This window comes from Alosa pseudoharengus, unplaced genomic scaffold (genome assembly GCF_046254945.1).
Source record: "Alosa pseudoharengus isolate Yale_2024_CS ecotype anadromous, Long Island Sound unplaced genomic scaffold, YU_APseudo_1.1 YU_APseudo_1.1_scf_4, whole genome shotgun sequence".
Taxonomy (NCBI): Eukaryota; Metazoa; Chordata; class Actinopteri; order Clupeiformes; family Clupeidae; genus Alosa; species Alosa pseudoharengus.
Window position 1 is genome coordinate 7,203,233 of NW_027468774.1, and position 143,406 is coordinate 7,346,638.

Sequence of the window (143,406 nt, forward strand, 5' to 3'; positions counted from 1 at the left end):
CATTTAGGCAACATTATTTAAAAATGCTGCTTTCCCGCGAGGTGCTACATTGTAACTGGATATAAGGCGCGCTCATATGTAAATTCTCCGGTCGATAAAAAGTTCCATTCATTTTACAATCTTTGCCTATTTCAAGATTCAGGCAAACGATCTTCCAATTTCGAGCAAATTACGGGGAGGCAGGTTACTCGATGTTCCACCTTGGCCACACTAAATGGAGATACCTTCGACGAAATGTCTGTTTACCGAACGACCTAGCTAATGGCTAACAGCTAGCTGGCCAAACACCTCGACAATGAAAATGGAAGGCGCGTTCGACAAACGGTGATATATTTTGGAATTTGCAGCCATCCACTTTAGGCGTATTTGTGCGTTATATTTTGCAATGACCTTCATTTGTCTTTCCCACCAAAGTCCACACATTATGGATTTATTCGGACAAAGCGGGGGTCTATTTGCCGCCGTTCCGCGCGACATTCCGTGTTATTTTCCCCTAGACGACTCCCCAAATTAGGCAACGTCAAGGCCGGTGGACCGAGCAACCACCTCGCGTTGTTCGAAATTTTATTTTTAAAGATGCGAGCATCTTCATGATAGACTTGCAATCCAACGTTGTAAACACACCATACGCAGCAACAGATTGGGCAACAATAGCTATTTACCATCAAAACGGCATATTTGTAATTCATTGATAGCAATTTAGCTGTGTAAACATAAACTAGCTAACATTAGCTGGTTGGCTAAAGGGCTAGCTAGGTCAAGTGTGAAAATCAACCAATCCGGAGATATTATATAACGGTTCCACGAATGTCCAGTTCGTATCATCATGGACAATAAATCTGAGAACAAAATGTAATAGATACATTATTACCAGTGTGCGCGCCTGAATTCTTTGGGAGATGCGTTGACTAACGGTAGCTTGCTAGCTAAACTTGCTTTAGGTTTTGTGTAGGGCTGGCTAGGATGCTAACTAGCTGTGCTAACCCGCTAGCTACCCCCCACGGTGCTAACCGAGAGGAAAACGGAAGTTGCTGCATTGAGAGTAGCTAACCATGAAATTTGCAAGCACAAACAAAAACGACATGCCCTACACATATATAAATGCAGAAAATCCATTAATATACTTGCGTTCATCTTCTCTGTGCTTCTAATCGTCCATATTTATTAACGCAGTAAGTTTTAAATATTGCTATATTTGCTCGGCTTTTAGCATTCATGCTAACGGGACCTAGCATGCTAGTTAGCACGGAATCAACAAAGATCACGGCAAATAAGCGGTGAACGAATGATGAACATCATCTTGTTACAGACGTTTTAACTTCCTTAACTTACCCGTTCCGAGACGATAATGAGTGGGGTGATCGAAACCCTATCTGAGCGCGCGAAATTAACAAGCTCATTGACTAGCCATTTGGATTTTTTTCCCTAGATCAACCACCGACTTTGGTTCTTCTCGGTCTTTTTTCTTCCCACCTATTCAACATACTTCCTGCTAGCCGAATGAAGATGAGGCTGCAGACGTACTTCAGCGCGTCACGCTGCGCAGGATGGGTTGGAGTCGGTAACGCTTCTAAACAATGTGTACGATTGAATATTATTGAATTTTTGGTGTTAAAACGATCCATTCACATTTACATTATCATTAACGATGAAATACACGAGTTATACTTACACGAACCTTAGCCATCTTGGACACGCATCTCCATCTCAATGCGTAGCACAAAAACGGCTCGCCGTGGTCACAGCCATTGCTTCGTGGACCTCGAGGAAATGACATTATGAGGTCACATCCTTGGCTGTTTAATGGCTCTGGTCAGTCTTTCGGCAGTGTAATATGGTCTCTATTAGAAAGGGACCATGTACAGCATATATTTCCCATATAAGCCAGTGGAATGGGTTTTGCGATGGAAATATTGTCATTAATAATGAACATTTTAACATGTCGATTAAGGGATTACATTAACAATGGCCCAAATATTTGTTTCGATTTCTTAAGACTGTTTATTGCTTTGAGTAGAGAATAAATTCTGATCATATATAGGCTATATCAAATTGGTCTTGTGTTCATTGTGGTATGTGTTCATATTATCGAGCTGGATCCGTGTGGCCACACCCATCAGACGACACATGGCATTTTTCCCCAAAGGTTTATGCTGAAGAAAATACATGAAAAAGCCAGAGGTGCAGTGGTTTTATCCACTAATAAGGTCTCCAGACATTTAATAGTCAAGTGTGACACGTTTCAAACCATTCTTAATTCTAATGGCTATTTGGAGGATTCATTTATTTCTACATATAGTGAAATAATTGATTACAGATTAATAATACAAATAAATATATAAAATAAATAAAAACCTATAGGCCTCATGCAGCATCCAGAGGTTGGATAGCCTACTTAAAATTAGGCTACTGCAAACAATATATCTCTCCAACATTCGATTTTGCATTCTGAGATCAATGAAAGATTAGATCCGTAACAACATATCTGTCCAACATCTAATTAATTAATTAAATATCAACTATATGAAAATAATCCGTTTTCATATTAACAAAACCCATAAATATGCAAACAATAACTGTGCAAGAGTTGTAATAACTCTGTAATTATTTAAGTGCAAGATGAACATTTGAGTCTTCAAACATTTCCTGAAAGTATCACAAGAACGTAGAACATTAACTCATTCCACCAACAAGGAATCACTGAGGAAAAGAGTCTCGACTACAGTATGACCTCTCAGAGTTAATGGATGGTCAACACAGCAGACGCTCATCAGAGGACTGCAGTGGACGCTGAGCTGGGTCATGGAATTACATACCCCAAAATTCTAAAGTTTGTACATTGGGACATTTTTATCCATACATACCAATGCAGTATACTTTTAGGGGGCATGGTCTTCAAGTATAAGTATATATACTCATTTGATCCTGTGAGGGAAATTCGGTCTCTGCATTTATCCCAATCCGTGAATTAGTGAAACACACACAGCACACCAACCATAGTATCCATCACATAATCTTATCTTCGGGTTTTTTTTTTTGATAGAATATATCTTTATTGTCATTGTACATGTACAATGCAGTTTGACAGTGCATGTCTTTATCTGTGCAAAGACAGTTCAGTGATGAAAGACTCCCAGTGCACTCATTCCATGTGGCCTGCGGTGTAGTAGAGGGCTGTTCAAGCAGCAGTGGTGCCGTGTGCCACCATGGTCTCCCAGTGGAGAGTGGGGTTTCCTCTCATCAGAGGCCGTGCTTGGAAACCTGAGCCTCTTTCTTCGGCTGATATCTGAGACCCTCAGAGGGTCCAGTCCGACGGACTTGTCTGATTTCTAGACAGGGCCGAGTTAAGGGCCTGGGAGGTTTGCTTTGTTCCTTTTTTGTTTAGTTCCAGTTGAGTAGCAGTATAGTGCACTTGAGCCAACATCTTCACCCCCCACTCAAGATTAGTAAATCAGTTTAAAGTAGTAGTGGTAGCAGGTGTGTGTGTGTATTAGTGTGTGTTCAGAGAATAAACCTGCACCAACATCAGCCTGTGTGTGTGTTGTGCATGCTTGTGTTCAGTCTGACAGCAAACTAGCACCAACACCAGTCTGTGAGTGTGTGTACGTGTATGTGTGTGTCTGTGTTCAGCCAGAGAGCAAACCTGCACCAACACCAGTCCGTATATTTGTGTGTATGTGTCTGTTCAGTCGGAGAGCAAACCTGCACCAACACCAGTCCGTGTGTGTGTGTGTGTGTGTGTCTGTTCAGACGGAGAGCAAACCTGCACTAACACCAGGCCCTCTGTGAAGAAGAATGCCCACCCCTACTCGGAGGCCTCTGAGGAATGTGGGGGTTGGGAGCGGAGTGGGCATGTTTTTGTGCGTCACCCCCAGAAGAAGTTGTGCAGCAGCAATACTCACGCTATCACTTCAGCAGTACACTCACTCTATCACTTCAGCAGTACACTCATTCTATCACTTCAGCAGTACACTCACTCTATCACTTCAGCAGTACACTCACTCTATCCCTTCAGCAGGACGTGTATTTCAGTGCCACTTGCTTCATACAGTAACATGTTAATGTGGAGAGTTATTTTCCAGGATATAGATAACAGTCATGTAATTACAAAATATATGATCCTTTGCAGTTGACAAAGGTGTTGTAACTTGTCACTTTAAAATGTGTTAGAAACATTGAAACACCATTTTTGAAGTCACAAAGAAATAAGTGAAATCTACCAAAATGGCAGATTGCTAAAGTGCCAAACTATGTTGAATGTAACAGAAATCACAGGGATTTTCTGATATGAGTCATTTATCCTGTCATTTATCCTGTCATCAGATTCAGGACGCAATGTGAAGAATTTAAGGAGCAATTTAACATCAGTCAAAATAGCACATAAAATGTTGGTAAACTGGGTGTCTGCCATATTGATCTCGGTAGCTTTGTCCTGGTACAGTGGCACATATCCAATTTTTTTTGTCATAAATAACGAAAGGCCACCAGTGCTACAAGCACAGAGTTTTCTTTTTTTCCCACTTTTCCCCTAGCAGTTTTCAGTTGAACATTCCCAGACCTGGCAACACCGGTACACATGAAACATGTAGCTCCACTAAGCCAATAAGGAATTGGAATATTGGTTCTATTCGCCCCCATGTTGAAAATGCCCATATTTACAGTCAAAACAATAATTAAAAAGTTCCACAAATGTGATAAACTTTCTTGGACAAAGAGCCATGTTTATCTTGGCCCCATGCAGAGTGAGGAGTATGGGAAGAGAAGAGAGGCAAAACAATTCCATAAGAATCAATCAGTAGGTTTAAGTTGACTGGACAGTTCACAAAGTCTCCAAAAAAAACTTAAAATGTGACCTCCATAATACCTTTCCTGTTATTTAATTACAAATGTAAATGGCAGGAATTACTAAATGCTACAGCGACTTTGTCTGGAATCGTGTTTCATTGTCAGATTAAATTAAAATTGCACTCTTTAGCAAAAAACACAAAAGGTGGGTTTGGCGTAAGAATGACTACTGAAAAGAACCCCATGCGTAATGATGGTGGAGGGTCTGTGATATTGTGGAGCTGTTTTTATTCCTATGGGAACCTCATTAGTGCATGCAGGGGAGCCCATGCATTGTCTCTTTGTTTAAAACATGTAGCTCTTTATGATGTATTTTTGTTTTTCAGAATAAATTTGTTTCCCCTCAAAGATGTGTTTTTCCTCATTGTGAAATCAAGATAAATTGCCAAAAGATGTATCCTTCCTCTTTTTACTTTACCAAAATGTGGAGGGCACTATATCATGGTGGAGAAAAGTCATTTTATCCAATCTTGTTGTTTAAGTCACATTTCATAAGAGTATACTTTCACAATCTTTGTTTCACGATGCCTAAATGTTAGACCTTTTTGAAATATCATTATTTGGGTTTTGTTTGTTTAATCCACATCCATTGAAGGATAGACAAATGTTTTGTGGCAACAGGTCGTTGACAATTCTTAGGTATACTAATCTTGAAAGTTTTTTACTAGTTAAAGGTTAAATATTTGCAAACAATATTTGTGTTCATTGTTCTTTGGGTTAACATACTTTAAGATAAAGACTGATTAAGAAAGTTGCATCATAATTTACTCTTTATGCATATTTATGGTAAATGTGTTGGAGGGGATAAAAACAGTTTGACAGAAAACTTTAAAGCTGCAGTCAGCGATTGCGCAGGAAGTCGCATTTGTTTATATTTATATTATGGTTATATTTAAAATGATTAGCAGACACTTTTGTCCAAAACAATGTATATTATATTTTAATCAAGGACTAAACAAAACATACCAGAGAGGTAGCTCACCCCTCCCTCCAGAGAAACTCCACACGCAGGGTTTCGGACAGGCTGCTCCCACTTATTTGTATCCAGTTTGCAGAGCCTGGGCTGCCTACAGCGACCTTTTTTTTACAGTATATCACAAAATGTGCAGCTATAGGATTGTGAGGAGATGATTTCTAAATGTGACAAAAAATGTTATGGGCTTGAAATAGCGTATTGCTGACTGCACCTTTTAAGTGTTGTTATATCTGTAGGCTAACTAGGCCTATATCAATTGTTATGATGTTCAAATATCGGAAGTATTTCCTTTGCTAAATAAGTTCAACCAGTAAGCTTATGTTTGACTGAAATTTAAACCCTATTTCAAATGCCATGCACCATTTCCATTAAAATTATGAGAATTCTCCTTCAACAACATCCTGCAACATACATAATGTCTAAGTGTGGTCCAGTTTTGTCTTGTTAATTAAATGTTAACTTGAGGATGAAAACGATTGAAATATGTGTTTTTTGCCAACAAATGGTATTTGTATGGTAATAGGGGTGGATTAAGGTATATTGGGACATTTTTTGTATTTTTATCTTCTGAGCTTAATATTGTCATCAAGTTACAAACATAACCCAATAAATGACACATTTCTGAATTCCTCAAGGTGTCTACATCATCTTAGTGAAAAAAATAAGTCTTCATGATATTTTATTAATGCATGGCTCACTATTTTAGTTCAGTTGTCACAAAACTATTTTTAAGCGACATGTTTGGTAATTTGGGACAGTATGTCTGGTAATTTGGGACACCGACTTGTGGGTGTAAATGAATGTATTGAACTATAATTAAACATGTTAAATAATGTTTTAATTGATTTGTTATCCATAAATATATCTTTAAGGTTATGCATTATGTGTAATCTTCTGATTTGGTTAGATTATACATATTATTACGTCCAGAAACATCAGATTTAGACTATTGACTAAGAGAAATTAGGCCTTCAGCAGGAATCCAATAAGTTTTTTGAAAAAACAATAACATTTTATTTATATTTTGTAGAATTAAATGTTTTCATATATTCAACAAGTCATGTAACAATAATACACAATCAACAGCACACAAATGCATCAATAGGCTACTGGTGACACCACCCGTGAGGACACAAAATGATCCTGTAAACCAGTTTCATCGCAGTTCCACACATGAGACGGAACATCTTGAAGGCCAAGGTCGGTGATGATGTCCTCATAGGTCTTAAACCATTGGCTGACGACTACGGGGTTAAAACAAGCAGCCCGAGCTGCAGAAAGGGCCTCTGGCTTCCTCAGACCAAGACGGCAATATCTCTTCATGAAGGCCTTAAACCAATAGTGGCCTGCCTGACCTTTGCCCTCAGAAAAACCTTTCAATCCATTTGCCTGTGCTAACTGAAAAGCAAGCTTCTGGATTTCTGGCTTCCTCATTGGAAAACCTCGTCTTGCTAGGTTTTCGATTATCTCTGCTAATTTAGCCTCATCCTGCTCTGACAGAACTGGCTTTCGTCCTGCTACATGCTTATGTCCTTTGAGCACACCTTTACCCGTCTTTGGAGGGTGGATTTTGGGACATTCCAGACCCTGGCAAGATAACAGAGCTGAGGTCTGTTGCCTGCCCTTTCCAGTTCCCTGTACTCCTGCAATGCTCCCTTCATTCTGCTTTCCTTCCACATGTTGTACTTTCCCTTTAATTTTCCCTGTTTGTTCACTCTCCCTTGGTCTGTCTGTCTTTTTCCTGGGTGCCATTCTATTCTGTAAAATGAATTAGTTTCATAGATGAGAACAAACTCATAGATTAGGCAAAGTGCAGAAGAGTCCACACCAAATACATTAACGCTAGGCTAGGTTTACTAGGCTAGTTTACTAGGCTAGGTTGCTTCAAAGATCAATTAATATGTCTCATCACTACCACACAAGGTCCAAATATGCTTTTATTTCATTGTTTTAACAACATAGCCTTTATTATTACTAATTTGTCAGGATATTATTGACATAAAATGATCTGACCCAAATTACAAGGCCCACTACACGCAGCTCTGACTGTTAACAACCTTAGCCTCTAATTTCATCTGCTGAAAGTTGTCTAGGATACATCACTGAGGTTTTGTGTTGTTATAAATGTGACTTTTTCACTTTTAATCAGGTTATTTATGACTAAACTATTGACACATTTCATTGTATACCCAAAAAAGGTTGTCCCAAATTACCTGAAACATGCTGTCCCAATTTACCACACCATGTTTGGTAATTTGGGACAACAAGAAAATGCTCAAATTAAATTAATATAAACATAATTTCAAAACAATTATGGTTTATTTTAGTGCAATATTACATCAAACATATTTGCTCAACATTGATGTCAACATTTAATTAATCATACACACTTTATAGCCTTATATTAAAATCCACCTAAAGCACATGTCATTTTTCTTACCTCTTGATTTTGGGGGTCAACTTCCTGTTTGATGCTGACCACACCCCGCTGTCAGATGTCACCTACATTATGTCATGTGACTTTAATTATATGCTTCCTAAGCAATGTATTACCACCCCTAACTTTACAATAGCCCTTTCAAGGCAGAATTAAAATGCTTTTTCCTTATGCTGTCCCAAATTACCTGATGTCCCAATATACCTGAAGTCACCCGTTCTTTTTGAAATTTTCAAGGTGCTCTTACATCATTTTCAAAGCTCTATACACAAATCCAACTGTAGTTCACACAAAATGCAAAATGCCACATATCCTGCAAAATGACACACAAAATTAAAGACATAGTAAACACATTTCAAAAGCAAGCACTTGCTTCACATTGTACACACACCCTTTTCTCAAAACTATAAATACAAAACCCCAAATCTCAAACTACATTCACAAAACCTCTGAAACGTCTTGCAAAATCAAACAACCACCTCAAAACAGTTTTACCTGTGCTTAGAACCAAACAATGTCTTCAGATCAATCACACAGCAGTCAAAATAACTGCAGAAATCAGTACACACTTCATCAAAATGCAGTGTTCAGGGCATCTCCTGGAGAAATATTTTGCATCTCTAAAAACAGGAGGGAGGGGGGTCATAACTCAGTGGTCCAGCATTTAGGCTACACTGTATCACTAAAATAAAGTATATTGTAAAAAATTTAAAAGAAATGTACTGGAAATATACATTTCAGAACTGTAAATAAGAGGGAAATCACAGTGTACAGCCTATGTATTTTACAGTTTTTCACAATTGCTAAAAGACATTTTTTGAAACCTTCCACCCTTTTCTCAAAACATCTTCATGACACTTCTTGCAAAACTGAACAATCACCTCAAAACAACTTTATGGTCAAAACCAAACGATGTCTAGATCATTCACAGAGCAGGCAAAATTAATTCATTACACGCTATCATAAAATAGAAAACACAGTGTTCAGGGCAGGGAATATAGCTCCAGGAGAAATGTTCTTTGTTTACAATAAATGTATTTTGCATCTAAAAAACAAAACAAAGCAGTGGATTCAATATTGCCTACTGCAATCCAGTAAAAATAACATATTGAGAATGGGGGTTTGTGCTTGCAGTTTTTAGAAAAGGCTGTAAGGTTTTAAACATGTTTTACCAATTGTGAAAAATGTATACGAAAAGACAGACATTTCAGTAGTTAATGAGAAGTACATTACAGTCTGCCTACAATGTACTCTAAATACCTCACTGATAGTTTCTGTCCATTCTGAACCTGCACTGTTCAGCAACTGAACTAGCTGATTGGTTGTGTCACATCATTTTGTGTGATCAATTTTGAGTCGTTGTGTTTAATGTATGACGTGCTTGTGGTTACCATCATGCATCACAAGTGAATCACAGTAAAAAATGTGTTTTATTGCATGAGAGTTTAAAGTTTTGTTAAAAGAGTCGATGAGATCTGCAAATTGCATTTTACCAGGTGTTTTTTTTTTTTTTTTAAATCGGACACTTCAATTGCCAATATATTATTATTAGTGCATAAGGTGCACCTCACAAAATACCACAACTACTGGATGCTCGCCAAGTTTCATGACATTTCTGTCCAGGGGGCACTGCAATGCATATATTTCTATATCCCAAGAACAGCCTTGGCTATGATTTTACAATTTGTTTACATTTGCTCACATGTCCTGCTGTTTTATTTGGCTCACTCAACAAAATGGTCGCCAATGGACAATCAAAATTCAGCAGCCAAAACAATTTTGTGTCAGTGGCTGAATTCTGATCTCATAAGGCCTAAGCCCTGAATCCTCAATGACTTGTTGATAGTTTGAGAGGCTGGAAAGAAATGGGACAGCACCTGACCTATCCTTAAATTGACATCACCAAAAACGTTTTGCCAACACGTTTCCGTTTTGTGCAGTTGTTACTGATGTTTTTTCAAGCTTCCTGCCTCCCTTTGGGTAACCTTGTGTTTGACGTCACAACTAGTGGTGTGCAATACTCTAAAATCTGGTTTCGATCCGATACCAATGAAATATAGGGCCAGTATTGCCGATACCGATACCAATACTGATATTTGTAACTAAAAGCAGTTTATATACTTTTATGTAGGGGAGAACAGTGTGTCATGATTTATGTGGTGAATAAAACATCAATATACTAAATTTGAATACATTTCCATGACCACTAATGATTTTATGATTTCCACTGTTAATAGTTTACAAACATTTCATCAACGAAACATTGCAAAGCGGGCATTCAAAATGGGAAAGGAATGGTGTTTGCATGACTGTAGGCTAGTCCTTGGTGAAACAGGAACAAATTAAGAGATATTGGAAGTGAACTAAAATTAAAGTATTAATCTCATCACGCTGGTATCGATCCGATACCAATACCAATGTTGGTATCGATACTATCGATATTTGGATCTATATGCCCACCCCTAGTCACAACGTTATGAATTGTTGGTAATTCCCTGCATAGATGCTGACTTACGGACATGGCACTGAAAGGGTATGAGTGAGCCTTCATGCACTTCACAATTTCAAAGTGGGTCAGCCCTAAGCCCTCACAAAGTTAGCAGGAATGCACATCAAAGTCTGTGAGGGGAGAGATTGGGATTCAGCTAGTGATGTGAAGGTTCAAGGTTAACTGGAGATGTTTCTCAAAGTCAAAGCTCCTCAAGGATCCTTCCTTGGTAGAACAGAGTCCTGCCGAGTCAGATCCTTCAGAGATGAGGCAAGGCTTCTTCTGAGCATTTATAAAACACACAATGGAACAGACTGACAAGGAAGCTGTAGGTAGGTAGGTAGGTAGATAGATAGATAGATAGATAGATAGATAGATAGATAGATAGATAGTTTATTGATCCCCAAGGGGAAATTCAAGGTCTCAGTAGCATACAGACATCACACACAACATGCGCTTACAGCAGAAGTAAAATAAGTATATAAATATTTAAAAAAAACTCCACTGCACAATAGAGGCAGTAGAAGATAAAAAAAATACAAAAATACTAAATATACAGAATCAGATATCCACATAGTGTGCTTAAGGATGATCAAGCATGAGGCATGCACTTGCAGTGACAGGGCAGGGACCGAGCCTGTAATTCTGTGTGCATGGTAAGGTGCTGAGAGAGAGTGTCATGGTGATGGTGCAAATAAGTAAGTTCAACAGTGCAACAGTGCAAGAATAAAGACCAGCATAAAAGTAATATGGACATATAAGAGAATAATGTAGACAAAGTAATATAAAACCTATATCAGTGCAAGAATAGGTTGAAGTAATAGAGCCATTGGTCAAGTGTTAAGTATAAAGTATTAGGTATTAAGTACGGCCACAATCCAGTGGGAGGGAGGGATGGGGTATGCATATGCTAATATAGCATGTAAACAGTGTCAGTAGGCTAGTGGACAGTCCGTACACAAACATGGAGAAGGTGGAGAGGCAGACAGACTATGCAGAGAAGTCTATCTCTCCTCTACCCTTAAGTGAAGCATTGAACAGTTCAATGGCCCTGGGGACAAATGACTTCCTCAGTCTGTCAGTTGTGCATGACAGTGAGCGAAGTCTCCAGTTGATCAAGCTCTTCTGCTTTGTAATAGTGATGTGGAGTGGATGACATCAGGGGCGTCACTAGACCTTATTCACTGGGGCACGTGCCTTAGTAAAAGTCTCCACTGCCCCAGTACAATTCTAGCGCTGCTCTCGCTGGAAACGACATTCATGAGCGCATCTCCGTGCCTGCTTTAGTCACTTACCAGCCAATAAAAATAAACACGGAAAAAAAGAAAGAGGCCATAATAGCCAATCAGGAAATAGCACCTCTGTAGCTGGGTAAGATTGAACGCAACAATCAATGAAAATCGTTCACATGATTCTTCCGAGTGTTTCGTTGTACAGTGGAAACCGCTGGAGCTCATCACATCACTTTGAGCGCAGAGTAAGTCGTCCCCTGTTTTAATGTTACAACAAATTCACAACTTGTTTGACAGAAAAAATGACAAGTTGATCGCTGTTTGAGAATGTTGCCTACATAATTAGCATCTGTTTTTCAATGCTTAGCGTCATTGTAGCCTGAATTTAGCAACAGTTTACCAGCTTGTGCTCTCTCCCTCACACACACACTCACACCATGTACAGGCTGCATGCACACATGCGGAGAATTAATAATGATTTACGTATACTGTAGAGAGAGTCCTGTAAAAGTAACCTATACTGTTTGTGAAGCTGTCCTACTGTAAAACTAAGTGATCTATGGTTTAATGGCAAACTTAAATAAGTTTGCTGCATTTGCAAATGTAGATTCTGTGCAGATTATTATAGGCTAAATTTGCAAATGCAGAGGCTACTCTGATTCTGTGTAGATTATTATAGGCTACATTTGGAAATTATCACCAAAAGTCAGTATGAAGGCTTTAGTAGGCTATTTAAGCTACAAAGAACTGCAGTATTGCCAGGATGACTATAGGACCTTTGCCTGGGAGTATATCTCAATTTTGACTAAAAATAAGCTTCCCTTGTGTTAGTAGAAAAGCCTATTAAATTCATGCAGTGAGTATAGGCCTACTTATGCCTATGTGTTTGAATGTTGCTGGATAGTGGCTGCTACAACAATTGAGGGAGAGAGTGCTGATATTGCGCGCACATTTTTTTTTTCATGTATTGGGAGTTGGGCGCCTGTGCCCCAGCAAAGCTCTAGATCTAGAATCGCTCCTGGATGACATTCATTGTCCAAGATGTTGATCAGTTTGTTCAGGGTCCTTTTGTTTGATATTGAAGTGATGCACTCCAGTTCGGCTCCCACGACAGAGCCAGCTTTCCTTACGAGCATGTCTAGTCGCCCAGCATCCTTCTTCTTTGTGCTTCCTCCCCAGCATACTACAGCATAGAAGAGGACGCTGGCAACAACAGACTGGTAAAACATCCTGAGGAGCTTACTGCAAACATTGAAGGACCGCAGCCTCCTCAGGAAATACAGCTTGCTCTGCCTTTTCTTGTAGAGTGCTTCAGTATTGGCTGACCAGTCCAGTTTATTGTCCAGGTGTAAGCCCAGATACTTGTAGGTGTTTACCACCTCCACATTGATCCCATCAATGGAGACTGGTAGCAGGGCGGGCTTAGACCTGCGGAAATCCACCACCATCTCCTTGGTCTTCGAAGTGTTGAGTTGGAGGTGGTTGAGTTTGCACCAATGCACAAAGTTCTCCACCAGGCTTCTGTACTCCTCCTCTTGCTCGTCCCTGATACATCCCACAATTGCAGTATGGTCAGAGAACTTCTGCATGTGGCATGACTCAATATTGTAGTATAGCAGAAGTCAGATGTGTACAGGGTGAAGGTGCGTTAATAAAAATCCTACATGATAAATATGATACAATTACATGCTTGATTTGTTTGCTAGAATCAACTACCGCAGTAACCATTAAGCAAAACCTTTTAGAGAAAATAATTTCATAGATTTTAATATCAAAGGAACAGGCTTATAAAGGCCTTCTTCACATGAGTACGGTGTAAGAGTTCAGAGAGGATATTTACATTTGAATACATAGTGAACTGCCTTGTTCAGCACAAGTTTTTTTTTAAAATTCTCCATAAATGTGCATACAGGATTGTGGGTGTTCCAAGCATGCTGGGGATACAGGCATTACAAATACTTTGTCCTTGGTATGACTTGAAGGATGCCTGACATTGGAATGGTGCTTCGGCGAGATTCGATGACGTACTTTCCTTGAAAAAGCAACCTTTAAGGATCCTTCCTGGAGTTTCAGAAACAGTCTGGATGTAGCACGTAGCAGTACATGGTGACCCCCACATGATGTTGCCACCTGCTACAGTACACAAAGAAAATAACGCACATTTCCCAAGTCCTCTCCATGTCCTACTCCTGGAACTCTTTGTAAGCATTAAGTCTTGTCTCATCAAGTCATGTTCTCCCCTTGTTACTCACTAAAACACAGTCGGAAATGCTTGAACATCATGTTAGTGTGTGTGTGTGTGTGTGTGTGTGTGTGTGTGAGTGAGAGAGAGATGGAGAGAGAGAGAAAGAGAGAGAGTGTGTTTGTGACTGTGTGCTTCTTGTGTGTCTATACAAACTTGTGTGCACTGCTTCCATAAGACAAGTCTGCAACAAGCGAGGAGAGAGAAAGAAGAGAGAAGATATACTTTGGTGACACACTCTAATGCATGTAAGTGTTTATGTTTTTGTGTGTGTTCACCTGTGTGCATGTAGCATGTGTGTGTAGGTTTATATGTGTGTCTGTACAAACCTGTGCACACTGTCAATGTGCTTGTGCTTGTGTGTGTGTGTGTGTGTGGGGGGGGGTGAGTGAGTGAGTGATAGGCATGAATGCATTATGAAATCAAGCTCCGCTCTAAGCAGATCACAACTACGATGTCTCTCTATTTGCATGATAGCATACAGGAAACAACACAAAACAGATCTACTGAACATTTTTAATTGACGATGAAACATCACATCAATGCAGTTTTACATACATTTCACTGGCCTCTCTGGCATGGAAATATGACCCACATCCTACAAGACAGATGAAAGGCAAGCCATTTTGCACAACCGTAGTTAAAAGTAATGTCAGCGATTCTCAGCTCAGATTTCTTGTCACATTTAGCGAATATCTCCTCACAAACCGCTAGCTCTTCATTCCGTGAGTACACTGTTAAAAAAATGGAATTCCTACCTGGACTTAATTTCATTTCATTCATCAATTTTGTTGGTGTTTGATATCAACGGATGTGACATCATCAGAATCACTGACGGTACCTTTAATGCCGTCATACAAGTTAAACAACCCGGTCTGTCACTCCAGAATGTATGTAAAGGGGAAATGGTTTATAGGGGAAATGGTTATTTCAGAATGTAAAGAAATTGTTATTTCAGAATGTACAACCCCAAAACAGAAAAAGTTGGGACCTTGTGTAGAATGTGAATAAAAACTAATAATCTGCAAATCTCATAAACTCATATGTAGCTGCAAAAGGACACAGACAACATATCAAATGTTGAAAATGATAACAATTTGGCAATTTCATGGAAAATATATGTTACGAATTTGACACCAGCAACACATTTTTAAAAAAGTTGGGACGGGGGCAACAAAATGCTGGAAAAGTTTAATGATAAAGAAAACAAAAGGAGGAATATTTCACAACTAACATGTATGAAAAAGAGCATCCAGAGGCAGAAGTAAGGATGTAGGGGTATTCATCACTCTGTGTAAACCTGTGTGGACAAATGATGAAATAATGTAATTTTAATGCTTCTTAACATACAAATGAAGTATTTTGGGAATTCATCATCTAATATCATTAAAATATTCAGAGAATCCAGAGAAATATTTGCAAACAAAGATGTCCATGGTCTTTTGTACCTCAGATGGCACTGCATGTTTATGTAAAGAAAATCATTGTATGTGCTCAGGAAAACTTCTGATAACCACTGTCTATGAGCACAGTTTGATACTCAATTCAGAAATGCTAGTGTAAACTTTACATTGCAACAGCCAACATTGTATTTAGACATGATACAGAAACACCACCATCTTATCTGGGCCTGAGCTTTGTTTAAAATGGAGTGAGGTAAAGTGGAAAAAGGTCCTGTGGTTAGACCCATTAACATTTGCAATTATTTTTGGAAATCATGGACTCATCTGGGCTAAAGAGGAGAGGGCCTATCCCAACCTATCCAACTTGTTTTAGTTCTCAGTTCGAAACCCAACATCTATGACGGTGTGGAGGTGCATTAGGCTAGTGCCTACAGCATGGGCACCTTGCACATCTGGCAAGGCACAATCAATTCTGAATGATGTATAAGTATAAGTATATATACTCTTTTGATCCCGTGAGGGAAATTTGGTCTCTGCATTTATCCCAATCCGTGAATTAGTGAAACACTCAGCACACAGTGAACACACAGTGAGGTGAAGCACACACTAATCCCAGCGCAGTGAGCTGCCTGCAACAGCGGCGCTCGGGGGTGCAGGGTTAGGTGCCGTGCTCAAGGGCACTTCAGCCGTGCCTACTGGTCGGGGTTCGAACCAGCAACCCTCCGGTTTCAAGTCCGAAGCGCTAACCAGTAGGCCACGGCTGCCCGCCATCCAGGCAATGTCTTTTCCAGGGAAGACCTTAAATATTTCAGAAAAACAATGACAAAATAACTTCTGCACGTGTTTAAACAGTGTTTCTCCATAGAGGAGGAGTCCAGGTCCATACCCCATACTGGGGTATACTCACAAGTTCAATGGATGCAAGAACTGTGAAGGTTATATCAATGAAGGGGTCCTATGTTAACATTTAACTTGGCCTGTTAAGATGTTTTTGATTGAAATAAATTTTGATTTAATTAATATGACCTGCTGCAAATTCAACAAATGACCATTTTTAGTTCTTTACAACCTATAAAATGTCTTGAAACTCTGTTGTGCATAATATTTTGGAACAGTGCATTTTGAGTTTATTTTTGAAAAAAATACTGTTATCATTGGGAGGTTTGTTCAATAGAATTCGAATTATACTCTAGTTGATTACTTGAAAAGTATAGGGAAGAGTGGGGTGAGTTGTGCCAGTTTTTACTTAAAGTGACTTTAAAGGGAGGCCATGATAGTAATGCTTCCAACTACAATATGAACATATATTTCAGGATGTGGTGCATCTCTGGGAACAATCACTTTTTTAAATCTGAAATATAGTATTTAAGAGATATAGCTTTCTGAAAAAAAGTGGTCTTGTGGCACAACTTGCCCCCGGTGCGGGGTAAGTTTGAAGAGAATGCATTGGGGTAAATTGTGCCATCGATTATTGAAGTAAAACAGTATATTTTGATCTCAGACACTGTAATGCTTTATAAAAGCTAGACAAATTCAATACAAAATTACTCATTTAAGGTTTATTTAAAGTTATTTTACAACATCAAAGGCCAATTTTCTACAAGCCTATTGTGCCACACAAGCACATCAAAGGTCATTTTCCATTGTCACACCAGTTTCATCCACGTTGTAGATCTGGTGTGGAGGGAAGTCATACCTGTAATGAGATTAAAGTTTTGTTGATCAGAGAAGTTTACAGCAGATTTAGGTGGTTGGATGTGGTTGTGTAGATGTCAACTCTGCCACTGCTACTACCTAGATGATGTTCCCCCTCTCCTTCCCAGGCTTCCTGGTCAATGTGTGTGTGTGAAGTTCACAGCATTTCATGGACTTAGACCGTGAAACATTACTGCTAGTGCCTTTATGTCTGCCAGCTCCTTCTCCATACAGTATGCCCTGCCTGTCTTCCTCTTATAACTCTGTGGCATGATGGTATATTTCTATTTTTGGTGTAAAATAAAGAATGTCACATAGTTTTAGTGATAAAATGTAACAATAAAATGCACAATTCCAAAACATTATTTATAAGTGGGGGTGAGTATAAGTGGAGGTGCCACTGGCACAACTTAACCCAGGGCCTTTGGCACAAATCACCCCAACCCCACCATTTTGGAAAAAATGCATCATCCATCAGATTTGAGCTAACATCATGCTACCTGTATAGACTCATAATGTAGCTTACAAAGCACTAAAACATGTGTGAAATGTTTTAAACTTTAATCAAATCAACCAAATCAATCAATCAATCAAGAAAACATGATCATAGAAATGTTACTTTGAAAGGCAGAAAACAGTTCTTTTAACTTAAATATGCTTACCTCTCATGCAATGAGGCTCTCTTCTCTGCAGGATGATTGAAATGGCTGAGTCTTCAAAAATGTGTGGTCACATGACCAATTTCTTCTATAGTTTCCTAGAAATAGGGGGTGGCACAACTTCCCCACTGGCACCAATCACCCCACTCTCCCCTACTGACTGTCATTTGCATTAACTATTTAAGAAAATCTGAGAAAAATGTAATTTGCATAATAATTTTGAACGCAGTTTACTGTAGGTCACGATGGCCACGATGTCCCAACAAGGCTAAGACGTCAGCAAGAAGGTGGCGAAGTCATGTTTTGGGCCGGAATCATGGAGAGAGAGCTGGTAGGCCCCTTTAGGGTCCCTGGCGGTGTGAAAATGACCTCGGCAAAGTATAGAGTTTTTGACTGACCACTTTCTTCCGTGGTGCAAAAAGAAGAACCGTGCCTTCCGTAGCAAAATCATTTTTATGCATGTCATCTCATGCTGCAAAGAATACATGGCTGCTATGGGCATAAAAGGAGAGAAACTTGTGCAGGATGTCAGAATAGCCTCCCAGAACTGCTGCTTGGATGTCAGAACTGCCTCCCGCCCTCATAGATCTTTTGCTTGATGATGCTCCAAAGGTTCAATAGGGTTGAGGTCAGGGGAAGATGGGGGCCACACCATGGGCTGTATTTTCGGTCACCAGCGCATGGCGTAAAGTTCGTTATTCACCGGCGCGAAGTTGAATTCGTTATTTTGCACCTTTATTTTTTAAGCATTGCGCCCAGGGGTGTGGCAATTAACAACCTAGGGAGGGACCTGGCGCATTGTCTAAAAATCGCTATCATACACCACCTAAACCTGGTCAGAAGTCAATGGCGAGTTGTTCATATGCTATTTTAAGAGCGCATGTCAACAGTCATATTGGCAGGTGCACGCACCATCCTTCTATCATTCATGAACGCACACCAGCGCACGTCCATGCAAAGCATTACAAATTGCACGATTACAATGGTAAACATAATTAGAATAAAGATATTACGAAATACTGTACATCTCATGATGAGTAGTTATTCACCATCATTTGCAAATTGGTAATGACGGTTAAAAGTGATTAGGGGAGAGGCGAGAGACAAGTATGGAGCACAGCTGAAGATGCACTGTCACGAGATATAAGCAACTCCTCTGCAGGATAAATGTTGTTTTATTTAGTCATTTGAGCAACATTAGGGTAAGTGTTGCTTTTTCCAGCCTATGTTTTCTATGGTAACCCATTGTCAGTCAATAGTGAAAGTAACTGCATATAACTGTCTTGTCGTTGACTGACTCCTTGGTGAAGTTAGTTTCACTTTGCCAATGAGTTCAAATAATAGACGAGTGCAAATGCGTGAAGGCTATGCTAGGTTTTAGTAAAGCATGGTTTAAGAATGACTATTCCATACGGTCTTGCAAGCAGCCTCCTTCAAATGCGCCGTTGAATGCCAAAATACCGATGCATTTATTTGACATATCGCGCGTTGCGCCGTTAAAGGGAATGACAGATGTCATTCTCATTGGTTTAAAATGATGTTACGCCCCAAACACACCCATATGACTGATTAAAAGACCTAGGAACACCTTGTTACGCCATGCGCTCCACTTTTGAGAACGAAACCCCTCCCAATGTGAACTGGACATCCTACTAAATTTGAATAGACTTTTGACGAGTGACGATGCACTTTAGAATGTCATGATAGGGCCCCATGAGTTTCTCTCCTTTTATGCCCATAGCAGCCATGTATTCTTTGCAGCATGAGATGGTGCATGAGAAGGCACATCAACCGTTTGGTAGAGCATGTTTTCAGACAATTCTTTAACCATGAAAATATTTTTTTTCTTAATGTAAGTTAATACATGACTTATTCCATTTCATTTTTACATAATAATGAAGAAAAAAAAGTCTTACCTTTAAAAACTTGGTGATGTGACTCCACAAAATATGGCCGAAATTGCGTAAATTAATTTCTTAAATCGCGTATGATGAGAAGGTGTGGTCTTTGACATTACAGAGGTACTGAGCTAATATTTTGTGCTTAACATGTAGTACTCAAGTGGTAGATATGGCTCCATATGTTTAAATTTAAAACAGTTTGATTTTTTGTAAGATATGGGGCCCTATCATGACATTCTAAAGTGCATCGTCACTCGTCAAAAGTTTATTCAAATTTAGTAGGATGTCCAGTTCACATTGGGAGGGTTTTCGTCCTCAAAAGTGGAGCGCATGGCGTAACAAGGTGTTCCTAGGTCTTTTAATCAGTCATATGGGTGTGTTTGGGGCGTAACATCATTTTAAACCAATGAGAATGACATCTGTCATTCCCTTTAACGGCGCAAAGCGCGATATGTCAAATAAATGCATCGGTATTTTGTCATTCAACGGCGCATTTGAAGGAGGCTGCTTGCGAGACCGTATGGAATAGTCATTCTTAAACCATGCTTTACTAAAACTTAGCATAGCCTTCACGCATTTGCACTTGTCTATTATTTGAACTCATTGGCAAAGTGAAACTAACTTCACCAAGGAGTCAGTCAACGACAAGACAGTTATATGCAGTTACTTTCACTATTGACTGACAATGGGTTACCATCGAAAACATAGGCTGGAAAAAGCAACACTTACCCTAATGTTGCTCAAATGACTGAATAAAACAACATTTATCCTGCAGAGGAGTTGATTATATCTCGTGACAGTGCGTCTTCAGCTGTGCTCCATACGTGTCTCTCGCCTCTCCCCTAATCACTTTTAACCGTCATTACCAATTTGCAAATGATGGTGAATAACTACTCATCATGAGATGTACAGTATTTCGTAATATCTTTATTCTAATTATGTTTCCCATTGTAATCGTGCAATTTGTAATGCTTTGCATGGACGTGCGCTGGTGTGCGTTAATGAATGATAGAAGGATGGTGCGTGCACCTGCCAATATGACTGTTGACATGCGCTCTTAAAATAGCATATGAACAACTCGCCATTGACTTCTGACCAGGTTTAGGTGGTGTATGATAGCGATTTTTAGACAACGCGCCAGGGCCCGCCCTAGGTTGTTAATTGCCACACCCCTGGGCGCAATGCTTAAAAAATAAAGGTGCAAAATACCGAATTCAACTTCGCGCGACTGAAAAACGAACTGTACGCCATGCGCTGGTGCCCCAAAATATAGCCCATGGTGTCTTAAAGTGTGCTCTACAAAACGGTTGAGCAGTCAGTTAAAGGGTAGGTCTCCAATACGAAGCATTTGACAGATTTGTTTTACCCTAAACAGCTCTGAGATGTCAGAATTGTTTCGAAGCTTCGGAACAATTCGGCACAATTGCTTCGAACGTTTCAGTGTTTCATAAAGCCTCGCTTTGCCCATCCCTACCAGCGACTTCAAATACCTGTTTGCTGCTTTGCTTTGCAATGGCACCCGCCTGTACTCTGAATCAGCAACAAATTTCTTCACTGTACGATGATCACGCATAAGTTTTCAAGAAATATCCAATGTTTTCATACCTTGTCCAAGGTAGTGCACAATTTCACGCTTTTCAGCAGCAGAGAGATCCTTTTTCTTTCCGTGGCATGCTTAATGCTAAATGCGGAACATCCTTCTTAAGTAATTTTCCTTTGATTGGGCTCACCAGGTGTCTGAGATTGATTTCAATGATCTAAAGAGCCCTGAGACACAATACCATCCATGAGTTTAATTGAAAAACAAAAAAGTTAATGTTTATGACACTTAAATCCAATTTGCATAATAATTTGGAACACAGTGTACAGTATATTGGGCAGGAATGGGACAACATTTCATTCTCGAAACTCTAGCAACTGGTCTTCTCAGTTCCTAAACATTTACATAATTTTGTTGTGGTAAATATACCTCTGTCCCAACTTTTTTGAAACATGTTACTGGCATCAAATTCAAAATTAACATATATTTTACATGAAATATATATTTTACATGAAATGTCATTTTCAACATTTTATATGTTGTCTACGTCCTTTTTGCAGCTATACGGGTTATATTTTATGGGTTTTTTGAGAATTGTGGATTTTCACATTCTGTTTTTCTTTGCATTTCACACAACGTCCCAACTTTTTCTGATTTGGGGTTGTACCGGTATAGGGGAAATGGTCATTTCAGAGTTTCAGTGTCTGTGAGTGAAAATTCTGTCAGGGAACTTACAAATTCCTTGTCACATTCAAGGATCTCACACAAAATGCAATAAATGCACTTTAATTGGTATGTTCATTATGCTCAGACATTCAGGTTAAGGGCCCATCTGTGCCTTTATGAATTATAGGAGCATTTTAGGGATTTCTCAAGGGTCTCTCAATAGACAACCAGGTGTCGTGGGGCAGGTTTTAAACTTGGTGCAGGTTTTCAGGGCCCTTTGCCCTGTCATCTTTGCCCCCCTGCGCAAGTGGTAGGTAGGCCCTTTTGTTTGTGTGTGTGTGTGTGTGTGTGTGTGTGTGTGTGTGTGTGTGTGTGTGTGTGTGTGTGTGTGTGCGTGCGTGCGTGCGTGCCTGTCTGTCTGTCTGTGTGTGTGTGTCTGTGTGTGTGTGCACGCGTATGCGTGCGTCAGTGTGTGTGTGCAAGTTTGCATCTGAAAAAGCTTGTTTGCATTGCCATTGTTGTGTGGGTGTGCGTTTGCATATGTGTCTGTGTGTGAATACCTGTGTGAATGTGGATGTCTGTGTGAATGTGTGTGCAAACATGAGAAATATTTTAATTTGAACTACGAACTATGTATTTAACTTTAGGGTATTTTGACATTTGTATTTAGCATGATTGTAAAAAATCAAATGTAGTTTGTAACAAAATACTTTGGGGGATTGTAGAGTATTTCAAATATGTAATTTCTTTCTCAAATAAGCCAAAATGTCATCACTCAGTTAAATATACTATAACCATGACAATAAGGCTATCACCACAATAAAAGATTGTGCCATATTTTCTGATGTTGTTAATAGCAATGGAGTATGTCACTGAAGAAGAGCCTTGACCTTTCAGTAATAATAATTAAAAAAAAGACTTAAAGCTGCAGTTGGCAAGATATTTTTGGTCATATTTACTGAAACCGACACTATGCTCTGACAGAACAACATAAATCAGCTGGTTTTAGAAAAAAACACACTTCTACCTCCACCTATATCTGTTATTTGTTTTGCAAAAATCCACAGCTCCCGGTTCTTCTGGTCCAATCAGAGCAGTGCTATGTGTGATCTGACTGTCAATCACAATCTGGTGCAGTCTGGTGCGCACTGACGAGCACAAACTCGATGAGAGGGTGCTCGGTGGTAGTGGGGGAGGGGCATGAGAATTGTAAACATTCGAAATTTTGACTGAGTCCCCTCAATTTGTCAGACTTGCCAACTGCAGTTTTAAGATTATTGTGTGGGTATTTTTGTATTTTCAAATTATTAATTACTTGTATTTCAATGAAGAATAGTTTTCTCATCAGTATTGTGTATTTTATGTCACATTTTATGAGCCAGTATTTTTAGTTTGTAACAAAATAGTTTTTGATGTCACCATTTGCCTGAAGAAGACCCAGCAGGGTCGAAACGTTGCATTAAATAATTGGGAGTCAAAAGCAGTGTTGCGGACATTATATTTTTTCAATTGACTTTGATTGGTGGCCATTTTGTTGAGTGAGCCAAATGAAGCTCTAGGACATGTGAGCAGATCGGGCCAAGTCATATAGCTGAAGCAGTTCTTGATATAGTAGATATAAGTATCTAAATTGCAGCACCCCCATGTGCGAAATTAGCTACACTTGCATGGATACATGCATCCGAGATTGTAAAGGATCAAATTTTGTGCGGTTCACACATTGCCACAAGATGTTGGCAATTGAAGTGACTTTTCACTAGGTGGCGCTACACCAAAAATTAGCGGTTATGAGTTTGGTTGATGTGCCTCATTGAGACCACATACCACAAAATATTATATGTTGGGGGTTACTAGCCTGGTGCAGCCAGACTCGAGTCTGGTAACACGGCATTTGGCCTCAGATTGAGGTGGACGATGTTGCTCATCTGTCCATCCTTGTATAAAGCTCGCCCAACCGGTTTAATTGGCCCGGACACATATTGACTTCTCAACTCCGGTCCGAATTTACTGAAATCAAAAAATTTGTGGCAGGATAAATTCGGGCTGTCTTCCAGGCTAGGCCGCAACAGTTTGGTGCAACTGCTTTCAGCCTGCCCAGTTTTCCGCTTTTGGCCTATACCCGGCTTTTCTCCTTATCAGTCTAGTACGGCTACATGCCCACCAAATTTCATATGCCCTTGTTTTCCAGAGGCCCGGGAATCACAGTCCCGGGAATCGGACAAAACCTATATGGGTACGCTTTGCCTGGACAAATCCAAACTCGTTGGGTTTGGATCATGATTGGCTCTTGATTGGTATTCATTTCCAACACTTGTATTGCGACGGGCACTAACTTTGAAATCATTGGTCCAGCTTTACCAATCACATTGATCATAGACTCCTAACGTTACTTCCTACTTCGCCTAAACTTTACAAACTGACAATAAATAGCATCAACACCATAAATTTAGAGCTCATTGTGGACTTCAGGAAGTCCAAAGCTGGCACACACACACACCCATTCTCATCAACGGGACTGAGGTGGAGTGTGTCACCAGCTTCAAGTTTTAGGGTGTCCACATCTCTGAGGACCTCTCTTCGACCCTCAACACCTCTACCCTGATCAAAAAGGCTCACAAGTGTCTCTTCTCATGAGGAGACTAAAGAAGGTCTGTCTCCTCAGATCCTGGTGAACTTCTACCGCTGCACCATCGAGAGCATTCTCACCAACTGTGTCACAGTTTGGTATGGCAACTGCTCTGCCCATGATCGGAAAGCACTGCACAGGGTGGTGAAAACTGCCCAACGCATCACCGGTTCCTCACTCCCCTCCATCGAGGCCATCCAGAGCAAGCGATGCTTGCGTAAGGCGTGTAGCATCATCAAACTTAATAACAATAAGAATAAGCCCCCATCACCCCCCGCCCCGCCTGATGCCTCCTTGCCTGTGCCTGTTGAGGTGTCCACGACCATGGCAGCCTTGACAGGGACAACAAGGAGCCCCCCCCCCACTGCACTACCCTATCCCATCCATTGTGTCTATTTATTTACAAATGTACATACTGTAATTACACTTATACATAGCCATATTCTATTGCTCTTCAACCCTCATATTCTATTGCTATTCATCCACATACATTTATTCTTAATACTATTATAATGTTACTGTCTCTGCACTACAATGGTACTGTTACCACACTGCACATAGCTGTACATACTGTACATATCTGTTTATATGGTTCATACTAAATATCCATATTTATTGTATTTTTATATATTTATATATTTTTATATTATATTTATCTGTAATATAATCTGTTAATACACTCCATATATTTATATTGTTTTTACTACTACTATAATGGTACTGCCATTACATTGCACATATCTGTACATGTTGTTCATACATTGTTCATATCACATAGCCATATTTATTCTGCTCTTATAAGGTTACTGCTAATACACTGCACATACTTATATTTAATTTATACTACTCTAAACCACCTTCTGAAAACAACTGTATACTACTGTCTACACTGCACTATATCTTTTTGTCCTGTCTCTGCACCACCACCCACCACCACCACCAACACCACACAAGTACACAGAATTCACCTACATGTATCTAGATGTAGATATGTATATGAGGATGCAAACTATGACGTAGATGACTATTACTTATGTCAAAATACTATTCTCTCAGGGGGCCCAAAATTCCAAGCAATGCCCTGATCGCTGACACACACACACACACATACACACACACACACACACACACACACACACACACACACATACACACACAATAGCAGTAACTGTCGATAACGATCAGACTAGCTCTGGATTTGTACTCAGACTGCGGCCCATGCAGCCCTTTGTGTACTGCTAGGGGCCTATAGGGTCTGGGCCAGCTCTGGGGCACCAGGCCTGCTTATGGATCTTTCAGCCCCCGAGCCCCCCCCCCCCCCCCCCCTGCAAGCAAGCAAGGAAGGATACATCTATCTTCCTGAATCTCAGCGACCATATTTACCTTCAATATCTTTTTTTAGCTTTAATGATAGACTGAGACATGAGCGCAAGCATTTCAGAATTGGCTTGTGCTGTTCCGATGTCTTCCACCTCCACGCAGAGTGCAAGGGTACTTTTCTCATCCTGAGAAAAGGTGGCGCTGCAGACTCTACTCTCTCCTGTTACAACTCTGTAAAATAGTGACAGAATAAAGGAAACAATCCCTGACCAATTGGCGATCAGCGGGCGGGCTTTGCGCGTGCGCCTTGGGAATATGATAATTTTGTTGATATGCAACTGGAGTTTCTCCTTTCGGGATTTAGTTAAATTTGCTCATTGTTTCTCCTTTTCCTGACTTTTTGGCTACACGTTAAGATTACGCAGATTGTTCTGCATGACGGGCTGATGGAAAACGCAAGGGATCTGGTAGGTAGAAGGAGCGGTTTCAGTTTGAATCTAGCATAGCTAAATGTAATCCTATTTTCAGCCTTTGTTGTAGTGTCACTCCGCAGTGGCTATGCTAGTCCGCAAAGTGGATATGTTTAGCTAGCTACAACTGCTGGATGTAGGAGTTGCGCTCCTACATATTTTGTTTTGGTGTTAAACTTGTGTTTTTTTCTGACTGGATACCTTTAGTACACAAACTATCTACGTCAACATTATTCACAATATGCTAGTAAACCTAGAGCACTTGCATAATGCTAACTCGTACCGGGCCCCATAAAAAGTGAACCGCACTGCAGAGGAAATTTGTAGCTAACGTACTGTTAGCCAGCTGGTCGGGAACATTAAAAATGTGTTGTGTCTGTGCCCGCTTTGCAGTTGTCATGTATGCTTCTAATAAGGAATGGGAAACATCCTGGAAGACGGGCTAGTGGGCCGTACGGGGCTGTGTTGTGGTTATTTATTCATTGTGAACAGTGCAAAATAGCATACATGCTCTGCTGTTCAGGTAACGTAATCACAGAAATCCCCGTCTTAGGATTTACCTACTATCTAGTTTGTCGTTAACTGAGGGATCGTAGTCCACGAAGTGCAAAGTTTCTTCCAGGTATTGTTATTTCCCGCGTAACAGAGAGCATACAGTCATTCTTACAGCCCCCTTTTATTGTGCTCAATTCCCCGGTGTATATAATTATAAGTCAATATTCCAGGATTGTTTGTTTGTTCCCTAATAGAAACAGTGCAACCTTTCAACAGAATGCCTAAACCAAACTATCAGTTATTGATGGACAGCAAAGAAAAGAATCTGTCGCGTTAGGCAATTGATCATTTTTAATTTAAAACTATTTAAAATAGATGCAAACGTGGATGTTGCAATCCAAAGGGTGGAAGTTTAGGCTGTGTCTGTGCCCCCCACTCCACACTTTAAGCTGAATTGTTAAAAGGCTACTTTCATTTCCCTAGACGCTGGAAACAGCTGTGATCCACTTATATGAACCAGTAGCTGTTAGTGTCACTTGTTTGACATCTCTCCTAGTAAGAGGTACTAGTTAGGTGACCATAATTCTAGCTTAATCACAAATGTTAATCATTTGTCAAAGACTTGTCGAAGATTGAAAGATGAAGGCTTTCCCCCTTACTTCCTAGCTAGTATTTGGGCCTATAACTTTAATTTTACTTTTGCCATGGTCATTCATTCTGGCAAAAGGGAAGTTTGGGTTGGGACATCAAAAATGGTGGGCATTACCTCCAAAATAGTGGACTTTGTGAAGTGTTGGTGATGTTAAGTTAAATTTAAATCAAGTATCCTTGTTGTTATAATTTATTATTATTTTTTTTTTTTAAACTCTGCAGAAAGCCTATGTAAAATGATGCGTACTAGGGATGGGCGATATAGACTTAACATTATTTCATGGCACTTTTGCAGTACTCCATATTGTATAGAATTCCTTGTGAGTTAAACAATTTCAGTTAAAAGTATCCAGTCATTTATAGTACTATAACCTCTGCCTCTCATATCACCTATAGGTTTGCTGCAGTTGTTATATGGTCAGCAAAACCATTCGTCTATATGCAATAGGCTTATAGGACTACTTTTCTTTATTTTTCTTGTTTTATCCCACCCTTGATAGATGTGGACATTGTCAACATCTTTCTGTTTAGATCTCATGTCTATATGCCTGAGTCCAGGCAGCTTTGGAAGGACTGTCTTTCCTTAATGTGGACTTGACCTGTGTGCTGTGACCTGCAGGCGGAGCATGGCGCCCGTTCGGAGCGCAAGCGACGGGACTCGTTCGGGATGTTTGACGGCTACGACAGCTGCAGCGAGGACTCCAGCAGCAGCTCGAGTTCGGAGGAGAGTGATGAGGAGGTGCCTCCGCTCCCCGCCAATCTGCCCATCATCAAGACCAATGGCCAGGTCTACACCTACCCCGACGGCAAGGCTGGCATGGGTACGTCTCCTGTTATTCCTCTTCATCCTCTTTCTCATCCTCCTTCTCCTCCCAGAGTTTCCCACAGAATTGAATTCTATTTGTGGTGGTAGGGTTGCAGAATTAACTTGAATGCAACAGTTTTTAACAAATTAGCGCAGCGTGATTATGATCCAGATTTAAGCACAATTTAGCCAGTCGACTTTTATGCAAAAAATTGCAAGATTGTTCATGTTTTCTTTAAACGTACATGTAGGTTTGTTGAGAGACAAGGAGAGGCTGTGCAAAGGTGCACATAGCTCTACAATTAATGAATTCCATGCAATTTAAACAGTGCAACATGGAAAATCATTGTGTGGTGGTCAGTGTTGATATTGTGGTGGGCCGCCACAAATAAGTCAATGTATGGGACGCACTGCCTCCTCTGTCTGTCTCGTCAAGTGTATCAACAGTGGCGTATTTGCAGGTGTAAATCGACAACTTTTGTAGTGTAAAAAATTATATTCTGTAAATGGTTTTAGGCAACAGCATGCATAGTAAGCTTAATATCAGTCAGAACTGACAGACTATTTGATTATATTTTCTTCATGCTGTCATTCCTCCCTGATACACTTTGGGGTGCAAGTGTGAACAACTCAAAAAGGGATGCAATGGTGAACAGTTTATGGCCTTATGGCATCATTAGTATGGTCAGTTTTGGAATTGCTTCACAGAGATATAGTTTCCTCATTTTTAGTTTTGCACAATTCTTGTAACAGTTTTTCATGTAGTGATCCTGGGTTCAAATATAAGTATAAGTACTCTTTTGATCCCGTGAGGGAAATTTGGTCTCTGCATTTATCCCAATCCGTGAATTAGTGAAACACAAACAGCACACAGTGAGGTGAAGCACACACTAACCCGAAGCAGTGAGCTGCCTGCTACAGCAGCGCTCGGGGAGCAGTGAGGGGTTAGGTGCCTTGCTCAAGGGCACTTCGGCCGTGGATGTGGGCATGGGAGACCAGTGCTCAACCACTTCCCCCGCCCACATTTTTCCTACTGGTCGGGGATCGAACCGGCAACTAGGCTTGGGAATCGGTTCCAGGTATCGGTAAGGAACCGGTTCCAAATGTTCTGATCCATCAGAATCGTAGACATCCACACGTTAACGATTCCACTAACGATTCCAATACTAAGCTTTGTTTTAGAAATGTTTACTTTTTTTAGAAATTTTAAAGCATTAAACTTCTGTATTGATATTGCACACTTGATATTCATTCTCTAAAACCACTTTAAATTAGACATTCAAAGCCAACAACTCTCAAAGCCATCCTATAAGTGTTCAGCAAATGGTACAGGAATCGATAAAGAATCGCATCAATAAGCAGACTCGACAGTGGCATCGATATCAATAAACGATGCCCATCCCTACCGGCAACCCTTCCGTTATAAGCCGGAAGTCCTAACCAGTAGGCCACGGCTGCCCCATAATAAAACGCCTTCCGTATTAGCAATAGTTTGTTGTGTAGTAAAAGCAACCCATACCTCATTGGATTTAGATTTGCCCGTGCAAACCCAGGTGTAAGCCTGAAATCACTTCTCCCTGAACGTTGATTTAACAGCATGTAGTGAGGATGGCATCTTTCAAACAAGAGCAGTATTAAACATTCATTTATTTTCTGAATTCTAAATAAAAAATTATTTTTACTTTTGTTGTAAGTTTCCAGTGTGCATATACAAATCTTTATTAAAACACCAGACACAATCAGTATGTATTTGCTGATGAAGGCTCATTTCTCATTTTAAACCCACTAGCAAGCTTCACATTGCATCCCCCAAATATGTTCAAGGTGATCTTGTAGTGTGTCGACACTCAAGCTTGGGCATCTTTTATTGGCCATATTCTAGTCTGTTTTTCCAAACCTTTGTACAGCCTAGCTGATATTGAAGACCATTGTACAGCCTAGCTGCTATTGAAGAAGTGAGACACTGTAGTGATGTTGTTGTTGTTTTTGCTTCCTTTAGCTACGTGTGAGATGTGTGGGATGGTGGGGGTGCGGGACGCCTTCTACTCCAAAACCAAACGCTTCTGCAGCGTCTCCTGTTCGCGAAGCTACTCCTCCAACTCCAAGAAAGCCAGCATACTGGCCCGGCTTCAGGTAGCCCAAAGACCTCATTTTACTACGTTACTATTTTTTACTTAAACACATTGCACAAGTGTGCACATTGTACACATCACATTACTTGACCTTACGTAATAAATTACACTACAAAACACTGCCTTTTCAATTATTTTACAGTGTCATTGTTAGTGTATAGTTTTATTATTGCACACAATGTTTTGATTTGGAAGTGTAAATTTTGTATGTCCTAATCAGGGTAAACCACCTACAAAGAAGGCCAAGGTGTTGCAGAAGCAACCGCTCATGGCTAAGCTAGCCGCGTATGCTCAGTACCAGGCTAACCAGCAGAGCCAGGTGAAGAAAACAGGTGAGCTGAGCAGAAATACAGGTAAAGATAACTGGTATTTAACAGACCCTAAATGGCAATTTATAGTTCAAGGGACAAGTGTCGCTCGACAAAATATGATGTAAAAATAGATACAATTTGTGTTGCTGAGCACGCCGCGTACATCAAACATGTGAAACTGCCCAGATGTTGTGGCATACTCTGATTTGATATCAATTCAAAGTTCTATTGTGTGAGTGTTGCAGTGATCATGGTTTGTGTGAATTTTATTTAGTTCTATTTAGCGCTGGACTACAGCTAGTCTACAGCTCTGCGCCATCTGTCGGCAACGATTGTTTTTTGTCGAGCAACACTTGTCCTCTGAACTATAAACTGGCCTGAATCCAAAGTGCCTTTTACCATTCAAGTGTGTGTTCTGTGCGTAGTAGGGCCTTGCTGTCTGAGGTAACTCTCTATATTGACAGTAGAGACCTCAAGACCACCATAACCTTCTTAGTCGCTCACAAGCATCTAGAGCTTTCCCTCCCCTCTGCTGTGGTTATGTATGATAGAGAGCTTTACTCTGGTTATGTTGGCAGTGGTTTGACAGATTCTTCTGTTGCTTTCACAAGCATCTGAATCTTTCTCTCTGTGTGTCTTTCTTGGCCTGCAGCTGTCCCAGTTGAGGGGTTTGACTGGGGACGATACATCGGCAGTGGGGACATGGTTGGAGCTCCCGTGAGCTGTTTCAAACACGTATGTACACAGTGAGCTGAACCCAGCGCTTGGCAAAATGAAGAATGTCATGATTGTGTAATGTTTATTGTAGGAAAGCTGGAAAATAATTAGCAAAATATATGCATGTATATGCAAATATATCATTTGTACAATTATATGACAAACATTTGCATATCAGATGTGTGAAATACTGGTGTCAGTTACATAGTTAAATAATTAATGTTGTTGTTTTGTCAAAAATGTTTTGAAAGGTTGATATGCTTTTATGCATGCTAAATGTTTATTAACAGCAAGTCAAGTCCTTAAAACTTCCTTAAAAATCTGACATAAATAACAAATATATGCATGAATGGATGTACGCAAATATGTATATAAAGTTTGTGCGCGCGTGCTTGCGTGTTTGGTGAAAGCGGGCATTCATTACCTCAGCTGACCTGGCCTTCTCCATTAGCAGCTGGTGGAGAGTGTGAATGTGAGCTGTGCTCTCTGTCTAGGTTCCCATGGGAACGTCTTGGGGTGACATCACTGACGGAGTGCGCATAGAGGTGCCCAACTCCGACAGCAGCTTGCCCATGAAGGTCTACTGGATAGCAAGCATTATTAAGCTAGCAGGCAAGTCAGCCAGTGCAATCTGGCACAGGATTTTGTTGCATTGAATTGATCTATTATTTGCTGCATTCATTTTATAGAATAGTTTGAATAAATTTAACATCAAGTATTGTTGATGTGCAAAACAAGTATCTGGATTGGTTTACAGTAGTGCTTTTGACCCTAATCCTGGACACAAACACCAATCCTCTTTATAGAGTTTCATAACTAACAAATGAAGTTCTTTCCTCTTACAAAAATCTGAATGTGTAAATATACAATAACTTCTGCCCTCCTGTCCATTAAAATCACACACACACACACACACACTTAAATCTTTCATGCTCTGTTTCCGGTCCACAGGCTTCAAAGCCCTGCTGCGCTACGAGGGCTTCGATGGAGACTCTGGACAGGACTTCTGGTGTAACGTCTGTGTGCCCGATATCCACCCCGTCGGCTGGTGTGCGTCTATGGGCAAACCCCTAGTCCCGCCTGAATGTAAGAATTATGAGGGAGGGTGGTGGGTGTCTATGGGCAAACCCCTAGTCCCGCCTGAATGTAAGAATTACGAGGGAGGGTGGTGGGTGTCTATGGGCAAACCCCTAGTCCCGTCTGAATGTAAGAATTACGAGGGAGGGTGGTGGGTGTCTATGGGCAAACCCCTAGTCCCGCCTGAATGTAAGAATTACGAGGGAGGGTGGTGGGTGTCTATGGGCAAACCCCTAGTCCCGTCTGAATGGGAGGGTGGCTGCCCTGCTGCTGGTGTCAGGTGTTTAGGACGTGTAGTAGGATTTATTTGGGGAAGTAGAGAAATAAAGCACTCTAAGGCAGGGATCTAGCCCTAATGAGGGCCAAGATGGCCTTTCCTCAACTTCTGAATGCTGTGGCATCTATTTTGCTCTGTGTAATATGTCCCCTCCGCCTGTTCAATCTAATTCCAGCATGCAATAATATGTCACACATGTATGCTATATCATGTTACTTGTGGTTTATGTTTTGCAAGGTTTAGGACTGAAAACAATAACGTATTTCACAGACATGAAATGTTTTAGTTTTGAGGCAGTTGTACCATATTAATGACTCGGACCTGTATTGTAATTTAAGGCTGACGAATGTGTCTATTTTTTCAAGGAGAACAGATGCTCATAAATATTCAAAATTGTCTTCAACAAGCACAGCACCCATTATAAATATGGATCATGCTACAAGACAAATACCTACTCCGTCAAGAACTTTAGCATTTGAACCCATTCATAAAACAACTGCTGAAACATATTTCTTGAATCCTTTCACCCTTTTGTCAAAACTGTAAACACAAAAAACCCTTTAACAAACTACGTTCACAAAACCCTTGACTCTTCTGGCAAAATCAAACAATCACCCCAAAACAGTTCTAGGGTTAGCCCAAGACCAAAGACTGTTTTCAACTCTTGCTCTGAGCCAGTGAAAATAAACACGTCTGAGCATTCATGGCACACAACGTCCAACCATAGAAACTACTGGGCATGTACTGAAACTCCAGAAAGGAAATCTCCAAGTGCATTGCAATGCAGTAAATGCATTTTTTCTTTGGAAGAAAAAAATATTCACACAACTCAGTAACATGATCCAAATATATTGCTTACTGTAAGCACTGCATGCAAATGCAATATGTAATGTCATGCCATCACAATTTCTTGAATTCGTCTGGAAAATCTTGTGCTTAGTATTGCTGTTTGTGTTCCTCTCCCATCACCTCTTAGACACACTCCCCCCTCCTCAGCCTCTCAGATTGATTCATCCTCTGTTGGAATCACACACCCCCCCCAACCTCAGTGTGGCCCGCACACACTCAACTGGCTTATAGTGGTGTCATCTCATCAGTCGCAACAAGTGTGAACACTTTTGAGTTCTTGTACTGTGTATGCCTTCATATCTGTGCTGCATATTGTGTCTTACCTTCTGCTACCTGTGGTAGGCATTTAGGCGTCGCAGGTGCATCACAGTGCAAAGAGTTTTAGTTGGGGTGAATGTGTTTTAGAGAGTTTTAACAAGATCTCCAAACAATGCCTTAGAGAGTTGTGCACGAAAGATTAAACGAGATATCCAAACTGTGCCTTAGAGAGTTGTGCACAAAAGATTAAACGAGATCTCCGAAGTGTGCCTAACAAGGTTTAAAAAAGTGTTTATGGTTTTGACAAAAGAGTGATTGATTGAATAAACGGGTTCAGACCACTAAGCATTTGGTTCAGAGAATGGGGTTTAGCGTTTTAGCGATTTAGGAAAAACTATAAAGGTGAGGTTTACTGTTTTTGTCGGAGGCAGAAATAAAAAATAAAGATCCCTCTAAATGACTGTGACTATGTCAGTCCAAAGGCTGCGAGTCTTGGGTCTTGTTGTGTTTAATATGCAAATATAATCAATTAAAGACAGTGAGGGTACACTGCGTATGCAGGAACTGCAAATTGTCCCTTTAAAAAAACTGCGCGGTTAACAGAAGCGGTCACCTCTCGTCTGTTTTGTAGCCATTCAGCACAAGGTCAGCAACTGGAAGGCTTTCCTGGTGAAACGTCTCACTGGGGCGAAGACCCTCCCCCCGGACTTCTCTTCCAAGGTGACCGCCACCCCCCCTTCTCAGGATCAGGTCCTCGGCCTGCTCCAGCTGGGTCTGGCTAGAGATCAGTGACAGTGCAGTAGAACACATGGACATTATGTATAAGATGTACCCAACATTGTAGCCATTTAAAACTTGATATTGTTCAGATCCTTATTTCTGTGTTTGTATTTGTTGCTGTAATTATCAAGCTAATTGAATGCATCTTGTCATCTGGCCAATTTCACCACTCTTACACAAATTCACTCATCTATTTACGTACACGCACCCACACCCACACACACACCCACCTACCTATACATGTCTATACACACAAATGTGCATGACACACACACCTACCTATACATGTCTATACACACAAATGTGCATGACACACACACACACCTACACACACCTACACCTACACCTACCTATACATGTCTGTACACACAAATGTGCATCACACACACACACACACACAGGTGCAGGAGAGCATGCAGTTCCCCTTTAAGAAGCTGATGCGCGTGGAGGTGGTGGACAAGACGCACCTGTGCCGGACGCGCGTGGCCTTGGTGGAGCAGGTGATCGGCGGCCGGCTGCGTCTCGTCTACGAGGAGAGCGAGGACGGCTCTGACGATTTCTGGTGCCACATGCAGAGTCCCCTGATCCACTTCATCGGCTGGTCCCGAAGCATCGGTCACCGCTTCAAGAGATCAGGTCAGCACAGAGGCTCTGGTCTCTTCTCTGACCCTTGCGGCAGGGCTACACCGTGTGCACTATTGAAGCATTCTGTTCGCGGTGCGTAAAAATAGTTCTAGAGGACTTAGTAAGTTTAATTTATAAAGCACATTTAAACACAGCATAAACTGACCAAAGTGCTGTACAGCAGATAACTAAAGATAAAGACTAAAACACACTGGATTTGCATTCTTTTGCAAATGCACACGCTCCTGGCACGTCTGGTGTTAGCCAGTTCCATTGATTATAGCGCAACAAATGCTACCCCATACATCAGAAGACTTTGACAAGATTTTGGGAAAGATTCTTGAAAGAGTTTTTTTTACTAATGCCCCCCATTCAAGCTTTACTCAAAAGTAATCTTTCAAGAATCTTTCCCAAATCTTGCCAAAGTCTTCTGGTGTAAGGAGGGCTTTAATTGTTGCTGCATAGACTCCTCCAACGGAACGCCTGGTGTAGCCTACCTGTTAAGAATCTATTGGAGAAGATTTAGGTGATATACTGTTTTGTGTGTGTGTGTGTGTGTGTGTGTCTGAGCTTTTTGCCTGAAGAAGACCCAGCAGGGTCGAAGCATTGCCTTTTGTACATTAAATATATGGGAGTCTAAAGCAGTGTTGCGGACATTATATATTTTTTCACTTGTGTCTGTGAGCTTAACACACAACTTTGTTTCCTCAGACGTGTCAAAGAGGCTGGAGGGGCAGGTGGACGCTCCAGGGCAGCTATTTGTGAAGGTGAGCGATCAAACGGCACAAAAGCCTTTACTCCTCCTCAAATGCCATCTTCCAGTCCCTCTCTTATCGGACACACAACAACCACTCGCTTTCAACTCCGTAATCCTATCCATGCATGGGTCGAGAAAGATATTAAATACCTTGTAATAGTAATCAGAGGCTATTCACGATAGCAAGATCCATCAATCCGCCAAGTATACCCACATCTGACCAACACACAGTTGGTATCATCACGGGGCAGCCGTGGCCTACTGGATAGCGCTTCGGACTTGTAACCGGAGGGTTGCCGGTTCGAACACCGACCAGTAGGAACGGCTGAAGTGCCCTTGAGCAAGGCACCTAACCCCTCACTGCTCCCCAAGCGCCGCTGTAGCAGGCAGCTCACTGCGTCGGGATTAGTGTGTGCTTCACCTCACTGTGTGTTCACTGTGTGTGTTTCACTAATTCACGGATTGGGATAAATGCAAATGCAAATGCAAAGACCAAATTTCCCTCACAGGAGCAAAATACTTTACTTATAATACTTACTTACTTAGAGTTCATACTTTGCTTCGGTAGTGCAGTGCATGCTTGTAGTGAATCTAGTTTAGTTTACACACACACACACTCACCCCCACTCAGTCGTGCTTGTTATCACCGTTAAATGGATTTGGTATGAATTGGAGTGTAATTAATTTTTTTGTTTGTTAACGTTGACCTTTTCTTCACCCGTGTACATGAACATGGTTGTCAGTGGTTGGTCATCAAAAGGGTAGCCAGTGCTAACTCTGACTCACCTCTGAGTCACCGACGGCAGCACGTTAGCGTTATCTCGTGTAGCACAAGAGGAGTGGTTTGGGATATTAGCGCTGCATTTGGGGGGGGGAATTAGGTGTGTGTGTGTGTGTGTGTGTGTGTGTGTGTGTGGCAGGGTGAGCTTGTATCACTACCACCTCCTGCTAGGATAGAGGCTTTACCATGCCAGAGGCTTTGACTGTCTGTCTGTCTATCTGTCTGTCTAAGTGACTAGTGACTAGCATGTATTTATGTATGTTTGTCCCACAGGTGAATGTGTGTGTGTGTGTGTGTGCATATGCGTGCTGCTCACACTAGCGTGTGTGTGTGTCTGCTGCTCACACTAGCATGTATGTATGTATGTATGTATGTATGTATGTCCCACAGGTGAATGTGTGTGTGTGCATATGCATGCTGCTCACACTAGCATGTGTGTGTGTGTGTGTCTCCGGTGAAGTGTGTGTGTGTGTGTGTGTGTCTCAGGTGAAGTGTGTGTGTATGTGTTGCTCACACTAGCATGTGTTTGTGTGTGTGTGTGTGTGTCTCAGGTGAAGTGTGTGTGTGTGTGTGTCTGTGTCTGTGTCTGTGTCTGTGTCTGTGTCTGTGTCTCAGGTAAATTGTGTGTGTGTGTGTTGCTCACACTAGCATGTGTGTCTCCGTCAGGTGAGGGATGTGGACCAGAGTGGAGAATGGTTCAAGGACGGCATGAAGCTGGAGGCCATCGACCCCCTCAACCTCTCGGCCATTTGTGTCGCCACCGTACGCAAGGTGAGGCCTGGCTCGGCCCTCCAGGAGGGTACTTGAATTTAGAGAATACTTGAAGGGTACAGGAGGTTTCCTTGAATTTCCCCTTGGGAATCAATAAAGTATCTGTCTCTGTCGGTCGAGAGGAGGGCCTATACCTCACCATCGCTTCACAGTGGATGAGCTTTACAAATGAAGTTTGAAATGTCTTGTCCATAGTCATATGTTGTAATGTGTGTGTTGGTTGTTCTTATTTTTTTTCTAAGACACTGAATTACTTTCGCCTTAGATAGAGAATCAACTGGTTAGCACAGAAAAGTTGCCTATGCTGTCTTTAAAATACAATTCCTCTTCATCGTGAAGATGCTCCTGTGCAGTATCAATATATAATGTTTACTTGTTTTTTGCAACTGTAGTGTATTTACTTGTTTGTTTCTGTCAGTGAAAATGGAGACAGATGCAAATCTTGTCACTCTGTTGCTGTCAGCCTGACTGTTCCAGTAGATTGTTTTTGTTCTCAAGTCTTGAAGGTGATGCTGCCAGTGTATGTGATGTGATGTGCTGTGATGTCACTTCCTGTCTCAGGTGCTGGCGGACGGTTACCTCATGATTGGGATCGATGGCTCGGAAGCAGCGGACGGCTCTGATTGGTTCTGCTACCACTCCACCTCGCCGTCTATCTTCCCGGCCGGCTTCTGCGAGATCAACTCCATTGAGCTCACCCCTCCCCGAGGTACGTGCGTCTGTCTAACCTTTCCCCGAGGTACGTGCGTCTGTCTAACTCTTCCCCGAGGTACATGCATCTGTCTCAGGCTCTCTTTATGTCATGATATTCCAGTAAGATGTTGGTTTTGCTAGATATGTGTACTATTGTTTTAGACTTGATTTCAGATGTGAACTAATGCTCTTTGGCAATCATCTTACCAGCAAATTACAATTCCTATCATTGCTGCTATGACATGATCAACGTTTTGATGTCTTCAGTCTCCAAAAAAGGAACATCTCATACTCAGTGTTGGTTCGTTGCAATAATTCTAGCTACTTTGTCTGCCTGACAGTTAAACTTAACATCCTCTTTCAGTCTTGTAGCCCTAGTTTCAGGCTGACTGCACACACTCGAGCATATCCTGTGTTATAGGCTCAAAGGTCATCTTGTGTCTGTCTCTCTGTCATAGAATAGAATAAATAGAATAAATCTTTAATGTCCACCAAGGTGGACATTTTTCTTTGGCTCACCAGAGATAAAAGACAGATAGACATACAGCCACAATATCATCTCAGACATAAGAGTTGAAATATCATGATAAAATACATAGGGGAAAAAAAGTTTACAAGATTTGATAATCAAACAGGGATCAATGCACTCTGAATTACACAATTCATTAAGATTAAGTGAAAGAAACTTTTTTGTGGATATGTTTATTTCCGCTATGGATGTGGATTTTTATTTTTGTGCAGTTTTATGATATTTGTTTGATACTGTTCATTGTCCATCAAACACAGCCCTTCTCCATGTACCACTTATACCCCAGCCTATTGGAATCCTCAGCTCTCTCTCTCTCTAACACACACTCTCTCTCTCTCTCTCTCTGATGCTGGTTGGGTGTTGGTGGCTTTCATGGGTCTTTGGCTCCTGGGTAAGTCTCTTGCTCTTACTTGCTCTGACTAGCTCCCTCTCTTTCTCCCTCCTCTGCAGGGTACACAAAGCTCCCTTTCAAATGGTTTGACTACCTCAGGGAAACTGGATCAGTAGCCGCTCCAGTGAAGCTCTTCAACAAGGTGAGTCTGTTTTTACCTCTGCCGTTAGTCGCTGGGATCATTTAACACTGTTTCTCATTTGTGATGGAGCATAACACTATTGTTGTTTAAATAAATAATAAGTAAATGAATAAATACTCATCAGGCCTGTGGTTTTATAACGATGTAATGCATCAATGAGGCCTTTTTATGGTCCCTATTGTAGTGTCTCCCGAAACAGTTTCGTACTAACATAAAAAAAAAAAAGTTGCACCAAACCATATTTAAAATAAAACTTCAATCTGGGATGGATTTGGCATGTTCTCAAGCTATATTGTGGGCAGCCTGTGGTGTGGATTGTAGAAATGAAATCTGGTTGGTTTCTGGTGGTAAGTGTACTACTGTGTACTATATGCAACTACTATGCACTCGTTTGGAATCGCTAAGAGACATCCTTGTTATTGAAAGAAAATCACACCTTATATTCAAGTATCTTAAACTGGATTGGACATATAGTGCAGACATTGACAATGTGGTAAAAGACCAGTCACCTGGAAATGGCTGATGATTTTGGATAGAATGTCTATATAAGGGTTAATACCCTTTTTCATTGACTGTCACTCCTGTGTTTCAATTGTATATAAGGGAGGCGTAACCTAAATTATCATGTTAAAAAGGAAAATTCATCTTTACAAAAACTTTGCAATTATGTTTGTGTACCTAAAGACTGTTTTGCAGTTTAAGGAAGCAATAAACAATGCTTTCTTCCCTGGCTATTTTAGTATTGAAAGTATGAACTATAGTCAGATAGAAAAGGGTTTCTTAAGAAATGCATTGGCCTGTTATTTGTCTAAGAAATTAAGGTTTTTTCCATGCAAGACATTGGCCAAAAACAAAGATATCTAAAAGAAATGTGTGTCTGCCACAGAACCAGGCAAACCGTCTCGAACAAAGATAAGCATGAAGCCCTGGTGCACAACTGGGCAAGTGAATACCTTTTAAGAACATCAGTTTGTCTAGTTTGACAAACAGATTCCCTAAAGGTCTTAAGATGGCAGATTTATAAAATGGCACCGTTCCTATAAAACTCCACCAGTCTCCTCAGCAGCAGTGAAGAAGTCAAGACCGAAACCCAGAGCATCACACCAAATGATACAAGGCCTTTAGTGAAGAGCCACTCAAGCTGTAATGCTTCACTGTTTGCAAGTGCTGTAAATGGAGGATTATTTGAAAGCAAATTTTCAAGCACAAAATTATTTTAAGCAGAAAGCAGTATTAGAAACTTAATCAATGTCTTACTCTTGACTATTTTTTTTAACTTGCCACCTTGTTTGATGGATTGAAATATGAACAGTAGTGTCTATCTGAAAGATGCTTGTTCCCCTGCATCTTCTGTTTGTGTTGATTGTACTGTTTGAAGTGTGCTTATGCAGAATGTTAGGCCGGGGAATGCATGTTAATACATAATAAAAGGCAAAAACAGATAAACAAATGTGAAAGAATGTGTGTGAAGTGCTTAATAATTTAGGAGATGACTGTAGATCCTCTCTCTGTCCTCAGAGTTGCATCAGTCAAAAACCATTTCCTTTTTTTCATGATGAAAAATGGTTATTGCTTATTTAACTGCATTGAGTAAAACTCTGTACCCAGTGTAGGGTAGTGTAAAAGTTTAGCATGCTTTTATTCCAAGATAATCTGTTAAAATGTCTTTGTTTTGATTTGTCCTTTAATGAAGTTGTTTTATGTTTTCCCTGTTGTTTACTAAGCCATGCGATCAGAGCTAATCTGGTTGTCTTGCAAATGTTTGTAATCGTTTCATCCATCTCTGGTGCGATGCAGGAGGTTCCAAACCACGGCTTCCGCTCGGGAATGAAGCTGGAGGCTGTGGACCTGATGGAGCCGCGTTTGGTGTGCGTTGCCACGGTGACCCGCATCGTCCATCGGCTGCTGCGGATCCACTTCGACGGCTGGGAGGACGAGTACGACCAGTGGGTGGACTGCGAGTCGCCGGACCTCTACCCCGTGGGCTGGTGCCAACTGACCGGCTACCAGCTGCAGCCCCCGGCCGCTCAGGGTGAGGCCAGCACAGCACGCCCAAAACAAAACGGCCCTAAACAAACACAAACAACAAACATCACAAAAAAGAACACAAATCAAACAACGGTAAACCAAGTCAATGGCAGTACTCTCAACCAGAGCCCTAGAGAGAGAGGCTCTGCTCTCAACAAATGTCAAACGAAAATGATAAAACAAACTAAATTGGGGGGCAGCCGTGGCCTACTGGTTAGCGCTTCGGACTTGTAACCGGAGGATTGCCGGTTCGAACCCCGATCAGTAGGAAGCGGCTGAAGTGCCCTTGAGCAAGGCACCTAACCCCTCACTGCTTCCCGAGCGTGTTTCACTAATTCACGGATTGGGATAAATGCAGAGACCAAATTTCCCTCACGGGATCAAAAGAGTACTTGTACTTAATTCATAGAACACACTGTAAAGCAGTGAAAACTAAATCTGAAAACACACTATGTATGACAAATGTAAAACAAATGCTACAAAACAAGTAAATCTAACAAACACATTACAGAGCTAGCATCATAAACCACACTTAAAGATTTATTCATATCATCATATCTATTCATATTTTACAGATACCAGTCACATAAAATTAAAATTTGCATGCTATTTGTCATTCATTGGTAATTGCAATGCATAAACTTGCAGATAGGGGCTATCCATAGCTAGCGTATATTTTTTTTTCTATGGTTGCTGGTCTGTGATTGATTGAGGAAATTACTGTTTGTCTGTCTGTCTGTCTGTCTGTCTGTCTGTCTGTCTGTCTGTCTGCCGGCCGCCAGCCTCTAGAGAGCGTCCTCCAAGTGTGACCAAACAAAAGAAGAAATCCCAGCAGTACAAAGGCCAGAAGAAAAGTAGGTCAATTTACACCCGGTCCTTTGCCTCCCTCTCTCCTCCCCCTTTTTCTCCCTCTTTCCCCCTCTGTATTTCCCCTTCCTGCACCTCCCCCTGCCCATATTAGGGTAAGCCCTGACATGCTGCCCCCCCTCCCTCCTTTCTCTCCGCGGTGGGGCCCACCGATGGCTTTGTGCCAAAAGAGTGATACGAGATCTCTGTCTGTTTGGGTTATGTGGACTTGCTGAGCCATTAACGCATTTAAGTAGTTGAGGGGCAAAGATGAATCCACTGATCATCAAATAGCCGGATATCCAATGCGTCAGGTGTCCGGTGTATTCTCGTGTAATTGTGGTTGAACTAATATGGGTTGTGATCTCCTATCTTCTATCTCCTGGAAAGGCAAGCTTGTAAAGGTCACTTAGGATGGAGTGTAAGGTCAGGACATGTCCCTGTCTGTCTTGGCTTTCTAGAGCGTAAGATCCCCATTGGTAAGCGTCCAGTGAGTCTGACGGGCATCGCCCTGACCAGGGTCCCGCCACGGAGCCTCTCCGGGGATGAGAACATGACCCCCCCGGATTACCCCTCACCCCCGACACCGCCCAGCGCCCCCGAGGCCGTGCACACTGTGAGCTCCTCCGCAGGCCCTGAGCTCAGCCCTGCCCGCAAAGCAGGTAACCTCCCCCCACCTGCCAAGCAGGTAGCACAGCACAGCACACCTGAGCTTAACCTCACGTGCAGAGCAAACGCAAAAAATAACAAACGCAGCACACCTGAGCCTGGCTCCGCTTTTTCAGTGCAGGTAGCGCAATACACTTCGCCTAGCCTAGCATGGTAGCCAGGTAGCGCAATACACTTCGCCTAGCCTAGCATGGTAGCCAGGTAGCGCAATACACTTCGCCTAGCCTAGCATGGTATCCAGGTAGCGGAGTACACTTCGCCTAGCCTAGCATGGTAGCCAGGTAGTGCAATACACTTCGCCTAGCCTAGCATGGTAGCCAGGTAGCGCAATACACTTCGCCTAGCCTAGCATGGTAGCCAGGAAGCGCAGTGCATCTGCGCTTGGCCCCACCGGTAAAGCAAGTGGAATAGCACACCTGAGCTTTTAGCCTCCTTTTGTGCAGTTAGTAGCACAATGTACATTAGCTTAGCCACACCTGTAATCCAGCTAACAAGCTTCTCGTGTACCTGGTAGCGTAGCTTAACCTATGTGGCATGTTTGTTGGTCTAAGCATCAGGTAGAGGGGGGGTGCGTCTGAGCATAGATGCAGTAGTTTCTCTCCTTTCCTTGCCTTGCTTATCCTTTCTCCTTTTCCTCTTTTCCTTTTCTCTCTCTCTCTTCCCTCCCTATTCCTGTGCTCTTCCTCCTCCTGACCATCCTCCTCCTCCTTTCTCTGCTTTCTGCACACATCTTGGAGGCGCCTTCCCTTGGGTTGCCTGACGTCTTCTTCCCTGGTTGCCATCTTCTTCTTTCCTTCTGTACTCCCCTCCTCCCCTCCCCTTCCTTCTTTTTCTGTCTTTTCCAATTCACTCCCCTTCTCTCCTCTCTTTTTCTTTCCTTCTCTCTCCTCTCTTTTTCTTGCCTCCTCTCTTTTTCTTGCTTTCTCTCCTCCTCTTGTCCCCCCTTCATCTTCTCTCATCTCCATTTATTTCCCCCTTCTTTCTTCTCCCCTCCTCCCTTTGCCTTTTCTCTCCTCTCCTCTCCCTCACCCCACCCCCTCCTCCTCTCCTCTTCCTCCTCCTCCTCCTCCTCCTCTCCTCTCCTCTCCTCGGCGCTGCTGGCAGGGGTGGCGCTGCAGGTGAAAGAGGAGTTGGTGGAGCCTGACGAGTTCACCTTCCCACAGGCTGTTACTGAGCGCCCGAGCCCCGCGCCTGGACTCTACATCAAACAGGAGCCCTGACCACCACCACCACCACCACAGCTGACGGAGACCAGGGGGGAGGGGGGCGCAACAGCAGAGCAGAAGAGCCTATCACACACACACACGCACACACACATACATACACTTTTCACACTGCTGACAGCTCACCAGTCCCTGGGGGACGCTGCAGGAGCGGAGTAGAGGGGGGAGGGGCTCCCTTCCTCCCCACTCAGCAGTCAGGACTCCTGTTCCTGCTCCTGATCAGTCATCCTGCTCCTGCTCCTGATCAGTCATCCTGCTCCTGCTCCTGATCAGTCATCCTGTTCCTGCTCCTGATCAGTCATCCTGTTCCTGCTCCTGATCAGTGATCCGCAGCGCAGCGCCTCGGCTCGGCTCAGGACGCGCAGATGAGGGTGAGACCAGGGGGGGGGGGATCATTTATAGTGATTTTGGTGACAATACATTTTGCTCTCTAGCTGGTTTTGTATTCTACAGTTTTTGCTTTTTTTTTCATGTTTTTATCATTTTTGGGTTTTAGTTTTAGATTTTGTCCCCCCTTTTTTTGGAAGAAGCGGTGGGGTGAAGGGTTATCTCTTTGGGGTCGAGAGCTGTATGTGTACATAACGTATGGGTGTGTCTTCGGGATATTATGAAAAACAGGGTGTATAAAGTTAAAACCTTACTGGTAAGAACAATCAGATGGAGATACAGTATATAAATGGAAACACATACAATGACATGCATTAAGGTTTTCTGCCAAGTCATAATAAAATTTACTTCCTTTTTATGAAATTATGCCATAATCATGATGACTGGTACCTATAGTTTCTGCAGTGAGTTTGCCACAATGTGGCAGTGTCGTCAAACAGCGAATGTTAAATTACATAAAAGGTCGAGATATCACTATTCTATATAACCGATTATATGTATACCATTGAATGTCCAGAGTCACATTACATAGAAATATAAAAAAGAAAAAAAAACTATTCTAAAAAAAATATGTCAGTAATTTACCACAAGGATAGCATAGCCATTTGTACAATTACCATCAATAATCACAGCTGAGGGGTGTGGCAGACTAGGAGACTCACTGTCTTAGACGAGGAAATGGAGTTTGGCATTTCTCTGCTCTTCGTTTAACTACCGTTTAGTTATCAGGAAGAGACATGGAGCCAGAGGTGATCAACCAAGACCTTCCATTGCTCCAGTTTTGTTACCATTTTTACGGGTGAAACTAATTCAAACTTAGTTGTTCATGTTCTATTTTCTTCTTACTACAACCGTTTATAAAAACGTGGCACTGATATATTCTACCTCTCCAGAGAATCAGACTGGTGTGCAAAAAACAAAGTCTAACAGAATCTTATTACATAAAAATAAACATAACAAATTTTTTTTGCAACCACAAAAAGTGTGTGTGTGTGTGTGTGTGTGTGTGTGTGTGACGAGTGAGACAGCTGACAAAATATACAATATGACCATATACAGTCTGTGTGACGTGTCATATAGATTCAATGTCCTCTTTGTGACTATATTCTCCAAAATAGACTTAATAAATTTCACTAATATAGTAATTTTATTGAAACGGGAAATGGATTAATTCATTCACACATAAAATACAAACGTCTATTATACATGTAACAGAGAGAGAGAGAGAGACATTTGCATAATATTTCATCGTTTTAGTTAACGAGCACCAAGGCATGAACTAGATATTCCACCTTTCTAAAACTTGAGAAGGGAATGGACTCATCTCCCTTCACATACCAGTAAGGTTGACATTTTGCTCTCAGGAACTAACTGAAATTTAGATTTTAATCTCTTTCTTTGCTGGTCCAACGTATTGGTCTCTGATTTCAATCCTCATTTGAGTCAGCCATTTTGTGTGTCGTTTCTACATTCATTTGAACAGTCAGTCTGAACTCTCGATTTGTCACACACTGTGACCTGTGTAGGGCTAGATTTTCTCTTTCTTTTCCCCCTTTTTGTTAACACAAGGCCCGCTTCAATGTGTGAACCTGTATTGTTGGCTATTTACACACCTACCTGTCTGTCTGTCTGTCTTTTCTTTCCTTTAGTTTGTGATGTGCTTGTGGCTCCTGTTTTTGTTGTCTGTCTGGTATGGTTTAGGTTTTTATGTCTCATCTTCAAACTTGCTGGCTGTATGTTGAATCCGTCAAGTTAGATGTGTGTTAACTGTGCTCTCTCCTGCGTGGTGTAATTAGGATGGGTGTTTGTGTGTGTGTGTGGAATTCCAGTTGTGTTAAATGCGAATGACGTGCAGCAGTTGGTGACTTTAAGGTCTTTCAGATCACTTCGAAGCAATAAGGCCACATCCATGGTATTAAACATAACTCATATCAGCCTTTTGGCTGAGTGAAAGTGTTTTTTGTTTTACTATAGGCCTAGCTCTTTAAAGAATACCTAACGATAATGGCTTAACCTGCTGTGTGACAAAGAGCACCATGTTTGGAAACTCCCCAAGGGTCATTTTCTGTTGTGTGCCGTCCGTGCTGAAAGAGAGACCAAATTGTGGACATGTGTTGTGTGTGAGGTGTAACATGGCATGACTGTTCCTAGGCATTGTACAGTCTTTTTTCGCCTTCACAGAGGAATAAGAGGTTTGGAATGGCGCCAGTGTCATAACGCAGCATGCAGGGGAGAGGGGTTGTAGGCAAAAGTAACACGCACAAACTTTTTGTCTGAAGTAGGCTTGCTAAAAAAGATACTCACGACCAGTCAGAGACTATTAGATTATTCAGCAAAACCTTTCGTTCAGAGTCAACGAGACAGGGGAATCCAAACGCCGTGCATGCACCAGTGATAGCATCTAGTTGTCTTACGTGTGATTTGTTCGAAAGTTGTTAGTGTTGTGTAACTTTTGGTCTTCTTGACTACACGGGTTTGTGTGTATGTCTGATAGTGTGTGTGTGTAAGCAAGTGTGTGTGTGTGTGTGTGTGTGTGTGTGTGTGTGTGTGTGTGTGTGTGTGCTTTTTTTAAATGTTGAGCCCCATCATGCTGTCTTTGTATTCTGGTGCTATATATTTGATAAAGTGACTAATCTTTTCATAAGAATGGAATGATTTTCAGAAACTGTGATTATGGTGAAGAAATTGAGTTCTCTTCTCGTATTTCTGTATTTTTGGATACAAACACAATGATTTGTATGGGCTTAATTTAAACGTGTATCCCTTTCTCTGCATGGAACTTGTGGGAATATAAAATAAATGGGGTTTTTACCTTTTTCTGTGTTTTTTAATAGTGAATATATGATTTACTGTCCTTTGGTTTTCATGATCAATGTCCCGTGAACTTGAGATCTACCCAGCTCTATTGAATATGTACAAAATTTTAAAATATATGTATTTGGAGAAAGAAGTATAGATGTTTAGTTTCATTTTTTAATCAAGTCTTTCTGCAGCATGGATGTGGCAAAGCATTAAAATTATGTGTAAAAGTTTATTCACTTTTTTAACACTGAATAAAAGAATATGTCAGATTATTTGATCTGTTTGGCCTGATGATTGGTAAGGCTGCATATAAGGATGCCAGTTCAAAAAAATTCTGCTGTCTTTATTCATCTAATGCCACAGGCTCAGCTGAGTACAAACGTGCCACCATCATACAAATAAACACCGACCCTAAATAACCGCTTACTGTTTAGACGGCCCAATAAACTTGCGGCATTTCATGAAGGGGTGATAAGAATATGCCATTAAAAAATGACGCACCACACCTTAGACCTTTGATACAAAGATTGCACAGGTTTTGCATCAGTGTTTTTGAATAGAGGTTGGCACCTCCTCTACCAGGCAAATGCACCTCCATTAGAACCCACTCCACAGGTGATTGACAGGCTCATTCTCTCTCTCGCTGACTAGATTCCTTTTGTCATGGCAGCAGAGTGGTCTACAGCAGTGGTTCTTTTTGTCTGGCGACTTTTGTCTTTTTGTCTGGCGACTACCCCCCCCCCCCCCCCCCAAAAAAAAAAAACATTGGGCCAAGTCTCGCGACCCCCTTCTCCAACTGGTGAAATTTGGTTTTGAAATATTGTGAGAAGGGCATTGGAAGCAGAGGCAGAACATGTATTCTCTCATAGGGAGGCTTTGTCAACACCAACGGCATTAATGTTGGTGACAGCCTTTGACAATCTGATTTATTACGTCCAAAGGATAACTAGCACTCATCCAATGTAGGCCCATAGGTGGCGCTCCTGTGGCTGGCAAAAAGAAATCTGTTGGTCTTCTGGCACTAAGTTTACGTACAGCATCTTCGAGCTCATCATTGAAAGAGGCGCAGGTAGAGATTTGAGTTTGTTAATAGAGCATCCACTTTTGGTAAAACATTATGGAAACACTGTGAACTGTAAAGTCTACATCTAAGGCTACTGAATATCCTAAAACATGTTGGTCTAAAAACCTTTAGAAAATGTCTAATTCAGCTGCAAATCATTTCGCGACCCCTCCCGATATGTTTGGCAACTCCCAGTTTAAGAACCACTGGTCTACAGGATTCACAGAGTGAATTACATTTAAAGTTACTGGATTGTGACCTGAAGTATTCATACTCATTCTAAAATTGTTTTGAATTCAAGCTGCCAATCAAGGTTGGGTAGTAATAACTGCAGCATTCAAGATAAGGTAATCAGATTACAAAAAAACAACTGTAATTAAACCAGAGTACATTAGAGAAGTGTTGTCTTTAAATAGATAACATAACGTTGTCATGCAGTGTACAGATACAGATGGCAATATTTGACCTGTCAGGTACACTATTTTGCACTCCCAACACACTTTCAAAACACACACATAGTCCAGGGCCTCTCCTATTCTCTTTCCCTCCCTCTTGCTTTCTCTCCCTCCCTGTCTTTCTTTCTCTCTCTCTCTCCCCCCTCTCTCTCTCGCTCCCTCTCCCCCCCCCCCCCCCCCCCCCCCCTCTCTCTCATAACAGTCACTTATATGATGGCCATACAGCTGTATGTGCTACTGCTCAGTAGTATAATAAAGACGTTTTGAAATAATTCAAGTAACACAGTGGGCCCTGACTTGAATGATAATCAAAGTTTTATGTCCAACTACAATAATTGAATAACTTGGCAAATTCAATTTGCTAATTTAACACCATGGATAAGTAGTCTGGTTAGCACCAGACCTTATCTCAATTGAAATTGAGATTGTGTCTGGACAAGGTTTATTGACCTCCCATTGCCAAATGAAAGTATAGTTCCATGTCAAATCAGCTTAGAAAATCGCCACATTTAATTTTCCATTAGGCCTAGTCTTATTACAATTTCTAACTTGAGAAGAGACAAGTTTAAAAATAGGAAAATAACCGGAAATCTTGGGTCCCGTCTACACGACGTTGGTTTTTTTTGAAACCGGTGAATTTATGTTATCGGTTAGGACTTGCGTGTACACGACGATGGCATTTTAGGAGGCTGTAACTAGTAGTTTTTGTAATCAGGTTCCGAAGTTGGATTTTTTGAAATCGCCGGCTAACTTTTGCCGTTTAGACGGCACAGCCAGCAATTTTATGACTACATAGCCCCACCCCTTAACTCGGCCACCGCACTCGACCTGACACATTGTTGAACAAACCAAACCATTTCTTTATCATATTAAAATGTTTTTTTCTTTCCCCTGTCATGATTTATGTGCACAATGTATCAGCCTTTTGTGGCTATAAGTTAGAAGCACACCATTAGCTTAAAGGAAAATTCCGGTTTTTAGCACTTTAAGGCCCTTTTCTGGTTTGTTTTGGATGAACTAGAGTGGTGGACACCGAAATTTTGACAATGGTCCTGTCTCGACTTTTCTGACTCGTTTTGAATCGCCTTTTTCACTTCTCAGGGTGGCTGGCAATGGGCATACTGTAGTAGGCTACTCAAACATGTCCTAAAACAACCCTTAACGTTCGTTTTCAAAACTGTGCAACTCACCGAGTGGTTAGTGGAGTTCGTTGACTATTAAAAGCAAATATATCGGCGCAATGTATGATTCGTATTTGAACCTGAAGCATAGACGGTGGCGCAACGTGCAATGGGTCTTCCAACAGAAATCAATGGTATTTTACAAAATGGCAAATAAAAGACGACAGAAACTATTTCGCTACGCTACTTGTTTTGGAACATCAACGAACACCACTAACCACTCGGTGAGTTGCACAGTTTTGAAAACAGGACATGTTTGAGTAGCCTACTACAGACTACATACAGTCTACTACAGTATGCCCATTGCCAGCCACCCTGAGAGGTGAAAAGGCGATTCAAAAGGAGTCAGAAAAGTCGAGACAGGACCAATCGTCAACATTTCGGTGTCCACCACTCTAGTTCATCCAAAACAAACCAGAAAAGGGCCTTAAAGTGCTAAAAACCGGTATTTTCCTTTAACTTAGTTAAACAATAGCTTACTACAACATGCATGTTTTCTCCAGTGGTGCTCAGACCTAATGCAATACGCATTTGAAATTCCACATAGGCAGTAGCAGTCACATACCTTGAAAATTAACTTTATTAGTTTAACAGTTGAATTGAAAACCAGATTGTCTGTTGTGTCCTTTTTTCATGCGACTGCTTAAAGTGTAATTCCAGCGACAATTCACCCAAGGGTGTTTTTCTGCATTAAAACACATCAAAGCCATGGAGACAGTATTTTTCGCTGATCAACCACTACAGAGCTTGCTCTGTAATGCTATAGCCCCAAATCGCAAAGTGCATTGGCTAGGGGCAGTGAGCGAAACGCTTCCCAAATAGCATTTTTTAACCAGTAATATTGTTCAAAACAGCATCAAACCTCGTCAGTAGCAATTGCTCAGGGTCCCTACACATAAAACAAAGCACCAACAACATAGTTGGCGAACCCAGAGTTTATTACCCAGTATAGATATTAAGTTAAAGGGATTTCACAGGAAGCTGTGTTTGTTTATGTTTGTGTTTATGTGCGCCTTTAATGTTTTACTTTAGTTTGTCCTTTGCCCACTCAACACTTGCTTTCAGTTTTCATTTTGATATTTGCCCTTATGTCTTGATATCAGGCACTCTCTTATCTTTATATTTTAATAGGTGTGGTGCTAAAACCTGTTTTGAAATATATTATCAACAGGAGTATTATAACAATTCAGCTCCTCTCTGGTGTCATTTATCATGTCTAAGTGGATTGTGTGCTTGGATGCCAGCAACATACATTTTTCAAACCTCACACATTGCATTTAATACTGTGTACAACCCACACTCCACCAACCGACACTTTACCAAAAGATCCACCTAAAGCTCCATATCCTAACGTAGTATTAGGGCCACATATGAAGACAATTTCTCTTTTTTTTTTTTGACAAGGTTTTAAACTCGAAATTTTGAGAATAACATTTAAATATCATGTTGACTTTATTCTCGCCATTTTGTCTTTATTCTCGACTCTAAAATAACAAGGATTTCCTTGTTGCTAAACCTGATTCTTTAACAATTTCACCAAATCATCTAGGCTACACAAGGCATTTTGTTGAGATGTCGGGCAACTGATTGGGTCTGAGACTGACTGTCCAGAGCGGTCGACAAGAAACCACACAAAATGCTGAGATTAAAGTGGACATGATATTTTAACTTTATTCTCGAAATTTTGAAAAATCTCGAAAATCTTCATGTGTGGCCTATACGTCGACACAGGAATGATTGGAAACATAAGGCCTACTAAACACCGTACAGGATATATCTTCAACTGAGAGCCAGAGTCTCTGTCAAGCAAACAAAAACATATCCCCACTCCACCCTGGTTCCATGGTTAGATATAAACAGCAGGTACAACTGTGATAAACTTCGCTCCCTGATGCCTTGAGACGTGCTAACATTCACTAGCATCCATGGGTTTTAGCCTCTTTGCTAGCTCACCTGTGTCTGAGGATATAGATTTGGGTCAAGACCAATATAGGCATGTGCTTCACACGGCACAGGTTACTGTAAAATGATCTTAGACACACACAGGAGCGGCTCTAGTCTGTCTCGGAACTCTTGAATCCGGCTAAACCCACTCTCCGGCAGGACCTACAGACTGGCGTGTTGAAGTAGACTAACTTGTCTTGTTGGCAGGAACTACAGATTGATGATGTGTTGGCACCATAGGCACCGGCAACATAGTTGCTGTCATGACGACACTCCTGCAACAGAGGAAGCTGAGTCAGCTTGCCAGGTGGTCCAACCAGACATGCAGCTCTAGGGGTGCTGCATCAGTCATCGGTGGGGAGTATAGGACTGCTCCATTACGGCAGAAATCAGAAGAATTATCATTTTGGAAACATTGATTTTCAAACTTTTTACAGAAATACAAATATCAAAAGAAACTTAAAAAATTAAAGTACACTAGAGAAAGTACACTAGAGATTTGATTTGACAAAGACAGCATGTGGACAAGTCACAGCAGCACAAGTGTTCTGGCAGAGGACTCAACCTGCCAACTCAGATGGCTGGAGAAAAGATGCCAGGTTGGGAGTCTGGGGGATTGGGCTTTGAGTAGCCTATAGTGCCATCACACACAGACAGTCATCACACCTGTCTTTCCTAGACTGGCAGGTTTAGCAGTTATTCACCCCACCCAGATCAAAACATTATACTCACTAACAACTACGGATGATTGGATGAAAGAATTCAAAATGTTACAACTTTCTTTTGGTAATCTTTCTCTCAGACAAATTAGCTATTAATGCTAAAACAAGCACCATAAAACTACAAGAGGAAACTGCAGTGCAGTTAGTGTTGACGTTGCTTTGTCTAGTGAGAGGATTAAGATACGTGAGAGCCACTTACAGCTGCTAGGACGGTGGTGTGGCATGCCTCTCTCCATGGCAACATGTATTATGGAGCTGTGGCGCAACTGGTAGGGCAAGGGACCGCCCTCCAACATCACACACGGGTGGATATGGACCAACCTCCCAACATCACACACGGGTGGATATGGACCAACCTCCCAACATCACACACGGGTGGATATTCAGGGAGACGTGCTGACCAAAATGCCTGTGCAGTAGGCTACGCTGTACGGCACTGACTACTGCAGACATGGGCGGATTATGAACTTTCGGGCCCCTGGGCCCAGATGTATTAAGGGCCCCCCACTTATTGTCGTATATGTGGGAGGGGGGGGGTTGGGGGTCCTCCAGAACATTTTTTAATTTGTTTGATGTGATTTCCTGTATTCTGGTGCATTTTGGGGATGGCCAATACTTAATTCAATCAGATTCATAGCCTCCATCCTGATTTGTTGATATTGAGGCAATGATTCCATGCAAAGGCTTGGGCTTCAGGGCCCCCTGGGCCCGGTAGGCCCGTGCAGTAATCCATCCCTGACTGCAGATCACCTTGGATAACAGCATGTGTGCCTTTATACACGGGAATAGATGACACTTCAGGGACACTGCAACTTTGTCAGTGATGGCCACAGGCAGTCACATTTGTTAGTGATTATATTTAGCTGACCAAAGCAACTTACACTATTTGAACATTACAATAGAAGTTTTCGGTAAACAGTTTAAAAACATAGTTGGCACATTAATGTAAGCCTACATTAAGGAAAACAAGTAATATTAACAAAAATATCAATACAACACAGCAGATGCTCATCAGAGGACCACATGGGCCAGATGCTCATCAGATGACCACATGGGTGATTGGGGACATGAAGCTAGATCCAGTAGCAGGGAGCAGATCCAGTAAGTGTCCTATAGACCAGAGGGACAATTATAAGATGGTTACCTGACAGCACTGACTGGATGATGGATTTTAACGATAAGCCTTTGTCTTTTTAAAATTAGTATCAGTTTTATTGTCTCTGAGGTCATCGCTGTAAATGATTCAACTCAGCGTTTTAGGAATGCTCACCTGCTCGCTGTCAGGCCTTTGATTCAGCTTCCCTTTCTCTTGCCCTTCATTGGTCAAATGTCATATAACTAACACAGGGGGTCATGTTGCATGGCATTTTAGAATTCAGATTGGGTCGAAGGTGGACAAACAATCTCTTCAGGATGCTACTTTCCTGAGTTTATCAGATGTTAACCTTCACAGAACTCGAGACACTGCAACTAAAGATTTCAGGCTCAAAGCTAGAATTGCAGTCCAGTAGAACACCATTGTGTTGAGATGCATGTTACAACATCCTACTTTAGTGTAACATCCTTTAAAACAGTGTTTCTCAAAGTGTGGTCCAGGGATGTGGTAAAATATAATATAGATGAGTTGTTCGCAATATTGAACCAACTTGTATGTAAATTCAAACAGTTCTGCAACACTGTCTATGTAAGATATGCCAGTTTAAATCATATCAATTCTCTAACACAATAAGCAAAGTGCAAAATACAATAAGCAAGGTGGTTCAGTTGTGTAGGCTAATATACTGAAGTAGATCTAATCTTTTTTTTAGGCGGTCCGCGCTTTTTTTATTGGTTAAGTGGTCCTTCGTCTGAAAAAGTTTGAGAAACACATACATCAACTCTGGTAATCCCATCTATAAATTAGTCATCAAGTTAATCATTTCTGTTGATAATTTGTGTCAAAACACTTGCACACCCACATGAATGCTCCAACAAAGTCTGATACAACAGCAATGTGATTGAAATGTTAACCTTTCAGGGCAACCTGAAACAAATAGCCACTCATGTTGCATCCCAGCTGAGTGTTTGAACTTAAAATGTGTTGTAGATTACAGATGTTGACATTATTCAGATCAATGTACAGATTATTTTGGTGGCACAGGATTGGAACTAGGTTCCCAGTCTTTAGAAAATTAAATGGGGGGGTAAGAATATATATATATTTTTTTTTTTTTAAACACACCCCCACCTCCAAGGGAATGTAACCCAATGCCAAATGTAGGAATGCAATATCACACCTTTTATGGGGCAGGAGGAGCCTGGGAATACCCATACAACCTTTCAGCAAACTGAAGGTTTGGATGTTCCCAGGCTAGGGCAGGAGACCTGTCCTTACAGAGCAGGAGACCCAACATACTTACTCCATCCTACCATCACAATTGCCTATATGTCACACTTCATGGAAGGCTATTCAGCCAGCAAACATTCCTGCTTGACCATCACCTGCAATGTTGTAGCATGCCCAATTACAGACCCAGTTGGGTGTTACACCTAGTGAATTGAGCATGTAAAAATGCTGAAGGGTGTATGCATGTGGCAAAGTTGAATAAAGAGTTGCACTGTTGGGCATAAACAAGATGTTCAGTGTCTGAGTGAACACAAAGGGGCAGAATGTAAGATGCCCTTGCTGACGCTCGATTGGAAATAAATGTGCGGGCTGAAACAGCCCTCCGTGGCATACAAGTCCACTGCTCTGAAGCATCTTAGACTTTAAAGTTTCAGAATATTTAGGCAACAGTCCCCTCCCTCCCAAAAAAAGCCAACCAACTGCACAGTCCAGCTTTCTTCCAGCTTTAATGCGTATAAAAACACCATGCTCCTTACATGATTTTTTTATATTCAACAAGTGCTTAACAGTCACTACAAGGACAGTAAGAGGAGACGCATGACCCAGTCTACAGCATGTACAATGGAGAAGAGTCAGTCATTCGTGCAAGTCAAGATCACGGTGCAAGGGCTGATTGGCTGTTGGCTTTACTCGTAGATCCAGTCCACGGCACAGCTCTTGTAGGACACGATCTCCTCGGGCTTGAACCACAGGCTCGCCTCCTTCTTGGCACTCTCCACAGAGTCGCTGCCGTGGATGATGTTCCTGAGAAGAACGCAGAGTGAGCACGCTAGTTCAACCATGAATGCAATGTTATGAGGCCCACACAGCCTTGAAATCACGGGGGGGGGGGGGTCTAGTAAAAGTCTTTCAATGCACTTAATCTAATCAGGTGCTACATGCTAAGCAAGGCTTGAAGTTGGCCATCTCATAAAAATCAAATAAAAATGTTTACGATGTCCCGAGACCAATTAACCTCGTAAAAAGCCAAGGATAGGAATCTAGATATGTATAAATCCATCATTATGTGCAAGACTAGATGTGCATGCCATGAAACCACAACTAAGCATTTGGACTAAAACACAGAAAGTGTTGAAAGAAACAGAAAGAGTCCCTCAAGTTCATGGCACCTTAAAGATTGATAACTTGACAAGGTAATTTCTTTATAGCACGTTTAAACAGACTGTAAGCACTTTGGCATACGATCACATAAGTGACTTGGAACAAACAATAGGCTACATGAGCTCCCACCCCAGTTTTATATTGATAACCCTAATTATTAAGGTCCAAGGGTAGGCCTCAATCTGGATAAATAACAGCCCATCAGCAAACAGGTCATGGATCGGATACCCACCTGCCAACCTGGATGCAGAAGTCGCCACGGATGGTGCCGGGCTTGGAGTCTGCAGGGTTGGTCTCACCCAGCATCACTCTGCCAGTTTTCACAGCGTTCAGACCCTCCCATACCTGGCAGAGACAGTCAGTAACCATTTTACCCTTCAGGCTAGAAACAAACACTTGCACTTTTAATAGATTTAACACCAAAAAAGGCCATTTTAGTCTAATACCCAAGTCATAAGACCTGAAAGACTTTAATTAGTGGTGCATTAGCCATAGAAATGGATACACCCAGCTTTTAATTATGCTATAAATATTATATACCATGCTGCAATGAAGCATTTTAACCTTGCATGTAAATTCTGTGAGGCCAAGCATTTCAGACAAACGAAGAGGACCCATTGATTGCTCACCATGGCACAGACGGGGCCGGAGTGCATGTACTTGCAGAGTCCAGCGTAGAAAGGACGGTCCTTCAGGTCAATGTAGTGCTCCTTCAGGAGGTCCTCGGAGGCCTGCAGTAGCAGAAAAAAAAAAAAAAAAAAAGTGCTTGATATGCAAGACACACACACAGTGCAACTCCATAGATTATAGTTCGACACAAGGCCCTCAATATGCTGCAGAAAAAGCAACAGTCACCCTGACCGGAGCTGATGTTTTGTCCAATCGTTAATCTAACCAACCCGCATTATGGGTTCATTTGAAAGACCAGAGGGATGAGGACCCCTGCATGACAGATGGAACCACAGCTTCGCTTACCACAAGGAACTTCATGGCCACCAGTTTGAAGCCCTTCTGCTCGAAGCGCTTGATGATCTCGCCGACCAAGCCCCTCTGGACACCATCGGGCTTGATCGCGATGAAGGTACGTTCTTCTGCCATGATGCTGAACAAAGGACAAGTGCAATTCGGTCATTAAAACGGTACACAGCTGCAAGTCAAAACTTGCAGAGGAGCCGGTGATGGCAATTAAACGTTGACAGGTGCACACACAGTCATCGGAAATAAGTCTCTGAATAGGGGATACCATGAAGTGCGCACATACAGTTCATAAGTAGCCATATAAAGCTACAACCCGCACGGAAAGTATGCCGTTGGCTATTCTTATCTTTTACATTGAGTTCTTGGCCTGGGACCTACGTTTAATTTCAGGCTGGTGGCCAACCTCACCCATAATCTGGTCCTTTGTGTTAATTTCCCCAGTGGAAATTAATCAGAGACCTCGCTAAACGCATGATATAACCAATGTTAAATTAAAGTCCAGCACTCACTGAAAGAAACCATTAAAATCACATAACCGAGATCTGGGTCAACAATTACTGTAAATATTTTAAGTGGTTGTGCTGCAGAAACAGAACAGGGACACACAGTGCATCAGGTCACAACGAGAACCAAAAATCACGCTGCCACCGCACCCTGTGCAGACCAGTTTGGACAACTGACAAGATTAATCCGAGATAGCATTAAAATGAGCATCAGGATTTGAGCTCAACAGCAGTGGATCTGGGTTATGCATTAATGAATAAACTGAGCTCTAATGCTGAAGCCCGTCTAATAGCATGATCTCTTGAAAGCAAACTCCGTACACTACAAAGATAATTCACGTTATCCGACCATTGTTAAGATGGCAGCCATGTTTGAAGCTACTGCCACATGGCTTCCCGAAGTTAGTTAACGTTAGCCAATGCGGTCTACCAAGACTTAAGTACAAGATTAACTCGTGTGGATGTCCAGGATCTAATTACTTTAATTATGCCTGAAGTAAATCCTAGCAGCAATTGATTGGCTTACAGGCATGTAGCCATAAACCAGTTTACTAGCAGCTAACGTAAATTCACCTAACGTTACTGTGGCAAGAAATGAAGTGTTCCACCCGGCAAATCGCAACACCAGGTAGTTAGACAGCCTAGTGAACCTACAACCCGATGTTGCATCAAAATGATGGACGACCACTTGTGTACAAGATCACGCTTTACGCTTCTTTAATCATTGAGCTTTAGTCCTGCAACGTCAACTCTACGCTGGCATAAGGTTTCAGTAATAAATGGTCGGAAACGCCATATTAATGGGTAGGTTACCGGCATTGACATATTGCAGTCACTGTTATAACCTTAACCTTACAAATGACAACTAAAAACATGATATAAAACCCTTTGGTTTAACCAAGAGGGTCGCAAACAATCTGAATGAAAAGTAATGCCAACAGCATACCTGGATCCAACGAAACTGTCAAGAGTCACCAAGCGCTCAACAGTACAAATGCGTCCGAGACAGGAAAGAGGGTTGAGATGGCTTTTATACCGCGAAGGGGTGGGCCTCTACAATAATGACTGACGTGTGGGCTGTGGCAGCCTCCTCAGTCCTCCATGTTCTGGAGCTTACCAATGACCGTACATTTTGAGGAACCTGGGTTTGTGCATTGAGAATGCACTGATATTTTCACTGCGACACACGAATATTATGCCATCAGTTGGATGATCATTGGACGTGTAACTGTGTAGTCTTGTAATACAAGGATGACATTAAAGAAAAGGAAACGTTGTATTGACTGACTTATCATGGTTGAAATTGATACTGGATGAGAGCAATTTATTTTTTACCCAATATTGCCATCTAGTGGCACGATATTGTACTGTCAAGGTTCTTATAATTTCCGGGTTCACAGGTCATACAACCGGAAACTCTGAATACCCCATGTGGTAAACAGTGAGCAGTTCGAATGGTGGAATTGACTCCATCTCCTCTGAAAATCATTCTGTACATTTGATAAAAGCACGGACCTTTATGTAGAAAGAGTCATGGTAATCTAGAACATCAGAACAGTGACAGTTGCCTCGATCATACTTCAGTCTTTAATCATTAAGCTTGTAAACATAGGCTAGAGAGCTAGCTAACTGAGTTCTTTTACAACATGGCAACACTCATGCCTCACGTCAGAAAAGGCAAGAAGAGAGCCCCAGACCCGGAGGTGGACTTGGATGAAGAGGCAAATAAAAGAGAAAACAACGTTAAGTTGCTGAGAGTCCTGGGTGAGCAAGATGCATCCGTCAAACTGCTGGAGGATCTCGTCTTTGGTGCGGAGGACGATTTAGTGGAAAGATTGGAGGTAAGTCGATAGGTGACGTTAGACAGCAAAGTCAAGGTGGACTTTGCTACGTTAGGCCTAATGCTGTATTGGCTTAAAAGTTCAGTTGAATATCTCTATTGTTAGTAAGATGTCCATGATCTCTGACATGATTGTGTGTGTGTGTGTGTGTGTGTGCGTGTGTGCGTGTGTGTGTGCGTGCGTGCGCGCGCAACCATTCCCTCTCAGCACGAAGCAGATGACATGAGGGGTAACTTACTGGATGAGGAGGATTCCAGTGATGATGAGACTGTAAATGAATCACGGCTTCAGGTCCCAGCAGCGAAGAAAGCTGTTTGGGAGGATGACGATGATGAAGTGGAGGAAGAGTGAGTTTATTTGTTTTTGAATAGTAGAGGTTCAATAAACCGGCACATATGGTTCCTTCTCTGATCTCTCTGTTGGAATGCTTCATTTCTTGTCTTGTTTATTTGTTATTTGTTTTCAGTTAAAAGCTTTTGGCTGGTCTGTAACAGTTCAAAAAAGTCCCTTCCTGTTCATATAGTTGTTGGTCAGCACAGTTTAATTGTCTATTTGTCCATTTTAAAGGGTGGACATGGCACATCGGTTCCGCAAGGACTTCACCAAAGGCAGTGCAGAATCCAGAATGACCAAACAGAAACTACAACAGCGACTAAAAGAACAGTAAGTGTTGTTATTTACCATATTTATTTGAGAATAAGTGCACGGGCACATTTAGGTCTATTAAGAGATTTCCGGGCTTCTTTTCCAGTTGTAATGCCTGCTGTGTTAATGCTTTCCAGGTTCCAAAAGTCTATGGGTGGAGCCCCCTCCTGGGCCGAGAAGGAAGTGAAGAAGAAGAAGAAGAAGAAAGGTAAATGGAACTTAGACAAGGAGCTTTTCTCAAAGTCAAGGATTCGTGCTTGGTAGAACACGCATGCATCCTCGGAAATTCTCAGAAAATCTCAGAACGAAGGACTCAGTACTTGATAGAATATTAAAGCATACTTGACATTGGAACAGTGCTTGGCGAGATTCGATGACGTAATGTCCTTGAAAAAGCGGCTTTGAAGGACCCATCCTTGACTTTGAGAAACGGTCAATGCCTGCCTGGCTGACACCAGACCCATTCTCAATCTCAATCCAAGTGTTGTTATGTGCATTCCTGCTATTTTCTCATTCTTTTCTGTCTTCCTCTTTAAGAGGAGGAAGAGGAAGATGAGGACGACGAAGACAATTTTATGCGCAAGACTGGCAACTTTGTGGGGACATCTGAGAGTCTCCCCAAGGGAATTATAAGGGTGAGATCATGCAGAGAAATCCTCATCATTTGTTTTATGTGTGCATCTACCCTTCTTTCTCTCTGCTGACGTATGCTCTCTGACAACTGACAGACATGTCAATGATTAGGTAGCTTGGGTGTAGCTTAAAAATATATAGCAGATCAACTTCACTTTCCGTATTTAAGAAATCATCTAAGCAGATTTTCCTCAGTGCTCAGAGTGACATTTCTTGAATATGAGACATAAAGATGTTGAAGTTACATGATGAATGTTAGATTTGATCCAAAATTGTTTAAAGGTAGGCTTAAAGCTGAAGGCTGTGTTAATATCCAGACTGCCCCTCTAAATGTGCTTTATCATCTTGTCTCAGATCAAGAAGTGCCTGAACGCCAACAACGATCGGCCCGCAGATGACCGGTTGACCACTGTCCAGTTTCACCCCTCAGCTCAGGTTGTCATGACGGCAGGATTGGACCATTCCATCTCTCTCTTTCAGGTGAGAACTGAAGTCTTTATCATAGGCTAGCACTGTCACTAGCACTAAACAGCCAGTACCACTAATACCGCTTTCACACTTTTAATTTTAGTCCAAGCTTAACATTTGATTAGATTGTTTCATTATATTATTCCTGATGGGAGTTTTAATAACTTGTCATTACCTCCGGTTCCAGGTGGACGGTAAGACCAACCCAAAGATCCAGAGCATCCACCTGGAGAAGTTTCCGGTGAATAAGGCCTGCTTCAGTGCCAACGGCGAGCAGGTGATCGCCACAGGCATGAGAAACAAGCTCTTCTACATCTACGACATGATGGAGGGCAAGATCATCCCAGTCCCCGCAGTCAGAGGTGAGGCCTTCACATGAGCAAACGCTACACACACACACACTGTCAGAGGTGAGGCCTTCACATGAGCAAACGCTACACACACACACACTGTCAGAGGTGAGGCCTTCACATGAGCAAACAAAACAATGCAGGCTGTTGCCACACTTGTAGTTCATGTGTAGCCTTCTGTTTTTTGGAGTCTTTTCTTCTTCTCAGAGAAGATAATGGTCATAGACTGCATACTAATATAATGTGGTTTCTCTCTCTCTCTCTTTCTCTCTCTTTCTCTTTCTCTCTCTCAGGGTTGACTGAACAGAGGGTGAAGGAGTTTGAGGTTTCTCCTGAGGGGGACTTTATCCTCTTCACCGGTTCCTCAGGATATCTCCACCTCATGACCATGAAGGTGAGCTGTAGACTGTGTGCATATGGGTGGAGATTTATTACAACCTGTAGATCTTAGCAAAGTGTTTGGTCTGGTTATCCAACCTGACATTGACAGGCTATAGTATAAAACAGTTGTTAATGCAATGTAGTAAAGACAGTATAATCAACGTCACTGTAGAATGTTTTGTAGTTTTAGTATATCACTGCAGAATATTTTGTAGTTTTAGCATATCACTGCAGAATATTTTGTAGTTTTAGTACATTACTGCAGAATGTTTTGTAGTTTTTGTAGGTCAAATAAACTAAAGTAAGATTTACACAACCTCATGAATCAAAGACAGTGGCTACACGCTACGTGGCATGTGGAATTGAATGTTGATCTGGTGTTTTTGAAAGAATACTGAGTTGGTGTATTTGAGAAATTCTTTTTTGGTTTTTGGGGCTTGATACTTACTTGATACTTGATACCAAGTGTAACTTTTGAAAAGTGACCATTAAAGTGACCATTGGGGCAGCCGTGGCCTACTGGTTAGAGTATAGACCCTTTCAAGAGAGTTCCATTATCAGCATCATAGTTGGCCCCACAAGGCTTCCTTTTTAACATTCCATATGTTATCTTAATGCAGAGGAAGTAGATTGGGGCCCAAATAGAACGTTCAAGCATTGTTTTTGTTTTTATTGTTGAAAGGGTCTATATATACCAGTGGTTCTCAACCTTTTTTGAGCAAACGCCCCCCTGACCTTACTTTGATCCTCTGGCGCACCCCCCCCCCCCCTCCCCCCCACACACACACACACACACACACACACACACACACACAATTTAAAAAAAAAAAAAAAAAACGAGCCCATATCTGTGCTGTTTTGGTTTCTTCTGGAATTATAAGAAAAATCAATAGGAACATTAAATGTAGACTAGGCAACAAGACGTGTCATTTTATCATAGACAAAAATCAAGTGCACATCACGTGAACAACATATGCACATCGCAACAATTGCACCAAAAATATGTGAAAACCATGAAAGTTTAAAATGTAAAAAAAAAAAAAACACCTCACGTTCCCAGCGCCCCCCTAGGTTGTACGAACGCCCCCCAGGGGGCGGTACCGCCCCCGTTGAGAAACCCTAATATATACTATACTATACTAAAGCATTGGGCTCGTTTCAGACTAAGGAGGTCATCAGAAGCATGAAGGTCAGTGGCAACGTGTGCGGGACGGCCTTCTCCGCAGACGGCAGCAAGATCTTCTCCAAGTCCGGTCAGTTCAACAAACAGACTCGTTTCACCTTTCATTTCAAATTGAACAGCCCTCGTTTGGCCTGAACCCCGAAGGGTCATGAAGTGGCTTTAAAGATTTGTCTTTTAAAGGGGAACTATGCAGTTTATTTTAGCTTAATTGACCTTAACTTAACAGCTTCGGAGTCATTGGAATGGTTATATGACTTATTCTGGGTTGAATGGTGGCCGTCTCGTCGGCCCTAGCGTCTGTGAGCGGAAAAAACACCCTTGCAACATTGGTCCGGCGGGCTGCCGGACCCAGCGTCAGAAAGTCTAGCAGTCTCGCAATGTAACGAATTGCTTTACGCCACTACAAACATACAAGCCAGGCACTGGCTAGAACAAGGTAGCGATCGAGTTTCTCTTCATGGCTGACGACCGAGCGAGTAGTGCTGTAAAATATATACTCTGAAGCTGTAGGGGTAGCTCTGTAGAGAAAACTTGGACAAAAAAGCGAAAAAGCCTTTAATGAACACAGATTGCAGTCCATAGATATTTTATCTTTGCGAAGTCCTTAAGCCCTTAAAGATGGTCTTATGTAGCGGAATGTTTTCTTTTCCTTTGCACTGCTCTAAGACATCAAGGGCCTCGGTTGGATGTTCTTCTGGAGTATTCTGTTCTATTTGTGGCATAGTGTAAGATATTCTTACCTTTTTGTTGTTAGTTGTTAAAAGAGTACCAAGTGTTACATTCTATTTCCATGACTGCAGTGTCACTGGATCTAAACAAACTTTCGAAGTGGCATGCATTTAGACATGTGGCATCGTTTCTAACTAATAAATTGTTTTTAAATGTAGGCTATAGCCATTTAAACATGTTTTACCTGCTAGGCAGCCGCTTAGCCTCATAACAGACTCCCTGTCAGGTGAAATAGTAAGAAACTAAATCCCAGTGGATATTTCATGTTTTATCAAATGCGGACAGCTGTTAAGAGTGACGTTTTTCCCTCAAAAATAAAGCCAAGGCACATCCGTGAATTTAAGGATTTTAACCGCATGCTGTGAAGTTACATGCAGGTCTCTTTTACTGAGGAAACCCATGCTAAAATAAAACTCTGTAGTCACAAATTTGATCGTGTTGGTATGAATATATGTTTTAGTATGTGATTCCTACTGTGTAAACTTTGTAAAATTATTTAAATAAGTTTAAATTTAAATAAAATACTATGAACCACACGTTTACATTAAATGTGTTAGATGTGACCTTATGTGTCCAGTGTTGTTGATGTGTGTGTGTGTGTGTGCGCGTGCGTGTGTGTGTGCGCGTGTGTGTGTGTGCGCGTGCGTGTGTATGTGTGCGCGTGTGTGTGTGTTCATCCCTGCAGAGGAAGGCGAGTTGTTCATCTGGGATGTGAGGAGCAGTAAGTGCCTGAGCCGCTTCCCTGACGAGGGCTGTGTGGGGGGCACCTCCATCGCCTTGTCACCTGATGGACAGTACCTGGCCTGCGGGTGGGTCCTCTCTCTCTCACACACACACACACACACACACACACACACACAGCTGATGGACAGTACCTGGCCTGCGGGTGGGTCCTCTCTCTCACACACACACACTCACACACACACACAGCTGATGGACAGTACCTGGCCTGCGGGTGGGTCCTCTCTCTCACACACACATACACACTCACACACATACACACTCATACACACACACACACACACACACACTCAAACACACACACACACACCCACACACACTCACACACACTCACACAAACTCACACAAACACACACACACACTCAAACACACACACACACACACACACACACACAGCTGATTGTTGTGGCTCTGTGTCCACAGGTCCCAGTCGGGCGTAGTGAACGTGTACTCCCAGCAGGCCTGTCTGCGGGAGGCGGAGCCAAAGCCCCTGAAGGCCGTCATGAACCTGCTGACCGCTGCCACGGCGCTGCGCTTCAACCCTTCCTCCGAGATCCTCGCCATCGCATCCCGCGCCGACGACGAGGCCAACCGACTGGTACGTACGGGACACTGCAACCAATGGCCCACACGGGCAGAGAGAGACAGCAACAAGGAAAGGCAGACAAGAGAGAGATGAGAAGAGGAGAGGTAGAGGAGAAGAGAGCGACAGGAACAAGGAAAGGAAGACAGAAGAGAAGAGGAGAGGTAGAGGAGGAGAGAGAGACAGGAACAAGGAAAGGAAGACGAGAGAGAGATGAGGAGAGGTAGAGGAGGAGAGAGAGACAGGAACAAGGAAAGGAAGACAGGAGAGGTAGAGGCAGAGAGAGAGAGAGAGAGACAGGAACAAGGAAGAGTGTACAGTGGCAATGAAATCAGATTATCTTAACAGCGGTTGTCTTTTTACATCTACCATGTTTCCTTGACCTCATGACTTTTTTTAATTGAGGTCAAGATCAAAGGAAATTGAATAGAAAAAGATCCAACCACAGCCCTAGAGGGAGAGGGAATGATGAGAGAGAAAGAGAGAGAAACTACCTGGAGCTAAGTGAAGCAGAATGATATGATATATGAGAGAGAGAGAGAGAGAGAGAGAGAGAGAGAGAGAGAGAGAGAGAGAGAGAGAGAGAGAGAGAGAGAGAGAGAGAGAGAGAGAGAGAGAGAGAGAGAGAGAGAGAGAGAGAGAGAGAGAGAGAGAGAGAGAGAGAGAGAGAGAGAGAGAGAGAGAGAGAGAGAGAGAGAGAGAGACTACCTGGAGCTAAGTGAAGCAGAATGATGAGAGAGAGAGTGAGAGAAAGAGAGAGAAACTACCTGGAGCTAAGTGAAGCAGAATGATGAGAGAGAGACTACCTGGAGCTAAGTGAAGCAGAAGTAGCTCTGATGGTGTGATTAATTATAGAGCTCATGTCCTGTTAGATGATGTGCTTCACTGACAGACCTGTAGATGAGCTGCTGTGTGAGAAGTTGCAGTTTATCATGATCTCATGAATAATTAGTTTACCTGGAGGACATCGTTTTCCTCCTAACCTGACAAAACCCCAAACTTCACTACTCTCAAAACCTGTGGGACTGTGCTTGTCCTGCCAGATCTCTCCACCTCCAAAGCATTTACACTACAGTTTATATGATGATCTTTTTTCTCAGTACTGTGTTCTCTTTTTTGCATCTTACATATACATTCATTTATTTCTCAGAAACTCTTATCCAAAGCAATGCTATGTATTTTCCTCTGTTGCTTTTGAGTGCCCCCAGGAAAGCATTTTCCCACCATCCTGTTCTTTCTCCTTTCTTTCTTCTTTTTTACTCTTTTTTGGTCTCTGCATTTATCCCAATCTGTGAATTAGTGAAACACACTCAGCACACAGTGTTGTCACACCTCTAGCACACCAGATGTGTTGCGTGTGCGTCACTGCTGCAGAACATCCACATTTTCACTTTCACATCTCGGGCGCGGTTTGAGCATCCCAAAAAACCTCACTTTGCTCCACAGCCGTCAGACATGCAACATGTCTGCTTTACAGCAGGCCATAGATAGATAGAGAGATAGAGAGATAGATAGACAGAAAGAAATACTCTTTTACATCCTAGAGGCAAATGATGGTGCTGCAGAAATGATTTACACACATTGACATGTTCAGCACAAAGATACAAATCAACTCACATGCAATTCATCATGGAAATCACTGCATGTAGGTCATCTTATTGCGTAATATGTTTGCAGTTGAATCAGAGCGTATGTATAATTTTAGAAGATTAGTCTAATTTGTATTAATGAATGTGCTGCTATCACGTCTGGTTCAGTAGTGAAGTATTAAGGCTGCCTGTTAATGAGGTAGTTCAGTAGTGAAGTATTAAGGCTGCCTGTTAATGAGGTAGTGCAGTAGTGAAGTATTAAGGCTGGCTGTTAATGAGTCCAGTAGTGAAGTATTAAGGCTGGCTGTTAATGAGTCCAGTAGTGAAGTATTAAGGCTTGCTGTTAATGAGGTAGTGAAGTATTAAGGCTTGCTGTTAATGAGGTAGTGAAGTATTAAGGCTTGCTGTTAATGAGGTAGTGAAGTATTAAGGCTGGCTGTGGCTGCTGCTGCTGTTAATACTCAATACTAATACTAATACTCATAATACTCATTCGTTAAAGGAATTATCCGGAGTAAAATGCACTTTAGATCAATTTACGGATGATTGGGAGTACATACGTTGAGTTGACATCCAAATCATGTCATTCGGATGTGTTTTAAGAAAGTTCGATGTTACCGGTTTTAGTCAAAACTCGTTAGCGTGGAAGTGAGAAGGGCATATTATTTCGCCGCTACAAAACGCTATTACCTCTTCTACAGTTCCAAACAACATTACACTTACGTGGTAGTGAGTAGAGGGTGCCTAAAGCCAAACCGAAGTATCCCGAGGTCTTTATGTGGTCGGATAGAGAGTCCAGAATGAATTTCATCAAGCCAGTACCTTTCCGGAAATGTTGTCATCTTTGCTGTCATCTTTAGGGAAAAGTTCACAATTTCTTCGCCGTTTAAAAAAAAAAAAAAAAACATAGTCCAGTCCATACAACTTAATTTCAATTTCAAAAGAAATACTGGACTATGTTTTTTTTTTTTTTTTTAAACGGCGACGAAGTTGTGAATTTCCAGAGCACACTTGGCAATTGACTCCTACGGACTTTCCCCTAAAGATGGCAGCAAAGATGACAACATTTCCGGATAATTCCTTTAATACTCATTCATTCTCTGGTCCTGCGGTTTTCCAGGTCCATCTTCCCAGTTTGACGGTTTTCTCCAACTTCCCTGTGTTCCGGCGGAAGACCATCTACCGCTCTCAGTGTCTGGACTTCTCCCCCAACGGCGGGTTCTACTCCGTGGCCAACAACAAGGGCGCCGCCCTGCTCTTCAGGTGGGCTGATGCTCCTCCTCTCAGCTCTCAGCCAGCTCACTGGGTCCGACCCCCCAGCCCAGGCCATAGTGTTATAAGTGAAAGGAGAGAGAATATCCGCTACACACTTGTTTACTGTAATTTTCCAACTATTACCCGCAGTTTATACATTGATTTTGCTAAATTTCTTTAGCTATGAGGTTAATACACAGGGGCAGTTAATACGGTATTAATATGGTTTTGTTTTTTTAACTTGCATAAAACACTGTCCTGCAGTTTATACACAATGCGGCTAATACACAGGAAATTACTGTACTCCAAGGATTATTAAAAACAAAATTAATAGGGATTTGTTTTCTTCTTTGCCTAGTTGCAGATATGCATAAAGGCTGCAAATGTCCATGCTAGTAAAAATGTGTGGAAACAATGTCCATTTTAAAGTCCATCTTAGGTAACTGTTCCAATATAGAATGTATTAACCATGCTGTTAATGGTTCCACTGTCATATTGATCAGACCCCAGGAATACATATAGATGGCCACGTAAAAATGGAATTCACAATTTTGGGGTCTGGCCCATGGCCTAATAAGATGGAAGTCTCTTCTCAGTCTGTTCAGAATCATGTGACATTTGTGATAGAACTGAACAGCCATTTTGAAATATGAATGGAATTTTGGGTGTTGTAGTTTGTCTTGACACTCTGTTTTGAATTCTCCTCAGTGTTGACTTGTATCTTTTCCCCCTCCAGGTTACTGCACTATAAGGACTTCTGAAGACTTAACTTAAGTCCAGAGATGTCGGGTCAGTCTTCACATCGTGTCGTTGGAGAGAGAGTCATTTGGTCTGGACAGGTTGTGGTCAAACCATCTCCATGGGCAAGAGTTGCACCACCATTTGCCCTACAAGAGACTATTTCTAATTTTCTTACAGTGCTCAGTAGGTTGTGTTGAATATCCAATGGATATTGACTTCATGTTTTCTGAAAATATAAATACAAACTTCACCTTTAGTTATGGGAGATGATGTGTTGATGTGCATTTTTGTGATGAGGCAATGCATAAGCCCTAGTTGTGGTTTATCAGATAATCATGTAGACATTTGTTCATTTGACATTATTGTCAAAATGCTCTTTGTAAAAAAAAAACATTTCCCAACCAAACTGTTCATCAGTATGTCTTCAGTCTCCGAAACAACCGACGCATTATGAAGAATGTCTTGATTGGTTTTGGTTTGTTGTCTGTTTTGGAGTTTTTGTGCAACAGTTTGGACTGAAGTCAGACTAATTTTATCAGCACAATAACTTGCAGGCTGTAAAGGCAGATTCACGTGTAGGGGCCAAAAAGACTTTGACCACTAGATGGTGCTGGTTAGTCTACTTTCAGCCACCTTGGTTATTTCTTAGACATCCCTAAATGGTTAGATAGATTCCCACCTGATTATATGTCTCTATGACAAGGCAGTCGTTGACCTTGACTAGGTTGTCTGTAAGGAATTATTATGATTAGAAGTGTATCAGAATGACAAAACCAGTGTTTCAGATGGCTCTGGTGGTTGAAGCTGTTCTCTGATAGGAGCTTTGCTCTCCCGGTTCACGTCCCAGTCAGCGCTCTGTAGATAGATAGATAGATAGATAGATAGATAGATACTTTATTGATCCCCAGGGGAAATTCAAGAATTCTGTAGCCTTGCTCAGTTGGAATTCTGGCCATTGTGTTGTCATGACGTCCACTAATGAGCAGCACTGTCCCGATGTCGAACATGAGCTTCAGGAAACGAGGAGTTAGACTTTGTTTTGGCCTCTGTGGGAGAAGACTGTCAGACGCATCTGTCGGCGGGTACCAGGTCTTCTCCTAATCCCTCATTACTGTCAGGAAGTAACAGGCTGGGAGAGTGGACAGGGGGAGACGCGGTCAAGGCTGGGAGCTCTCCCTCAGGCCAGGGAAGGAGTCCTGTGCTGTGTCCTTCATAGCTTTCTCAATAGGAACGGTTACTCACATATATCAGATTAAATGAATGCATTAGAAGAAGATGCATTGTATTTCATGTTATCAGATGATCTTTTAGATTTATGTATGAATGTACAAACCTCTTACATTTAACACTGAATTGATTCAGTTGAACTATGTTGAAATTATTAATGAACTCGTGATTTTACTTTCGACAATGAACATCTCAAATGTTGCCAAACGTTTGTGCCATGTCATGCCTAGTCAGTTTATTTTAGTTGCTTTGGCATGGCATCCTAAATTGACGCGTCATGTCTGCTTTGCAGCACTCTGGTGCTTTAGTTGTAAGGAGAGGGATTCTTTGAAAGGTTTACAGTAATTAGCAGGCTGTGAATGGGCGCGGTCTGATGACCGTTGTCTCACATAGGCCAAATACCTGCTGACACAGAGTTTGTATCAACATCATTGTTATGCTTAATGACACCAGTGGCTCTCCCAACATGATACTTACAAAGAAAGAGGCAAGAAACACAGGCACTCTACCCATAAAGCTATGAACATGTATGTCTTTATTAAACATGAGAGTCTGTGCATGGTAACCTACATCTATGTAATTTAGTATTAGCAAACCCCAAGTTACTCTAGAATTGTATTGTTTTGAGATGACAAGGGTGAACATTTCCTCATACTGAAGGGCTGAACGCAGCTGCCACTAAGTCGGATTTGAACATAAACATGTTTATCTGCCTAGCCTGCGCTGCTCTGCTCCTGCGGTTGGGCGGTTTCCTCATTTAGCCCTGTGAATCAGGCAACCGTCTGGCTCATCGGGCTCTCAGTCGCCTCCTCCTGTCAGAGCCTTCCTGTACTGGAGCCTCAAATGAATCTCTTCTCCACCGGCAGTCCCACTCGCTGCCAGTCCGTCACGTCGGCTGTGACGGCAGCATGCGGTTTGCCTTGGCGGCAGCAGATGCCAAGATTCACCACAGCATTCGTTACTCAGTCGGCGAGTGGAGGACAGCTATGATCCCTCAACCTGTCCAGTTTCCTCTTTCACTAAAGCCAGCAACATGTCTGGATCCCGACTGTATAGCACCATCTGCGAGTAGGCCTCAGGCTAAAGCCATGCTCCAGCTGTGCCATCATCACCAGTGACTGGAGGATGATTAATCTCAGTGAGTGGGATGCTGGTGTTTAAAAAGTACATCAGATAAGTGGGCAGGTAGGGAGACGTTGGTAAAATAAGCAAGATAATGGCCATTCGCTTGTTGCTGTTATTGGTGCTCTCTTAACATCTTGGGAGACCTGAGCATCATGAGCATCATGACTGGTGCGGCCGGTCTACAGGTGTGCCAGGCAGACGGTCAGCGGTCAGCATCTGACATAAGGGGCCTGGTTTCCACACCTGTCTGGCCTATGCTGGAAAATCACAACATTGGGAACAAGTGGGAGACGTGTAGCTCCTGACTAACTGCACCTTCACTAACGCAAACAAACATACAAATGAAAAAAGCGTCACGTTACAAACTCACCAGACCGCTTTCCAGCAGTGGCCATACCTGGTCTCTCACACACACACCCTAGCTCTGTTCTCTCTCTCTCACACACACACACACACACACACCCTAGCTCAGTTCTCTCTCTCTCACACACACACACACACACACACACACCCTAGCTCTGTTCTCTCTCTCTCACACACACACACACACCCTAGCTCTGTTCTCTCTCTCTCACACACACACACACACACACACACACCCTAGCTCTGTTCTCTCTCTCTCACACACACACACACACCCTAGCTCTGTTCTCTCTCTCTCACACACACACACACACACACCCTAGCTCTGTTCTCTCTCTCTCACACACACACACACTCACACACCCTAGCTCTGTTCTCTCTCTCACACACACACACACACCCTAGCTCTGTTCTCTCTCTCTCACACACACACACACACCCTAGCTCTGTTCTCTCTCTCACACACACACACACACACACACACCCTAGCTCTGTTCTCTCTCTCTCACACACACACACACACCCTAGCTCAGTTCTCTCTCTCTCTCTCTCTCACACACACACACACACCCTAGCTCTGTTCTCTCTCTCTCACACACACACACACACACACCCTAGCTCTGTTCTCTCTCTCTCTCACACACACACACACACACACCCTAGCTCTGTTCTCTCTCTCTCACACACACACACACACACACACCCTAGCTCTGTTCTCTCTCTCTCACACACACACACACACACACACCCTAGCTCTGTTCTCTCTCTCTCACACACACACACACACCCTAGCTCAGTTCTCTCTCTCTCTCTCTCTCACACACACACACACACCCTAGCTCAGTTCTCTCTCTCTCACACACACACACACACACACCCTAGCTCTGTTCTCTCTCTCTCTCACACACACACACACCCTAGCTCTGTTCTCTCTCTCTCACACACACACACACACCCTAGCTCAGTTCTCTCTCTCTCTCTCTCTCTCTCACACACACACACACCCTAGCTCAGTTCTCTCTCTCACACACACACACACACCCTAGCTCAGTTCTCTCTCTCTCTCCCTCTCTCTCACACACACACTCACAGTGGCATTTGCATGCATGCAAACCAGTGGAACAGGATAGCTCACTTAACAGTATTTTAAGCTATCGAGAGCGCAAAACAACTCAGGAGGTAGAAAGACAGTAAAGACAGAGGGTGAACCAGCTCTTCAGAGAACAGTGCACTATAGCCAAGGACTGGAAGCTGAGCAGGACTCACAACATCAAGAGGTATGGAGTGTGTTTGTGCTTTTTTTTTCTGTTGGAAAATAATGTATAATACAGAATAATGTGGCACTGGAGTAGAGGAATATTCAATACTTTCTGGCTAAACATGATGGCAGACGTAGATTTCTGTAATCCCATACCAACTTCTGATAGCCCTCCTGACAGAAATGGTGCTAAACTAATGCATTTAGTAGTGCAGAGTTAGTGGTATGTGATTTAAACTGTGGTAAATGATCTACCATTTGTTCCTGCTACCTTGTAGAGGTCACTGAGTAAAGTAAAAAGCCTTTTATTTATATGGTGCATTTTATATGCAGAGTGCAACTAAAGCGCTCAGTGGTAAAGCCTTGAGCCAAAATGTCCCAATGGTGTGTCTGTGCCCAATGGTGGCTTCTGTAGTCAGAAGGATCGAGCCACAGTATTTCTTCTAAATGTTCAATGAGTAAAACATTTTACAGCAAGTAGACTGGAATATTTCATGGTTACAATATGGACATTGAAAGTGAAGTGTGTCTTGTTGTAGAGTGTATTACTTTAGCACATTACTTTGCCATATGCACATGGCCGAATCAGATAAGGACTTTGCATGTAGTGCTCATTGCAAGCATAACATCCCAAGAGCAGCAACACCAGGAGGAAAACACTGGGCCACTGCCTGAGCTGAGGAGAATTACAGCAATGATGACATGCTAAAGACATATTTAGCAAATGGATTTATGCAATTATGCACCTCTTTAGGGATGTGGAAAGTGAGTCTTTTTCACTTTTTGTGGATAAGGTCACAAAATCTGTTATCAAGGGGTACACCTCTGGGTTGATGGCCATTCTAGTTTGTGTTTGACAGACCTACTGGGCATTGAAAAGGGATTTCTGCCGTCCACCGGTTGACTTTACTTTAACAATTGTGTACACAAAAGGAAGAAAACCAACATCCGTAAAACCATGAAGGGTGTGGCACACGCATGGGCCACAATACAAGGACACAAGGAAGTTTATTGTCACATGCATATAGTTACTGGAAGTAAGAAATGCAGTGAAATTAGTCTGGTGTCAGCCTATTGGTGCATTTATGGGGGGGGGGGTAAAAAGTGCAGAAGAAGAGGGGTTTAGTAGATTAAGTGGCAAGGGCTGCATAAGAAAGGTGGGGGGGGCACCAACAAGGAGCACCCAAGAGCAACAGGGGCAGATCCACGGCTCAATACATATGGCCTGTAATCTGTTCCAGTCAAACAAGATTTTTGGATTATAATTTGAACCTTTATTTAACCAGGGAGAAAATAACATTGAGATTGTCATCTCTTCAAACCAAAAATAGGCCTACAATACACAAAAAGACAAACAACATTGACTGAAGGCAATAGACAACAGTGACACACAAAATGTGTCACACACACACATCTTAGATATGATTTTGCAATGCTCCCTTACACAAACATGTATCTCGTTTGTCCTTAAAATGTGTCTTAGCAGAGGCAGAGAGCAGAGGAATGTCTCTTTGTTATCTAGACCAGAGCAGTCAGGGTTGCTCCGCAGACAGAGGATTACGAAAGGAGATTTACCCCAGAAGCTGCTTCACTTGACATGTTTGACTCTCCACACAAACCCCGCATGTGGGGGAAAGGCGTTATGATACGTTAAGAGAGTTGAGCTATTTGTCATCGAAGTTGAGGAATTTTATCAAAGCATGGAAACCGAAGAAGATATATCGATCTACTGTAGTCAGTGTAAGCAGGCTTACCAGCTTAAATGGAAATGTCCATGCGAAGCGTGATTGGACAAATGCATATGAAACAAATCAGTGTTTTGTATGGTGGGTTTACATCACTAACACAGGCTGGAAGGTAGACAAAGATGAGAGATATTCAGCTGCTAAAAGCTTACAAGTTCACAGTGCTGCGTAGTAGACAACAATGCTAATGTTTTAGATAGATAGATAGATAGATAGATAGATAGATAGATCTTTATTGTTAACTTTATTGATCCCCAGGGGAAATTCAAGAAGTTTTGCATTTCATGGCGTAACATACTCACAAATAGGATCTTCAGGCTCTCTATACAAACCCTTTCCTCGCTCGACCAAGTCTGCAGTTTCAGGTGCGTGTGTAAGTACAGTCATGGTGGTGCAGATACATCATGCCTATTACATCTCCTAAAACACTCTCAGTGGAGCAATGATGAACTGCTGAAGAAACCTGATCCGACCACAAACCACTCTTAAAACGAATGTGTTGAAAACAACACACAACAACACATCTCTGTGTCCAGATAGGGACAACACATTTGTCCACACAACACATCTCTGTGTCCAGATAGGGACAACACATTTGTCCACACAACACATCTCTGGGTCCAGATAGGGACAACACATTTGTCCACACAACACATCTCTGGGTCCAGATAGGGACAACACATTTGTCCACACAACACATCTCTGTGTCCAGATAGGGACAACACATTTGTCCACACAACACATCTCTGTGTCCAGATAGGGACAACACATTTGTCCACACAACACATCTCTGTGTCCAGATAGGGACAACACATTTGTCCACACAACACATCTCTGTGTCCAGATAGGGACAACACATTTGTTTTAAGAGAGCAGCCATCAGTTCCTGAGCTCTGTGCTGTTGTGCTGCAGAGGTCCAGCCTGGGGCAGCTGTCTTGGCCGCTGCACAGGACCAGTCTCAGTGGACGGGACGCACAGGATGGATGGCACAAGCTTCTGCTGAGTGATGGGCCTTTTTTATGGCGGCCATTATGTCTCTCACATAAAAGCCTGCTGCCTGTGTTTTAAAGCCGCCACAGTGCACTGTGTTGAGGAAGTGGTGGGGAGAGAGAAGATCTTTATGGTAGATTTCAGTGTAGAAATGCTGAATGCAAGCTGACAAGCGACATACTCAATTGCCATTTATTACAGAACCAATATACTGTGTGTATGCTCCCAAAACATATCTCCCATTTAAGTTAGTGTCCGTCATCCATTTTGGTCTTGAATGTGACAAGCAAGTGTGTGCAGATGAGTGCTTTGCTGAGGAGGGGATCTAGTTTTATGCGTACAGTATGTTACATCCCACAGGATGGCAAGCGGCGCACACCAGTACACTCAGCTGTTTCTAGAGAGAAGTTCCCAGAGCCAAAACAGTCATAATGCCTCCGAGTGCAATGGACATTACATCCGATCTGACCAATATCCATCCCAGAGTTAGTGCTGAGGGTATTGCATCAAGCAATCCTGAAAGAATAATCCTAATGTGTGGACATTCTCTCGTGATGTGCACATCCACCACCTGTGCCTGTGTGGGCGCTCTCAAACCCATCCATCATACTTTCTAAGCCATACACCGGAGTCACAAGGCTAAGATAAACCCCACGAGAAAATAAGCAGCAAATAAGTAGTTAGTAGCAAATGAACAACACAAAGCATTGCTTACAAAATGCAATGGTGAAGAGGCATTCTCCCATTGTAAAAGTATAGCAACAAAGCCAGGATATCAGCAGATCATTGTACTTTCTTCTACCATTTTAGTTGGATTATTCACAGACCATTACAGACATTATAGACAGATATAATGCATCATGAAAATGTTGACTGTGCTCACTTGGCATGAGCATCTGCAGACTGTTGAGGCGTACAGCATCAGAGGTATACACAAATGCTCGCCCATAGGCCATTTCCAGAGGAGCATATAAAAGTGTGTACCGTAAAATCCTTGACCCAAATATCAGTGGAGAGTTTGTGAGGAAAGACTGCCGTTGTGCGAGTCATCGTTTGTGAATAGGGGTGAGAGAGAAGAGCTGATTAGGGATTATTTTTGCTTCTTGAGTGAGTCATTTTCCATATGGGCATAGTGTTTACTGGTACTTGAGTTCTTTGAACAACAAGCACTCCCTTTTTTTTTTAAAGGAAAGCATGCATACCTTCACAGAACAGACAACACTCCACGTGTGTGGCAGAATGTGGTTGGACCTGACTTGTTCAGACCGGACCAACAACATGCTTGAACAGATCAAAACAAATGGCATGCCTTAAATATGTTGTTTTTGTTTTAAAGTTGACTTGGGTAGGCTAAGCCCTTGTCAATTACAGACCCATCTAAGAGACATTTGATTATACATGCCTGAAACCACAGGTTGAAAATCGGATTCATTCAGAGCTACTGTTTTGACATGCAGTAATGGTATCCTCTTTGGCATGATGTAGCTCTGAGAGTCAGTTTTATTTATTACTTGTTAAGTGGCATGTTTGTTTGGTATTTATTTAATCCTGGCCTTTGCATGGACTAGATTTATTTAATTGCCACTGAAGTGAAACTGGTATTTCGTCATGGAAGATTTCTTCCTCCTGCACTGCACAGAAATGGCCATGGTGAATGACATTTATTTTGTGTCTGAGCATGTTGTAGCATACAACTATCACAGTGTGTTTATCTAATGAGCTTTATGTCTGGTAGGGGGTCCCAAAAGGTTTACTGATAGATGCAATAGTGTGACATTTTTACAACAGAGAGAATCCCATCTGTACATTCTTAGAATGAATTCATAGTTCTCACATGTCTGCAGGTTGTTTTGTTGCACAGATCTCCTTGGATGTGCGCAGGTGAATTTTCTATCAGTCAGGTTCCTGGGTGTTTCCTTCTTTGATCTTTTGGTTCCTTGGTCACTGATTGGTGATTGTTCCCAGGTGTGATGGCCTAGTGGCGTGTGGGTGGGGGGAACCCAGGAACTGCCACTGCCCAGCCATGTGGGCCTAGTTCAGCTAAGGACTCAAACTAGCATGCTAGCACACTTCAGGCCACCTCCTTTTTGAGTCTGAATTCTGTGGAAGTGCTGTACACAGATAGTGTTTAATTTTTTGGTGATAGATTGTGAGTGGTCTTGGAAACCCTTGGCAGAAAACCTCATCTACACAGGTAAGAGAGAGCAAGTGGCTCTCTGATCTCGACACACCTGTGTAGTTGCAGCACTGCTCCGAAACACTCATGGGAACAAACAAAATGAGAAACTGGGCTGCATATATGATCAAATGCATGTTTAAGTCGTCACTGATGTGGTACTGTGTTCGTGCTGGATGTGTCTCATGGATCAGAGCTGTTCAGCAGGTTGTCTCAGGGTTGTCTTAGGGTTGTCTCAGGGTTGGGCTAATGTGCAAGCTTTTCATTCTGTCTGTTGGCTTTGATTTGCCCTGTGTGCTTGCAGTGCTGTGTGTGTACAGTAATGTGTTGATGTTGCATTTGGCCTTATCTGGAAGTTACCCATATTCCTCTAAGTAGGAACGTGTGCAATTGGAATGCACTTCGGTCCAGTGGTCCTTGTCCTTCTCTTGAGGAGGTTGGGCCTTTCATCTGAATGTGGAGTCTTTGCAGCATGGAGGGTTTCCCTATCAGCGAGTCAAGCAAATTAAATGTGTCACATATCAAATAAATATAATATTATCCTTATATACATAGCTTTCTCTTAATATTTATGCATATATTATTATATATTATAATTTCCCTGTTATTGGGGTGTGTTTCTTTAGGCTACGTGAACATGACTTATGGATTCTTTCAGGCTTATATCAGCATCGATTCAAGTTGGTGCTGTTGTGCTGCTCAGACAGTAGTGTTGTGTTGGCTGTGGCTTAGTATAAATAGGGAAGAGGAACATGGACAGATGGCCTGATTATCCTGTTTAATTAACTCAGTTTTTGCGGCATCGCCTCGGCTTAGAACGGGAGGAAATACATCATCATTAAGCATTTCCAGAGCTAAATACCCAAGGAGTGCAGGGAGATGTGACATTAAAAAGTCATCATTACATCCAAATGTGAATATGAGGATACTTGATTATGAGCTAATAATGAATTTTGCCTCTTAACACCAGAGCACTGAATCTTTTCTGTCTGTCAATGTTGAACAACTGCAGTAGTTGTGTTCAGGAACAGGCAGAGAATTGAGCTGTGCTCAGAAGTTTTGGAAGTGTTTAAGAGAGATATGCTTACAATCCTAAGGATCTCACCAGCTGGATCAAGAATATCCAGATTAGCACAGCCATTCTTGCCCAGTTCGTTTCCAAGATGTGCCATTTTCCAGTCTTTAGGATTTGTACAATAATTAAGCACCTGGGACACCTGTGCTCTCTCTCTATAATGTCCAAGGGAGACAATGAAGGCTAACCTAGCCTAGCCTAGCTTAGCCTGAAAGGGTTCTTAAAAGAACAGGGGGTGGGGCATTGAACCTTACCGCATGGGGAAAAAAAGAAATAAAAAAATAACAATGGCTCTAAGTCTGATTGACCAAAAATGGCTCATCAGTGCAAGAGAGAATCCATACTGGGTAACAGTACTGGTCAGGGGCCAGTCCAGATGGGCCCCCATGTTCCCAGGTAAAATAAAATATATTCCAGACTTTTCAAGGGCCCTCTCTCCCCTTGGGCCCCTATAATCAGTAGTGGTTTTACCCCCAGTCCAACACCCCTGCTACTGGTCAATAATAAGTCTTAAGGTCACAACTACTCACACACACACACATACACAACTTCCCTGGAAAAGACATTGCCTGGATGGCATGTTGCTCAAAACCTGTATACAGGGGTCAGCCGTGCGTATGGGGGCAGCCGTGGCCTACTGGTTAGCACTTCGTAACCGGAGGGTTGCTGGTTCGAACCCCGACCAGTAGGCACGGCTGAAGTGCCCTTGAGCAAGGCACCTAACCCTCACTGCTCCCCGAGCGCCGCTGTTGATGCAGGCAGCTCACTGCGCCGGGATTAGTGTGTGCTTCACCTCACTGTGTGTTCACTGTGTGCTGAGTGTGTTTCACTAATTCACGGATTGTGATTGGGTTAAATGCAGAGACCAAATTTCCCTCACGGGATCAAAAGAGTATACTCATACTATACATACTTATACATACTGGTATGTATGCTTTAGGGACCTACTAATCCTTTCTTTTCTATGCAGCAGACTGGTCACTGCGTGTCTGTCCTCCCTTGTGTAACGTGTTTACTTTGTGTTTCTGTTCCAGGCTGTTCCCACACTGTCCGCGGTGCTAAAGATGGCTCAGGTGGCGCTGTCGGCCGACGTCCTCACGGAGGGCGAGGTGACCTGCTCTATCTGCCTGGACCTGCTGTGCGACCCGGTCACCACGCCCTGCGGGCACAACTTCTGCCAGGGCTGCATCGGCGGCTACTGGGCCTCCATCGAGGTGTGCTCGTGCCCGCTCTGCAAGCGCATCTTCGACGAGCGGCCGAAGCTCAGCATCAACCGCGTGCTGGCCGCCATCACCAACCACTACAAGGTGGCCCAGTACGACGCCGAGGACATGGCCACTGGCCCGGCCAGCCCGGCGGCGATGCCCGTGCCCAAACCCCGCGGCAAAGCCGGCGCCTTCGGGGCCGAGACGATCCCAGAGGACGAGGACCTGGACGTGGCGAAGGGGAAGGCGGTCCTGTGCGACATGTGCTCGGGCCGGAAGCAGCGGGCGGTCAGCACCTGCATGACCTGCATGGCGTCGTACTGCCAGGAGCACGTTCGGCCGCACCACGAGACGCAGTTCTACCGCAGCCACCAGCTGCGCGACCCCGGCGAGGCCATGCGCGGCCGAACGTGCCCCACGCACGGCCGGCTGCTGGACGTCTACTGCCGCACTGACCAGGCCTGCATCTGCTCCATCTGCGTGCTGGAGACGCACCGCACACACAACACCGTGTCCGTGCAGACCGAGAGGGTCATCAAACAGGTGTGTGTGTGTGTGTGTGTGTGTGTGCATGCACGCGCTGGGGTCTGTGTGTGTGTGTGTGTGTGTGTGTGTGTGCATGCACGCACTGGGGTCTGTGTGTGTGTGTGTGTGTGCATGCACGCGCTGGTGTGTGTGTGTGTGTGTGTGTGTGTGTGTGTGTGTGTGCGCGTGCGTGCGTGCAGGCGCTGGGGCCAGAGGTTGTGTGTGTACAGGGCCGGTGGGAGGAATGGGCAATCTGGTATATATATATATATATATATATGTGATGTGGACTCTAAGCGGTTAACCCTTAAACCCCTACAAGCACGTCATACAGTATGGCAACTGTGGCAAGGAAAAACTCCTATTCCAGGAAGAAACCTTGAGCAGTACCTGACTTAATATCTGCTTCTGGCTGGCTGCAGCTCTAATGGCAGCAGTCGAATGTAGAATAATCAGAAAAGTAGTCTACAAGATAGGATGAGTTACAGGGCGAATGAAGACTCTCTCGCCCGCCCCTACTGCCTGTAGGAAGAATATCCCGCTTGCAAGTTCAGTGTATCGTACCCGCTGACCGAAGCAGGATCAGTTTACATCCTGCATCCACAGCACAGAGACAGGCTAACGGGACGCTAGCGATTGTTGCTAACGTGTGCATTAGGGCTGTAACGATACACCAACCTCATGATTCGGTTTGTATCACGATTTTTGACCCACGGTTCGATACGAATCTCGATTTTTCTTTTTTTTTGGGGGGGTTGGGGGGCTAGACATTTTATTAAATAACATTTTAATAGCCTCCCTTAGAACACCAGAGGATTACAATATAATATATCTATTATTTTATATCCTGATATACAAATATTTTTCTGAATGACTGATATTTATGACAGCACACTTTATGCAGATTAGCCTATAGCCTAGGCCTACTATTTTTTTATTACAACTCTACCTCTTTAATTCAGCTGTCTGGTTGAAGCCTGGAAATATTGTAAACAAAGTAGCATATAGCTTAGCCTATCATAGTCTACTGATTGGACTGTTCAGTTTCCCCATGTGTGTTTAAGTTTCAACGTAATACTTGTTCTCCTTGGGACAGGCCCTTTTGGGAAACGTTGGTATTGAGATGATCAGTCAACTTCAATGCATGAGTTTTAAACAAATATGTGCAGCATGCTAATGATGCTAAGCGGATTTAATAGTAATTTAGCTAGTCGTCTGATCCTTGCTTTCACGATTGTGAATGTTTTATTTAAGTCGCGCGTGTTCATTGAGCAGGAGAGTGAGAGGGAGGGAGCGCAAGATCGGGGCAAGGAGAGGGGCTTTACTTCTATACTGTTTGGTAAAGTTGCACACATAGTCTACAATGAAAGCAAGGAGAGGTATGAAATTATTATTTATTTATTTATTTGTTTTTGGACAACGTAGGCTACCGATAAGTAAAGCGGGAGTTGTGGGTTGCTTTTGCGGCCGCATAAGCTGCAAAGCACTGCGTGAAACACTAGAAAGGGTGTGTCGCGATTCTGCCTTTTCACACCGCGACACAGTATCGTGGATATGAATGTCGCGATTTCGGTTTCGAATCGTAAATCGTTACAGCCCTAGTGTGCATAATGGCAGAGCCGGCGAAGAAGCAGCGAAAACCCTTGAAAGAAGATGCAAAGAAAAGGAAAAGAGCTTCAGACCGAGCAAGGGGGAGTTTCGTAGAGAAGAAGCATCGGGCTTGCCTGGTGTCCCTTTAAAGGAGCCACACCACTTTTATGACACTAGTGCTGTTCTGTTGACCTTTAGTTTTGTTGCTACTGGGCATGAAGGACAGGCCAATTACTGTCTAATATTGGTCAGACAGTGGTAGGTTTAGAAAAAAAGTCAGCACATTTTAATCATATCGCAATAATACCATTTTGTATCTCTATAAACTGTATCTCTAGTGCCTGGTATCCTGATATCTGAATAAGGCCCCTCAGTCAAATAACACAGGTTATGTTATTCACCCCTGATATCTGAATGGGGCCCTTCAATGGTCTCAATCTTTCCACAAAACTCGCCAGAAGTAATCATTTAAGAGGTTATTTTTCAAATGATTATTCCGGGGGGGCATGCCCCCGGATCCCCTTAGAATTGCTGAACTGCTGACTTTTTGAGGTGGGCAGGGCGCCCCTTTTCATGTCTGTGCCCAGGGGCCCAGTGGCTCATAATCCTTCCATGCCACGGAATAAAACACTGGTCAGTAAATTAATTGTATATTTTAAAGAAACTTTTGCATTTTATTCGTTTTTTTACATAAATCCAGGATTATACATAGCGTGTGTGTGTGTGTGTGTGTGTGTGTGTGTGTGTGTGTGTGTGTGTGTGTATGTGTGTGTGTTTGGGAGATGGAATGAGAGCACTGAACCATGAAGTGGTATGTAGGGTGTGTGAGAGTGGTAGAAAGCTAAGCACCATGTAAAGATGATGAAATGAGTTGGGGTGTGTCAGATAGAGAGATATAAGAGGATCCTCTTTGTATTCAAGAACAAGGTAAGGGTGTGTGTGTATGTGTGTGTGTGAGAGAGAGAGAGAAAAGCCCAGCACCATGTAGAGATGATGATCAAAAGAGGCTGGTCTTTGTGATCACCTTGAACAAGGAAGAGGTGTGTGTGTGTGTGTGTCTACTGTACTGAGGTGGACTGTGACCATACGTATCACGGCACAGAAGGTTCCGGTAAGGCTGGTATGTAGAGTATGTTGCATGACTGCACAGTTAACAGAGGAATTTGGCGTTCGCATACTGTAAATATTTCCCCACACACAGGCTTTCCTTATCATTCTGACTATGTAGTTTTCCACTCTGGTAGAGATTCCGTCTGACGGAAGGCTAAAGTTAAATTTGGGCGTAAACCAATGAAATAGCTGAAATGTCTTGGACAAGAATAGGCACAGTTTACATACTATACAGATATTGAAAACTTCATAGTCTAATCTGTTACAAGCAATATTTCTTCCCTGGGGTCAGTCATGGGGTCAAACATGCTTGGAAAATGCTTTGTAATGATGGAGAATGATCTCAGTTTCACACGTTTTGTGTCCCAATTTCATCAAAATGGATCCATCTAACTTCTCTTTGAAAAGTTAGTTTGACCCTCAAACCATTACAAATATTAAAAAACAGCCCCTTGAAATTAGAATAGACAGAGATTATGAGTAGAGGCAATGCTCTCTATGGTCATAGAGAGCATTGGCATAAAATACAGACTTCTTGGAACTGTTAGGATCTTTCACAACAGCCCTGCTGCTTTAGAAAGGATTTGAGCACTGAGAGACTGCTAGCTTAAACACTCACATAAAAATGTCCCTCCCCAACGAGCAGTCTTCTCATGACAAACACTCCCATACTCACGCGCCAGCGCCACATAGCTAGCGCACACTACCCTGGTAGCAGACAGTTGCGAAACAGATCCAGTTTTAGCCCGGATCCTTTGACTTCCACATCAGATGAGGCGAGGGCCATGTGTGCTGCAGAGTCTAGCTGTTATCAGCTGTTTCGTTTGGACTTTATCAGTGACCGAGCGTTCCTATCACATGTTTACACCGTCTGCATGTTTCCTGCGTTGATGATGGAGGTGATAAGGCGTGTGATTATGTGATTTTGTTGCTATTCTGACATCTGTTGTGCTGTTTTCATCATAAAAGACAGTGGTGTTGCACACTACAGATTATTCTTAAGGAAGAGCAGACTCAAATTAGACAATAACTCTTCACTAAATGCTTTGAAAAACCCACAGTAGCTACATTCCTGTGATGATGGCTGTGATCTGGGATGTGAGGCATGTGATTGAATGAATTCTGCCATGTACCCAAGTTGTGTTGTGGAAATAGTTGGGCTTTTGATTACCCTAATGGATTTTACCCTCTTGGAATGTGCGGTTCATATTTCAGATGTTAAACTCAAGATGTTAAACAATTTCATCATCTGCATCGTCCCATCCTCCCCTGGAGCAGTGTTAGTCAATCACAATGTTTAACGCAGCAATGTGAATATGTTTAGTTCCTGGAGGTTTGGATGGTTCTCAGACACCAATTTATTTGGAGGAAAGGTTACAGTCTGCTCACGCTAACTTTTCACAATTCTTGAGTCATTGAGAAAACACTCCCTGATGACGACGCACTTTGTCAACTCCCACAGTTGTTGAATAGTGTCTGGATTAAAGCACTTGTGTTGTGACGTCTCTGCTCACCCTTGAGAATAGGCCTGCAATGAGTTAACACCATTGGCTTTTATGTTGAAAACAGCACTATAGATGCTAGATGAACAACTTTTATGACACAGTACGACCTATAACACAATCCACCTGACAGCGCTGCATAGATGCTAGATTAGCAACTTTTATGACACAATACAACCTATAACACAATCCACCTGACAGCACTGCACTATAGATGCTAGATTAACAATTTGTAGGAAAACAGAAATTAAAAGTGTGGACCTTGATAGACCTATATCACCTTTCAGAGAGAATCTGATTGAAGAGATGGTGGCGCGGGTCAGATGTGTTTGTGACCCGACGTAGGCACCTAGTTCTGTGAAGGCAGCTAGTGAAGGCAGCTGAGTTTTGGTGGATCTCTGTGCTGATTTGATGACTCTTTGAAGAGCCACCTTCTCGGCTTCAGAGCAGCTGGAATACCACACCAAGAGGCCTTAGGATGAGGATGGTCTCCAAAGAGCTGCACTAGAAGGACACAAGCAGATGCTGGGACAGGTTGGCTCTCTGCAGTGTCCTTAAGAAGCAGAGCCACTTCTGTGCCTTCTTTACTAGGGAGGTGGTGTTGGCAGCTCATGTGAAGTCCTGGGAGATGTGTGTGTGTGCCAAGAAATGTGAAGCCAGACACTCTCCACCGTGTCTCCTGCTCCAGTGTACAGATGAGCAGGTTCCTCTCTCCGTATCCTGAAGCAGATGAACAGCTCATTGTTTTGGAGGTGTTGAGTGGCAGGTTGTTGATGGGTTGCTACAGTATGTAGACAGTTTGAACACTTCTTCCTAGTCCGACCACAGTGATGCCAACTGTAAACATGATGACTGTATCGATGCTGTGGGTTGGTGTGCAGTCGTGGGTAGGGCTGCTCCATTATGGTAATAATCATTATTACGATTATTTTGTTCAATATTGAGATCACGGTTATTAAACAAGATTACTCAGTGATTTTGGAACTATCATCCTTTTTCAAAACTTACATTTTTAAACCAACACAAAAGAGTTTTTTGTACCTTAAAATAATGTTTCCAAAATCGTTTCAGTGGTTCATCAACTTGTAACAGGGTGAACGGCACTTCTGCATTCGCTTTACAGCCCTCTATCGGCTATAACCGCACTATGTAAGTTTGCCAGATCGGGTAGCGGATCTGTAGTTCGATGGAATGAGACATAAGAAACTACAAATTTGACTTGCGTTTGATGTCTCAATACATCATACATAAATCACGCAACATATTCTACCTTGTCTGTGGACATTGTTATTTGTAAAGCCGGTGCTGGATAAACCAATAGCATGCGTGCGACAGAGGGAAAGTTCTTTGGTGTTGCTTTAAAATTATTTAATTGAATTTTAAATATAATCCAACAGGTAAAAATACATGTAAAAAGATAATGCACACGACAACTCAAGACAAAAGGCAAGCATTGTTATGAAACTGAATGTAGCAAAATAATCATTATATTTCGATTATGTTGTTTTCATAATTTTTGGAAGTCATAATCACGATTAATCAATTAATTTGATTAATTGCACAGGCCTAGTTGTGGGTGTAGAGGGAGGAGAGAAGATGGCTCAGCGCACTGCCCTCTATATCAGGGTTTCTTTTTCAGACCAAGGACCACTTAACCAATAATAATACAAAAACTCACAGACCACCTAAAAAAAAGAGTAGACCTACAGTACTTCAACAGTATATATAGGTCTACGCAACAGGCCTGCTCACTGAACCACCTTGCTTATTGTCTTTGCACCTTGCTTATTGTGTCAGAGGATTCATATGATTTAAACTGGCATAGCTTACTTAACTGTTTGGATATGCAAACAAGTTGGTTCAAAATTGCTTATATATACTTATGAGATACTACTCTTATACAATCATACTGATCGTCTGTGTGTATGTTCTGTGTTCTTCTTCGCTACCATCTCACAGAAACTGCTGAGTAAGACGGAACTGGACATTCAGACCAGCATCGAGAGGAAGAGTCTCAGCCTGGCGGACTTGAGGGGGAGGATACACACAGTGAAGGTGCGCATCATGTCCGACCGGAGGGACGCTGGTTAAAGGAACGTGGCAACGTTTTGGGAAATAATTCACTGAAAGTGGATTAGACCAGTTAGCTTATAGCTCCCTTTTAGCTATAGCCCAGGCTAACTGGTCCAACCCACGTCCAGTGAATTATGCTAAGCTAGGCTAACATAGTCATACTGTAACGTTGTCAGAATGTAACGTATCATAGCATAGCATCGTAACAGCTACACTATCAATTTCCAGCTCGCATGTTTTTAGCATCAATTATTTTTCAATACTCGAGTTTTGGACTTGAAAAAAGCGTGTCAGTGTGAAAGTCTTGGTGTGTTGGTAGACGATACAGATTGCGATCTTGTTCTTGAAGCTATTCACACCTTCGACCCCTGTAGAACTACGCCAGGGCGGAGCAGGCTCAGCTGGAACACCTGCTGGGGGAAGTGATCCGCTCGGTGGACCGGATTCGCCGGGAGCTGGTGGGCGGGATGCAGGAGAAGCAGATGTCTGTGACTGGTCGGGCAGATGAAATAGCGGCGCGGCAGGAGGCGGAGCTAAGCAGGATGCAGGAAGTGAGGGCAAAACTGGAGGAACAGGCAACCTCTGATGACCACATCGGCTTCCTGCAGGTGACGCACGCACGCACACACGTACGCACACACACGCACCTCTGATGACCACATCAGCTTCCTGCAAGTGACACACACACACGTACGCACATGCACGCACACCTCTGATGACCTCATCGGCTTCCTGCAGGCACACACACATACACACACACACACCATGCTTATGAAGCACTTTCGGTGATCAGACTGATAAAGAGATATGCAGAAAATGAACCATATTCCTGAGACCATGTTGCTGAGACCCTGTGTGTGTCTGTGTGTGTCTGTGTGTGTGTGTGTGTGCGCGCGTGTGTGTTGCGCCTGCCTCTGCAGAGCTTTGAGGAGGTGAGCGCTCCCCTGGACGCCGAGCTGAATCAGCGACGGGACGAACCCGAGGTGGACCTGGAGCTGCGCTTCTCTCTGGACGACGTCAAGACCGCGCTCAGGGATGTCCACGAGAGGCTGGAGGATATCCGCGGGGGAGAGGTGCGCTACCGACACTCGGGTGAGTTGCCTTCATGCTTGTTGTGGTGACCAGTGCCCATCCTAGGGATCAGATATTGTTTAGCCTGACCAAACCGGATTTATTCAAGGCCAGCACTGTAGTCTATAGCAGGGGTCGGCAACCTTTTCTCTTGAAAGGGCCATTTTTTGTAAAAATAAATCTGTCTGGGGCAGGCTTGTGCAAAATTCCAGAATTAAATTGAAACTGGCTCTTAAAGGTACACTATGCAGTTATTTTTTTAAGCTTAATATGCACGTTTTTATTTATTTATTTATTTTTTTTTTTTTAAGTATATTTTTTGGGCTTTTTATGCCTTTACTCAGATAGGATAGTGGAGACTGACAGGAAGCGAGTGGGAGAGAGAGCCGGGGCGGGAATCGAGCCCGGGTCGCCAGCGTACGGTGCAGGTGTCCCAGCCAGTCGCGCCACAGCTGGGGCCCAATATGCAAGTTTTTTAGCTTCATTTACCTTCATTTACCAGCTTCAGAGTCATTGGAATGGTTATATGACTCTTTTCAGGTTGAATGGTGCCCGTCTCGCTTCCCCCTAGCGCCTGAGAGCGGAAAAACCACCCTTGCAACTGTGGGCTGACGGCCTCAGTGTCAGGAAGTATAACGAGTGTAACAAATTGCTTTACTGCATTTAAATACACATAGACGCCAGGCACCGGCTAGAAAAAGGTAGCGATGGAGTTTCTTAGACATTAGTCATGTCAGAGCCAGCGAAAAAGAAGCAAAAAACCGTGAAAACATTAAGGAAATTGCCAATACTGCAAAATTTACCTTTAAATTCCAATTCAATTCTTGAATTTCACTTGCATTTCAATTGAGGTAGCAAACAAGAAGCAGAATTCCAATTCAAATTGTGCACAAACCTGGTCTGGGGCCGCAAAGATGTCAGAAACATTTAAAAGAAATCAGTTTAGACATCTCTATCTTTATTAGCATAAGGCCATATTCGCCATACTCTGCATATGTGCTGTATTGTATAGTATAATACTTTCACTAACTGTTAATGTGTTGGGCCAGCTTGAAGCTTAACTATATGAAATTGCTAGAAATATTTTATAACTTCCATTTTTATAGAAAGGCAGGGAGGCGCTAGAGAGGAACTTAAGGGCCGAGGGTTGCCTACCCCTGGTCTATAGGCTAGTTCATATGTTGTATCATTGGCATTGGACGTTGTTGTGGTGACTGACAGCGGTGGTGGTGGGGTGCCATGGTAACAGGAATAGCTGATGCGTCAGAATTCCCAGATAGTTAAACACACAGGCCTATAATTACCACACAGCACACACTTGTGTCTGTTTGTGTTTTTATTTTAACCCAGTGCGTGCCTTCATCACAGTCCACATGGCCTGTGAATATGGTCATTATCCATTTTAGTCCACATGGCCTGTGAATACGGTCATTATCCATTTTAGACAAACGGATGAAACTCCAATTACATATCCCCTTTGTAGATGGAGCAATATGTTGCCTCGCTGAAAGGCTTTTAATCGCCGAGGCCCTGGAATGACTCATGTTGATGTGAACAGTGGCAGTGAACAGGTGGCAGGTAGCAGTAGTATAGTATAGTGTGTATATATACTCTTTTGATCCCATGAAGGAAATTTGGACTCTGCATTTATCCCAATCCGTGAATTAGTGAAACACACTCAGCACACAGTGAACACACAGTGAGGTGAAGCACACACTAATCCCGGCGCAGTGAGCTGCCTGCAACAACAGCGGCGCTCGGGGAGCAGTGAGGGGTTAGGTGCTACACTCCTACTGGTCGGGGTTCGAAGCGCTAACCAGTAGGCCACGGCTGCCCCAAGTGCAGACACAACTGGAGCGAAGTTGGCTCCCGCACGGACCCCATCTGGCCCAGAACCGGCTGCTCTCTGTGGTGTCCAGAACCGGCTGCTCTCTGTGGTGTCCAGACCCGGCCGGCTCATGTGGGCTAAACCCGGGCCAGAGCCAGCCCAGATCCAGCTGCACTGCTGTCACATGGCTTCGCTGCCCTACAAAGCCAAAGAGCAGTATCTGCAAAAATGCCAAGCTGAGAAAAACAGCTTTTTGTGTTTTTCTTACACCAAGTATAAGCATCAAATTATATTCAACAAGGGGTATAATTAGATAGATCAAAGTGAGGTGAATATTAAACATTTAGTTTTTTGACATTAGGCAAAATTTGGTAGTTTTATAGGCTATACTGCGCTTTGCCTTTGCATTACTGCTTATACTTACGTGGCCATACAATAACATTTTGCAGTAAGAGTAACAAGTGAACATAATCACTCAGTTTTTATATTAATTGAGGAGGTACTTACTACATTTTTAGTGAAGATATGCTGCTTGATGCCTTAACAATGGCAACTCTGTAATTTATAAACATTTATGTTAAAATGGAACAAAATCAATCGGGTATTCTTGTAGACTTTCATGTCAAGCAATATTGCATTGCTGCACACCAAAACCTAACCTTTGACACCTTTGCACACTGCTGCTTATATTTATGAAACTATATGTTAAATATAGCCGCAAGCGGCAATGGCGGGCCCGAGCACCTGCGGGCCGCAACCCATGACATTTCAGAATCCAACAAAGCACCGACGTGGTGCATTTGTAAAATGTACATATTTGATATGTGTGTTATTTGTTTTTGCATGTTATTTTCTGGCACATTTACTTGCTTGGCCAGGTGGGGCAATATGCAAGGCAGGCCCATTGTGTGTCATCATAATCATAATATATATTAACCTGAGAAATTTCAGATTATTCATTTTAAGCAAAGAACATTTTTGATACACTTTTTGGCCAGATGGTGGCGCTATATTAGGCATGTGAATTACACATGTGAATATCATCACAATAATGATATCCAATATTTTATAAAGTTTCAGATCAACCAATAAAGGCATTACCAATTTCTGGCACATTTTCCTGCTTGGCCAGGTGGTGGCGCTATGCCAGGCAGGCCCATAGGGTGTCTGGATATCATCATAATTATAATATCTATTAACCTGAGAAGTTTCAGACCATTCACTCAAAGCATAGAGCATTTCTGGCATATTTCCTGTTTGGCCAGATGGTGGCGCTATGCTAGGCCTGTGAATTACGCATGTGAATATCATCACAATAATGATATCCAATATTTAATAAACTTTCAGATCAATCACTTAAGGCATTGTCCATTTCTGGCACATTTCCTGCTTGACCAGGTGGTGGCGCTATGGCAGACAGGCCCATTGGGTGTCTGGATATCATCATAATCATAATATCTATTAACCTGAGAAGTTTCAGACCATTTATTCAAAGCATTGAGCATTTCTGGCACATTTCCTGCTTGGCCAGATGGTGGCGCTATGCTAGGCCTGTGAATTACGCTTGTGAATATCATCACAATAATGCTATCCAATATTTTATAAAGTTTCAGATCAATCACTTAAGGCATTTTCCATTTCTGGCACATATCTTGCTTGGCCAGGTGGTGGCGCTATGCCAGGCAGGCCCATTGGGTGTCTGGATATCATCATAATCATGATATCTATTAACCTGAAAAGTTTCAGACCATTCATTCAATGCACTGTGATTTATGACACATTTCCTGTTTATGTGGTGAGATATTAAAATCATATCAAATATATTACAACATTCAAAAATCCCTTCACAATTTAACATCAGCGACATCTTGGCATAATGTTTGCCAAATTTCAAATGAATCTGACAAACCGTCTAGGAGGAGTATGTTCAAATTGATCATGTGAAATCAGTATAATTGTCATTCTTTCTGTTGCCAGGTGGTGGCGCTATGCCAAACATGCATTATGGGCATGTGAATATTATCATTAACATGGTCTTTAATGACCTGTGAAATTTAAAACATTTCAAGCCATGCATGGTGAATGATGACACATTTATTGTTCATGTGGAATGGTATTAAAATTAATAATTTCGCCATTTCGTCAAATTACAACATATCAAAAAAAGGCTTCACAATTTATGATCAGGAACATCTCAGCGTCATGTATACCAACTTTGACATGAATCGGATCAACCGTCTAGGAGGAGTATGTTAAAATTGATCATGCCCACAACGCACAAAATCTCAATTACCTCACTTCCTGTGGGCGTGGCTAATGGCATGTTAATACAAAAGTTGATTGTTTTTGGGAGTTACACACACCCATCAAATTTGGTGTGTGTATCTAAAACTATATGCCAACCACAAGTCACTGTGACGTAAGGGGGCGCTATGGAGTTCCTGGGCAACGCCCGGTGCCAAGCTTTTATCCCTGTCTATTCACTGTACCACTTGATGTGTGTGCTAAATTTCATGCGTTTTCGACTATGTTAACCACCTCAAAATATTTGCCAACCACGGGATCAGTCACCTAAGGGGGCGCTAGCGAGTCCCTGGGCCACGCCCGGGGTCAAGCTCTTGTACCTAACTGCGATGCATGATACCTGACGTGTGTGCCAAATTTCAATAGGTTTCGACCATGTTAACCACCTCAAAAACAGGAAAGCAAAAAAGTGGAATAACAATAATAATAATAATAATAATAATCCTTACAAAAACAATAGGGCCTTGCGCCCTTCGGTGCTCGGGCCCTAATTACTTTTTGTAAAATCTGACTGACTATTTTGAATATGATACTTTCACTGGCATTTAATATTGTGAGACTATCATGATAGACACCTAATGTGTGTGTGAGGTGTGAATGGTAGTGTGCCTTTTTAGAAGAAAGTCCAGAGCCTTTTTTTAGTCTCAGTCTGTCCCTGCGCACACACACTCACACACACACAAACACACACACACACCCTATTAGAGTAAGGGCAAGTGAAACAAAGGCAGAATGCAGTAATGGCAATTGAAATCAAGGCAGTAAGGGCAGATACTGCACTCTGCCTTGGTTTCACTCTACTTTTCTATACAAACTGCAAACTAAGGGCTGTCTTCTGGCTGGTGGAGTGTTAATGACATGCCAAGCACCACGTTGGGCAGGTTCAGATCACGCCAATTTACTCAATTATCACCCAGCCAAAGGCAATAGAGACAGAGTGCGGAATTATGGTTTGCATCAACACCTATGCTTGGGATGAGGAAGTGAACAGGTGTGTGTGTGTGTGTGTGAGGGAGTAGCTGCTGAGTCACTGTGAAATGTGGTTTGCCACCCTCTTGCCCAATACACACACACACACACACCGTCCCAAACCCCCCGCCCCCCCCCCCCACACACACACACACCCACACATTTCACTCTACCCACATAATAAGGTGAGCGTAATGTCTCTCTCTCTGTCTGTCTGTCTCTGTATGAATTCCACCTTCATCTGCCCTCTCCGTCTGACTTGATTTCAGCTGGTCAGGTGAGAGATGCTGATTTCAGCTGGTCAGGTGAGAAATGCTGATTTCAGCTGGTCAGGTGAGAAATGCTGATTTCAGCTGGTCAGGTGAGAAATGCCGATTTCAGCTGGTCAGGTGAGAAATGCCGATTTCAGCTGGTCAGGTGAGGACACTGAGATCACGCAGCTCTGGGCCGGATGCGTTGCAGTGTTGCTCTCACACCCCACAGCCGTACCTGTGAAACATTCTTGACCGATCGGTGCAATTTGAATGAACAGGCTGAAAGAGGCAGGATAATGGCTCCAGGCCCATGCGACTGTGATGCTGTATTTTCATATCCATTATTGAACTGTGTGTGTGTGTGTGTGTGTGTGTGTGTGTGTTTGCAGTTCCAACGCTGCAAGAGAGTGAGAGCATGATCAGCATCAGATCAACGGGGTCAATGGGAAGGAGAGACTGGTCACTGAAAGGTAATACCCCCCCCCCCCCACACACACACACACACACACACTACTAATCTGGGCGTGCTTCCCTGTACAGTATATCTTCTAAAGTGTGTCTCAATATTTCTTTCCAGACATACGCAGAATAAAGCCTGGCTCAGGTAGGCTTGGTTGTTTGATCATCACGCATCATGTGATAGAAATGTCAAATGTGAATCTATTCCTTGAATAGGTCCTAATGAACTTAATTAACTATCATGCAAAGATATGGCACTAATAAATGTTTGCCTTAAACATGTTGTGTATGGTTTGATAATGATAAAAGGAAGTAATGGTGAAACACACTTATAATTGTGAACTAGATCAATTCTCAAATGAATGTCCACATGTTTACATCTATTTGGTTTTCTGTTCTCCATCAGCACACAAGAAGGTGAAAGGATATATGGGTAAGTTTGAGACCACAACACTTCTGACCAATGAGGAGTAAGTTTGAGACCACAACTTTTCTGATCAATTGAGGAGTAAGTTTGAGACCACAACTTTTCTGACCAATGAGGAACCTTTCTTGTGATAGCAGAGTAGAGTAGATTCCTCTGGATCCTACACCAGTCTCGAGTCTATATTGTCTATAGAGCCTTTTTATTGACATTGTTTTTTTCATTTTTATTAACGTTATCGAGTTTAACTTCTTTTCTCTACCTGACTATTCTTTCTGGAAGAATGGATCTTTTAGTAGAACCTCAAAATGTATTTTCTTTTACCCACAGCCTAGCCTTACTACCTTTAGCTTTAGCCGTTAGCTTTAACTTCATGATGTGTGAGTGAGATTGTGTGTGTGTGTGTGTGTGTGTGTGTGTGTAACCCTGGCTGCTGTCCCTGCCTGCCTCCAGAGGACGTGACTCTGAACCCGGTGACCGCGTACCCTTTCCTGATCCTGTCCGAAGATCGTAAGCAGGTAAAGCGCGGCGAAAAGCTGCAGTTCTACCGAAACAGCACCCAGCGCTTCGACGTCTGGTCCTGCGTGCTCGCCAAGGAGGGCTTCGAGTCGGGAAGGCACTACTGGGAGGTCAGAAGGATTTTTATTCATTTTTTAAATGTTTGTTGTAATGACGTTAACATTTTTTTACGTCATTACAACACACATCAAACCACTTTCTGATGTTTTCAGAAAGTGTAAAGTAAAATGTAAAATGATTTAGCTGAATAGTATTAGTCAGAGCCATATCAAGGTAGAGTTGCGACAATGGGTGTTCAAAATTCGTTAAGGTCATGTGGTTCATGTAAACTTCAAAAAGTTCCCGGAAGTGATTGACAATGGATTAGAATCATGATTAGAATGCATTAAATAAGCTACTGTTCAATGAGAGACAGAGCCACAATTTTGGGTAATTGACAGACAATAAATGCATTGATACAATTGAAACAATATTTATAACACAGTGTAATTATTGTGTAAACTGTGTAGTTATCCTACTATTACAACAATATTAAATTAAATTCCAGACCGTAGCCTGCTAAATATCGGAAGGTGACCTTTTTTTCTCCCTTTTACGTATGTGTCACTTAATATTAATTTCTGTACAAAACCAAGACGGGAGATTCTTTAGAAAACGCAATAGCACCCACCCCATAAGGAACCTGAGGTGGGGTGTCCACTATACACGCAACAGGAAAATCGCTGCCAACGTCTGTTTGTGTTGCTGCATGAACGTTCATGGGAGGGGCCTGGCTGGCAGTATCACAGTCATCATCCGAAGGCCGCCGGCGAGACAGAGCGTCCGCATTCGCATGTCGTGAGCCCTCCTTATGAACTATGACCCAGTCATAAGGGTTCGCATGTCGTGAGCCCTCCTTATGAACTATGACCCAGTCATAAGGGTCAAGCTCCAGAGCCCTCCTTATGAACTATGACCCAGTCATAAGGGTTCGCATGTCGTGAGCCCTCCTTATGAACTATGACCCAGTCATAAGGGTCGAGCTCCAGAGCCCTCCTTATGAACTATGACCCAGTCATAAGGGTCAAGCTCCAGAGCCCACCTGGTGCGCCGTCCTGTCCTGTCATTAGCCAGGGAGAGATGTCGTAGTCCAAGCAGGGGCCTATGGTCAGTGACTATAGTAAACGCCTGGAGCCCCAGGTAATTTTTTTCTTTTTATTTTATTTTATTTATTTATTTATTTATTTATTTATTTATTTATTTATTTATTTATTTATTTATTTATTTATTTATTTATTTATTTATTTATTCTACCAGGTGATGTCCCATTGAGATATTCAAATCTCTTTTACAAGGGAGCCCTGGGGCAACAGATACACAAGTTACACAGAAACATTGATGACAAGACAGACTAATAAGGACAGAATAACATAGAAGAAAGACATGAGGACTAGACAGACTGAATGTCTGAAGTGACGCACAGCCCACACAATGGCCCACATGTCCCTATCAAACGTAGACCATTTCCGCTCTGCTGCTGTGAGGGAGGGACTAGCAAAGCCACCACTCTCTCAACGCCATCTGACTATCAAAGCCCACCACTCTCTCAACGCCAGTGACTAGCAAAGCCCACCACTCTCTCAACGCCATCTGCCTTCTGAGCCAACACAGCGCCCATGCAACCTGGGATGCATCTGTATATAATGTGAAGTCTGGATGAGCCATCACAACATTCTGAACAAAGGGCATCACTCAAAAAGTCAAATGAGGCCTGGCACTCTGACGTCCACTGAAAAGGCACGTCTTTACCCATCAAATGGTTAAGTGGGGCAGCTTGTTGTGCAAAACCCTGAATGAACCTTCTGTAATATGAGCTTAGTCTGAGGAATGCACATACCTCTGTTGCTGACCGTGGGACAGGCCATGACTGTACCTTTTTGATGTTGCGTGGGTCAGGTCGTAGCCCTTCATGTGAGATCACATGGCCCAGGAACACAACATGATCCCGGGCCAGGTGGCACTTCCTTGCATTTAGCCTCAGTCCAGCTCCTTCCATCCTCTTAAAAACCTCATCCAGGTGTGCGAGATGGTCATAAAAAGAGCAGGGTTTACGCGATCCTTCACTGGGCTTGTGCCTGCTGTGTTAATATGACCGTGCTGATGCTAACAGCTGCAGCTCCCTTAAATCTATATAGGTTCTCATGCATATATAGCTTTTGCCAATGAAAATGAATGCAACATAAAAAAAAAAACAGTAGGCCACTGCTCCTAACTGAATAAATGTTTACGTTACTGTAAGGAAATTATTATTATCATTGTATAACCATTTGTGTAAGCAGAAATATTGTTGTGTTGAGTTCTACGAACAGAGAGTTCAAGTTAAATGTTGTGCTGAGTTCTAAGAACAGAGAGTTCAGGTTAAATGTTGTCTGAGTTCTAAGAACAGAGAGTACAAGTTAAGTGTGCACCCAGACAGACAGGAACTGCACCCTGTCTGTGTGTGTGTGTGGGTGAGATAAGAGTATGTCACAATGAAGTCACTATGTCTTGCTTCCTATTTTCTGTGTGCATCTGTACAATAAAAGACACAGCTTTTGGGCTGCAGAGTCAGAGACTGATGGTGTGAGGAATTCTTCCTTACATTAGCAGGCTCTCCTCTTGGTACCAGAGTTTGTGGGCAAAGCCATAGCCTACTACGTGTTGTGGTTCTTGTATCTATATGTTGGGGTTAAATTCCCTGACAGTTACCAACAATGTTAACAACAAACTCAGCTTCACTGCTGCAAACAAAGTTGGCTATATGCTTCGCCATATAACGAACCAGCTAGCCTTGTGATAGCAAAATCTTTACCTTTTGTTTAGTCCACTGAAAGTTATCCACATATCAAACGATTAAATACACAGTTTGAGCATTGCGCATACGTTACAACTTGACGTGATGGTGAAGCTAAATGCCCAAATGCCCAAACGTCATGTCATAAAAGTTGTAGGCCTGCTAAACGCAAAAACTTAATGACAGCTTGTTCGTGGTGGTGTAGTGATGCCTAATTGAAATGGGTTAGGCAAGGGGTATCTTATATTCGGCTATTACGTGTGGCACATTTATTGGGCTTTTAGCCTCTTTTAATTTATTTGATGAGGAACTGATAAAGACTGAGCAGCAGAAAAGTCATAGTCGATACATAAATCGTTTATTATTATAATTAGGCTATTGATAGCCTACTATTACTTTACTACTATTACTTATTATTATTATTATTATTCGGATGAGGCAAAGGAATGTAAATCTGAGTCGGAAATGTTGGCTACAAACAGTCTATACTGCTGTAACTGCACTGCTGCTATTATTAATTGTTAACTTCCGGGAACTATTTGAGGCTTCCATTAGCTGCCATTGTTGGAAAAAAATGGAACATTAGCGTCAATGAAGTTGTCGCAACTCTACCTTTATATGGCTCTAGTTAATCGGGTCTATGGATGTTTTCTGGACTGAGGTCTAATAAATTGATCCCATGTCTGGTAGGACCATTTATTTATTTATTTGTTTGTTTATTGTTTACATATGTGTCACTGCCCAGATATATGCTCTGAGTTTCTATTGCAATCTATTTGCGTTTTATGTTATTATGGGGTGGGGGGTTATTCTTTCCTGCAGTCGTCCTGACAACCCTTCCTCCCTGTTCCACCTCCAGGTGACCGTGGGTGAGAATAAGGACTGGAAGCTGGGTGTGGCCCTGGAGTCTGCCCACAGGAAGGGCCTGTTCGACATGGGCCCCTCGGCCGGCTACTACGCCCTCTGGTGGGGCGGCGCGCACCTGCGCCCTCTGACCCCGCCGCCGCTGGGCAAGGTGAAGGTGACGGGGCGCCTGCGCCGCATCGGGGTCTTCCTGGACTGCGAGGAGGGCCACGTCATCTTCTACAACGCCAAGTCCGGCAGCGAGCTGTACTCGTTCACCGCGCCGCGCTTCACTGAGAGGGTGATGCCGCTGTTTGGGACCGGGGACAAGGAGGTCCCTCTGGTGCTGAGCAGCGTACTGGATGGACACCATTGAAGAAGGGATGAAAGATGGATGGGCTGGCTTGAAGGAGGGAGGGAGGGAGGGAGGAAGAGAATGAAAGGGGGACAGTAAGAAAGAGTGAATGGCAGAGAGAAACAGAGTGAGAGAATGGAATAGAAATAGAGTTAATATGGGAGAGAGAGTGGAAAGAAGAGGATTGTGGGTGGTTGAAGGACAAATTTATCATAAATGTTGGAGAGACTTTGGTGACCCAGTGAACAGCACAACTTCACTCAGCATCTGTGTTTTTTTGACAGTGGGGGTGAACAAATGAATGAGTGTGAGTGAGTATTTCTGGCACTGAATGACTGTGAGTGAATGTGACTATCTCTGGGACTGTGAATGTGAGTGTGTGGGAGTGGCGGAATTTGAGTTTTTATATCTTGTGTGTGTAGGATGGTGCAAGGGCACACAGACAGGAGCAGAGAGAGAGCGAGAGAGAGAAAGAGGTACTGCACAGTAGAATGAGTAAGCATATTTAGAGCTGGCAAGTGAGTGAGTAATAGAGAGAGAGAGAGAGGAGCCATTTGTGGCCGATGATGATGCAGGTGTGTGTGTGTGTGTTAGTCGATAAAAAGAAACAGCTTGCTGGCCATGGCACTTTGACAAACAGTCAAGGTGAGCAGATACATGAGATTTTAGGATTTACAGAGAAATTACCTTTGGTTTAGCAACTCTCACAACACACACACAGACATGAAAAGAACAAACTAATATGGGTCTAGGATGAGTACACGCTTAATGATGCACATTTCTTTTTGGAGCCCTGAGGAGAAGGGTAGGTGGGCAAATATGTTTGCTATAAAAGACTGTTTGTCTTGTCACAGTTTTCCTGTTCGTCGCCTCATGTATTTATAGGGTAAAGGGGTTTGGTGTAGTTTCTGAGTATGTTTAGAATAGTGAAGAATAGAAATACAGTCAGCCTTGTTACTGTTTCTTTGTTCCTTATCAGTGATGAGTTGCTAAAACTATGCCTATAAGAGCCATTTTATTTATTTTTCTTTTAGACCAAATAAAAATTCATAATTTGTATAATCTTATAATAAATGTTCATGTTTTGTCATACTTGTGAATTGTATATTTTCAAAGCAATAAACATTGCCTCTTTGATACAATATATTATACTACAGTATTACTCATTCAAGTCTACATGCCTGCTGAAACTCAGACATCATGATATTAAACCATATTCACTAAAGCAGACGTTCTCCTGTGAGGACTAAAGGAAACCCAGTTAGCAGGCCTGTAATTCAAATCTAAATGTGACCAGTTTCACACTAGTTGAGTATAGATGCTACCACTAGGGGTCAGTAAAATACAGATACATCAGTGGGTGCAGAATGAGCTGACCGTGAAGGCATCACAGACCTGCTATGAGCTGGTACCGTTATGCATACTGGTTATCCCTAAAGGAATGGGGAGGTAAAGCAGTGTTCCTCTGTGCATGAAAGGCTGAGGACCACAGTCATGGCTGAAGGAAATTCTCCAGTGACCTCGAATGACCAGTTAGTGTTTATGTCTCCAACACAGTTCACCTCACGGCACACTTCACTGGTCACGGTATCCTCTACGATGTCCAGCAGCAGGGTTGAGGATGACATGGGTTGTGCACTGCAGAACCATGATAGCTATCATTGTCCATTTTTTGGGAGGATGGTCTTCTCAGAGGTGGAGATGCTCATCAGATACTGTAACCCCCTTTCTTTTACTGTATGCTACTGTAGCTAGTGGAACTGGTTGTCATGTATATTCTGGGGCACACATTCTCAGTATGATTAAGTTTTATATGCTAAAATGTGACTCCACCCGAATCGATACGCTTATTGTATGCTGTTTGGACACAGCCAACAAAGACACTTCATATTCAGTACATGCTTTCTTCGTGCTCTCGGTTTATGTTGGCATTTACTAATGTACTGATGCTATGGGGAGGGGCTATAGAATCTGTACATCTGCCGGATTATTTGAGATTGCACTGATCCAAAGCTGAGGTTTATGTGCGACTGCAACTAAAGCCAAGAACAAACAACTGTAAATTTGTGTACATTTTTGACAGGTTTTTGTGCATGTATTACTGAGCAAAACTTTTATCCAAATTCCAATACTTTCCCATGTCTATATATTTCATAATTCTAATACTTTCCCAGGTCTGTAAAAAACAGCATTTCATAATTCTGTTTTCAATTCCCAATTCCCATACCTCAAAACTCACCATGTGGTCTACATCTGGTCACTCGTACGTCCTGTAAAAGGCTAATGAATGACAATCGGTCAACATTTGGGATCACTTGTCACCTGAACAGAATCCACAGCGCATAAAAACAAAACCCCATTCTCTTTATTTCAGTAATCATTTTACAGTAGTCACTCTGAAGTAGCTGCCTTGAGTTTTTTTTTCTTTTTTCTCTTTTTCTGTCTCTTGTTTCTCGTTGTTCTGCATCTTTTCCTCTTTCTTTTCATCAACACAATGGAAGAAACCAGAACAGAAGTCCAAAATAAAAAACAGAAAAGAAACAAATGGATAAAAAAAATGCCCCTGAACATTCAAAAAAGAAAGAACAAAACAGGAATTTTGGCAAGAGATGATTAGGATGGTGGTGGTGATGATGATGGTGGTGGTGATGGTCTATCTGATCCAGTGCCTTCTTTCGGGTAGAACATGGTTTGGTTCAGACGATATTACATAATCTAAGGGGGAGAACAGGATCAACTACAAAATGAGGGATTGGGGGCAAAGGGATCAGGAGTGATCGGGTATTCGGCTCGATTCCTCATGAATCACATTTGACACTGCAGAGCAGGTCAGTGCCTTAGAAAGTCGTTTGAGTTCAATGCATAAAATGCCTCACAAGTCCAACGCAGGGTTCTCTGTGCCTTAAGATAGCTGTGGCACTCCACACACTTGATATGCCAGAATTGGTGAGATCCCACGGTCTGTAGGATGCTTTAGAATGAGCAACATGGTTCTCCATCGTTCCTTTGCGGGTTCACAGAAAGGAACAATAACACAAGGCCCCTCACCAGCAGTTAGGAACATGACTGCCAATGACCACACACATACACACACACATACTCTCTCTCAGACCCACACAGAGATTACAGCCATTACAAGAAGTAATGCATGATTTCGCTGTTCAAATTCAGGCAAATTGGTTTTGATTGAAATGGTTTTACAGAGGAATGATATAGGCGGAGTAGCATTTCCTTTTTCTTTTACAATTCTTCCTCTTAAATAAGTGAAGCACTTGAAAAATAAAAGTTTTGACTTAGCTCTGTCTAAATTCTCATGTGAAGACTGTTCTTCACCATCTTGATCTGCTCCGCGCGTTAAACATCAATTTGTCAACATGACAGTTACAAGTTGGACACGCAATAAATTACATTTAAAAATACAATGCAAAAAAAGAGAAGAAATTAGGCTTTTGGTGAAAATTGAGGCAAAGATTTCACATGAAATGGTCATCGTGTACGAGGCCTTGTATACATGTGCATCTTTTGGTTCGTCATTGAGACGGTAGAGGGAGGAGGAACTGGCTCCTGGTTGTGTACGGATGGATCAAGCATTCCAGTAGGAGAGCTAAAGTACAACTGCACCACCTGATGCTTGGTCAGTCCCACAACCAGGCTGTGGCCAACTGTAGAACCAGTCTTATTCCAATCGGGCGCGGATCTGGTGGATTTGGGCATGACCCCTCAAGAACACTAAATGGGCTGGGATGACCTGATCCTTGCCTGTGTTGCAGACCGGGCCACACTGAGAGGTCAACACGTTCTGCCTCAGACCCCAACACTGTAACTTGGGCAGTCCTGATTCCGGAACTTTAATTCACCAACAAAAGCTCCATGACAACACTGAGCGGTGTCATGTGGTTCTGTTAGCTCAAGCTAAGCAGGCTTCCATTGGCCCTTCTCTGGGGTGGGGAGGCTCAGAAGGCAGAGATCATCATCATCTTACGGACGAGACAAGAACTAAACTAAACAAAACAACTGAAACTAGAACAGAAGCCAACCAACCACAACCGGTCCATCACACAAAGACAACACCCACCGGCTCGGGCTGACCCGACATACTGGCCAAACAGAACAGAACCGAACCGAACCAAACAAACGCCCGTCAGCACAGGTGCAGTCGCACAGGGGGAAATACTGCTCAAGGTCAAATGGCTGAAGAGCACTGATCTGCCAGCGCCTCTCGTTCCTACGCCTGAACTGGTCCAACACTGTGTAGAAGTGGAGCGGATTATACCATATCAAGCAGCATGTGGAACTTAAATATCTGGGATTGGGTCGGGAGGTGCATTACCATCCACTGATTGGCCGTCCAAGGTCATTACCCTGGCAGGTGACCATACTCTCGTTTGAGCTCCTGTATATACCATTCTGTGTTTAATACTGAACTGGTCTCACAATGAGAGGGTCACTGCTGCTGGGAGGTGAGTTAAACCCATTGGATTTTCATTAAAAAAATGGCATTTGCACAATAATTATGTCAACATGATTCTGTTTTGAGAGACTGTTGATCTAGAGCAGTTCTAATCTAGAATGCGACTGGACTGGTGAGCTTGCCTGGAGTGCTAAGGAACAGGGGAAGGACAAAACGCAAATCCCTCACAAGAGCAGACCTGATGCTTCTGGAATATTCTTTTACCTTCCCGTCTGGGAAGAGGCCCAACAGGGTGACATGGTGCTTTGGCCTGGCATAAAGAAGAGTGGTGTGGGGCCACGACCTACAACTAGTCCCACAAAGGAGTGTGTAAACCTCATCAGTGCAAACAGAGTGTGTGTGTGTGTGTGTGTGTGTGTGTGTGTGCATATGACGGAGTGTGTATGCAAATGTTTGTGTGAAGGGAGGGTAGGGGGCTTTGGAGACAAAGGTCGATGTATTGGGTAATGAAATAAAAGGAGAGAGAGAGAGAGAGAGAGAGAGAGAGAGAGAGAGAGCCACAGGGTAGGAGGTATGGGGGCATGGCTGGATGGGGGGGTGGCTCCTGAGGGGCAGTTGAAGACATGAAGGGGGTAACAGAACCAGAGATGGCACGCCAGACAGCTGGAGGGTACCTAGACTAGGGGGTTCTCAAGTTCTAGATCTGCAGCTGTTCTCCACTATTTTACGATCCCCCTCCCTCCAGCGTCCTCCTGAGCTGATTGCGAAATATGACAGACGAGGATGCTACGAGGAGATCTCTCCAACGTCTTCACGGTCACAGCAACACTGGGTTAGAACACCGTCCACACACACACACACACACACACACACACTCACACACACACACACACACACACACACACTCACACTCACACTCACACTCACACTCACACTCACACTCACACTCACACTCACACACTGACTGGCTGACTGGGAGTGGAGGCTGCGTACATTCGTTGTAGTCTTGCATGTGGGGGCGGGGTCAGGGGGTCGGTCACAGACAGACAGACAGAGAGACAGACAGAGAGACAGACAGACAGCAAGCTGCTGGGTTACCAGATGGGAGAGGGGAGGCCTTGAAGTGCAGTGTGTGTGTGTGGGGGGGGGGGGGGGGGGGGTAGATGGATGGATGGAGGGCGAGTGAGTGTGTGTGAGTGTGTGTGAATGGAAAAACCCAAGGTGTGGAGTGGGATGAAGTCGAACAAGGGAGCAGACCGTGGATAATTTACAGTTAACTACATTTATATACATACACGCATACACACACGCACGCACGCACGTGCGCACACACACACACACACACCCATTGTACAGATACCGAATATGTACATGCTAAATTTAGTCAGCCTCCCGACTGTGTGTGTGTTTGTTTGTTTGTTTGTGTTTGTGTGTTTATGTGTTTGTGTTTCAGCCTTTGTTACGAGTCTGTTCAGATATGCAGCAAGGGAGGGCTGGGGGGGCTAGGTGGGCTCTTAATGGTTGTCCACGGTTACTTGTTCTGCTCCTCTCCTCCTTTCCGGCTCCTCCCTCTCTGTAGTAGAGCTGTAGTGTGGTCGTGGGTCCGGTAGGGTCCGGTAGGGTCGGGTCGGGTCCGGTAGGGTCCGGTAGGGTCGGGTCCAGTAGAGTAGAGTGGGTTTGGCTCACGCTGTGTTGTGTTGTGTTGTGTTGTGTTGGATCAGGATTGGGGCGGGTTTCTCAGCTGTTCTGAAGCATGACAGGCGGGTGTGTGGGGACCGGGGGGTGCGGGGGTGCAGGAGGCTTGGAAAGCAGGTGGGGTTCCTCAGTTACTGAGCAGCGTTCTGCGTTGAGGGTGGGTGGGGTGGGTGCGGTTTCCCGGTTAGGTTCCTTAGCTGTTCTTGAGCAGCGCTGTGTGGTCGTGCGGCGGGTGCGGGGGGTTCCTTAGCTGTTCTTGAGCAGCGTTGTGTGGTCGTGCGGGGGGTTCCTTAGCTGTTCTTGAGCAGCGTTGTGAGGTCGTGTGGCGGGTGCGGGGGGTCAGGTGGGGGTTCCTTAGCTGTTCTTGAGCAGCGTTGTGTGGTCGTGCGGCGGGTGCGGGGGGTTCCTTAGCTGTTCTTGAGCAGCGTTGTGTGGTCGTGCGGCGGGTGCGGGGGTGGGGGGAAGGAGAGCAGCTGGCAGGCGTCAGGGCCCAGCTGGCTGCAGGAGCGCAGGTCCACACTCTGCAGAGAGGCACAGCGGCGCAACAGCGGCAAGCACTGCTCTGTCACCTTCACACAGCCTACAGGGGGGGGGGGGAGAGAGAGAGAGAGAGGTGGGGGGGTAGAGAGAGAGGGGGATGGGGAGAGGTGGGGGGGTAGAGAGAGAGAGAGAGAGAGAGAGAGAGAGAGAGAGGAAGAAAGAGGGGGATGGGGAGAGGTGGGGGGGGTAGAGAGAGAAGAGAGAGAGAAGAGAGAGAGAAGAAGAAAGAGGGGGGTGGGGAGAGGTGGGGGGTAGAGAGAGAGAAGAGAGAGAGAGGGGGATGGGGAGAGGTGGGGGGGTGGGGGGGTTGATATGTTTAATACCAAAAGTAATGTCTAACATATGCAGTACACAACACAACATTTTCGCAGTACACAATAATCACCATGGCCAAGATATTAGCTCATACATCACCAGTACCCAGCAGCACTACCAGCACAGAGCAGAGATTATCAGATTACAGTGAGGTGAGCAGGCCAGAGATGGTGTGTGTGTGTGTGTGTGAGTGTGAGAGTGTGTGAATGTGTGAGTGTGAGTGTGTGAATGTGTGAGTGTGAGAATGTGTGAGTGTGAGTGTGAGTGTGTGTGAGTGTGAGTGTGAGTGTGAGTGTGAGTGTGAGTGTGAGTGTGATTGTGTGAGTGAGTGTGAGTGTGAGTGTGAGTGTGATTGTGTGAGTGAGGGTGAGTGTGAGTGTGAGTGTGAGTGTGAGTGTGAGCGTGAGCGTGATTGTGTGTGTGTGTGTGTGTGTGTGTGAGTGTGAGTGTGAGTGTGTGTGTGAGTGAGAGAGTCCTACAAAGACAGGCGGTGAGTCACTGAAAAAGAGTAAAGAAAAGGATATAAAGGAGTGGAGGAGAGGAGGTGTTGAGAGGATGAGAGGAGTGGGAGAGTGATACTCCATAAACAGACACAGACGGGAGGGAAACGAGAGCTGATGAGCGCGCCGCTGACGCACACGCCACTCTGAGATTACGGGGAACAGGGAGGAAGAGCTGATGAAGAGCAGACGAATGGAAAGAGTCAAGACGTCAGCCAGGAAGGAGTGTGGATGGGTAGAGAGAGAGAGAAGAGAGAGAGGAGAGGAGCTGGAGGAGAAGAGAGAAGTGAGGATACAAAAAGTGTGAAAGGGAGGCGATGGAGGGAGGAGGGGGGGGTTTAAGCCATAGGAGGATGGAGAGGGCTCAGACACAGGAGGAGGGAGAGTGGAGGAGGGTGTGAAAGTCAGAAATAGATGAGTAGGTGGAGATAATTAGAATGAGGAAACTGAGTCACATTAAGTGAAGATTTTTCAGCCCAGTGGCGTGGAGGAGGAGGCGGCTTGAATAGATGAGTGTCGGGTCAGTCTGTAGGTCTACAATCAGGGGTCAGTCTGTAGGTCTACAATCAGGGGTCTCCAGCCTGTTTTGCTACGAGAGCAACTTTGACTAAATGAACATGGCCAAGAACTACTCATGCTTTATATTAGTAGTAGCCTATTCGGGGCGGTTGTAGCGTAGTGGTTAAGGAGCTGGGCTAGCACGCAGTAGTGTGGTAGCGTAGTGGTTAAGGAGCTGGGCTAGCATGCAGTAGTGTGGTAGCGTAGTGGCTAAGGAGCTGGGCTAGCATGCAGTAGTGTGGTAGCGTAGTGGCTAAGGAGCTGGGCTAGCATGCAGTAGTGTGGTAGCGTAGTGGCTAAGGAGCTGGGCTAGCATGCAGTAATGTGGTAGCGTAGTGGCTAAGGAGCTGGGCTAGCATGCAGTAGTGTGGTATCGTAGTGGTTTGGGCTAGCATGCAGTAGTGTGGTAGCGTAGTGGCTAAGGAGCTGGGCTAGCATGCAGTAGTGTGGTAGCGTAGTGGCTAAGGAGCTGGGCTAGCATGCAGTAGTGTGGTAGCGAAGTGGCTAAGGAGCTGGGCTAGCATGCCTTAGTGTGGTATCGTAGTGGCTAAGGAGCTGGGCTAGCATGCAGTAGCCTGAAAAGTTGTGGGTTTAATTCCCTGCTTCCAGCTTTGTGCTCGTGGCAAGGTACAAGTTCCTTTGGGGAAAATGGCCCTTGTAATATAATTGACATACGCAAGTCTCTTTGGATAAAAGTGTCTGCTAAATGAATGAATGTAAATGTATTCACATAGCTGATCTCCATCCAAATCCGCTGAATAAGCTTTGTATGAATTCAAAGGCTCCTTTCAACTCCTTGACCTTTTGCTTTGCTTTGTAGACTGTTAATTTGATTTGATAGCAATTTGAACATTGTTTACCAAGTGCCTTTAGATTTATGAAAATTGTCTTTCAACCTTTTGCAGAGCCAAAATAACAAAAACTATTTGCTAGTCGGTTCTATTTATGATGCCCTATAGCTATGTCTCTAGAACTTTTTTTTTTTTTTGTTGCAGCCGTGGCCTACTGGTTAGCGCTTCAGACTTGTAACCGGAGGGTTGCCGGTTCGAACCCCGACCAGTAGGAACGGCTGTGCAAGGCACCAAACCCCTCACTGCTCCCCGAGCGCCGCTGTAGCAGGCAGCTTACTGCGCCGGGATTAGTGTGTGCTTCACCTCACTGTGTGTTCACTGTGTGTTTCACTAATTCACGGATTGGGATAAATGGGATCAAAAGAGTATATATACTTATATATACTTATACTGAACTTATGTATTGTGCTCTCTCTTATACGGGGTATAAATAATAAAAAAATACATTCTTTAAAAAAAAACCTCTCCCAGCAGCGGTGATATTAGAGATGTGTGTGTCAATTGTAACCAGATAAAAGTCTGAGGTTATTTGCGAGGAGGGCGTCCACGGCGACGCACAGGGCTTTTCCGTCAATTCAATGCAGAAGCATAAAGCAACCTTGAGGCCCCCCTCGATTGGAAGCTTAAGGCTGATTTATGCTAAGCTGTCGCTCCTACGGCGTCGTGACCCATTCGGAATTCTGTGTCGGGGTTGCTTTGCATCGCGGTGAATTTCACCGGCATAACGCTAGGGGGTGCGTGGCTTGGAAGTTCTGTGTCGTCTGTGTCTGCGTATCTCACCACCAAACGGTACTCAGAATGGCAAATCCCATAGACTGTCGTGCTGAAATTTTAATCTTATATGTTTGGCCTTTTCTTACTTAGATTTTGTAAAAAGTATTGAGAAATAGACACAGTAAAATCCATTGACCTAGTTATTTTAACCAGAAAATAAGTCTGAGGTTATTTGCGAGGTGTCTGCCAGCCAGTTTGTGTTATGTTAGCAAGCAAACTTTAGCAAAGCTGCCCACAAAGTACTGCTTGCTGGCAAAGTGCTAATTTCAAAACGTTACTGACATATAGACACTTTACAAACGGATAACCCAGTCATTGTGACCAAAATATATCTTAGTTTATTTGCAAAGCTTATGTCAGTGAATTAGCATGTTGCTAACTCCCCACAGTAGACAGTTTGAAACACCCGTTATCAACACACAGGACGAGTTGACCAATCACAGTCCTAACAAATGTTTGGAGGTGCACGTCAAGCTACTGTGTGTGGCGGTATGGATGGGTCCGCGGGGATACGCCGTCGATTCTACGCTGAAGCATAAATCAGCCTTTAGTGTGGCTATGGCTGTGTGTGTGTGTGTGTGTGTGTGTGTGTGTGAGACTTTCCCGCAGTGGTCAGATTGGGACCTGTGTGTGTAGATCAGGGGTGTCCAAACTACGGCCCGCGGGCCAACTGCGGCCCGCCACGCACTTTAATCCGGCCCGCCGAGCATTTATTAGTTTATCATAGATCCGGCCCGCCACGCACTTTAATCCGGCCTGCCGAGCATTTATTAGTTTATCATAGATCCGGCCCGCCACGCACTTTAATCCGGCCTGTCCTGCATTTAATTAATTAGGTTATCATAGGCCGCTCGCTATTCCAGCATAGACAACGTTGTGAATAACTTTAGGCTACTGCAAACTGCTTTACACTCTTCTTAGAAAGCGTTTACCATGTCAATGTCAAAACAGCTTGTTACATCGAGATACATAGTATCTCCATTGCAGCAGATCTAACTTCGTTATGCTACTCCATTTAATTGGGAACGCATTTCAGCGTGCACAAGAGGGAGAGACTTCGACAGCTTCCAGCTGGCTTGTTATTGTTGATAATTGATATCTCCTTTTTATAAGAAACCTTTAAAAGGAAATCGCGATGGCAACAGTAGTTTCCACTACTGACCATTTATAAACTGTGAGCCATAGGCACAGTACTAGCCATAGGCTAGTGGAGCTGGCAAAAGAGCCTTAAAGTGACAGTGCACCATTTATAAATGAATTAAACAACATCAAATGAACAGTATTTCGTAAGAAATTCATTTTCTACATCAGTATTACTTTGTCATTTAAATGATACAAAACAATATATATATATTTAAATGACAAAGTAATTCTGTTTTTTCATTATTATTTTTTTGTGTGTGTGGCCCGCCGGCCAATTTTCAAAACCCAATGTGGCCCTTGAGTCAAAAAGTTTGGACACCCGTGGTGTAGATGGTCTGACCTGTGAAGAGCGAGCAAGCGAGTGAGCGTGTATGTGTGTGTGTGTGTGTGTGTGTGTGTGTGTGTGCGTGCATACACACCTGCCAGGTTGACGTGCGTGAGACTCTCCCGCAGTGGTGAGATTGGCGATGTGAGTGTGTGGATGGTCTGGTCTGTGATGTTCCCACACTGACTCAGGTCCAGCTTAGTCAGGTGGGGCAGGTAGCGCACTAGCAGCCGCGACGCGGCGTCCGTCACGTCCAGCCCCGCCACACGCAACTCCGTCACGTTCTGGAAGCGCCCGCCTCGGTTCTCACCGTGAGCTGAGGGAGCGCAGGGGAACCACAGGGATGGAGGGAGGGATAGAGCAGAGAGGCAGAGAGAGAGAGAGAGAGAGAGAGAGAGAGAGAGAGAGAGAGAGAGAGAGGGAGAGAAAATGGAGCACAGGAAATGTAGGAAAATACATGATTAACTGAATCATGTTGGAGGACCCTTTACTTTGAATGAAAATTTGAACTAAATCAGATCAGTATTTTAAGTTATGTGAGACAGACAGACAGACAGAAACACACACACACACACACACACACACACAAACAAAAGGAACCCGATTCCAATGATGAATGAGGAAAGCAGCTCATTAACTGGAACCAGAAATGAGCTACATCATTTGTTGAGACACAGTTCTCAAATCCTCCATTTTCATGATGGCTATTAGAAAGGCCACATTTTGGCACAACAACATGAATAATATGTTAATATTATTTTTGGAAGTTTCGAATGACAGAATGTATGAATAACTAAATGTACGTGTATAAGGAGAAGCAGGTAGCCCTCACTGCCTGTCTACCAGCTCGGTGGTGTGTGTGTGTGTGTGTGGCGTGACCTCTGATGACCCCTGCGAGCCTCACCTGAGCGCGTGTCGGCATTGGGCGGGGCCAGCAACTCGCGCAGGTTGGAGTCCTTGAGGTCCTCGACGCGACTGAGGTCCAGCAGACGCAGACACGGGCACACAGCCTGGCACAGGGCCGACACGGACGCCCACGGGCACCCCGACACGTCCAGCTCCAGCAGACCTGCACGCCGACACAGAGGAGATTTACACAGTTACAACCAAGACAACGGTAGTCACGGCTACAGAGAGAGAGATTTACACAGTTACAACCAAGACAACGGTAGTCACGGCTACAGAGAGAGAGATTTACACAGTTACAACCAAGACAACGGTAGTCACGGCTACAGAGAGAGAGATTTACACAGTTACAACCAAGACAACAGTAGTCACGGCTACAGAGAGATTTACACAGTTACAACCAAGACAACGGTAGTCACGGCTACAGAGAGAGAGATTTACACAGTTACAACCAACACAATGGCACAGTGAGAGATTTACACAATCATATACAACACAAAGGCACAGTCCTATTCATTGGGATACTATATGTTCCAGCTCCAGCAAACTTGCACACAGACACAGCAACATTCACACACTCACAAGCACCATAATGGCACAGTCTTGCCATTTTCATCCACCTGACAGTTACATCCTCTCCCAACCTCAACTTTCCAAATCCCTCCAAACATGCAGCATTTTTAGGTCTCAGCCCCTCCTCCACCAGGCCATCTCCAACCTCCACCAAGCAGGACTGCAGAAAGCTTGAGGGAAAGTTGGGATTTGACTCTTTTCTGAGACAAGTACTTTGTTGTGAAATAAAGTAAAGATAGTAAAATATAAACACACTTCTAACTCAAAGATTTAGGTAATGAGCCCCCCCCCCCCCCCCCCAAGACTGCCGTCAGCAAATACAAGCTGTAAATAGGTTCATTACATTCCAAGCCTAAAACTGATAAAAATATAAAACCTAAATAAAACAAATGAAGCCAAAAAAACACACCAAAAAAGCTTTTGCCGAATCATCAAAAGGCGGCACTGAAAATTCCCACAGCACTCAGTGCATAAAAACGTCTATCCACTGTATTTTCAGCAGCGTTTCTGCGACTCAAAGGTGCTTTACAAGGCAGAGGCCAGAGTTTCATCAGGCTGGTCCATCAGACAGAGTTGGCCTTGTGAGGGCGCTTCGCCTTTGCCTCCGTTACATCATGTGAGCTGGACCGCACAGGACTTACAGAGGCAGTAATAAAGGAGTTAGCCCACTGGTGAGCTAAAGAGCCTTGGCAGCCACTGGGACTGTTGGCCTTGCTGACGCCAGTTAGCAAGACTTAGTTAAAGCATGACATCTTTACAGAACACACACACACACACAAAGAGAATTGTACTGCCGACAATTAAATCTCCCTCCGTTAAAGCTCCGCAGCCAAAGGGCACAGTATTAAAAGCTTTGGTGAGCATTTAGTGAGCAAGGCAAGAGCAAGGCAGGATGACAGACCTACCAAATGAGCTGAGATCCTAACACCAGACTGAGCTGAGAGCCCAACACCAGACTGAACTGAGAGCCCAACAGCAGGCTGAACTGAGAGCCCAACAGCAGGCTGAACTGAGAGCCCAACAGCAGGCTGAACTGAGAGCTCAACAGCAGGCTGAACTGAGAGCCCAACATCAGGCTGAACTGAGAGCCCAACAGCAGGCTGAACTGATTTGTGTTATATTTGTGTGTGTGTGTGTGTGTGTGTGTGTGTGTGTGTGTGTGTGTGTGTGTTGAGCCTTTATTCTCCACTAAAGGCTAATCTTATTTAGCAGCAAAGACCAGAAGATGAAAGATGGAAGCCACATTTATTTCCACTGGAAGCAAGCCTCCACTTGCTGACCTGATGGACAAAAGTCTTTCCATCACAGGTCAATGCCAGAGGTTGGGGTGGCTTTAGAGGGTTATGTGAATAGGTAAACCACATTTATTATCTAGCACTTCTCCCACACAAAAGTCACAAAGTGCTTTACCAGAGCACTTAGCCTCAGCTAGTTAGCATAAGGTTATGTTGATGCCTAAAGCAAGCAGTATAGTCACCATTCAAGGCCCTGCATGGGAGTGTGATGCTAAAATGAGGTCGATGCCACTGGTGGGTGTTGAATTTCAGCCTCCTGCTGACAGGTTGTGCACCTCTGATTTTTTCTGACTCATACAATGGAAAACAGGATGGACGAGCTAGAAACCATGATCAGGGAGCAGGTGTGCCTCTGCAGGCATCAGGCACCACATTTTTACCACATTCATAAATCAACAGAGGACAACATCAGACAATAGCAGCCGGACATGTTGGCATTTCATATAACCCACATCCAATAACCTTAAAAGGCTAGTTAAAGGTTGTATCAGCGATAGCGGGGATACGTCACTTCTGTTGATGTTCAAACAAAACAGAGAGCTAGCTCGCTACTCCCTCCCCCTCCCTCCCGCGCAATTAAAACTCTCCTAAACGCGCATCTCGTTGGTTATTGGTTGAAACACTTTATTTTGCCTTTGATGGGTTACCAACCTATGTTGGTAGCAATTGTTTGTGTGTACAGATCTCTGAGCCTAGGTTGCCTACAGAGACACGTTTTTTTGACGTTTTTTTGGGGCAGGCAGCTAGCGGATCGTTAGGAAAGATTAGATGAATGTGATCATTTGTTTGGGCCTTTTTTGGGCCTGAAATCGCTGATATAACCTTTAAGTCACACAACGTCAATAAAAGTAGTAAAATAATAAAGATACATTTTTCTAAAAACAAAAAAAAAAGTGTAAAAATGGGAATCAGGGGGTAAGTGGTTTGTGGTAGAATTGGAGCTAATTGGAGAACTGTAGTGTGATGTGGTGTGGGGGTGATGTTACCTTCCAAGCGGTTGATGAGCCACATGAGCTGCTTCTTGGAGATGTTGGTATAGCCCAGGTTCAGTGAGACAGGCTGCCGCCGGATTATACCACTCAGCATTGGGGGGGTGATGGAGCGCTGCCGGCTCAGGTCAATCTGCGTCCACAGCCTCTTATCACAACACCTGCAGGAGCCCAGGGGGGGCGGGGGGGGGGAGGAGAGGAAGAGAGAAAGAAGAGAGAGGAGGAGGAAGAGTAGCAGGGAAGAAGGGGAGGAGAGGAAGGGAGGAGGAGGAAGGGAGAGAGCAATAGAGAGCAGAGAGGAGGAAGAGGAGCAGGGAAGAGGAGGAAGAGGAGCAGGGAAGAGGAGGAAGAGGAGCAGGGAAGAGGAGGAGAGAGACAAAATGAAGCGAGGAGACAAAGGCAGAGGAGAGTATGAGAGGAGAGGAGAGGAGGAGCAGAAATGATGCAAACAAGTGAAAGAAGAGGAGAGGGATGGAGTGTGGGAGGAGAGAGCACAGAATACGAAAGTGAGAATCTCAACTCAAATCTCAAAACTCACTCAACACATCTGTGGAAAGACAAACTCAGCACATCTGTGCCTGCTGGCACTGGTTGTGAAATACTTGGGTTAAACCTGTCTTGCTGTGTGAATTCACATTCCCTGCAGAACATCAGCAGTTTCTTACAGAGCCGGAGGGTGATGATGCACTGGGAAACTATCTGAAAAATGCTGCCCAACGATGTTGCTTGGCCACCTTCCCATTGGCACTGGCCAACAAGTTTGCATCTAGAGAACTTTTGACTTTGACAGTGTACAGCGATTTTCATAATCACCCAATCAGAATTCTACAAACTAGAATTCTGAGATTACCTGACTACATTGCTCCAATGTAGACCTAGGAACCAGGTCATGTGACTCTCAATATTGCTCAAAACTTGCCTTACAGATAGACTGCACCAGGCACAGAACTGACGTGTTCCGTCTGCGGAGTGTAAAAACAGTTCTTTAAAACTTATCTAATTTTGTTCAAATGTATACGCCACCATCACGTCTAGTGTAGCCAGTTCCATTGATTATAGTGGAAGCTGATTGTTGCAGCATACGCTCAGCGAACGGAAAGCTTCAGTTACCTGCATGGTGTAGCTTGCCTGTTATGCATTCAACATCTTAAGAGAATCTCATATTAAGGGGTATTTAAGGTCATCCTGGCATCATTGCATTTAGTCACTTAGCTAACACTTCAATCAATCCAGAGTCCAATACAGTGTGACAAAGACATGGTGGTGCAGCAATAAGTACAACTCGCATAGGATCAAGGACATGTTGCTGCAGCAATAAGTACAACTCGCATAGGATCAAGGACATGTTGCTGCAGCAATAAGTACAACTCGTATAGGATCAAGGACATGATGGTGCAGCAATAAGTCCAGTGTATGTCCAGTTATTAGTGCTAGGAGAGGAGGTAAGTGCTAGATTAGCATGTCCAGTTATTAGTGCTAGGAGAGGAGGTACTCTCTGAAGAGCATCATATTGAGGAGGGAATCAGCTGGTAAAGAGAAGCCCCACACTGCCCACCAGGGTGAAAAGCAATACTGCAGCTAAGAGATCAACAGGCTGAGCTGAGAGCCCAACACCATCTGTGAAATGCCCACCACACTGATTATTTCATGTTTCGCCCCAACTCATTAAAACACAGATGGGTAATGGGAAGTCCCCTCTGACTTCCTTCTAGCCCCACCACATCATCACATTAAACTCGGCAATAAACTAAGCAGTATTACATCATGCAAAAATAAGCAGACTGTCAAAATAGTGACACTGCAAATGTATTTCAGAAGTTTAAAATACAAACTGTACAAGTTGGCAGTAAGGGTGTCATGATTTCGATTTTATTTCGAAATCGATCGAAATTACATCTCAATCTCGAACTTCGAACTTAAAAGTAGAATCGACGATGCAGCCACACCCCCAATGTCACGTCCAGCATGTATGCCAAGACCAAGACGCACAAACACACATGCACGTGCTGAACTACAGCGTCAACACTCTTCTAATTTTAGGCTGCAGCCAGTTAAAATATAGGCCTACACATAAACCTACCGAAATCAAAGCCCCTCTTGCTACTTTGAAACAATCAAATTAACATTCTGTGTTGTTTCATTTTACTATGTTCACGTCTTTGTTTTAGCCTAAAGTTAGTTCTGTTTACATTACAACCTCGCGGTTGGAACGGTTTCAAAGCGGTTTCAAAATAAAAGCCCCCCGAAAAAGAAAAGGAAAAGGCCAAAAGGAGTAAATAACATATAAGGAATGCATTAATAGTAATATTTTAAAAAGATCGAAAATCGAATCGAATCGTGACTTTAAAATCGAAATTTACATCGAATCGAGGATTTGGAGAATCGTGACACCCCTAGTTGGCAGTATATCCAAATATGGTTTGCACAACTCATCTCCTACAGGGTAAAAAAACTATCTATGCTGACTTGTGACTTTTTAACATGTGAGAAGACACCATGCAGTACCACGTGTGGATGCGCTATAATAATGATGATAATAACAATAATAATAATAATGATGATAAGTCTTAATTTACCCATCACACTCCTTAAACTTCTGTATCTTTGACCACACATACTGTATGACCCCTGCTGCCCTCCTCTCTGCCTTCTGCATGCCATTCCGCCTGACCTCTGACCTCTACTCACTCTGAGGGACCAGATGAGTGCTGGCCCTTGGGACCAGGGGGCATGTAGGGAGGAGATAACCTGATTGCCTGGGGTAGTGAGATCCATGCTTTGGCCATGTGCACTGCACACACTTGCCATGTTGGGCTTCAGGTCTGAGTTCTGACAAAACATGTTTGTTTATGACACTACATGAGAAAACAAACATTGAAACAAGGTGATCGTTCTCAGTGCCATTAAAAAACAATTTTCCAGGAACTATCTCTCTAGCACCCGGACGTGTATGTGTGTATGTGTGTGTGTGTGTGTTTGCCTTCAACCCACCCCTAACCTCTCACCCCTAACCTCTCCCTCCCGCTGGTGTCAGCGCTGTTGCCTACCATCTGCTCCAGGTGCGGCAGACTCGCATGCAGACGCAGAGCTCTCGCTGGCTCAGGTGCTGGAAGACGCGCAGCCAGACGTCGCGGGGCAGCACGTGCGAGGCACCCCCGTCCAGGGGCAGGCAGCGGGGCTCGGGGCAGGCCGGCGGCGGGCGTACGAGGTGCCGCTCCATCTGCACGGGCCGCGGCGGCGACGGCACGGCCGGCGGGCTCCGCTTGACCAGCTGCGAGCGCGGCTGCTGGTGACCGAGCCGCGAGGCCGTCTGCGACCGCGGAGACGCGGCCAGCCCGCCTGCCGGGTTGCCCAGCAACAGCGCCCCGCCACCCCCGTTGGCCGTGGTGGTGGCCGAGATGGCACCCCCCGCGCCGCCTCGCCCCGATGACCCACCGGCGCCGCCCTGCTGGTTCTGCCGGTTAGCGCTGCGGATCTTGTTGCTGCCGCTGCGGCCGCTTTTGCTGCCGGCGTGCCGGTGGTTGGCCAGGCCTCCAGCTCCTCCGCTGCTGTTGGCGTTCTCCTTCTCCTGGGCCTCACGTCCACCTCCTGCTCGCGTGCGACCGTTCCGAGCCTCCTGCCCGTTGCTGCGCTTGGTGGACGACGAGGAGAAGCCATCTTGGCTGGGCGAGGGTCCACCGTGGCCGGAGGAGGGCTGCGATTGGCTGGAGGAGAGAGGCGAGGGAGGGGGCAGCAGCGTCCCCTTGCGGCCCCTCTCAGGCCCGTCCTGCTCGTCCTGGGGCTCGTCCTTGACCTTGCGACCTCCTCGCTGAGACGCCGCCGAGTCCCCGGCCCCTCGCCTGCGCGCGGCGGCCGTCGATTTGTCCGTGCCGCTCGTGGTCTCCTCGGGCCGCTCGTCCTTTTCGTCCTCGGGCCCGTCGGCCTCCGAGTCCTCGCTAGCGCTGAAGCCCAGCTCGGCCAGTCGCCGGTTCCGCTCGCGTTCCCTCTCCCGGTCCCGCGCCGCGCTGGAGCTGCTGCTGCTGTTGCCGTAGGCGACCGGGGGAGGCGAGGGGGGGTCGGACGCAGCGCCGCCCGATGGCGAGTCCGAGTCGGACTCAGAGTCAGACTCAGAGCTGGACGAGGAGGAGGAGGTGGAGTCGCGCGCCCGCTCCAGCATCTGGCACATGCGCTTGAAGCGCTCGAGTTTCTCGCGCTGGTGTGAACGCTGGTCCTGACTCGCCGATGAGGTCCCGCCTGACGACGCTGGGCCCGAGTTGGAGCCGCCGCCCGAGCCCTGACCCCCGCCGGATGAGGAGTTGGGCCCGTTGGTCTCGGACGCGTCGGCGTTGGGCTTCTGCTTCTGGCCACCGAGGAGAGAGAAGAAGAGAGAAAATCAAGAAAAACAGAACGAGACAGAGAGAAAGAGAGAGAACATCAAGAACAAATGAACGCGAGAGAGAAGAACAAAATCAAGAACAACAGAACAAGAGAGCAAGAGAACAAGAGAGAACATCAAGAACAAAAAAGAGAGCGTCAAGAACAAGAGAACAAAACAGAGAGAACATTGAGAACAAGAGAGAGAAAACCTCAAGAACAAGAGGGGGAGAGGGAGAGAGAGAGAGAGAGAGAGAGAGTATCAAGAACTTTAGATTAAGAGGAAGTGGAATTTCCACAAGAACAAGACCAAGGACTTTAGATCAAGAGGAAGAGGAATTTCATCAAGAACAAGAGAGAACATCTAAAACAAAACGAAGAACATTTAGAACACGGGAGAACCTCATGGCCAAAATAGTAACATCATTCATGGCAGCATATGAAGGTGAACTTAAATGAGATTAAAATGATGAAAGCACAACAGCTTCTTCCACATTCATCACATAGCCATCATTAGGGCTGGTGCTAAGCTTCACTATTGGGTTGGAGTGGCTATATTAAACAGGTAATCTCTCACAGAAAATCATTCATCAAGTAGCCATCATTAGGGCTGGTGCTAAGCTTCACTATTGGGGTTGGGGTGACTATATTAAACAGGTAATCTCTCACAGAAAATCTTTAGCTAGATGTGGACTGTAGCATACAGCCACAGACAGACACTAAAAAAAGAAAGAGAGGAGTCGAGCGTCATTTTCCTCCCCCTTGCTATGTATTTCAATAGAAATAACTGGAGCCTGAATGAAACTGTAGCCTGCATGAGGACGGTGAAAGGACCTGAGCAGTCAGCTTCTTCTTATCTTCTGACTCCACACAGCCTCAGAGCCCCTTCAGGCCGGCAGCGTCGTCACACCAGGATCCCCCCCCCAACCCCCTTCACCCTTTGAAGTCCTTGCTCCCCATGACAGTCTGTCACCTTGAGTGCACTCATTCTTAGTTAGGCTGTTTGTAAAAGTTAACAAGCAGCTTTGGGGGAGAGCGAGAGTCCCCCCACCTGTCAACTTTCACAGTGTGCGGGGGGGTGGGCGGAAACATCACACACTCTCTCTTTCTGTTCCTGCTTCACAATTACCCCTCCACCAACTCTTCTGTGTGTGTGTGTGTGTGTGTTGATGGGCCAAAGACCGCCATGAAAGCTACCCTAAGCTGCCTAGTTTAAATCACCGTGTACAGAACTTCACATGCTATCGATAGAAACACATGAAGTCGCACATACCTTTTTTAGGTGCTTTTCTCGGGCACCTTTCATCTAAAACAAAGACAGGGAGAGTGAGAGTGTTACAAGTGAGAAGGACAGAGACGCGTTCAAGGTTTACACTCAAATCAGAGGCTACTGATGAAAACTGTATGGATGTGTCGGTCCTCTGCTCACCTGTGTGTGAGAGTGTGTGTGTGTGTGTGTGTGTCTTTCTTCTCCTCTACTCTTTCTCTACTTATCTCCCCTCTGTGCACTAGGGTTACAACAATTAATTGATTAGTTTTCAACTATTTTGGTAATCGGTTAATTGGCTTGTCATTGCTTTAGGCAGGGATCACACTGGCCAGAGGCAAGCGGCAGGTTTCCTATTGGTCTCTATGGTTCGGCAGCGGAACGGCTGCAGCGCTAGCGTAAAGCTAGTGTTGAACAAGCTGAGCGTTGAACTTGGTTCAACTTTCAAAGCGCAAGGCGAGCATATTCAATTGTCAGTTTAGGCAAACCATTTGTGTTACTTAGGAACGAGACAGAACTTATTATGGTCTGAGTGTTGTGTTACGCTTGCCGCTGCCGCTTCGTCATTTCAGTATGATCCCAAAAAATATCTCGAATCTCTGATTGCAACCTTTTACAATTTCAGTGACATTTTATCAACCAACTAATAAATTAATCAATAAAAATAATGAACGGATTAATCAAGTATGAAAACAAATGTTAGTTGCAGGCAGTCGTACTGTACACATGTACTTGTGTGTCTCTCTGTGTGCTACGCCTGTCTCTTTCTGCGTGCTAGCTACACCTGTCTCTCTCTGTGTGCTACACCTGTCTCTCTCTGTGCGCTACACCTGTTGCTACACCTGTCTCTCTCTCTGTGCTACACCTGTCTCTCTCTGTGTGCTACACCTGTCTCTCTCTGTGTGCTACACCTGTCTCTCTCTGTGCGCTACACCTGTTGCTACACCTGTCTCTCTCTGTGTGCTACACCTGTCTCTCTCTGTGCGCTACACCTGTTGCTACACCTGTCTCTCTCTGTGTGCTACACCTGTCTCTCTCTGTGCGCTACACCTGTTGCTACACCTGTCTCTCTCTGTGTGCTACACCTGTCTCTTTCTGTGCGCTAGCTACACCTGTCTCTTTCTGTGCGCTAATTCTCCATCATACTTTGCTCTCTCTGTTGGACTCTGAGACGGCATGACAACAGACACTCTTTCAAACTCTTTCTCTCTCTCTTCACCTGACCTTCCTCTCTCCACTCATCATAATTCATATCTCTCTCAAGTTTTCCTCACTCTCTCCTGTTACTCCACCTTTCTCTCCTCATCCCTCTGTTCACTCTCTTCTCCCCCTCTCCTCTCCCCCTCCTCATCCCTCTCTCCACTCTCTCTCTCTCCCCTCCATTCTCTCCTCATCTCTCTTCACTCTCTCTCCTCCATTCTCTCTCTCTAATCCATCCTCTCCTCATCCCTCTCTCCACTCGTTCCCTCCATCTCACCTTCTTCTTGGGTGCGCTCTCCTGGGGCAGTTCTTTCTCCTTCTTGCGCTTGTGTCCGTCCTGGCGGGGGCCGTCCTCCAGGGAGAGGGGCTTTTTCTTGCTGGGAGGTGGGTCGTCCGTCAGCTTCCAACGCCCCACCTCCCCGTTGTCCGTCCGTCGCTTCCCCAAACCGTCGCCCCCATCCTGAACGGGTCAAAGGTGAAAAATCGTTTCGGAGTTGAAGCTGATTCTGACAAGGTTGAAGATGTGCATGCATTCACATGCACTATCCTCACAATAAGAACCCCATGTCAGTGTGGTGGGGATGAGGATGATGCTTCAGAACACAGATTAAGGCTCAGTTCATAGTTCAAAACAAAAGTGCCTCTCACCAAACATTACATCTGCACAACTACAAAAGTGCTCTGTCATCTGATTACAGTGTGGATGAGTTGACAATAGAGTAGCCTACCAGCCAAACTCTGAGAGGGTGCAGTCATTCTGTCACTTCATATTACTAAAAGTACAGGAACAAACACCATTACTTTCTAAACTCTGCGACACTGTTGCCATGGCTACGGCATCACACCACAGCTAATGTGTTTAGCTTTAGCATGACTCCTTAGCTAGGGAAGCCCCAGACAGAGCTGCCATTAAGGTAAAGTGCTCTGTCCTCCCAAAAGCATGTGTCCATCTGTCTAGGCACTCTGAAGTCTATGGGGACATATTTCTCTGCTAGACTAGATCTCGATCAGCCTGTAAAAACACAGCAAATGCTGAAGCACTAAAATGAAGTCCCTATCAGTCCCAGCCATCTCACAGGCAAATAAATACCATGACTGCTATTACAGTTTTTCTCAGTCACTTTGGTGCTTTTCTCACATCACTATTAACATTTACACAGTAGTTAGTGCATTTCTCAAAACAATTAGTGCAAACTGCAAAACCTAGCGGATAACCTGCAAAAGCACGTCACTTGCTCAAAATGGATAGTCCATTCCTCAAAAGCAAGTATTTATGTCAATGAAACTGCCAGTGTCATCAAAATGAGAAGTCTTGACACCATCGTTTATGAACAAGATAGTCAAATGGCTTTGTCATGTTTTCATTACGAAAGTTTATGCTCTCAGTGTTTTCCCATGCAAAAAAAGGTCAGAACACTACCTGGAAATGCTCAAGACAGTACTTGTACAGCCATTTGAAAACTACGGTAAAGTTACAAATTGCTGTAGTTAGGGGAGTAAGTGAGTACAAGACACTGAATATGTACGTTTCACAGTTTTACTGTATATGTTCTTTGCAATTCTACAGCATTGTGACAGAATTTGATAACTAGTTCACCAATTTTGTATGTAATGACTCAAGCAATAAACCTAAAAAAACTATTAGGTTTATTGGGAACGACTATTTAGCATCCATAAGTATAGTTCATTTTGACTGACATGACGAAGCAACTGATACATGTTCAAAAGCATTTGCAATTTGTTGACTGACTGACTTTGATTTGTTGATGACTAAATGTTGTGGAGGTTGAACTAATAGTTATGAGAATTTTAATTCTGATCTGAGAAAAGCACCAAAGCGACTGAGAAAAACTGTAAGAGTACTGCAGAAGCAGCAGCAGCCATGGTTCCTGTGGAGCCGAGACTGCCGTCCTCATCAAACACAAAGCTCAGAGGACCACTGTGTTTCTCTCACACACACACACACACAGACACAGACACACACAGACACACACACACAGGGAAATCTGAGCCATATGGCGCATGAGCAGATGCAGCAGGAGGACATCTGAGGGAATCAACAGTACCACAGAGACAATCCATCTGACACAGAGACATTCCATCTGACACAAAGAAATTCCATCTGACACAGAGACATTCCATCTGACACAGAGACATTCCATCTGACACGAACCGTAGACTTTAGTTTAAAGGTGTGATTTGTAGGATTGTTACCGAACGTTCTGTAGGCCAAAATCAAAACACTGGTAAACGTTCTCAAGACTACCAGACGCGAGCCTCTTCTGGGTTGCCAGATGTAATGAAGACTTAGCTAACGTTAGTTGACCTGCAGCTGCTTTAACGTTTCTCCAACCATGACCCAGCTACACATTACGGAAACAGTGAAAACAAAAAATACCTCTCTAACCAACCTAACATATTTAGCTGAAGTTAGCGATGCAGATGAAGTTTAGCCTAGGCTACCTGTTGTGAAGAAATATGGCCAGCTCTGCGTCAGACTTCATATTCTTCGTTTGACGAAGATGTCACCATCTCAGGAAGCTCCTCCGATGTCTACTTAATTTGTTTCTTGTTTTAATTTTGGAAATTTGCCTGCCTCTCGTAGGCGTTCATGACTACAATTGACAGCAAGTTGACAGTTGGCCTTTGCTAATTTGGCAACACAAATAGGAGGACACGCCAGCCCATTATTAATACGTTATTCTAGAATTAATCGTTCAAAACATAAACGAAAATTCCAAGAGATTCCGCCCCGTAACTCATTTTTTTGCATGGGTTTTGCGGGGTTTTACGGGTTAGAGTAATGTTGTCAAATAAGCCATTACTTCAATTCATCGTGTTTTCTTACTCTCTGACAACATATGGTGATCATTTTTGGAATGGTTACAGTTTATTTTCCATTATTTCCTACATACTGGTCCTTTAAATACTGTACAGGAAGACATTCCATCTGACACGAACCGTACACTTTCTAAATACCTTTTAAATACATTTTTTACAAAGAAACGACGGCAGGCACACAGTGCCAAGTCGAGCTGAAGTCTTACCTTACTGGTCTTGCCCTCCTTGTGGCACTTGGGGCATTCCCAACAATTTGGAATCTCATCGTTTATGATGCCCTCTGCCTTTCCCATCTGCACTCACACATCAGAGAGGGGGTAAGCACACACAGGAATAATTTACACACACACACACACACACACGCACACAATACTGTTATGTGAACTTACTCTCCGAGAACAGACAGATAGATAGATACTTTATTGATCCCCAAGGCGAAATTCAAGACACTAGATCATCAACAAACCAATCAATCAATCAATCAATCAATCAATCAATCAAATCAATCAGCATAAAAAAACGCCCACACATATCCATTTCTATGACCCATCTTTCTGTCACTCATTATAAACACAAATCATTCTTGCTCTTGATATCTTATAGACCTTGAACATCACACACACACAAGCGCACACACACATACACACACACACACACACACCTTGAGGCAGCTGGGGTGTATGATCTCGTTGCAGATGGTGCACTCCATCAGGGAAAGGCTGAACTTCTCCTCCTCCGAGTCCACCGTGTCCTCCTTCCCCGCCTCACCGCAGGCAAAACACACCGCTGTGTGGGGCAGCACGGGCTAAAGGGACACACACACACACACAAACACACACACAATCATTAATGGCAGCAAAAAGGCCAAACTCAAAGTGATATTGGAGCATCACCTATTACTGCCCGTCCCCTATTTCCGCTCTCTTACGTGTATGTGTCACTTAAAATTAATTTCTATACAAACCAAGACAGCGGATTCGTAAAGAAACGCAAGCACCCACACCATAGGTGTATCTAAATTAGCTATGTATCAAAACTGACATTTTACCGTGACTCGAAGAGCTGTAAACAGTGTTGTAAGGCTGTGTGTACAAATCCGCTTGGAGCTCCCGTGGAATTTTCATTTTGCGACGAGAATTCTCGGTCTAACTGCTGATATGCCGTGTGAAAGTGCGGAAATAGGGCACACATCAGCCCAGCACTAAACTCTGAGCATGGTAAACAAAAAATATGGATATTTCAGGGAGTAAAAGCCCCGGTAAGAACCAAACCATATTTTGTTACACACCTATGGCTACTTAAAAATGTAAGGTTTATTTATCAAATGTTATCAAAAGTATTAAAACACATTGTTGTTTTAGAATTTTCGAACGAAAGGGGTGGTAATTGGTGCTTTTACGTTAAGTCTTATTCACTGCAGACATGGTCAATGAAATGTGAAATACCAGTCTTATTATTATATATATATTTCCTGTGTTCAAAGTCTTATGAAGTATAGACACTGACAATGGCCTTTTGGGTGTATGAAACCTACATAAATATTAAGGTAATAAATCAGGAACGGGTTTGCTTTCCTCACTATCTAAGCGTACAGCAATTGAATGTGTTCTTTTCATTTGAAAGACTAAAATAAGGCAATGATCAGATGGTAATTATATTCACAATTAACAGTGACGCAGACACACAGACTCCAATCACCACAGAAGTAATATGCTAATGTTTATCATCATGTCTGGTTAAGATTAAAACATAAACATCACTTTTCAGATTTTGGGATAAGTTATGTTCTACCTTACCACCAAAGCTAGGATGTGAAATTGAGCCTTTCAGGCCAACTGTAACAAAAAAATAATGATGGCGAGCATGTTTATGCATCTGTGAGTTATTATTACTTTTGGAGACCTAATTATGTCTGCATTGTGCAAACACTGTAGAAACATCAAAAGGCAGAATATGAAAACCAGCTAAAGCTGAATCTCCCGAAATAACCCTGAAAGAAAGAAACAGAGAGAGAGAGAGAGAGAGAGAGAGAGAGAGCGAGGGAGAGAGTGAGTGAGTAAAAGAGAGAAGAGAGTAAGACAGACACACTATTCCAGCCGTGTGCACAACCAAGGATGATTATGCACCAGCTCCTTATGACGGACAGTGCTGGACTCATGATGGACTCGTCATCTTTGACGAGCAGCGAGCAGAGAGAGAGAGGGGGAGAGAGGGAGAGAGAGAGAGAGGGGGAGAGAGAGAGAGAGAGAGAGGGGGAGAGAGAGAGACGGAGTGAGAGAGGGGGAGAGAGAGAGAGAGAGAGACGGAGTGAGAGAGAGAGAGAGATTGAGAGAGAGAGGGGGAGAGAGAGAGAGGGAGAGAGAAACGGAGTGAGAGAGAGAGATTGAGACCGTGGAGTCAGGTCTACCACCTCACTTCTGTCTCCCTCCACTGCACCATCTTACAGCTGGCCTGCAGGCACAGCCTCAATCTCAGCCCAGCAGCAGCAGCAGCGGCGGTGGTGGTGGTGGTGGTGGCGTTATTAGTGATGACAGCCCAACCTAAGCAATAAGGCCCAGAATAAATGGCTGCGCTACAGTCAATGCGAAAAAAACCGGAGGCATTTTTTGGTCTTTTTCTCCCCCTTCTTCCTGTGGCTCGCGCCTCTGTCTAGGCTGCTGCTGCTGCTGCTGCTGCTGAGAGAATGAATGTCTGTTCTGCTCTGCTCTGTTCTAGTCTGTTGTACTGCATATCTTGGCGTGGGCTATCATCTATTAATCACCAGCATAACACAAGCTTCCTTTCGCTAACGGTAACTCTCAAAAACACAATCTCTCAGCACACCAGCTTCAAGAGCATTTACCATTGCTAAAGAAACGTAAATCCCACATCATTTCTTGCTGCTGCTCTTATTGCAATTACTTATATGATATTATAATCATAATTATAATTTTTTCGAGAGCAACAGATGCAATAATGGTGATGCATATATGTCCAGTTAATACTATTACTGTTATTATTAGTAGTAGCAGTATTATTATTATTATCATTATTATTAGTGCTATTATTATTATAATCTATCACTACAGCCTGTGTGAATTGCTCATCTCAACGGACTTCCCAACGAGTCTAAATCCACTCACTCTCATGGTTAGTGTAACCTTATGCAACCTGCTGTGTCACGATGACATTTGCAATTCTCCTGCTGCCTGTTCTTTTCCTCTCGCTCACTCTCTCTCTCATTCTAATTCCATCTCTCTCTCCCTCTCTCTCTCATTCTAATTCCATCTCTCTCTCTCTCTCTCTCTCTCTCTCTCTCTCTGCACTAAACTGCCCCAGAGGTGAAATCCCAGCTTGATCTGTTCAATTACATTTCTCTGAAGGAAAGCTGCGCCATGCTTATCCCCCTCCTAACTCAACTGCTCACAGAGTTGACTAATTTCAACCACTTAAAGGTCTGGGATGTTGCCTGACAATAAATCTACCCTGTCCAATGCTACTGAACTCCCTGTGGCTGCTTGATGTGTCAGTCTATCTGCCAGATTTGTCCAAAGACCCTTCAACATCCTTCCGTTTCCATTTGAAATCTGTAAACGGACTGCAAACATGACTGCTTTAGGGCATGTGGGTAGAATCAGAAGGTCAAATTAGTCAAAATGACGAAATAATAAAAATGATTACTACACATTAGGATCTAATTTTGCATTGATTATTTCTTAGACACCAGCTAGTCGTGAACACAGCCATGACCCACTTCCTGACCAGACTAAAACTAAATAAAAAAAACAGGGCAGACAGACAATGACACGCCATAAAGGGACTGCTGACCCTGTTCCCAGCTCTCCCCGATCATCAGGCAGCTTATTTCATTACATTACATTACATTACATTTGGCTGACGCATTTTTAGCCAAAGCGACTAACAACATGGTAAACAGTTTAAGTTTAAAGCAATTCGCAACAATTTTAGGACAATTTAAAAAACGGTAAAGTACAGTAAGAATAAGTGCATCAGTGAGTGCTGTTTTTAACAGTTACGTGTCAGTTCAAGACGGCTGGTAAGTGCTAGGATCAGCAAGACTTGTTGTAAGTGGTGCTATGAGAGGAGATGTTCTCTAAAGAGCTGGGTCTTCAGGAGTTCCCTCCCAGACTCAGCCTGTCTCTCTGAATTAGCCCGATTAGCCGTCCCTCCTGCCCAGGCCTCGTCTCAACATCACACCACCCTGCAGGGCATCATCTCGGGGTGAAGCATGCTTAAGCAGTCACTTATGGCCAGTGCTGGACCTTATCTTCCTGACTTAAAGGTTTTAGTGAATCCAGAACGTTCACAGACTCAAACCGCTAATTTATCCTATAATATCTGTCTGTCTGTCTATACTGTGTGCATGCATGATCACTCTCTCTCGATCTCTTTAAGACCTTAGAAAGGGAAGGTTCAATCAATACGCGAGAGAGAGGTATGCCTTCCCATCCTATGTTGTGGAGACTATGGAGACTCCAGCAAAGGCTAAACTGGCCGTGTTCTGACAGCAGTGGACGCTGGGGTGGACAAGTCCCAGATCCAGTGCGGTGCGCGGCGGCGGATCAGAACAGAACCGTGTCTGAATCAGAGCTCACAGCACCTCTGACTGATCAGAACAGAACCATGTCTGAATCAGAGCTCACAGCACCTCTGACTGATCAGAACAGAACCGTGTCTGAATCAGAGCTCACAGCACCTCTGACTGACTGATCAGAACAGAACCATGTCTGAATCAGAGTTCACAGCACCTCTGACTGACTGACTGCTCTGCCACTGCTGTTTGTGTTGTTGTTGCGGAGAAGCAGGTCAAGGCATGCCAGATCACTGTTTGGAAACACCCTCTTCTCAAATCGCTCATGTGGCATGACAAAGGTTTGTGCAACAGGTAAAACAAGCTGACTAACCAACCTTATGGTCTCAACGCTGGTGAAAGGCAGCCTTGGGAAGGTGATCTTTTTAAACAGGCATTCTGTGCAATGTTACAAGTCAAACTCCAAGTGGCAAACATGGAAAATAAAAAAAGCTTCATTTATTCTCTACTTAAGTGCTTGAAATGTCATGACAATGATGCACTGAAGTTGCGAAACAATGCTTCCCTAGCTTCCCACGCAGTAGACTTCTAGTATAATCCACATTCTTCCAGGTACAACTTTCTCAAAAGGGCTATTCCCACTATGACAACATGCCTGATTATTTAGCCTATTGTCATGATGGAAACCATTAGCCTTTAGCCTTTGATATCTTAATACACTGTCCTGACAGCCATTTTGACACCTGACACGATAAGGGATAAACACTTCACTATGTTCTGCAGGGAGACGGAAAAATATGGCTCCAGAATTTCCTTAGAGTCAAGGGATATTATTGTATAAGATTGGATAATAACAACACTGCACAAAAACAAATAACATTGGCCTGATAAGTGACTAATGGCTTTGTGAAGAGATTTAACTGCAAAGACATTTAAGATGGATTGGCTATGATAGTGTTACTGCACTGTCTGACAATTAGGGACAGGGAACAATAATGTGTTTATTGCAGCAGTGATGTAACATCAGGATATCACTTTTTTTTAAATAAACATAAGATCTGAATCTGAGCCCATCCTGAACGGGAGAGGTTCTGTAAAACCCTCTATTCCAAAGAGACCTGACCTTTCTTATCGTTGCTGTAATGGTTAACCAACTAGTAAATCTGCTTTGAGAAAAATGTCTTAAAAGGTTTTTTTTTTTCACTCAGAACACCAAAGACGAATGAATATTTGACTGTAATCCTTGTGGAGCTGTTATGCGTGTTTGAACTCTGAATTCGATGCTAATATATCTGCACTATATCCCTCACTGCTAAACAAAGGATTTTAGAACTAATATTGTATCCATTTTATTATATCCGTATAGGGACAATGTAGATGCTCTTCACTTTGTACAAGATCTCTTAAGATACAGTCAAGAAAGCGGGTAGTAAGAGAGAGACTATGGACTGTTGGACAAGAAATACACTTAGAAGATAGTAGGGGTGTACTGGTTCTGAAATCGAAACACAAACTGCGGTAAAAACATCCATGGTCTCACTCTGCGGTTCTGGGAAAAGTTCTGGGAAAAGTTCTGGGAAGACCCCAAAACCGAAGTGCATACTGAACTGTGAGTTTTGTGTGTCGTTACACCATGTGTTAATGTTCATGTGTGTGGTCTGTGCATCATCAAGATCTCTTACTGCAGCAGGTGAATACATCGTGTGCTTGTATATATGTGCATGTTGGATGTTTTGTCCACGTCCCCACCCTTTTATGACTGACAGCAGTGTGTGGACATGAATCACTGATGATTGTACAGTTTCTATATTTCCCGACATATAGGTGTGTGTGTGTGTGTGTGTATGTGTGTGTATGTGTGTGTGTGTGTGTGTGGGCGCTTGTGTGAATGGACCTGTGCGCATGTGTGCGTATATGTGTGTGTGTGTGTGTGTGTCTACGTACCGCCGTGCATTGCCGCAGCAGGCAGGACTGCTTCATCCTGCCGGGGCCGCCGAACTTCTTCATGTCCTTGCAGAAGTGGCACTCGCCGCACTCTGTGCGTTGGCAGGCCTGGCAACGCCGGCATCGAGTGCGCCGGCGCCGAGCCCCTCCGCCCAAAGCCTTACTGCCCGACATCCCCTCTGCAGTCAACTGCTCCACAGCCATACGGGGAGAGGGGGAGAGAGAGAGAAAACCAGCGGAGAGAGAGAGAGAGAGAGAGAGAGAGAGAGAGAGAGAGAGAGAGAGAGAGAGAGAGAGAGAGAGAGAGAGAGAGAGAGAGAGAGAGAGAGAGAGAGAGAGGGGAGAGAGAGAACCAGCGGAGAGAGAGAGAGAGAGAGAGAGAGAGAGAGAGAGAGAGAGAGAGAGAGATCAGGATGGACAGAGGACAGAAGGAATGAGGTGGATGAGAGAATGAGAAAGGGAGGGAGAGATAGAGGGATGGGAAAAGAGTGAGAATGAGATGGAGAAATAGAGGGGAAGAAGTATGCAGGAGTGAGGTTTGAAGCGTGGTGAGCAGGGGTGAGGTTTGAAGCGTGGTGAGCAGGAGTGAGGTTTGAAGCGTTGTGAGCCGGGGTGAGGTTTGAAGCGTTGTGAGCAGGAGTGAGGTTTGAAGCGTTGTGAGCAGGAGTGAGGTTTGAAGTGTGGTGAGCAGGGGTGAGGTTTGAAGCGTGGTGAGCAGGGGTGAGGTTTGAAGCGTTGTGAGCAGGAGTGAGGTTTGAAGCGTGGTGAGCAGGGGTGAGGTTTGAAGCGTGGTGAGCAGGGGTGAGGTTTGAAGCGTGGTGAGCAGGGGTGAGGTTTGAAGCGTGGTGAGCAGGGGTGAGGTTTGAAGCGTGGTGAGCAGGGGTGAGGTTTGAAGCGTGGTGAGCAGGGGTGAGGTTTAAAGCGTGGTGAGCAGGGGTGAGGTTTGAAGCATGGTGAGCAGAGGCGTGAGTTAGAGTAAGCAGTGATAGTGGGAGAACAGGAGAGAGGGACAAAAAAAGGGAGAGAGAAAGAATATCAAAGGGAAGGGAGAACAAAAGAGCAGAATGTTAGAAGGTCCTTTACACACTAAATAATAACCATGAACTACAGAGAATCATAACAGCGGTCCCATATTAGCTTAGATCAATGTAAACCAACAAAAGCACTGCCTACTAGACACCTGAAAAGGAGGACACACAAAATACAAGTTGGAAGAGACATTTTTACACAAACACACCCTGGAGAGGCTAATGACAGTACAGTGATCTCCAGGTCACACTTTACACCTGTGCAGCCAATCTCTCCCACCCTGTTCTCAACCTTGGGCTCCCTGGACAGATTGACTGTGTTCGTCTCAGAGAAATACCTCCAAACACACTGAAGTTTTCCATTGAAAAGACACGACACACACACACACACACACAATTATTTATGCCTTAAGCCAAACCCCTTGTGACAAGCCCTGAGCTCGTTGCATAATTGTCAACGAATCCTTACAAACAGCTCACTTTTTGGCCGCTCAGTATCTCTCCATTTTTCAACAGCACGCATCTGGCTGCCACTGAGGTCACTTCCTGTGAGAAACCGGTCTCCCACCCATTGACCTGCAGACACGCTGCTCGTACCGAGCGGTTACCAGGATACGGCACGGTGTCAGATCATAGCAAGAGGGGTCAGACCAGGACCTGCCCCTTCTGAAAAAGCTGACTGTGGTCTTATTCACCTCAGCCATCAGATCACAAACACCACTTCCTACATGCAGGCGCATGAGATTGAGGAACTCAAAACGGTCTCGGTCGCACTTGAGGGGTGGGGACAGGTTGTGCAATGTCACTGTGTGACAAACAGAAAGAAGTGAATGTGCTGTACTACAGTGAAGATGAGTACTGACTCTCCTCACTCTCTCACACACACAAACAGACAGACACATACACACAGACAGACAGACAGACAGACAGACACACACACACACACTGCTGCTGGATCTCTGGAGAAAGGGGCTTTCCATTTGTGCACTGTTTCACTACACCTCTCTCTTTATGTAACTATCGTATCACACATGCATACTTGGGAGAGGAGGGGCCTGACACTGACAGTTTGGGATGTTCGAAACATGCAGCGCAGTGGGCCTCTCTGGGTTTTTTTTTTGTTTGTCCAACAGAAGGATCATGGATGCCCTTCCCAGTCTAAGACAGATTTATCCTTAATCATTCCCTTCAGGGAAGATCACCTCCACTTTGCAGGAAGGAGTGCAGAACAGTGTGTTCAGGCAGGTTACTGTGGAAGCAGTGCAGAACAGTGTGTTCAGGCAGGTTACTGTGGAAGCAGTGCAGAACAGTGTGTTCAGGCAGGTTACTGTGGAAGCAGTGCAGAACAGTGTGTTCAGGCAGGTTACTGTGGAAGGAAGCTGAGCTCATCCCACAGGTGGCACAGGGCAGGAAAGAACCAGATGTCAGAGACTCGGTCACACTTACGGAGGCAATCTATAATAAAGCACCCCTCGCAAAAAAACCTACTTCTTTTCATCACTCCCTTCCCTTCTCTTGCTCCCCCTTTCCCCATCCTATCCTCACACACACTCACACACACACTTCTACAATGATGGCTTCCTGCTACTGTATATTTCATCCCAGATCATCCTGTGCCTCTCCCTTCTGAGTCAGCCTGTGCTCTCTGACGAACGCATGAGAGTTGTATCACTGTACGCGTGAGCACAAGTCGTCCCACAGGGTGCCAAAGGCATCTCAGGACCTGCCACACCTCGCCACACACTGGGCTTGAGCACGTGGGCCCTTGCACTGTAGCACTGATATCCGCGTGTCACATCAGTGAGTAATATATGGCCCTTATCCTACAGCTGAGGAGAGTCCACAGGGGAGTCTCTGGCCATAAATGACCAGCAGCCTTGTTCTAGCTGGGCACTGAGTCATGCTCCCTCTCCACACAACACAGCAGATGCCTCACCATTATGCGACTAGGACACTTTAAAGAGAAAAGGGAGGGGTGGCAAAAACATAATAATCGGTTCCAGAGGGAGCCACAAGTGTCTAGCATCTGCCAGCCGAGTAAGGAGAGATGCTTTGACCATTTACAGAGCACGGGAGTGATGCAGATCACCTAAAGTTTTTGCAGACTGGGCCAGGTGCCCTGACAAGCTCAAGGCCCAAAGTGGTCTTGGCATCCGCGAGGAGTGGACAAGGTCCATATTAACTGTATCTCAATCTCCCCCAGATGACATAAGCCGACGTGGATTTGTGATGACAACAGAGCTGTAGAGGTCGGAGCCATCTCAAAAGCATGGGCATCAAAAACCAATGGCTACTGATGCAGACAGACCCGGGGTAGTCAGTATCACAGGACAAGAGTATCAGAGAGGGGGTTAACTAAGGATTACCAGTAACCGCATATGTGGAATCTTATTTGGGGTGCAAAGCTAGCACTACTAACACAAGACAAACAGGGGTAACGCAGGGAGAGGACTACGATAACAGTAAACTGACAGATAACAACAACAACAACAAACACTTCAGGAATGCCTGAAATATCTTAAGGAACCCACAGCCAGCTCCTTCTGAGAAGACATTTCACTAATTAACCTCGAGCGATTGCTGGGTGTGTTACCCACACGCTTCAAAATGAGCTGTACTCTTTAGACTCGTTTTCAGCATTTAAATTAAACTATCAACACCCATGTATAAGACAAGACAGCGTGATTTGAACTTCAGGTTTTGACGACCCAGGATGACCAGGCAACCTTGCTAGCTAGCCAGCTAATTACTCAAAATAGTGTTACACTCCTTGGGGGGCACTGATTTTGAGGCGGGTAGATGGTACAAGCGTACCAATGACATAGGGGCGGTCGTTTGCCAGAGAGAAAAATACCTTAATAACAACTCTGAAACACTTCATATAATCAGTTGCATAACATATTTGGCAATACCCCGGCCTGTGGCGCAAAACTGCACAGGCTAGCTAGCTAACTGGCTAACTGGTCAACACAATGATGCGTAGCTAGCAAATTGAATGGTTGTTGTAGCAGGAGGGCTACTACAACAAACTGGACAGCTAACATAAGCTAACAATTGTTGTCACTGAAAACATGCAAAGTGAACCACGCTACATTTGTACAACCTAGAAAATACACAATCACCCAGACGTCCTATCTCTGTGTTCCCAATGCTTTCTCTGCAACATGCTTTTCCTTTTCCACAACATACTGTTGCACAGCATCTTCTTAAAACAATATAGTTAGCCGACTAGCTAACTAGTTAGCTAGCAATAGCTAAACAGCAATTGACTGGCTACTGCCCGCTAGCTTGCTAAAATGAAACACAGCAGAAAATTATTCCAGTTCCAGTATTGATATTACTAACCTCTTAGTGACGAGTCGCATACTCCTTGGTCGCGCATTAGAAATAATATTTGCTAACACTTAGCTTTAATAGATCTAACTATATTCACGGATCGCTTCCTTGTTTCCTTCTCCTGCAGCCTTTTCTTGCCGTTTCTGGGTTCGCGTGTGGCACGTTCACATGCGTTCCATGTTGATACAAGAATAGCTAGCTACTCCTTCCAGCTAGGTTACTAGGTTGGGCAGATGTATCGATTGTCAAAATGGCTAGATAACAATATCTTTCTAGTCCAGCGATTTTTGTTTCATTAAATGTTTTCTATGCTCTGTTTCAGCTTACGCGTGTAACATCATGCCTCAGGTCTTAATTGCATTCAAAATTACACATGATTTTAAAAACGCATCGCAAAACACCCTCTTGATATAGCATTAGTGTCTACTGCGGGTTCGTTGCAAATCTCACTGAAACGGTAAATGAAACAGAAAACTGAACTGACGGATGAGCGTGGCTATTGTTCTCCTATTCTTTTGTGTGGTTCTTGTTTAGTTATTTTTCATTAGCATTACGAATAACTTATTACTTCATATAGAAACATGTTTAATCGCCCATACGCTCTTGCTAACACATAAGACGCCATCGTTCTCCATTTTGCCTTGGAAAAATGAAATAAATAAATAAATATGGTAAATAAAATATGGGAAGAAAAAAATATGGTTGCCCCTCCCCTTTGAGTCATCAATATATTTAGGCATTCTGGGTTATGTAGTCAGTGGTAGAAGAAGTTTCAGAACCAGATGATCTCATTTTTCTGTCGTGGTGGATTTCACCTGTAAGATAATGCATACCATTTTCATAACGATAGGAATATGAATCTAGGAAACAACATTTTTATTCTAGCCATTCCAATTCACTGCTCTAAAGACTGCACAAATTTACAACCACATATTTGGACTTATCAGTGTTATATGATTACAGTTAATTTGGCAGACGCATTTATCCTAAGCGTCTCGATAGCACGATAGCATTGGTTTTAATTACGGTACATCAGTAGTTTTAATGGGATATGCGTGTGCATGCCTGGTTGACAGTATAGGCTGCATGTGCATGATTGACTGTACCAGTTGTGCTGGGTATAGATTAATGACAGCCTGTAATTAATTGTCTGTAAACATTATTGTTGTGCAATGTCCACAAATACATGAATACTAGTAGTCAAGCCCTTTGCGACTTTCTTTATAGTTCTATTCCAACAGCGAAGAGAAATAAACGAAACAGCAGAAATGACCTAAATTGCTTTCATATTGTAACCTAAACTAGTATTGTTTAATCCCATTCACTGTATTTGCTGTACTGACGACTTGATGTCCATGTCATAGCTAGCACTGATTTGAGGATAACTAAGCCAATTGAAGCAAGTATCCAGGTAGATGAAGAAGTCTGATTTGAAAACAGTGCAGAACTCCCTCCTCTTTCCCTCTCACTGCCTCGGCCTCGCACTGTCTCAAGCAGTGCCACCTTGCTAAGCTACATTTGGCTAGTCTTCCGATACCATAGTTGAGACGCACCGGCTCCCAACATTACGGTGCTACACTGAGTGAATTCGCTCCCTCTACATTTTAGACGAGAGAAACATCCAGCCATAAGGATTGACACGTTAACCCTAAATTACTAAATCACTGAAGATTAAGATGATTAAGCTCTTCTCCTTAAAACAGCAGAAGAAAGACGAGGAATCTGCTGGAGGAAATAGAACAGGAGCCGGGGGTAAAAAAGCAAGCGCGGCCCAGCTTCGAATACAGAAAGGTAGGCTAGTCAGCTAGCTAACGTTAGCTAGCTATCCACCTAGCTTACCACTTAACAAAAATGATTAGTCGCTTTATTAAAACAACATCATATATGTACCGCTGTACACAAGTGATTATGGTCATTTTTGGGTTATATCAAATTTATACATGTCTGGTTATGAACACAAACGTTATTTTGGACAGTTAGCTAGCTAACCTCTAGCCACCTCCATGAAAACAAAACAGATCTGGTTGGAGATGGCTAACCACAATTTCTCGCAGAGTTGGTTTGACTCTGCCTAAAAATGGTGACACCCTTGTCATCATTTGCCATGATTGACAATTATAATTCTTTGTTACCAGACGGGGTCATAGACAGTCATCTTGGATGTCTACCGGTAACCGACTATTTTATACCACTGAAATAGTTACTTAGTTTGCTAGCTTGCCTAGCTTTGTAGTAACGACACTATGATGAAACTGCGTTTAGAGGAAAACTAACCACCAAGTCAGCAAGCACAGGCTAGCAAGATGGTCAGGGTGTACCTGCTAGCTCACAGCTTAATCCAGCATTGGAGTTTGATATAAAAATTGCCTGTTCCGTTGAAATAAGTAATTGGTACTCTTATGACACATTGTAACGTCGTTTAAGTTACTATGTGCTTTGCCATGTCAACTACATGAAAATGACGAGCTGGCTCTTGTAGCTAGCTGGTTAGCTCAGTTGCTTCATATCATGTTTTCAACGAGTGCTTGCAGGCCAGGTTTATACTTGATATGGGTAGCTGTAGGCATGTTGTTGGCAGAAGTTTCCATTAAAGGTAAGTCATTTTAAAACTTGTTTTACTTCGGTTGCCGGTATGTTTTGACAGGTTGCATATATGGGCACGACATTACAAAATATGGGCCTAGTTACTGCTGTGTGGTTTATTGCCTACATAAATCAAATCGTTTTGTTTTATACTGGGATGATGAACAGGCAGAGATCTTGTCTGTCAGAGATGAAAACAAACTTGGAACATATCCCCTTTACTTCTGACAACTTGGACGAACTTACACAACATGAGCAGAGTGGGAAACCCAATACTGCTTTGGTCCATTTCACTTGGTTATCATTGACTAATGGTTTCTATTATGTTTCAGGTGCTTACTAAACTACCATTTTGATGGTCTAACTAACACATACAAATAGTTCTGAGAAGTTAATGTTTTACCTGAATGAAGTTAAGCAAGCAGGTTGTCACAGTGGACACCAAAAAGCAGTGCTTGCTATACTTATCACTGTACAGTGAAATTGAAGTATCTTGATGACAAATTCACACATAAGTTGATGTGACAAGCTCATGACACAAACATGCTAATAGTGATGTGAAGTTAGTCTTGCACTTTTCTGAACTTATGAAATATTGAATTGAGTTTATTTCATGAACATGAAATGTTAGGTTTTCCATCTTAAACATAAGTAGAACTCAGGCCTGTGACAAATATGTGTAAAGCATTTTAACAGTAAAAAAACAACAACAAAAAAACAGTCTAACCATGTTGTTCTTTTGTGTTTTTGTTTCCCTCTTCAACGCAGACATCAATGAGCTGAACCTACCAAAGACATGTGAGATTGTCTTCCCTGACCAGGATGATCTGCTGAACTTTAAACTCATCATCTCACCAGATGAGGTATTAATGTCTCTCAGAGGCAAACAGTTTGCCTTTATTTTTCTGGTTGTTTTACCAAGAATGATAGTTTTCTCTCTCTCTCAAATTGTAACCCTTTTAAAGTTGTAGTTAGACTTAAAAATGGATGTTTATAGATGTATTCATCATTGCATGACTACACTTGCACAAGGAAGCTTAATTGTGAAAACAGTGTGTTGAATCAATGTAATAAAATGGCTTTTGATTTTGTTGTTTCTTATGGTCTATATTTTATGCCTTGTGTCTTTCTGGTTTAGGGATTTTACAAAGGGGGGAAGTTTGTTTTCAGCTTTAAGGTGAGTAAATAACTAGTCATTTGTCTTCATAATGACAAACACTTTTAGACCAATGTTCTTTTTAGAAAGTATTAATATATAGCATTTACATTTTTGCTCTTCAACCTTGTTGATTTAAAGGAGAATACCAGTGATTTGTTCACATAGATCTCTATTTCTCGTACTGTCGGTATACAAATAAACGAAAACAATTGGTTCTACCGAGTTGCTGCAGCCAGCAGCTAGAGCTGTGAGGCAGTTACCTACAGTCCTACACTCTGGGGGCATGTTGATGAGCCCCCATGTTCATAGCCGGAATTCTCCTTTAATGTCATAAATCAGTTATCTTTTCTTTTTTTTACTTTACCTGTCAGTCATTTTGCTCATATGTACAAAATGTTATCAGATACAGCATTTGAGCAAAGCATTTAGTGTGTTTGTATTTGTTAATTTTTCTTTTTATGATGCCCCATGCACAGGTAGGACAGGGCTACCCACATGATCCCCCAAAGGTCAAATGTGAAACCATGGTGTATCATCCCAACATTGACCTGGAAGGAAATGTCTGTCTAAATATTTTGAGGTATGTCAAGCTCAAAATCCTCATATATAGCCAATGCATACACACCGTTATGGTAGTTGTAACAGGTAGAACAATAAACAAACCCCTCACAGAGCTAAATTGCTTTTAATTGCTTTCAAAGCATCTGCCAAGTGCAAGTACCAAAGGATGAGACGGTGTGATCTGAGCTCGCTTGAACAGCTTCTTCAAAGGGGTGTGGTTTGGCAGCAGGTTGTCACTGCACCAGCAAAAGGCTGGTTCAAAAAGCACTCACTGGTCATTCTGTCCAGCCTGCATTCGTGTTTTTTTTTTTTTCTTCAGAACACTGCACTGGTAACTTCAAAGTTATCAAAAAGAAAAACATAGATCTCTGTCTGACTGGAAGCTGTTTAGAAAGTCATTATTAGTGCCAGAAAATTGCTTGTCTTGGTGGTTTTTGGCTACAATGTTTAAGTATAGATAGAGTAAAAGTCTTTCACTTGGGAAAGTCCCCCAAACCACCTTTGCATTTATATGCTATAGTCAAGTAGAGCCTTTCATTGTATAGCCTTTTTGCTGCCTGCGACAAATTGGTAAAGCATTTTGTTAACGTCTGTTTCTTCTTGCAGAGAGGACTGGAAGCCGGTGTTGACAATAAACTCCATTATATACGGACTACAGTATCTGTTTCTAGTGAGTGGACATGTTTATATTCATTTGTACAATAATACACACTAAACTGACCCACACAGTGCAAGTTTATTATAAGTTAACAAGCTGTCATTCCTTATTGTATTAGGCTGGGTGAACCCAGCCTGATCTGACGGCGGGGTCTATTCCGCCCTGCAGCTCAGGCTGGTAACTTGTACTTGTATCTCTTTCTCCTGCTGTCTATCTCTTTCTCCTGCTTCCGTTACACTTTTGCGGGGCCCAATCACAAACTGGCTTATCCATCTGGCGCGCTATTGGCAGGTTTAAAACGATGACAATAGCGGGAGAGCCTGGAGTTTTCGGGTCGCTCTGCAAATGTCACCTGGTTCGTTGGTCAGATTGGTGAATGACTATCCAATTGCATACAGAGTCATTTGAACTATGCCCGTTGATCACACCTCTTGTGCAGTAGAAAATACATACTCCCCAGACTCCCCAGACCAATGTTAAAAGATTGAGCTTGATCTGGTGAAAGCCAGACTATTATTGTATAGCTTTTGACCATACCATCATGTAAAATTAGACTCAGGCTTAGAGTTAGAGGTTCAAAGGTTTTTGTTGTCAAGTGTATTGCTTTCAAGAAAGCAAACATCAATGTCCTGGTTGTACAGTATAGGCCTGCAGCAAAGAATGATATTTAAATATGAATCAATCTCATGGTCATGAATGACAAATGTCTGAAGGTGATGTTTGCAACTATACTTCCTGCCATGGTTCACAAGTTCCACACTTTGCTGGCTCATGAACACTATGTATATAAAAAAGATGGGCATAAGAACGAAAACCCTTGTTTTAGCCTATAATAATTGTGTGTAACATAACATTACTTTATAATGAGTAACCATAAGTCGGTGTGCTTGACATTTTGGTTGACCTTTGGTGTGCCTTAGTCACAAAAAGGTTGAGAACCTCTGGTCTAGGTCATCTGCCAATACTTACAGCAACAGTAAGTAGTAATTTGTCACCTTTTGGGGTATGTTTTATAAGGCAACTAGTTTGGTATAATCTTGATGTTTGTTATTATAGGTGTATGGTCAGGTGAAAGACAGATAAACACAACTGCCACTTGCATTAGCCGCACAGGATATGTACTGTGTAGCTTTGTGGTATGGCAAAGACCGTAAAAGCATTCACAGCACAGTAAAAACTATATCAACAAAAGTTATATATAAGTCCAGTTTGCATGCTAGCATTTCAATTTTTTTCATCAGTGCCATCACATGACTTTTGCATGCCTTTAGTTGGTTGGCTTGCTAGTTTGTGACTACAACTCCTAACTGTCGCAATAAATTAGATTAGATTAGATTAGATTAGATTAGATTCAACTTTGTCATTTAGCAGAGTACAGGTACAGAGCCAATGAAATGCAGTTGACATCCAACCAGAAGTTGCAAAGAAGCATTAAATACCAAGTGCAGGTAGAGTATGGTTGTGCATAAATGTGCAGTAGGAAGCATGTATTCCCCAGGAGTGTTATTTTAAACTGTGGAATTTGGGCAACAATGCCCCAAGAAATTAAACTGAAAATAAGAAAATATTATTGAAATTCCAGTAGTGCAAATTTTCTAAAACTTCTTAATGAACCTATAAAGGTTATTTCAGCAGACAATGTCTTGTCAGTGTGTAAATATTTATATTATAATATGCTTATATTCTTACATTGGCACCCTGAAGCTTACCTGAAATTGTCAAGTGGATTTTGACAGAAAAACATTTCTTTACAGAAACAAAAATGGCACATCAGTGTTTCCCACAGAATTGAATTATATTTGTGGTGGTAGGTTTGCAGAATTAACTTGAATGCAACAGTTTTTAACAAATTAGTGCAGCGTGGTAAGGATGCTAAACAGCATTAAGCACAATTTAGTACAACCTGGAAAATCATTGTGTGGTGGTCAATGTTGATATTGTGGTGGGCTGCCACAAATAAGTCAATGTATGGGAAACACTGCACATGATTGTTACATACATTGTTATGCAAAGTTAGTCATGTTATACACTCCCAACCCTTTTGTTCACACAGGAGCCAAACCCTGAAGATCCCCTTAACAAAGAGGCTGCCGAGGTCCTGCAGACAAACCGACGGCTCTTCGAGCAAAACGTCCAGAGATCGCTGAGGGGCGGCTACGTGGGCGCCACCTACTTCGAGCGGTGTCTGAAATAGTCTCGCCCCTGCCCTGTTTCCCCCCCACGCCAGCCGGCCGCTTTCATCCCGAGATGCATTTACCGTTTACACGAGCTGAGACACTGACTGACACGCAGACTGGAGAGATTTTGGGGCGGGGTGGGGGAGGGTGAGGGAAGGAGGATGGGGGATTGGAGGATGCTGATTGTCGGATGGTGATTGTGGTATGGTAGATGCTGTCAGTGGGCAAGGAGTGTGAGAGGTTTTTTGGAGGATAAGGGTGTGATTTGTTTTTTGAGAAGCAAGTCTGAACAGTCAGTGATTGTCGTCGCTTGGAGAATCCAGAAGCGGTATATGCCACTACGTTGGTGCCCAGTCTTTTTTTTATTATTATTTTTTCCTTCCATTTTTTAAAGCAAGATTTGACACAACATTGATCTTAAAAAGACATAGACATCTATAGTCAGACCCCCCCCCCCCCTCCCCTCCAAAAAAAAAGGCCACACAGACTAAATTGCTTATATTGTTTACCATGAAACCTTGTGAAGCATCTCTGGACACCAGGATCATGGGAGTTCCAATGAGACGGAATCCTACTGATATTGTACACAGACACACACTCACACATTCATGTACACACTGGTTCCCCTCTCTTGAGATGCTTTTTTACAAAGCAGTAGAAGATGTACACCACCACCACCACAACTAGAGTGAAGAGGGGGCTACTTCTAGATGCGTGCAGAACCATGCCGATGACAAAACCAACACACCAGTTGATCTCATCAGACAAACACTCACTTACCAACTGACTCGAAGCTAGTGGAAAGGATAAGAGAGGGCTGTGGTGGGATTGGGAGACCTTTTTTTGTTTTGTTTTGTTTTCCTTTTTGGGGTGGGGGGAGGGCTGGGTGGGTTGATATGGGAAACCCATTGGATTTCCACTGATATGAGTGGGCTTAAGGGTGGGGAGGGTGGGGGGAGGGGCTTAAAATGTTACAATTCTATTGTGTATATTGAAATCCCAGCTGTTCACAATGACTGCAATATGAATTATGTTAAATAAAATATGGACTTGAATGCTTATAATTATGGTAAGATCAATCCAAGTGACCTCATATATAAGTAGTTGAATAAAATGTTGTTTGTTAAGTTACCTTAAAGTTTGGGCAGAAACATGTACATCATGTTTAATTATGTACACACAACAATTTAGTGAAATGTGAGGAGGACTAAAGCTAAATTTAGCCCATCATTTTGGTTAAGGTTGTGTTCCCTAATGAGGTTAGCCCCAGGTACAGGCAAAGTTATTCCATCACTGACAAAATCAGCCACTTGTGAACGATCAGGCACCTTTGGGTGGGTGGGATCTGTTGAATTAACATGAATCATTTGAAATTTGTGGTTTAAAGAAATCAAAAGGAGATCAAAGGCTCGTGGTTTTGAGGAGCAGGCATAGAAGATTCCCTTCTGTTGAAAGCCACCTTGTCAGATTACCATGTGTCGCATGTAAATGACAGTGTGACTGGCATCAGCCAACTGATAAGACTGATTTGATGGATAAAAAGCCTGCAACTTGTTTGAAATATTTACAGTGTACACAGTTTGTGTTTCAACTGGAGTTATCACATTGACTTAGTTTAAAAAAAAAGGAAAAATAGTAACTTTGTAAGTGATTATGGGAGTTTCATTTAAATATCTGCCTGTAATTTACATAGAAACATTAGTCTACTTTAATGTGTTTGGAAATGTGATAGCCAATGTGTGTGTGTATGAAACTGAATATAGCTGCCAAAACATTATCGAGTATTACAAAATGTAGACTAGAAAATATGATCTGACATTTTGGCTTCTGTATTATCAGTCTAGTTCTCTGCACTGGTGCAAACTCTGATAAATTAAACTTGGATGGGGAAAACACACACGACTAAGGAAGTTGTGTGGGGTGTGAACAACCTCTAGCCAACAAAAGGATCAAGTCAAGTGGGCCACTGCATCAAACTCATTAAAACGTTGAGTACTATTCAACATATCCGCTAACAAACCACCCCAAGGAAGGTTCGTGTCGTCGAGAATTTCAGAAATAAATCACCTGCTTTGACAACGTCATTGTTACACCTGTAACCTGCCCTGTGCTCCATATGGCCTGT

The 143,406-nt window shown here is 43.4% G+C and overlaps 7 protein-coding genes across 20 annotated transcripts in view; 4 read left to right on the forward strand and 3 right to left on the reverse strand.

Annotated features, from left to right (window-relative positions):
• Window positions 1-1,755, reverse strand: part of LOC143103311 (zinc finger protein 646) — a 13,700-nt gene extending 11,945 nt beyond the window's left edge. For 4 of the 11 annotated variants that reach the window (XM_076267137.1, XM_076267136.1, XM_076267128.1 and 1 more), the window contains exon 1: window positions 1,673-1,755. The gene's annotated coding sequence lies outside the window, so the exon portion shown is untranslated. The other 7 variants (XM_076267129.1, XM_076267132.1, XM_076267138.1 and 4 more) reach the window with 5 other exon arrangements.
• Window positions 1,756-26,343: 24,588 nt separating this feature from the next.
• mbtd1 (mbt domain containing 1) lies at window positions 26,344-47,767 on the forward strand. 3 transcript variants are annotated; one of them, XM_076267116.1, is made up of 17 exons: window positions 26,404-26,497; window positions 28,266-28,467; window positions 30,451-30,584; window positions 30,804-30,915; window positions 31,547-31,629; window positions 32,106-32,223; window positions 32,563-32,697; window positions 34,704-34,792; window positions 35,254-35,488; window positions 36,188-36,243; window positions 37,681-37,785; window positions 38,347-38,494; window positions 39,458-39,540; window positions 41,338-41,572; window positions 42,351-42,422; window positions 42,876-43,076; window positions 44,247-47,767. In XM_076267116.1, exons 1-17 carry the CDS (start codon window positions 26,477-26,479, stop codon window positions 44,255-44,257), a joined length of 2,040 nt encoding a protein of 679 aa, XP_076123231.1. In that variant the 5' UTR covers window positions 26,404-26,476; the 3' UTR covers window positions 44,258-47,767. The 3 variants fall into 3 exon arrangements, with proteins under 3 accessions (XP_076123229.1, XP_076123230.1, XP_076123231.1); XM_076267114.1 differs by lacking the exon at window positions 42,876-43,076 and having other exon boundaries at window positions 26,344-26,497; window positions 30,804-30,936; XM_076267115.1 differs by lacking the exon at window positions 42,876-43,076 and having other exon boundaries at window positions 26,344-26,497.
• A 7,906-nt stretch (window positions 47,768-55,673) lies between these two features.
• On the reverse strand, window positions 55,674-58,855 carry LOC143103300 (nucleoside diphosphate kinase B). The gene is made up of 5 exons (XM_076267117.1): window positions 58,775-58,855; window positions 57,323-57,449; window positions 56,977-57,078; window positions 56,580-56,692; window positions 55,674-55,990 (listed from the first exon to the last, which is right to left on the reverse strand). Exons 2-5 carry the CDS (start codon window positions 57,443-57,445, stop codon window positions 55,873-55,875), a joined length of 456 nt encoding a protein of 151 aa, XP_076123232.1. The 5' UTR covers window positions 57,446-57,449; window positions 58,775-58,855; the 3' UTR covers window positions 55,674-55,872.
• A 390-nt stretch (window positions 58,856-59,245) lies between these two features.
• On the forward strand, window positions 59,246-69,231 carry utp18 (UTP18 small subunit processome component). The gene is made up of 13 exons (XM_076267118.1): window positions 59,246-59,669; window positions 59,877-60,016; window positions 60,237-60,332; window positions 60,452-60,522; window positions 60,852-60,949; window positions 61,302-61,427; window positions 61,603-61,777; window positions 62,059-62,159; window positions 63,309-63,399; window positions 64,744-64,867; window positions 65,223-65,397; window positions 68,092-68,234; window positions 68,962-69,231. Exons 1-13 carry the CDS (start codon window positions 59,475-59,477, stop codon window positions 68,984-68,986), a joined length of 1,560 nt encoding a protein of 519 aa, XP_076123233.1. The 5' UTR covers window positions 59,246-59,474; the 3' UTR covers window positions 68,987-69,231.
• Window positions 69,232-72,354: 3,123 nt separating this feature from the next.
• On the forward strand, window positions 72,355-99,860 carry btr30 (bloodthirsty-related gene family, member 30). The gene is made up of 10 exons (XM_076267142.1): window positions 72,355-72,958; window positions 79,960-80,673; window positions 86,817-86,912; window positions 87,305-87,538; window positions 87,851-88,022; window positions 93,746-93,826; window positions 93,934-93,960; window positions 94,222-94,248; window positions 94,693-94,868; window positions 98,430-99,860. Exons 2-10 carry the CDS (start codon window positions 79,990-79,992, stop codon window positions 98,787-98,789), a joined length of 1,857 nt encoding a protein of 618 aa, XP_076123257.1. The 5' UTR covers window positions 72,355-72,958; window positions 79,960-79,989; the 3' UTR covers window positions 98,790-99,860.
• A 3,919-nt stretch (window positions 99,861-103,779) lies between these two features.
• fbxl19 (F-box and leucine rich repeat protein 19) lies at window positions 103,780-134,787 on the reverse strand. 2 transcript variants are annotated; one of them, XM_076267141.1, is made up of 11 exons: window positions 134,153-134,787; window positions 129,780-129,968; window positions 123,966-124,109; window positions 123,511-123,597; window positions 120,741-120,923; window positions 119,270-119,302; window positions 116,691-117,979; window positions 113,641-113,804; window positions 110,785-110,949; window positions 109,975-110,196; window positions 103,780-105,454 (listed from the first exon to the last, which is right to left on the reverse strand). In XM_076267141.1, the coding sequence occupies exons 2-11, from the start codon at window positions 129,951-129,953 to the stop codon at window positions 105,282-105,284; spliced, it is 2,634 nt and encodes an 877-aa protein (XP_076123256.1). In that variant the 5' UTR covers window positions 129,954-129,968; window positions 134,153-134,787; the 3' UTR covers window positions 103,780-105,281. The 2 variants fall into 2 exon arrangements, with proteins under 2 accessions (XP_076123256.1, XP_076123255.1); XM_076267140.1 differs by having other exon boundaries at window positions 116,691-117,982.
• An 816-nt stretch (window positions 134,788-135,603) lies between these two features.
• ube2m (ubiquitin conjugating enzyme E2 M) lies at window positions 135,604-142,336 on the forward strand. Its single transcript, XM_076267150.1, has 6 exons — window positions 135,604-135,934; window positions 137,495-137,589; window positions 137,865-137,903; window positions 138,362-138,465; window positions 139,053-139,116; window positions 141,158-142,336. The coding sequence occupies exons 1-6, from the start codon at window positions 135,820-135,822 to the stop codon at window positions 141,296-141,298; spliced, it is 558 nt and encodes a 185-aa protein (XP_076123265.1). The 5' UTR covers window positions 135,604-135,819; the 3' UTR covers window positions 141,299-142,336.
• The last annotated feature ends 1,070 nt before the right edge of the window (window positions 142,337-143,406 follow it).

What these genes read in the sequence shown, in the direction of transcription:
- LOC143103300 (XM_076267117.1), bottom strand. Translation starts at nt 57,445, where the DNA reads ATGGCAGAAGAACGTACCTTCATCGCGATCAAGCCCGATGGTGTCCAG. An exon ending in TGGCCATGAAGTTCCTTGTG is followed by an intron (nt 57,079 to 57,322) that starts GTAAGCGAAGCT and finishes CTGCTACTGCAG; the next exon opens with GCCTCCGAGGACCTCCTGAA. An exon ending in TTCTGCATCCAGGTTGGCAG is followed by an intron (nt 55,991 to 56,579) that starts GTGGGTATCCGA and finishes CGTTCTTCTCAG; the next exon opens with GAACATCATCCACGGCAGCG.
- fbxl19 (XM_076267140.1), bottom strand. Translation starts at nt 129,953, where the DNA reads ATGTCGGGCAGTAAGGCTTTGGGCGGAGGGGCTCGGCGCCGGCGCACT. An exon ending in GCTCATCAACCGCTTGGAAG is followed by an intron (nt 110,950 to 113,640) that starts GTAACATCACCC and finishes GTCGGCGTGCAG; the next exon opens with GTCTGCTGGAGCTGGACGTG. An exon ending in CAATGCCGACACGCGCTCAG is followed by an intron (nt 110,197 to 110,784) that starts GTGAGGCTCGCA and finishes GCGCTCCCTCAG; the next exon opens with CTCACGGTGAGAACCGAGGC.
- mbtd1 (XM_076267116.1), top strand. Translation starts at nt 26,477, where the DNA reads ATGGAAAACGCAAGGGATCTG. An exon ending in TCACCGCTTCAAGAGATCAG is followed by an intron (nt 35,489 to 36,187) that starts GTCAGCACAGAG and finishes TTGTTTCCTCAG; the next exon opens with ACGTGTCAAAGAGGCTGGAG. An exon ending in TGAGCTCACCCCTCCCCGAG is followed by an intron (nt 38,495 to 39,457) that starts GTACGTGCGTCT and finishes CCTCCTCTGCAG; the next exon opens with GGTACACAAAGCTCCCTTTC.
- btr30 (XM_076267142.1), top strand. Translation starts at nt 79,990, where the DNA reads ATGGCTCAGGTGGCGCTGTCGGCCGACGTCCTCACGGAGGGCGAGGTG. An exon ending in GAGAGACTGGTCACTGAAAG is followed by an intron (nt 93,827 to 93,933) that starts GTAATACCCCCC and finishes ATTTCTTTCCAG; the next exon opens with ACATACGCAGAATAAAGCCT. An exon ending in GAAGGTGAAAGGATATATGG is followed by an intron (nt 94,249 to 94,692) that starts GTAAGTTTGAGA and finishes GCCTGCCTCCAG; the next exon opens with AGGACGTGACTCTGAACCCG.
- utp18 (XM_076267118.1), top strand. Translation starts at nt 59,475, where the DNA reads ATGGCAACACTCATGCCTCACGTCAGAAAAGGCAAGAAGAGAGCCCCA. An exon ending in ATTTAGTGGAAAGATTGGAG is followed by an intron (nt 59,670 to 59,876) that starts GTAAGTCGATAG and finishes ATTCCCTCTCAG; the next exon opens with CACGAAGCAGATGACATGAG. An exon ending in CAACAGCGACTAAAAGAACA is followed by an intron (nt 60,333 to 60,451) that starts GTAAGTGTTGTT and finishes AATGCTTTCCAG; the next exon opens with GTTCCAAAAGTCTATGGGTG.
- ube2m (XM_076267150.1), top strand. Translation starts at nt 135,820, where the DNA reads ATGATTAAGCTCTTCTCCTTAAAACAGCAGAAGAAAGACGAGGAATCT. An exon ending in CCAGCTTCGAATACAGAAAG is followed by an intron (nt 135,935 to 137,494) that starts GTAGGCTAGTCA and finishes TCTTCAACGCAG; the next exon opens with ACATCAATGAGCTGAACCTA. An exon ending in GTCTGTCTAAATATTTTGAG is followed by an intron (nt 138,466 to 139,052) that starts GTATGTCAAGCT and finishes TTCTTCTTGCAG; the next exon opens with AGAGGACTGGAAGCCGGTGT.